Source organism: Hyperolius riggenbachi, chromosome 9, assembly GCF_040937935.1.
Source record: "Hyperolius riggenbachi isolate aHypRig1 chromosome 9, aHypRig1.pri, whole genome shotgun sequence".
Taxonomy (NCBI): domain Eukaryota; kingdom Metazoa; phylum Chordata; class Amphibia; order Anura; family Hyperoliidae; genus Hyperolius; species Hyperolius riggenbachi.
The window spans coordinates 208,687,675-208,831,853 of NC_090654.1; the positions used below are offsets into that span (position 1 = coordinate 208,687,675).

The window sequence follows — 144,179 nt, forward strand, 5'->3', positions numbered from 1 at the left end:
AGTGAAAAGCTGGTAATGATGTTTAAAAAGTGTTGTCCATTCATTTGAATTGACAGTGTTTCAGCAATGAATCCTGCAACTGCTGTGTTTAACACCTGTGTGAACCGGGCCCTAGGCCAGAAGTAGCTTTAAATCACAAGCTGCTTCTAAATTTATAGTGCTAGTATTTCAATAAAGCTAGTTTACATTTTCTAGAATTTCCTAATCCCAACTGAGCTACTGATATATTTGTCCTTAAGATGTAATAAACTGTAACGCCTAATACATTGCTGTTAGTATGGTAAGTAAATGATAAATCTAGAACTGTTAATTCTCAGTCTTACAAGATTGGCAGCTATGTGATGCTATGGCTGGCTGCTTTTAGTGATGGAATATTTTAACTGGTGGTGTGACATGTTGGTATGTTTTTGTCTAGACGTAATGGTAGTTTTATTTTATTTTTTTGTGATCTGGCACAATTTTTTTTCCCCTCAGGATGTTGGAAGCATAACTTTGGCAAAACTTGTTTGTAAATAGCTAAATGTTGGTGAAAGCTAGAAAGTGTCTTGCAAATAACATTCATTCTTAACATGTGTCTGTCGTGAGAGAAATCTGGAAGCTTCTGTTGTGGTTCTTTTAAAATGGCTTTGGTTGGCTCTCTGAACTTAATACTTTCTTTATTACTCATCTGGAAAAAGTATGTAGATTAGGAGTGTCAAAACATTGTGCAGAGAGGAATTGACATTGCATCCAGAAAGCTAACATTAGAGGTGAACCATGGCAACTTCCATATTTCTCTCATGACTGCTTTTACTTTGAGTAAACTGGTACTGTTTTTACGTCTCACTTTTCAGTTGTAACTTTTACTGAGGGTAAAATAAAAAAAAATACTGTGCTCGGGATTTCGATTACTGTACTTTTTAATTTGTTTTGAGCTTTTTTACTTTCTTTCTACAAATGTTTACATTTTTAATTTGTAAAGAACGATTAAGTGTTTGTTTTAAACAGAGTTGCTGTGGTCACTGTTTGGTCTATATATTCTTTGCCTTTTGTGAGGGCTATTCTGGGGTTGAGATGTTCCAAAAAGGAATGAAAATATTTGACAACCCCTACCAGGGTTGACTGTATGGAAAATGTAAAGATTACTTCCAAACATTATACAACAGGATTTTTACATAATAGGAAGCTGTGTTCTATATAAATTTGGCACTAGTCATGAACTGTTCTGTACATAAGAGGAAAATCATTAGCCTTCAGGCTAGTGACGCATATTTTACTGGGGAGGAGGGAGCAGAAGGCTAATGGGTAGAAAACAGAGTGGCTTTCCATGGCTAGGGTGTGTGGGAAGAACAGTATGCAGTGGCCACATCCAAATAACTTGATTGGTTAAGGGCCACCCCTTTTATGCAGCATGATCCACATTACCCAATATGGCACTATTGGTGTGGACTTTTAAGGTCGCACATACATCATTGTTAGGGAGCAAACGGGGAACAGAGGCGCCAGCAGGGTAAAAGTGGATAAAACCTTTAAAACTTGCTTGGGGGAAGCGGTGGACTTACCTCCATAAAGCACACGAAAGACTGTCTGTATAATAGTAATCACATTTATTATGGAGTACCCCAAAAGTGCTATAATGTGATTACTATTATACAGAGTCTTTTGTGTCTGCTTTATGGAGGTAAGTCCACCGCTTCCTCCAAGCAAATTTTAAAGGTTTTATCCTGCTGCCACCTCTGTTCCCAGTTTGCTGCACCGTTTCCACCCCTGGTGGAGGGGTGATCTACCTCCTTTTCTGATCTACAGAGAGCGACTTCTTAATCCTGAGTGAGGACAGTTCTAATCTCCTCACCTGCCTATACAGTGGTTGCCTTTGTGGTAACCCACGTTTGTGAGTATACTCTTCTCACTAATTATCTTTACTAATTTTATGGTGAACATGCTACACTATATTGGGCTCTCGGTTTCTCTAACCTTATTGTTAGGGAAGGAAGATTTATGGCTATAACCCTATATATGTGTAAGGTGGGCGTACTCATACTCCTCTGAGGAATGTAGCTGGAGAGCATACGAGATGAATCAGCGCCGGGAGACTTGGGCGCAGGATGCACCCGGTATATGGCTGATCCCGCTGCCGCACAAGTCCCGGCCGTGTTAATTACTATTCCCCCTTCAGGCCTCCATGGATGGTGGGGAATTGTGTAATTCGGCTTCCAGCTATTGCTGAAAGCTGAATTAGTGTTTTAAACTTCCGCTCCGTCTTCTGACAGTGCCGAAGTTACTCTGTGCGCTGCTATAGCCGTAATGCCTATTACGGCCTATGGTGGCACCGGCTGCGCCCAAATCTCCTGCGCTGGCTTCTTAGGGCTCTTTCACATCAGAGCTTGCGTTGGAGAACGCTCAAAGCATACGTTTTGTTGTATGCGTTTTAATGATTTTGATATGCGTTGCACTGCAGTGAGTGTGCGTTAATGCGTTTTTAATGCGTTATAGCACATAGAAAAACGCAGGTAATTTTCTTTTCTTTTAGTTTTCAACTTTCTACATTGTTCCTCTGTTGCATTCTGGGACTGATTGCCTGCGTTAACGGATTAAAAACGCGCATAGTGTGCGTTTTACATTGACTAACATTGTAACGCATAAAGCTAGCGTCGGCCGAAAAACTGCGCCTGGGGGCAGTGTAACGCAACGCACAAAAAGGCTGCGTTATATGTGAAAGCTAAAATGAGTCTATGGACTTTCATTTTACCTTGGGTAACGCAAACTTTACCCGTTGCGTTGAAACACAGAAAATCTGCCCTAATGTGAAAGAGCCCTTAGTGTTTGGCTGGAGAGGCCACACCCTTGTATTTTGGTAAAGACTTAAAAAATGGCTACTCTCATTTGAACTTCTTGCGTAAAAGAGCCTAATGGCCACACCAGTTCTGCCATATTGGGTAATATGGCATCATGGGGAAAACACACATAGCCATATTAGGAAAAGAAGTTTGATGGCAGTATATGTAGAATCTAACAGAATTTAGTAACTTAGACTTTATGGAAAGCAGCAGTTTTACTTCATTTGGGTTTTGTTTGTTTTAGTAGTGATATCACCTTTTTTTTATATCACTATAAAATGTACTTTAGCTGAATTAATCAAGAAGAAAAGTATCCATGTAAGCAAATCATAAAATTGATTCACGCTAATGAGTCGGGAAAATATTATGCTTGTTTGAGGGAACGTATCCTAAGGATAAGGGTGATTAAAATACAATATAATTAACGGGGGACATGATGGTTACAGAACACATCCACTGGCACTGTAACCATGTAAATAGAATATATAGAACGTCCTATGGGCGAGGTGACAACCCTTAGATGCTGTCACTGGAAAAAAGTCAAGTGCCAATCTAATCAACACCTCAAGTAATACTCCATATATGCTGGCAACCTGCTCAAATCATCTATTAAAAGAAATGAATTTTCTTACCCAATTGCAAATGTCCTGAATCTGCCACACTCCCACCTGCCTCACGTGTTCTGCTCCAGAGGTAGGTAAGAGAGCCAGTCCCGTCTTATACTGTCTGCCAGCCCACCGCCACTAACTACTTCCGCATAACCGTGGGTTTGTGCATAGCCACGCTGCCTGATTGACATCACTGCTTTTTATATGTTGAATATAATCTTTTCTTTTTACAAAGGCAGCATCACAGATCTATTAGTTATATAAGCCCTTTTCAAACACTAAATAGCTGAAACACATGCTGATGTGAAGAGGACAGGAGTGTAGGGTAGGCTTAGTGCAGGGATTAAAGTGAACCTCCGGACTAAAAATCTACTCAACAACACTGAAAAAGCTTGGTGTTTCTTTACCAGTTTCACAGCATAAGAACTTTGTTTTTCTTACCAAAGCATCAATTTTAGCTGCAGATTTACCTAGGCTCCACCCATCAAAGAGAAAAAGCCCGGGCTTATTTTCCCTGATGCTGTGAAGAGCATGATGGGATTTCCTGTTGTTCATGTTGCCTAGCAACTGGGAGAGGTGCTCAGGACAGTTGGAACTGTCTCATGCTCCCTGTCACCTCCTTTCAACCAAAAAGATGGCTGCCATCATGAAATCAAACATTTGCCTGTTCTTTTAAAACAGTGTGGATAAGAGATTATATTACCCATCTATTTTAATTAACCTAACTAATGTAACTTAATGACAGTATGTTTGTTTAGGCTGGAGTTCCTCTTTAACCTTTTACTGTGCAAGAAGGTTAGTAATTCTGTGGACATTGCCATTCCCCCGATTCACTACACCTGCTATACACACAGTGGAAATGTACACAACTGAGAAAGGCACACTGCATTTTGTGTATGTGTATATTCTCTATTCAGACAGTTTCATATACACACTACAGAGTAGAGAAAGTGTGTGTGCGTGCGTGCGTGCACAAGACTGTATAAAAGTACTACTCGCCAGTCCCTAACAGCTAGCTGCATGCAGGTTTCAACCACTCCTCTGTGGCTAGGTGCAGTTGTTTCTCTCTGCTGTTGTCAGCAGTCTGTGGAGAAAGTGGCAAGGCATGTCAATTGCAATCTGTCTGGCCATGCAAACTTTGTCAGTGGTATCTGCCTGTTAGCAATTGGTCTTTATCAACGGTCAATGTTGCTGTCGGTGTCTCTAATAGCTTGTCAAGCAATTTAGACTGCCATGAGTGCCTTTGGCAGCATGCTTAACCTGATGTATGTCAGAATTTGGCACATGGTGCTGCTACCTGGTAAGTGCATTGGAACTTATGGTAAATTCGCACCTTATGGCCTCCTGTGTAAAACAGGCCTCAGTATGCTCAGATTTAACTTTAGGACAGTTTCAAACTGCAAGTGATTTTCAGAGATTTTCTGATTTTCAAAAAGTGCTTAGACTATTTAATCCTGTGAGTTTTCACACTTTTACATCGTAAAAGTTCTGTATGTAGTATTTTTACAGTGATTGCAGTTAATAGAAGTATGACCATTGTAGTCTGAGACAAATTTTAGGGGATGTCAATTAATTTACAGGTGGGAGGAAACCCATGCAAACACTGGGAGAGTTTACAAACTCCATTCAGATGGTGCCCTGGCTTTGATTTGAAACAGGAACCTGGTGAGCGTGTGATCCACTACGCCAGGGTTGTTGAATTCCAGGGCTGAGGTCCTCATACATTTTTGGCACAGCTCAAATTAATTGATATACTGAATCAGGAAAGGTGTGGTTGATCTGTTCTAGTAGAGCAGATTACCTTGTCCCTTCTAAACACTGGCATGAATGGCCCTCCGGGGACTGGAGTTCAACACCTTTGCACTATGTCACTGTGCTGACCTTTATTGTGACATATGCTGGTACTGTACTAGGAAAGACTGAATAAAGATATTCATCCACTCTTTGGTTTGAGGAGTAGTGGGTAGTTCATTTAATAATGCATTAATGACCTATTTTCTTTAGAAGAATTAAGGGACCAGCTGTCTAATATTTCCAGCAAGTGCACTTTATGGGATAAAATGGGGGAAAGGATCATTTATGCATGCATTCCATGTGTTCTTAATGAAAAGCGGGCAATCTCATGCGGGTCTGCATGACAGGATCGTGCCACTTTGAAGGAGGCGTTTGTGGCAGCTTCCTTTTTTTTATCATTTGGTTTCCAATACTCTACATGCCAATCAAATACACCGTGCATCATTACAATGTGACCACAAGATGGCAGTTAATGCCAACTAAAAGAGCAGTTTAGGTGCATTACAAACTGCAAAAAAATGTCTTGCAGCTGAGGATGGGTGTTATTTTATGAAGTACAGTATGTTAGAACATAGTGTAACAATCCACAAAAGGCATAATATTACACCCCAGGCAATAGACTTATAACAAGCTGTATTGATTGCTTTTGGAAAACTGGGATTTGTGTACAAGCATTACCTGTGTTCTACACAGACAAGTAGCAATCGGCTGGGTCAGGTTTTGTGCTGGTTGATTGTAACACAATGGGATAAATCAGCACCACAGTCCAAGCACCAGCAATATGAGCTGCAGCCGAAAAACAGTGAAGTTCCAGTGCCTATATAAACGAATCGCTCTACTTAAATGGAACCTAAACTGAGAGGGATATGGATGTTTCCTTTTAAACAATACCAGTTGCCCAGCCTCCTGCTGATCTCTGGCTGCAGTAGTGGCTGAATCACACACCTGAAACAAGCATGCAGCTAATTCAGTCAGAGCACCTGATATGTATGCTTGTTGAGGGGCTATGGCTGAAAGTATTAGAGACACGGATCAGCAGGAGAGTCAGGCAACCGGTATTTTTTTTTTCAAAATGAAAAATCTACTGTATATGCTTCTCAGTTTAGGTTCCCTTTTAATCGCTGGCTAGAAATAGCCAGCTCTGAAACTGAGTGATATGTACTGGTTGAATGCCTTGTTCCTGACCAAAGTGTGCAGGCTCTTTGCTTCTGCCTCTTCTCCCGTCATAGGAAGTGTGGATGACTGTCACCAGGTGCAGGAAAAACAACCGGCTGAAATAATCATGGTTTTGGCTATGAGGGGCTTATCTCTGTTCATTACTTTATTACTATTTTTTTTGTGAACTGTGCTAAAAGGACCATATATATAAAGTGCCTGTAGTAAAAGATATGGATGCTGCCATTTTTCCTTTAAAACGGATGAAAGGCATGGTGATGTAGTTGCTAGCACTCTCGCAATGTAGCACTTGGTCCCTGGTTCAAATCTTGGCTATGAGAACCTCTGCATGGAGTTTGTGTTCTCCGTGTTTGCATGGGCTTCCTTCCATAGCCCCAAAACTTAGATAAATGTCTTCCCCCAGAATTGGCCTTAGACTGTGAGAGAGATGCAGGGCTGGATTTCTGGAAAGGCCTCAAAGGTCCAGGCCTTAGGTGACTGCAGCCCAATGGGGCTCCTGAACATGACAGAGAGGTTAATATATTAAAGAGGCTGAAAATGGGTAGCAACACATGAAAAGGGAGGCTAATGTCCAAAGGAGCTGCTCATGAAAGACGCTGCAGCACATGGATGTTGCACATGGAATCGGAGGGACACTGCTGCACAAGGAAGAACAGCCACAACACACTTGGCCTATGGGCAGAAAAATTATAAATCCGGCCTTGGAGAGAAATGTCTTTGGTAGAGACTGGATTGTGAACCCTCTGAGGGACAGTTGGTCACACGTTGGACTTTGTTCCTGGGGCTGCTGCCGCGTTCATGCCAATCGGCGTTACGTGGTTGACAAGGGGTTAATCAGCTGTGACCACGAGTGATTGGGGGGGGGGTTAATTTACCCACAAGTCCACAGGATCGTCTGCATTCTATTCCCTTCACACGCAGTGTTGGCTGCGTTCCACAACTCACTACCGCGCTTTCTACTTCCGGCTTGAAAGAGGAAGAGCTGTAGTGAGTTGTGGAATGCAGCCAACACTTCACGTGTGAAGGGAATGGAATGCAGAGGATCTCGTGGACTTATAGGTAAGTAAACCCCCTGTCATCCGTGGTCACAGCTGATTAATCTAATCAGCTCTTCATTAGTGTTGATCGAACACCAAAATGTTCGTGTTCGGCCGAACGTCGCCCCGATATTCGGCATGTTCGGGCCGAATTCCGAACCCAATGCAAGGCAATTGGTTTTTATCTATCAACGGTCAATGTTGCTGTCGGTGTCTCTAATAGCTTGTCAAGCAATTTAGACTGCCACGAGTGCCTTTAGCAGCATGCTTAAAGTGAACCTCCAGACTAAAAATCGATTCGGCAGCACTGAAAAGGCCTGGTGTTTCTTTAACAGTTTCACAGCATCAGAACTTTGTTTCTCTTATACAAGCCTCATTTTTAGCTGTACAGAAGAAAACTGCCTGGGCAGTTTTCCCCTTATGCTGTGCAAAGCATGATGGGATTTCTGATGTTGTTGTTCTCGTTCTGCTGTTTTGGTGCCATTTTTTTTTGTTACATTTTGAATTTGACATTTGAAGCCTAGCGCATGCAGCTGGGGGGGGGGGTGATCAGGACACAGGACAGTTGGAACTGTCTCTCATGCTCCCTGTCACCTCCTTTCAACCAAAAAGATGGCTGCCCCCATGACAAAGATGGCAGCCCCCATGAATCACAAACATTTGCCTGTTCTTTTAAAACAGGGTGGGTAAAAGATTATATTACCTATCTATTCTAATTAACATAACTAATGTAACTTAATAACAGTATGTTTGTTTAGGCTAAAGTTCCCCTTTAACCTGATGTATGTCAGAATTTGGCACATGGTGCTGCTACCTGGTAAGTGCATTGGAACTTATGGTAAATTCGCACCTTTCGGCCTCCTGTGTAAAACAGGCCTCAGGATGCTCAGATTTAACTTTAGGACTGTTTTAAACTGCAAGTGATTTTCAGAGATTTTCTGATTTTCAAAAAGTGCTTAGACTATTTAATCCTGTGAGTTTTCACACTTTTACATCGTAAAAGTTCTGTATGTAGTATTTTTACAGTGATTGCAGTTAATATAAGTATGACCATTGTAGTCTGAGACAAATTTTAGGGGACGTCAATTAACTTACAGGTGGGAGGAAACCCATGCAAACACTGGGAGAATTTACAAACTCCATTCAGATGGTGCCCTGGCTTTGATTTGAAACAGGAACCTGGTGAGAGTGTGATCCACTACGCCAGGGTTGTTGAACTCCAGGGCTGAGGTCCTCATACATTTTTGGCACAGCTCAAATTAATTGATGTACTGAATCAGGAAAGGTGTGGTTGATCTGTTCTAGTAGAACAGATTACCTTGTCCCTTCTAAACACTGGCATGAATGGCCCTCCGGCGACTGGAGTTCAACACCTTTGCACTATGTCAATGTGCTGACCTGTATTGTGACATATGCTGGTACTGTACTAGGAAAGACTATGAATAAAGATATTCATCCACTCTTTGGTTTGAGGAGTAGTGGGTAGAGTTGGGCCGAACCTCCGATTTTAGGTTCGCGAACCGGGTTCGCGAACTTTCGCGGAAGGTTCGGTTCGCGTTAAAGTTCGCGAACCGCAATAGACTTCAATGGGGATGCGAACTTTGAAAAAAAAAAAAAATTATGCTGGCCACAAAAGTGATGGAAAAGATGTTTCAAGGGGTCTAACACCTGGAGGGGGGCATGGCGGAGTGGGATACACGCCAAAAGTCACCGGGAAAAATCTGGATTTGACGCAAAGCAGCGTTTTAAGGGCAGAAATCACATTGAATGCTAAATGACAGGCCTAAAGTGCTTTAAAACATCTTGCATGTGTATACATCAATCAGGGAGTGTAATTAAGGTACTGCTTCACACTGACACACCAAACTCCACTGAACAGAACAGGTATGCAGTGGCGGGTTCACTGAACAGAACAGGTATGCAGTGGCGGGTCCACTGAACAGGTATACAGTGGCGGGTCCACTGAACAGAACAGGTATGCAGTGGCGGGTTCACTAAACAGGTATACAGTGGCGGGTCCACTGAACAGAACAGGTATGCAGTGGTGGGTTCACAGAACAGGTATGCAGTGGCAGGATCACTGAACAGGTATGCAGTGGCAGGATCACTGAACAGGTATGCAGTGGCAGGATCACTGAACAGGTATGCAGTGGCAGGATCAATGAACAGGTATGCAGTGGCAGGATCAATGAACAGGTATGCAGTGGCAGGATCAATGAACAGGTATGCAGTGGCAGGATCAATGAACAGGTATGCAGTGGCAGGATCAATGAACAGGTATGCAGCCAGGGACAAGCTAAGGCTAACTAATCTTTCCCTATGAGAGACTGCAGTAGCTCGCCCTACTCTAACTAATGCAGGCACACGAGTGGCCACGGCCGCCGCTGCCTGCCTATATAAGGGGGGGTGGGGCTCCAGGGGCTAGTGTAGCCTAATTGGCTACACTGGGCCTGCTGACTGTGATGTAGAGGGTCAAAGTTGACCCTCAGTGCATTATGGGGCGAACCGCAATGGGGCGAACTTTTCCGCAATAAAGTTCGCGTGCGGTACCCGCACGCGAACCACCTAGGTTCGCGCGAACCAGGTTCGCCGGCGAACCGTTCGGCCCAACTCTAGTAGTGGGTAGTTCATTTAATAATGCATTAATGACCTATTTTCTTTAGAAGAATTAAGGGACTAGTTGTCTAATATTTCCAGCAAGTGCACTTTATGGGATAAAATGGGGGAAAGGATAATTTATACATGCATTTCATGTGTTCTTAATGAAAAGCGGGCAATCTCATGCGGGTCTGCATGACAGGATCATGCCACTTGGAGGAGTTTGTGGCAGCTTCCTTTTTTTATTATCATTTGGTTTCCAATACTCTACATGCCACTCAACTGCAACGTGCATCATTGCAATGTGACTACAAGATGGCAGTTAATGCCAACTAAAAGAGCAGTTTAGGTGTATTACAAAACTGCAATAAAATGTCTTGCAGCTGAAGATGGGTATTATTTTATGAAGTATAGTATGTTAGAACATAGTGTAACAATCCACAAAAGGCATAATATTACACCCCAGGCATTAGACTTATAACAAGCTGTATTGATTGCTTTTGGAAAACTGGGATTTGTGTACAAGCATTACCTGTGTTCTACACAGACAACTAGTAATCGACTGGGTCTGGTTTTGTGCTGGTTGATTGTAACACAATGGGATAAATCAGCACCACAGTCCAAGCACCAGCAATATGAGCCGCCCGCAGCCGAAAAACAGTGAAGTCCCAATGCCCATATAAACGAATTGCTCTACTTAAACGGAACCTAAACTGAGAGGGGTATAGATGTTTCCTTTTAAACAATACCAGTTGCCCAGCCTCCTGCTGATCTCTGGCTGCAGTAGTGGCTGAATCACACACCTGAAACAAGCATGCAGCTGATTCAGTCAGACTTCAGTCAGAGCACCTGATATGTATGCTTGTTGAGGGGCTATGGCTGAAAGTATTAGAGACACGGATCAGCAGGAGAGTCAGGCAACCAGTATTTTTTTTCAAAAGGAAAAATCTACTGTATATGCTTCTCAGTTTAGGTTCCCTTTTAATCGCTGGCTAGAAATAGCCAGCGCTGAAACTGAGAGTGATATGTACTGGTTGAATGCCTTGTTCCTGACCAAAGTGTGCAGGCTCTTTGCTTCTGTCTCTTCTCCCGTCATAGGAAGTGTGGATGACTGTCACCAGGTGCAGGAAAAACAACCGGCTGAAATTATTATTATTTATTTATAAAGCGCCAACATATTCCGTATCGCTGTACAATGTAAGAAAACAAACATACATAATGATACAGACAATGATATACATCAAATATAAACACTGATACAAGATACAGCACTGCTGATTACAATTTGAATTAACATGATGACTAAAATGTATAAATGTCTAACAGTGTGCAAGCAATTAAATTAATAACAGTCCATGACACAAAAGGGTGAGAGCCCTGCCCTTGCGAGCTTACAATCTAAAGGAATGGGGTGGAAACAAGAGGTGGGGATGTATACAGTATATGTACAGGCAGTGCGTAAAAAGGGAGGCTAATGTCCAAGGGAGCTGTTCATGAAAGACGCTGCAGCACATGGATGTTGCACATGGAATCGGAGGGACACTGCTGCACAAGGAAGAACAGCCACAACACACTTGGCCTATGGGCAGAAAAATTATAAATCCGGCCTTGGAGAGAAATGTCTTTGGTAGAGACTGGATTGTGAACCCTCTGAGGGACAGTTGGTCACACGTTGGACTTTGTTCCTGGGGCTGCTGCCGCGGTCATGCCAATTAGCGTTACGTGGTTGACAAGGAGTTAATCAGCTGTGACCACGAGTGATTGGGGGTGGGGGGGGGGTAATTTACCCATAAGTCCACAGGATTGTCTGCATTCTATTCCCTTCACACGCAAAGTGTTGGCTGCGTTCCACAACTCACTACCGCGCTTTCTACTTCTGGCTTGAAAGAGGAAGAGCTGTAGTGAGTTGTGGAATGCAGCCAACACTTCACGTGTGAAGGGAATGGAATGCAGATGATCTCGTGGACTTATAGGTAAGTAAACCCCCTGTCATCCGTGGTCACAGCTGATTAATCTAATCAGCTCTTCATTAGTGTTGATCAAACACCAAAATGTTCGGGTTCGGCTGAACGTCGCCCCGATATTCGGCATGTTCGAACCCAATGCGAGGCAATGCGGACCCGAATATTTCTGCTTTGCAGGCCAGAAAAAAACATAAAAAATGAGGGAAACTTCTGCAAAATGGCTTGGAAATAGTGGGGGGAGGGGCTAATGAGATCCTGGAAAGCTGTCGTAGTACTACCAATGGGACCGGCAACTCTAACAGGATGGAAGAGGAGGTTTGTGACACAACCCAGGCCTAGCATGGCGACAAAATGCATGTGTAAAGCAAAGCATTATGTCGCCATGCAGTGATAAATATAATAGAATGAGATATTCCTTAAAAAGAGAACGGCAACGCTAACCCAGCACACAGGATGGAAGAGGAGGTACTACAGGAGAGCAAGGCCACGCTTTGTGACACAACCCAGGCCTGGCATGGTGACAAAATGCAGGCGTAACTGAAGCGCTGCTGCAACTTGGTGAGTGTGGCCGAAGCGGCACTGGACTTTCGGAAATGTTTGGCCACTAGCCGCACCTTCAGCAGAAGATCCGCCATGTTTGGGTATGTCCTCAGGAACCGCTGAACAACTAGGTTCAGAATGTGGGCCAGGCAAGAGATGTGTCTCAGCTTTGCCAACTGTAAGGCGCGAATGAGATTGCTCCCATTATCACACCCAACCATGCCTGGTTCCAGGTGCAGTGGTGCCAGCCACAACTGGGTCTGTTCCTTGATTGCCTTCCAAATTTCTGCACCTGTGTGATGCTTATCTCTAATGCAGATCACCTTCAGTAAGGCTTGAGGCTTGCTGACGCATGGCAACAGCTGTGCTGCACTGCTTCCACGCTCCTGTTGCTGGGTTAGCGATGCCGGATGAGGTAGAGCTTGGAGAGGCGGTGGAGGAGAAGGAGCCAGAGAGGTCGCTGTCGTCATTGACTCTCAGGGAAGCAGGTCCGTCAATTTGCGGCGTTGGCAACACCTGTGCCGTAGCGGGTGAGGAGTCGCTGCCAGGCTCCACAAGGTTCTCCCAGTGCGCCGTAAGGGAGATGTACCGACCCTGGCCAAATGCACTCGTCCAGGTGTCAGTGGTGAGGTGAACCTTGCAGGCAATGGCATTTTTCAGGCTTTGGGTGATTTTGCCGACCACGTGATCATGTAATGCTGGCACTGGACAAAGCGGACGGTCAGTGCGGCAGCACAGAAGGACCATGGCAACTCAATGATAGTACCACAGTTTGATAGTGCTGCCCAAAAATTATATGCATCCATGGACCCGGGCAGTGGGAACGCAGATTTTAGTACCTAAACACATGGTACAACATGTTGTTTTCCGGGGTCTGAGGCACATACAGATGGTCCCGATCATCATCATCATCATCATATAACTCTTCTCCTGACCCCCCCACCACCTCTGCCACCCCAACATTCCCAGACACAGACCCCTCATCGTCCTCAACATTAACTTGGGATGCTGGCCTGAGCCTAACCTCCTCCTCCACATCAGGCCCCATCATCTCAACGGCAGCCCTCAATAATCGCCCTGGCGCCGGACCGAGGCGCCGGACCGAGGGACACAACGCTCTCGTCCGTCCGAGGGCTGCTGCTGATCACTGGCTGCTGGAGTGGATGTTATAACTTGCGTAGGGCGTTGGCTGTTGCTGTTGTTGGGAGTGATGCTCACAGCGGAGGTCTATGAGGAACTCATGGTAGGCTGAGGGCTTATATGTGTGCGGTGGAGTACAGCTCATCAGAACAACCTCTGTGCATCTGGTGGTACGCAAGTGATCCCACTTGGCGGCACTGAAAGTGAGTGTTTTTTTAATAAACAATACTCAGCAAAAGTCACAGAATATATTTGTGGATTGGTGGTACGCAAGTGATCCCACTTGGCGGCACTGAAAGTGTTTTTTTAATAAACAATATGCAACAAAAGTCACTGAAAATGAAAATACGTGTGGATTTTTAACAGCCCTGTGGGTGCTGCAGCTGCTGTCAGCGGTGAGAATGGGGCCCTGTGGCTGGCCTGGCTGGCAGTGAGGCCCTGTGGGTGCTGCTGTCAGCGGTGAGGCTGGGGCCCTGTGGCTGGCTGGCAGTGAGGCCCTGTGGGTGCTGCTGTCAGCGGTGAGGCTGGGGCCCTGTGGCTGGCCTGGCTGGCAGTGAGGCCCTGTGGCTGCTACTGTCAGCGGTGAGGCTGGGGCCCTGTGGCTGGCCTGGCTAGCAGTGAGGCTCTGTGGGTGCTACGGTCAGCGTGAGGCTGGGGCACTGTGGCTGGCCTGGCTAGCAGTGAGGCTCTGTGGGTGCTGCTGTCAGCGGTGAAGCTGGAGGCTGGGGCCCTGTGGCTGGCACTGGCAAACAGTACGCTACGCTAAACTCCCTACCTACCCAAAGCTAAACCCCAAAGCAAATGGCGCTGATCACGCGCGTTCGGGTATTTATGCACCCGAACACGTGACCCGCTCAGCCAATCACAGCGCGAGACGGCCACTTTCGGCCGAAGGTTCGGCCAAGGACTAGTTCGAACCACGTGGCCGAGCATCCATCACGGACACTGAGGTGTTCGGATGGTGTTCGCCGCGAACTCGAACACCACAAAATTTGCCGAATCCCGAACAGTGGCGAACACTGTTCGATCAACACTACTCTTCATTAACATTTATATTCAGAGTAGCTATGGACTTATAGCTACTCGGAAGAGCATCACTGCACACCACATACCCGCAGCAGCCGGAAATCCCACGGCAAGCCGCCAAGGCATTTTGCATTGTGGAACACAAGAACAGGAAGTAAAGCAGGGCGGGAAGTGAAGCTATGATGTTGCTTCCTTTTCAATACTTAAAGAAACAAGGCCAGAGTATTCACTAGAAGGGTTGATACTATTAAAACTTTATTACTTTGGACACATAATGAAAAGACTAGATTCTACAGAAAAATCCTTGATGCTTGGAAAAATTGAGGGCAAAAGAAGAAGACGGTATAGCCTAAGATAGATAGAAAGAATATGTGAAACCATGAACTTGCCTATGCAACAGCTGAAAGAAGCTGTGATTGACAGACACATCTGGCATGCAGAAGTACATATGGTCCCAAAGCTTCGAAATAGACTAAACGAATGAGGAGGAGGATGCTTTATAGATTTATTTTTTGAGAATCATCATGCTTCCTATCAAATTGTTATTACTTCAGACAACAAATTCATATAGGCTATGATCTTCCTATTCACAAGATTGAGGGAAGCTAAAATAAAAAAATAATAATAATCCTTGCATGGGGTACTAATGATGCCAGGGGGTAGTGGAGCTGAGGTTACTAACAACTACTCTGGGAATCCGTTTGTACACGAGAATAAATTAATAGGCATTCCTCATATCACCTGTCTCATAAAAATAAAAAAAAAGACTGCACAATTGTCTTAATCATGTACAAACAAAGCAGGAATTATATTTTTGTTTGCTGACCAAGAATTCAGTGGACTGGAATCGCCCCATTGCGTGCGCATAAACCAGAGAGATGAACTGTGAAAAGGGCTGCTGCTTGTGTGACTGTGCAGCTTTCTCCCCATCCATCCTTTCCACCTGCCTCTGTAGTTCTCCGCCCACCTCTCTGCTCCATCTGCATCCATCCTCTCTCCCCCTCCCAGCTGTGTTCTGCTTTCCCTTCACATTCAGCATCTCCCAGCTGTCAGCCTCCATGTTTGTAAGTCTCTGCATTTTTACCTTCTGCATGTTGTTTGTTTTATCTCTGGTTTATTGCCTTTGTCATCTCCCTGGCCCCACCACTCTGTCTGCAATCTCTTAAACTATACGATCATGTTTATTTTAATCCTATCTTATGTCTAGATGGGGATATTGATATCTGATTACATATGTAGAAGCACATCACAGCATTTAACAATAGCACAGAAGCTAAAAGCTTTTTTTTTTACTAATTCAATGCAGTAAACTAGAAGACCTAATACTAACCGATAATATATTCATTGAATCTTAAGTATTTGCAAGAACATTACAGCAAATATCATTGCCCCAGTTCCTTTAACGGATGCTGCTATTGTAAGGAAATTAATCTTCCGGTTAATGGCTTAAGCAAATAAATCCTTCTGTCAGTGGCTATTGTGCATCAGACACATATTTAGAAGATACAAATACACACATGCAATATATATAAGTTAAGCCAAGGCCTCTATCAGTGGCGTAGCTAAGGAGCTGTGGGTCCCGATGCAAGTCTTACAATGGGGCCCCCCAAGCACTCTATACATATTAATTGATACAGCGCACCAAAACCTACCAATGGCAAATACAGTATCAGAGGTGCAAGAAGGGGATGGGGAACAGCTTGTTAATGATTACCTCCACTATGCAAAGTATCTATAGAAGTGAATATTATCAGCATAGGACCAATAGAGAGCTAATATTGTAGTTGAGGGAGGGCCATTCGGCCCTCTGGCCCCGATGCACAGGGCCGGTTTAAGCAACAATGGGGCCCCAGGGCAAAATAAATCTTGGGGGCCCCCCAACACATACCCTGGAACAAAAATCGGCATTAAGGGACCTTTTTTGCAGCTGGTATAGTCAGGGTGTGAAGCCCCAATCGGTCGGAGCTCCACATTCTGGCTATCCCAGCCTGCATGGGGGACAAGGGGTTAAAAAGTTTCAGGAGGGAGGACCCCACATAATTAACAAAAAAAAAATTCCCACACTCTAAACATTAAAAAAAATTGGGAAGATAGGAAAAAATCCCAGGGATCTTCATGCAGCCATATTGAGGCTGTATAGCGATCCCTGGCCAAAGCACTGTGGATGCATATGGACCCCATGGAAACCCCCGTCAGGAAATGTATTGCTCTTTCTTTTGATACATGTAAAATTACATTACCATTAGATTTGCTACTAAAAGTGACATTTAAAGCATTTAAGAGTATACTTTTTTCCTTTGAAACTTTAAAATCTATTTTCTCAAAAACTATAAGGTCTTTTTGAAAAATTGTTTTTTCCTCTTATTCCCAATGATCTCTGTAATACATCCTGCCAATTTAGGGTTTCTAGCATGTAAGGTGGATTTGCTATTAACAGTTAAAGTCGGTGGGTTTTTAAATGTGTATTTTCTTTCCTTTGAAACTTTTAAATCGATTTTCTCATAAACTATAAGGTCTTTTTGAAAACTTTTTTTTTCCTCTTGTAGCCACTGGGGGCCCCTACAGGCTCTGGGGCCCTGGGGCAATTGCCTCCTTTGCCTCTATGGTAGTGCCAGCCCTGCCGATGCAGTCGCCACCTCTGCACCCCCTATTGCTACGCCCCTGGCCTCTGTTGTCCTTATTTATGCTGCACTGGAAACATATCAACTCTGCTCTCCATTAGTGTGGAAATTGCTACAGCTGTGGACTATTTGCTGGGCAAACTACGGCATCCTTGCAATACTCAGGACGTTAGTGCTTTCAATCCGGCCCACCCATGAAGGGTCAGAGTCCTCTCCTCCCTCCCTCCTTGCAGAGTAGAGAGAAGTGGGTAATGACAGGTTTAACTCGCCCAATCGCAGCTTCCAGCATTTATCTCCGAGGCCACAGCGGCGTCATGTGACCCGCCGTCAGTAGGTGCCAGCGCGTCACATGATACCTCTGTGGCCATGGAGATCGGTGCTGGAAGCTGTGATACGGTGAGTAAACTATCACTACCTTCTGTTCTCAACTCTGGGGAAGGAGAGGAAGGCAGCACCTGCGGCCAACAAATGAAAAAGTTTGCCCACGCCTGATATAGGCCTCAATTCATTAAGCTTATCGCCTGTCTTTAATAACGTTTCTAGAATTATCACCATGGTGATAAGGCATGTAGTATTCAGGAAACATTTTATGTTGGGCAAACCTAAAGTTAACTCTTCTGTGTTTAAGTTAAGGTGAAATCTCTAAAGTTAACCTTTCAATCTTTAAAATAACTACCTCATTCTAAAGTTAAAGACAGGCTGTTAATTAACTTCATGTGAAAATAACTACAGAGGAAGTAACTTAAAGGGACTCCGAGCTCAAAAAAAAAAATGAAAATGGTACTCACCTTGGGCTTTCTGCAGCCCAGTGTAGGTCGGGAGGTCCCACGACGGCGTCCTGGCTCTTCTCCCAGGTCTTCTCCCAGAGATGGCTGCCCGGTGGCTTCCGGGCAGCTCCAGGCGACACTGGCCCCAGTGTCGGGCTCTCTCTCTCTCTCTTCCGCATACGTCACGTCTGACTTCATCACGGCGGCCGCCTCGCATCATCACGGCGGCCAGCGTGACAGTACGGCGCATGCGCGATTAAACCGCACATGCCCTGTACTGTCACGCCGGCCGCCGTGATGACGTATGCGGAAGAGAGAGCCCGACACTCGGGCCAGTGTCGCCTGGAGCCGCCCGGAAGCCGCCGGGGAGCCATCTCTGGGAGAAGACCTGGGAGAAGAGCCAGGACTCCATCGTGGGACCTCCCGACCTACACTGGGCTGCAGAAAGCCCAAGGTGAGTACCATTTTCATTTTTTTTTTTGGAGCTCGGAGTCCCTTTAAGGACTGAAGTGATAAGATAACTCTCTCGCTGTGAAAACTTATCTCTACACCTTAATAAGGCAAGATCGATGTGTGGTGGTAAGTTTTCTCTTGCCTTATTATCTCCAGCATGATCTTAGTGAATTCAGGCCAAATTGACTGGTATTGCTTTTACTGTTATGGTAATCGTTTATTATTTCATTTTGCCATATTTGGTGAGTTTGTTAATATGATGAGAAATAATATATCAATACATTTACCAGTTACTGAAGTAAAGTGCTAGGATGTGGGAAAGTGTGTCATCCAGAGCCGGGACAAGGTCCTCCAGCACCCAAGGCTGAGACACCAAAGTGCGCCCCTCCATCCCTCCCACCTCAGCTGTCACACACTGATTGCTATTAGACGAAGAGGGCCACAGGGCCCACAACCTCCCCAACACCTTAATATCTAGTTATCTGGCTTGCAGTCACTGCCATGTATCCCCTTTTATTATTTCTTTCTGCTTCAAACACAATTAGGAATGACAGCTGAATGAATTCTGCGCCCCCTCCTACACTGCGCCCTGAGGCTGGAGCCTCTACAGCCTATGCCTCGGCCCGGCCCTGGTGTCATCTATGAAAATGTATGTGATTTACACTACATGGGATGTTCAGTATAGGAGAACTATTTACCTTTTATTTATAAAGATCCACAGCACCAGAGGTAAACCTACAGGCAGAGTAATCCCTGCAATTTCTGTGGGGGCCCAACCGTTTACCCTCCCAGCAATATAGGAGTCCATCCCCCAGATCAGGCCTTGTTGTGGCTACACTTGGTATGGATGGGAGGGTAATCTAAAGCAGGTAAAAAGGCTGCTGCATAGAGCGCAATGTTATTCTCAGCTTTTGCTTCACCCGCAGTATACTAAGAGTTCACAATATTTTAAGGCAATAGAAAGTCTCAATACGAAAATCATAGGGAAATTCATATAACAGCAATAGGAAGTCTCAATATGGGGAGGGTTATGGGCTAGGCACCACCTGGGGGGGTTTAAGGGTTAAGCAGCGGTAGAGGGAGAATTAAGAGTTAGGCATCAGTAGAGGGAGGGTTAAGGGTTATGCACTACTGGGGAAGGAGTTCACGTCAAATCCAGCGCAGGAGATTTGGGCGTAGCCAGTGACACCATAGACCGTAATAGGAATTACGGCTGTAGTGGCGCACAGTGAGTAACTTCAGTTAGTAACTGGTAAATAATACACACACATCTTCACTCCTTCCTCCCGACACCCTCTCCCCATATAGAGTAGCACAGCGGAGCAGTGTAATGTTTACCTGCTTCAGCACTGCGCTGGATTTCTTCTTTTCTTCCTGGCAACCGCATGCTCTCTGTTTCCATACCTCCTCCCGATCATGTGACATACTTCAGTAACCTGTAGAGGTAGGTAGCACAGCTTGGCTGTCAGGAAGATCAGAGGAGACCCAAAAGCAGCACTGGAGCAGATAAATATTAAACTGCTCTACTGTGCTACTCTGCAAAAGGCAGAGAAGCAGTGTCCTCACAGTCCCTATAGTTACACCCCTTAGTTTGAGACTGTTCAATAAATGTTAAAGCTTAAAGGGAACCTTAACCAAAGAAAAAAAATAGATGAACTTACCTGGGGCTTCTATCAGCCCCCTGTAGCCAATGTGTGCCCGTGCCATCACTAATTGATCCTCCGGTCCCCCCCCAGTGCCCCTCTTCTGGCCGGGCGAGTCGATAGCCACTGGGCATGTGCAACTCTGGCTGTGCGCATTCTCAATCATGCTCTTGTCCTCGGGAGCGTTCTCCATATCGCGCAGTAAACATTTCCCTGTACTGGCCATGCGCAGAGCCATTAGGAGGTGCTCGGACCAGGGTCGCACATCCAGAAGAAATAAGGGTGCTGTGGGGGACCGAAGGGTCTCTCAGTGACAACGTGGGCACAGGACGGCTGCAGGGGGCTGGTAGAAGCCCCAGGTAAGTTAAACTCATTTTTCTAAGATTCAGCTTCATTTGACCTGCGACTTAGTGATTGCCGATAGTCCAACTGATTATTTTTTCATCGCAACAGATAAGGCTGCATTTAGAGGTTGGTATGGCAAGTATAATAATGCATGTGCTGCCATTAGAAGTACGGTACATTTTCAAAATGTTTTGGTTTTATGAAGTTTTTTTTTTCTGGCACTTTTGACAAATGCTTTTGTTTTAAAACCAAATATAGATTTATAACTGTTATGCTTTCAGGCGAAGATGAAAAACAATGCTGTCACCTTTTTGGTCTATCCATCGGTGGTGTTCATGGTGTGTGGGCTAAGCCCATCGTTTGGTCGCAGCCCGCGTAGCCCCGATCGTGTATCAGAAGCTGATATCCAACGTCTGCTTCATGGTGTGATGGAAGAACTGGGCATTGCCAGACCCAGAGTGGAGTATACTGCACACCAGGCCATGAACCTTGTTGGTCCCCAGAGCATTGAAGGTACGTTATAAAGTAAACCAAAGAGTAATAAAGAAAAAAATAGTCCAAAAATCATAGGGATCTACTACGTCTGGTTATTGCTGTAATAGAGACAAACGTTCAAAAGCATTATTCCATATGGACTGTCCAAGGGAAATGTGCGTAAAGATGATTGATAATGGTCCTTCACCAAACTGGTTACATTGTTAGAATTAATCTTGCCTCCGTTAATTAACCAATTTATTCATAAAAGTTGTCAAAGCTTTGTTACACACAGTTGCTGACCTGTAAATTGCCACAGTTAGATAATAGTTGTTCATAGTCTTGCCAGAAGGGTGTGGGGGGGGGGGGGGGGGTGTTGCCGAGTTTCTCTGCTGATATTGAATGAATGATTATAAAGGTACCAGAAAGTCAATAGTAATTCTGTTCATCTAAAAATATTTAAGAACATGACACTATGGCTAGTTCACTTTATTGCTGAATCATGTATTCCAATGAAGTTCAAAAGCTATGTGACATGATGGGATAAATATGGTTACATATAGTGCCGATCTTACTAGAACAGAGGTGACAAACTCAAATACAAAGTGGGCCGAAATTGTACACTGGGACCAAGTTGCGGGCCAACCTCAATGTCTACTGGCCACCATCCTCCATTATAAAGTTCCCAGGTGTCTAATGGCCCCCCACCCTCCAACCCCTATACAGTTCCCTGGTGTCTAGAGGCCCCCACCCTCCCCTATACAGTTCCTTACTGTTTAGTGCATTCCCACTACCTCCACCATATGGCTTCCCTGCTATTCTAGGGCTTCACCTCCAATATTGCTTCCCTGTTGGTGTAGAGTGAACCAAACATAATGCAAAGTGGGGAAACCACGTGAGGGACAAATTTTAATGGCTCCAAGGGCCAGATCTGTCCCGCAGGCCGGAGTTTGACATGTATGTACTAGTAGCTTTTCTGTTTCACTTTGTTTATTTATATTATGTCATTCATAATGATTTTTTACTTGAAACATATATATAATGGTCCCCTGACCCTTAGGTTGCATAAGAGGGAGCTCAGGGAACAGGGTCAAAGCAGAAAGTGAGACTTGTCAGCACTATGTAGCTGCTATCTGCAGCTGTGTCCATTATAGCTGCGCAGATATCACCAGCAATGTGTCCCCCCCCACATCAATATCCTTGTCCCGCCATTAGTAATATCCATGTCCCGCCCACATCAACAGCCATGTCCCATGTTTTGCAAACACATCCATACTTCTATAGATCAGTCCTGCACAAAAACACTTTTTGATCTTTGCAGAACCAATGGATATGTACTAACACCTCTGATCATATTGCAGAAGAATTATCTCCAAATCAGTGACTGAGCCAAACATTTTGGTTAGATACAGTGTGGTGCGAAAGTTTGGGCAACCTTGTTAATTGTCATGATTTTCCTGTATAAATCGTTGGTTGTTACAATAAAATATGTCCGTTAAATATATCATATAGGAGGCACACACAGCGATATTTGAGAAGTGAAATGAAGTTTATTGGATTTACAGAAAGTGTGCAAGAATTGTTTAAATAAAATTGGGCAGGTGCATACATTTGGACACTGTTATCATTTTATTCCAAAACCTTTAGAACTAATTATTGGAACTCAAATTGGCTTGATAAGCTCAGTGACCCCTGACCTACATACACAGGTGAATCAAATTATGAGAAAGAGTATACTTCTGCTTTACTCAAGCAGAAGTTTATTGAAAGGTTGATTTTCAGGAGAATATCCTTCTTCATTTGTCCTAAGTTAACAGATTCACCTTCCAAACTTTTACCTAATGTAATTTTGTTAGTCACTTAAAAAATCATAGTGCCTCTGGTTTGCCACAACTTATCTGGGTAATCTGTAAACCTCCTATTTATAAAGTCCTGCCCATAGAGCCATATTAATCCATAATCTATACATTGCACTGATGAAGACCAATATAGCTTGAAACAGCTGTCTGCAAGTTGGATTAGCATGAGCTTTAGTCACACTATACATCAGCTCAGGAATGTCTGCTTGGTTTTTCAAGAGTATAACTGATTGAAATACATATCCAGTCACTGAGCAAAAGTGATGTGTAAAAGGAGTTTCTTCATGTTCATGTAGTCTTGAATAATTGTAAAGGCCTTCTGTTTTAAGGAGGCAAATCTGTATTTTGGGGTGGTTTGGGGCAGTGGGGGTGGGGGATTGAGGAGTCCAGCATTGAGTGTTTGCATCCTGAAAGGAAAACAAAAGTTTGCTTTCTTAAAACAGAAAGTATTTGCGATAATTCAGGTTGGAGTGAACTCCGATAAGTCTTCCAGTGCATCACTGCTGAATATATGCAAATTAACCATTGTCCTTAGAAGCTAAATACGCCTGTAGATCCACTGGAATGCAATGATGTGTCAGCTTGTAATTAGTATAGAGCCATAATAATCCAACATGCATACCGATTGTTTCGCATTGGTTGATCCTCATCAGTGCATGGCATGGATTAATTTGGATTAATTGATTTTGGTAGGACTTGAGAAACCCAGAGGCTAACCAGCAAGCTCATGGCGAACCAGAACTCATAGGAGTGTGTAAGGGGCTACAATGGTCCAAAAAGCCCCCTTACTAAAATGCATAGAAAACAAAAGATTGAACTTGCTGCTTAGTCTATACCTCTGGGTTTTTTCAAGTCCTACTCCATAGAGCCAAATTAATCCATGCCATGCACTGATGAGGATCAACCAATCTGAAACAGTTGGATTATTATGTTGGATGATAATGGCTCTGTACTAATTACAAGCTGATACATCATTGCATTCCAGCGGATCTGGAGGTGTGTTCAACTTCTAAGGATGACAATGGTTAATTTGCATATATTCAGCAGTGATGCACTGAGAGACATCTCGGAGTTCACTCCAACCTGAATATCGCAAATACTTTCTGTTTTGTATTCCATGCATTTTAGTAAGGGGGCTTTTTGGACCATTGTAGCCCCTTACACACTCCAATCAGTTCTGGTTTTCCATGAACTTGCTGTTTAGTCTGTCCATCCTCAAAGGCAATCCTAAAATAAATAATAAAATAAAGTAAATAAAGAATAGTACAGTGGTAAACCTCCTTTTTTTTTTAGTTTCAAGTGCACTGACATAGCTACAATAATCAAATTATTATTATCGCAAATGTATTTAATGCTGACATCTTCCGCTGTGCTTTTTACATAGTGTACACATGTCACAAGCTGTCTCTCAGAGGAGCTCAGTATCTAATACCTACCATAGTAAGTCTCTCTTATATACGTATTGCAGTGTAAGGCCGCGTTCACAGTGGTACGGTGTAGTAGGCATTTTATGACATTGTGTGTTTGTTTCTCACTTTGTACAGCGCCATGGAATATTTTGGTGTTTTATAAAACAACAATAATAATAATAATAATAATGTAGTGTATGATTCACTGTATCCAATGCAACACAGTATAACTCGCAGTGCCACTTTCACTGGCAACGCAATTGCCAATGAGAACGTGGTCCAAGGCCAATTTGTGGGGGCAGAGGTGACAATTACCCTATCTGTATGTTTTTTATTTTGGGATGTGGGAGGAGTACCTGGAGGAAACGCGCAAACACGAGGTGAACATGCTAGCACTGCAAGGTGAGAGTGCAATCCACTATGCTACTGTGCTGCCCATGAAAGATAAATTACATGAATCTGTGCAGAAGCCAGTGCACTACTTTGGGCTTGTAATAGATATTCCATCTTTTTTAGCTTAGTTTAAGCTAATCTTCTGGCTGTTATTCTTGTAAAAACTTTAGAGACTGTTCACACAAAGAGCTTGATTCACTAAACAATGATAACGCATATCACGGCCACGCTAGTGTTTTCGCACGCAATTTCGCATTTTATGCGCATTTTCATGTTTTGGCGTGCAATCGTGAATTTTTGCTCGAAATCACGAATTTGCACCCAGAACTCTTCTGCTTGCTTGGTGCTGATGTGTTGCTGCTGCTGCCTCTGTCCATCTGTTTACAGTATCCAGTCGACCGGCCCTTTTATATACTATGTGGAACTTAGTGCTGGGAAAATGTATACGGGGAATATGTAGGCTTTAGTTACTGAGGTTGGAGAGTGTGTGGGTAGTGTGGTAGTGAGAGTGAGTTTACGCTGAGGAACAAGTGAAGGGTGGTGTGTGTGTGTGTCTGTGTGTCGTCTTAAATGTGTGTGTAGTTCCTTTTCTTTAGCCACCACCAGAGGATGGCCCCTTCTGGTTTCATATGCAGTTGCCAACCAGGAATATGGTCAATGAGGTGCAAATAACACAGATTTATTTTGTATGCAAATGTATGCAGCTCGGAAATAGAACAATCAAATTCTACCTAATTCGATTGATCCATGTTAAAACTGCAAACATTTGCATAAAACATTTCCACAGTTCTGCATAAGCTTGGAATTCTCTGCATCTGCTTGGTCATACCTACTCACTAAAGATGGTCAGTGAGATTCTAACAATTCTAGAGTGCATGCAAATTATTGGCAGCTTGGAATTGGGCCTATCAAATGCACTCCCTGCTCATTTTGATTTGTCCAATTCCAAGCTGCATAGTTTGCATCAGATTTGCATGCCAGGATGATTAGTAGTGTTGGTGTTTGAATTCTGGTTGTTCAAATTCAGAAACTCAAATTATGCCTATCAGCATGCTTCAGCACCCACACATGTGGGCAGGGTGGAGTTCGCTTATTAGCGCTTCACGTTGCAAGCATGCAGATCAGGTGCTCTGACTGAAGACTGGATTAGCTGCATCCTTGTTTCAGGTGTGTGATTTAGCCACTACTGCAACTTAAAAGATCAGCAGGACTACCAAGAAACTGGTACTGTTTAAAAGGAAACATCCATATCCCTCTCAGTTAAGGTGTTCGAATTCTGGTTGTTCAAATTCGGAAGCTCAAATTATGCCTATCAGCATGCTTCAGCACCCACACGTGGACAGGGTCAGGAGGAGTTCGCTTATTAGCGCTTCACGTTGTGTTTTATGCCAGTGATTAGTATCTGATTGACCATCTCTACTGCTGTCTTCTGCTTCTAGGCTCTTTTACATGAAAGGATGAAGGTGGTGAATTTACCACCTGTCAGCTGCTTCCTTTCACCGGCTGGGTGCTTGCTAGTGCTTGACACAGGCAGTAGAGAGGCAGCCCCCCCCAAGGAATTATATGTTAGCACAACCACAGCCATGCTCAGACAACAAACATTGCTTCTTTTTGCCACCAGGCACCGCCACAGTGTCAAACAATGAAAGTTGTGGGGTTACAAACGTTGCCATTCAACTGCATGAGATAACGGAGGGGACCTCTGGACAGTAGAGCATTGAGGAACTGTGGCAAGGGACCACACAGGCTTCTAGGGGCTAGAAGAAGCCCCCATTCACCATGTATATCCTTTAAACTTGCTTCAAAGGACACCTGAACTGAGAGGAATATGGAGACTGCTATATGTATTTCCTTTTAAACCATACCAGTCGCCCTGCTGGCCCCCTAAAACAAGCATGCAGCTTGCAACAGAAGTCCTACTAGAATATTAAGTTGGATTTCAATCAGAATCTGCATGCTTGTTCAGGTTACATGGTTAAAAGTTTTAGAAGCAGAGGATCAGCAGGACAGTCAGGCAGCCCAGAGCTGAGGGGCCAACTAAGATTTGCCTCCAAGGAGATTTATCCACCCCACTATCCCCTAACCTTTTGATCATTTAATATGACCTGTTAAAAAGTTACAAGCTTAAAGGGGACCTAAACTGAGAAGGATATGGATTTTTCCTTTTAAAATATTATCAGTTGCCTGACTCTCCTGCTGATCCTGTGTCTCTAGTACTTTTAGCCACAGCCCCTAACAAGCATGCAGATCAGGTGCTCTGACTGAAGACTGGATTAGCTGCATGCTTGTTTCAGATGTGTGATTTAGCCACTATTGCAACTTAAAACTCCAGCCTAAACAAACATACTGTCATTAAGTTACATTAGTTATGTTAATTAAAATAGATAGGTAATCTAATCTCTTACCCACACTGTTTTAAAAGAACAGTCAAATGTTTGATTTCATGATGGCAGCCATCTTTTTGGTTGAAAGGAGGTGACAGGGAGCATGAGACACAGTTCCAACTGTCCCGTGTCCTGAGCACCTCTCCCAGTTGCTAGGCAACGTGAATAACAACATAGGAAATCCCATCATGCACTGCACAGCATCAGGGAAAAAAAGCCGGGGCTTTTTTTCTTTGATGGGTGGAGCTTAGGTAAAAATGCAGCTAAAAATGATGCTTTGGTAAGAAGAACAAAGTTCTGATGCTGTGAAACTGTTAAAGAAACACCAAGCCTTTTCAGTTCTGCTGAGTAGATTTTTAGTCTGGAGGTTCACTTTAAGAGATCAGCAGGACTACCAAGCAACTGGTATTGTTTAAAAGGAAAGATCCATATCCCTCTCAGTTAAGGTTCCCTTTAGGGCAAACCTAAACTGAAAATTTAAAGTTACAATAAACATACACAAGTCACACTTACCTCCCTCAGAGTCTACTCATTAATCTATTTTTCCTTTTCCACATCCTGTTTGTCCACTGTGATCAATTAAATTCTCCATCCTCCATTTTAAAAATGTTTATTACCAGGTACGTCATGTGTTTATTTTAAATAATTTTACACAAAACATTTTCTAGTAGCAGACAGCTTTTATAAATCCATGCCAGGTCTGTAGGATTACTCATTCTCTCCAATGAGCCTCAGCTTGGGCTAGCCATAGTAATTTAGGCCTATAGTATCTGGCCCTGTGGTGGGTCCATATAACCTGATCTGTGGATGTACACGGCATACTCCATGTGACACTGGTCATGTTAGACATACCTCCCAGCTCATAAACTGCATCTCTGAGATATTTCTGCTGTCTGCACTTCATCCCTCCTGACTTCCCACTTCCAGAATGCAATGACCTCATGCACAGTAAATGGAAAACTCAGGCAGACAGTTTGCTATTATAATAGATTATAAATGATCTTTTATAATGTAAGGGTCATCCCTTCCTTCAAAAGGGTAATGCTATGAATAGCCATATGGGCATAGTAGAAAACAGTCATTTCCCCTCTTTATTCATGACTTAGTCATGATAAACCAACCATCAATTCCACTTATGGAACAGATCTGTAGCCCAGGGATGTTGATGTGAAAAGTCATTCACGCCATGTCTGATGTGAATACTCATCAGCTAGCCATCTAATTACTTGGGATAATCAGTCATTAGTATGTTCATTAAGCAGAAGACCTGAGGGTATCTGAATTCTATACCTCCCCATGTGCTTAGATTACAGAAAATGTGTTCAGCTCATGTATAATGGAAAAAACATACTTTAATGTTCAGGTCAAACTGATGATTGTTTGTTCTTCAAATGTCAATTGCAGCCTGGGAACATTTGGTGCATTATAAAGAGAATCGGGTTAATCGTTTTAACAGGAATCTCATTTTTTCCACACGTAATGAAGTAAATATATATTTGGGAACAATAGATGTTTCACAAACTGGACTCAAGTTTTTCAGTTGCAGCAAGCTGCCTTAGTGTAGACATAGGGGCGAGAAGATTCTGCACAAGTACAGTAAGTGGCGTACAGTATTTGCGAAAAAAAAAACAAGGGGACACCAAAAAACAAATATAGTGTAGAACATACAGTAAACTGCATGGAATGAGGCAAAAAATGTGGGAATCTACCTACTAACCCAGTGTAATAGGCATCCACTTTTCTAGCTCATGGGGATAACTAGCTTGCCAACTCCCCACTTAGGTATAGACCTGGATAAATGATGGCTTTTCTCCAGAAAAAGAAATGTGTGTGGTAAAACTACATAAAAAAAACAACCTCCCAACAGAAGTGGATACAAATATTGTGGAGTGGGGCCATCCAAAAAAACTAAAATGATTGGTGTAGCAACCCAGATGTCTGATTATGTGTGATCTGCAGAATCACCAATAATACAAGTATAACTGGTAAGCAACGAGGTATGTAGTGCTTGGTGCAACAGTAACAGAATAGTTTAGCTAAACCTCACCAGAGGAGCTGGTGGGTACTATTAGAACACAGTAACTGATAGTTTGGCTTAACCTCACCAGAGGAGCTGGTGGGTACTATCAGAACACAATAACTGATAGTTTGGCTTCACCTCACCAGAGGAGCTGGTGGGTACTATCAGTAGAGCGCCTCACCAGTGACAAGGGCTCACTGGTGAGTAGAGAGGTCAGACAGGCTATGATCAGTAACGAGCGAGCAGGCACAGTACAGAATCGACAGGCAAGAGAATAGTAAGATATCAGGCAGGGTTCAGTAACTGAGTCAGATGGGCAGATGTACAGGAACGATAAGCAAGAGCAGAGTCAGAGGGTAGCAAGAGTCATACACAGAATATCAATAACAGTAAACAATAATCCTAGTCTTGTGTGAAATCCCTGGTTTCCTCCCAGATCAAAGCACACCGGATACTATGTAAGGTCTGAGCGCTAGCACATAAGTAGTCGCAACAGCAGACAAGTTGCGAATGAACAGAGAAGGCTTATGAAGCAGAGGAGACCCCACCGCCACGCCCACAACAATCAACCAATCCGGAGCGCCGTGAGTCTCCTCTGACGTCAGCCGACGCGCCTCCTCCCGCATAAAGGTCCTGCGCCCGCGCGATACGGCAACTCTATGTGCAAACGACAGACCCGTCCTCGGCGTACTAGACGCCAGGGGCACAGGCGAGGTCCCTGAACATGAAGGCAAGGCGGCTGCGGAAACACCCCGAGCGTCCGCAGCCGCCATTACTGCGGTGTTACAGGGAGATATGTGTTGGCTCACCTCTCCACAACGCAGAGATATGTTTATTAGCACAATGTAAAAATACTTTTTAAATTGTCGGAATAAACCAATATCGCAACTTTGTGGCAGTGTCTTCCTGGAGAGGTAAGCCAACATCTACCTCCCCTTTTTTTAACCTGTTTTTTATTGTTTTTGTGAACATCCACCCCGCAGTGATACTGCACAAGGCTTTTCAGACTTAGAGTGTGGTAAAGAAAAGTGGTAACCTGTTTCTGTACCTGGTTAGTCATAAAATGTTATACAAGTATCTCAAGGGATTGAGTCCCGCTCCCTGCAAGATGACAGTCATTGTGTACAAGGCTTAAGAAACAGACTTGTTTCACAAATCTATGTTGACTTTATTATGCAAAGGTTCTCACACATGCTCTCAGTTGGCGTACTGATGTCATCAATATCATCAGAGCCTTGAGCAGTAGCCTCTGGGATGGTCAGCTTAGACATTTACCACATCTTTCCTTCACTCTGTTTTGGATAACTGTAGTTATTAAAAGTACAATGATCCATAAGCTTTCATGCTCTTCTCACGTGCTGTCTGAACACCAGGATCTATTAGTGATCTGGGGATTCTGATTGGTCATTTTGAGCATTTGCTCAGCTTTGGCAACAGGTTTACTCCAATTTTCCTTGCACTGATTTGGATAAATCCACCCTACAGTTGTGACTGTCTGTGTGGCTTATAAATAGCTATTGCAATTTTTCTGTATTTAGCCATAGAGATGGCCCGAACGGTTCGCCCGCGAACTTATTCCCGCGAACTTCGGTGGTTCGCGATCGAGGTGAAACACAAACTATATGCGAGTTCGATCCGCCCCCTATAAACTGGAGCGCGCTCAAGATGGCAGCCTCTCTTTTACCTGCTCCACACCTTGTCTCGGCTCTGGGAAGCATTAATCACATATATGCACAGAAGGAACAAAAATACTTAGAGATTCCGCACCATGAAATCTCTGGCTATAACTGGAACCTTCTGGGAAACGTGGAAGTTTATGGATGGCTAAGTTACAAGATGGATTGCACTCACTGGATTGTACTCATCATGAAAGTCATGTGTAGCTGACCTTGGTTTTGGAGTCCTGCATGGGAAGCTGAAAAGCCACACAAACAAACAAAAGCCTTCTCTACTCCTACACTCCTATACAAGGACACACAATGGAATAGGATTTCTTCACCAGGATACTCATGAGATTCACAGCTTCAAACAAACCAACACATCAAAAAGCATGTCCAGGCAACACAGCAAGCAGATCTCCTACCTTCCCAAGTCCTCTTCCCAAGGTAAGGGAATTCATCTTCCTTCCCAAACACCAGTAATATCTTTCAGCTGGCAATCCATTTTTGGCAGACTGTACAAATACTTTAAATGCATTCAGAGGCTGAAATTATATAGACTCCATTGCCTTTCTAAGTAAACCTTAGTAGGCCCCATGCTTCTGCATATCAATGAAATTTCCACACCTCTTCTAACAGATTTTCAAGGCCAGCATTTGCTTTTGTATACCCCTCACTGATAAACAACAACAATCAAAGGAAGAGCTTACTTAACCCATTCCTTCCCAAAGAGCAATGTTAATCTATACGGCCAGCTTCTTACTATCTCACTCTCAGGCCATCAAGAGCTGCATCTCACATTGGGAAAAAACAAGCTAATTTTCTGGAATCTCTAGGGATTTTAAATAAAACGCACAGAGGTTAAAAAAAAGGTGGCCAGGCCCATAAAAAGTGCCACACTCAGACTCGGTCCAACTTCAGGGACCCAGGCCCATTCAAGGAAAAAAACTTTCCAGCGATCTCCAGTGACGTTTACTGGAAATCAGAGGCTGAAAGTAGCAGAGGTTACCGTGTCCCTAGTCAGGGATGCAGTAACACCCCGGCAGTGAACCCAGTCGCCAATGCTAAGCCCCATGCAGTCACCGCATTGCTCTGTAATGCCCACTCTATAAACAATAAGACAGCCATTATTGCGGACCTTATTCAGACATGCGATTTTTCATGCATCACTGAAACCTGGATTGATGCCAATGCGGGCCCCACATTGGAAGCAACCATCCCAAACAATTACTCAGTCCTAAGTGAGGGAAGACGAGACCGCAGAGGAGGGGGTGTAGCAATTTGTGGCAAAACAACTCTGCAGCTCAGGGCCCTGAATGTTGGCTCAACAAAGTCCTTTGAATGTATAAGTGCCCAGATCTCAGCTGGTAAAGGCTTCAAAATTTTAGTGGTTTATCGTTCCCCCCCCCCCCCCCCCCCTCGTTCCTTGGTGACTTCAACGTCTGGGCTGATAACACTCAATTGCAAAATGAAAATTAACTAATAAATCTCATGGATGGACTAGGTTTCACACAAGTTGTAACATCTGCTACCCACAGAGGAGGGCATACGCTAGACTTACTGTTCCACCTTGGAATGGACATTAGTAACATAACAGTAACCCCAGTGGTGTGGTCAGACCATCACATAATACAGTTTACTATTGAACATCACCCTATCAAGCAGCTCCCTAAAGAAACAATCAAAATCCGTCCCCTGAATAAATTAACACCGGAGAGGATAACTGCCAACCTGGATTTTACAAATCTGCTCCACCGCCAAATGGACCCAAACACTCTAGTAACCCAGTACAACAACACGATATATGAAACACTTGACAGTATTGCCCCATGGCGCACCAAATCAGCAACCAAAATGCAGAAAGCTAATTGGTTTGACAAAACCATCATGGATCTAAAAAAGAAAGGGCGCACACTAGAAAGACAGTGGCGTAAATCAGGGTCTGAGGAGCACACATCTAGCCTAGTTTAACACCTCAGGCAATACCAACAAGCAATAACCAAGAAAAAATCAGACTTTATCTCGCACAAAATATCTACAGCCAACAACAGAGCTGGTCAACTCTTCCACACAGTGGAATCACTCTGCAACCCTTCCTGCCTAAAAGCCCCAACCACATTCTCTAGGGAAAGGTGTGAAGAATTCTCTGCCTTCTTCACAAACAAGGTGTCTACCATCCGTGCCAGCATTACACCAACAACAACAATTGACCACTAGACTTTGCATCTGCCTACTACCGTACCACCATGGCAAGTCTTTGACACTGAGTGAAGAAGATTTTGGAATTCTCATTCAAAGTCTCCGCCCCACTACCTGCGACCTGGATCCTGGCCCAACTGGATCCTTAACCACTTGCCGACCGCGCACTCATAACGCGCGTCGGCAAAGTGGCAGCTGCAGGACCAGCGACGCAGTTCTGCGTCGCCAGCTGCAGGCTGATTAATCAGGAAGCAGCCGCTCGCGCGAGCGGCTGCTTCCTGTCAATTCACGGCGGGGGGCTCCGTGAATAGCCTGCGGGCCGCCGATGGCGGCTCGCAGGCTAAATGTAAACACAAGCGGAAATAATCCGCTTTGTTTACATTGTACGGCGCTGCTGCGCAGCATCGCCGTAAGGCAGATCGGCGATCCCCGGCCAATCAGCGGCCGGGGATCGCCGCCATGTGACAGGGGACGTCCTGTCACTGGCTGCACAGGACGGATAGCGTCCTGTGCAGCCCGGAACACCAGGGGGCCAGGTAGGAGAGGGAGGGGGGGGATTTCGCCGCGGAGGGGGGCTTTGAGGTGGCCCCCCCCCCGCAACACCGGCAGGCAGGAGCGATCAGACCCCCCAGCACATCATCCCCATAGTGGGGGAAAATGGGGGGCGATCTGATCGCTCTGGATGCACCCTGATCTGTGCTGGGGGCTGTAGAGCCCACCCAGCACAGATCACAAATAACAGCGCTGGTCCTTAAGGGGGGGTAAAGGGTGGGTCCTCAAGTGGTTAATGCAGTGCCCAGAGCTGATCAGGCAAGCACTTCACAAAATCACTCAGTGCTCCTTGCAAAGTGGACTTTTCCCAGAACAACTAAAGAAAGCAATCATAAAACCCCTCTTGAAGAAACCATCACTAGATCCTGATTCTGTAACCAACTACAGACCTGTGGCGACCTTACCATTCCTATCAAAAGTTATCGAGAAAGCAGTCGCCAACCAGCTAGAAGCCAGGCTTACAGATAACAACATCTTTGATACTTTTCAGTCAGGATTCGGGAAAAGGCACAGCACTGAAATGGTATTAGTCCGAGTAATGAATGATCTACATACTGCAAGGGACAAGGGTGATTGCTCAATTCTGATTCTTCTTGACTTGTCTGCAGCATTTGATACTGTGGATCATGAAATACTAATCCAGCGACTAAAGAATTACTGTGGCCTAAGGGGTACTGTTCTTAGCTGGTTTCAGACCTTCCTATCTGGCAGGACACAGCAAGTATGTCTAGGCACACACTACTCTAATCCAGTGCCACTTCCCTATGGAGTTCCACAGGATTCTGTACTATCACCATTACTCTTTGCAGTCTACATGCTCCCACTGGGCAAAATAATCCAGAACTATGGCCTAGGATACCATTGTTATGCAGATGACACACAACTGTATCTGTCCTTCAAGCCTGGCACCCAAGACCCATCAGCATCCATAAATGTGTGTCTAGTGGATTTACAAAATTGGATGAACACCAGCTGGTTGAGGCTGAACTCTGACAAAACAGAGGTGTTGGTGGTAGGTGGTCCACACATGATGGATAAAGTTCAAAACGCTCACCACCTCAAACTAGCAATTGGGGGAGATACTGTACAGTATAAAGACTTTGTGCGAAACCTTGGGGTGATCCTGGATGGAAATCTAAAACTCAAACAGCAGATATCAGCTGTCGTCAAGTCTTCCTTCTTCCATCTAAGAAATATTTATTTTATTTATTGTATTTATAAAGCGCCAACATATTACGCAGCGCTGAACATTAATTTAGGTTACAGACAATATTTAGGGGTGACATACAGCAATATGACAATACAGGAATACAAGAAAACCAGATCACACAGTACAGTATGAGTACCAGGTAATGCTTAGTCAGTCACAGGATGGAGCATGGAAATTAGGCAAGTTAGGTTCACTCAGATGCATAGCATGGGTTGACAGTAATGGAGGTGCATGATCAGGTAGGACACAAAAGGAGGAGGACCCTGCCCAAAGGCTTACAATCTAGAGGGAGAGGTAAGGACACGAACGGTAGGGGACCAGAGTTCAGCTGTAGGTTTAGAGCACTTGTGAGGGGTAGTAGGCCAGAGTGAAAAGGTGAGTTTTGAGGGCTTTCTTGAAGATGTTGGAGGGGGCTACCCTAATGGGTGGAGGTAGGGAGTTCCATAGTGTTGGAGCAGCTCTTGAGAAGTCCTGGAGGCGTGCATGGGACTGGGTGATGCGGGGGGCATTTAGGCGAAGTTCATTGGAAGAGCAGAATGAGCGGCTAGGTGTGTACCTCTGAGTAAGATCGGAAATGTAGGTTGGACAGGTTTTGTGGACAGATTTGTAGGTCAGACACAGTATCTTGAATCTGATTCTGGACTGGATAGGGAGCCAGTGGAGGGATTCTAGGAGGGGATCTGCCGTGGTGGAGCGATGGGAGCAGTGGATAATTCTGGCTGCTGCATTCATGATGGACTACAGTGGGGCTGTTCGGGTCATAGGGAGACCAGACAGCAGGGCATTGCAGTAGTCAAGGCGGGAAATTATGAGGGCATGGATGAGGAGTTTGGTGGTGGCAGAGGTCAGAAAAGGGCGAATCTTACAGATGTTACGAAGGTGGAAGTTGCAGGACTTTGTGAGGTTTTGGATGTGGGAAGTGAAGGAGAGTGCGGAGTCCAGGGTGACACCCAGACAACGGGCTTGAGAGGTAGGGCGAATGGTAGTGTGGTTAACAGTGACATGCACATCTGGGAGGTTCGTGGATGGCTGGGGTGGGAAGATCATAAATTCCGTTTTGTCTAGATTTAGTTTCAGGAACCTAGCGGACATCCGGGAGGAGATGGCTGATAGGCAGGAGGGGACCTTGTCCATGGAGGTGGTGGATATGTCAGGGGTGTGGAGGTAGATCTGGGTGTCATCTGCATACAGATGATAGTTAAAACCCATGGAGGAGATAACCTTGCGAAAATCAAACACCTTATCCCAGCTGAAGACCTACCTGTCCTGGTTCATGCATTTGTATCCTCCCGCCTAGACTACTGCAACGTCCTGTTCATCAGATCTACAGATAAGGTTCTGCACCCCTTACAGCTAGTACAGAATGCTGCAGCCAGACTCCTAGCCAATGCCCCCCGCAGCTCACACATCACCCCAGTACTGCAAACTCTTCACTGGTTGCCAGTAAAATGGAGAATCAATTTTAAGATCTGCCTGCTGAAAAAAGGCTAAAAACTCACCTCTTATCCCTAGCCTTTGAGACTGCATAATGCAGGGTCACAGCGCTTTGAGTCCCCAGGGAGAAAAGCGCTATATACATATTATTGTTATTGTTATTGTTATACTACATCATTAGGGTCAACTTTGATCACAGTCAGCAGGCACGGGGTAGCCAATCATGCTACACTCCCTCCTGAAGCCCCCCCCCCCCCCTTATAAAACACTGGCAGCGTCAGCCATTTCACTTACTCGTGTGGCTGCAGTAATTAGAGAACGGAGAGAACCTGGCTCTTGTGTTAGGCTTGTTAGGTTGCTCTTTCTGGCTGATCTTATTGCTAAAAAGCACTCCTCATCCTCTACAGCTCTTTTGAGTGCGAATGTTGTTCTTGTGATCTATTTTTTGTATGTGTGTCCCACAGACACTTGTGTTGCATATACAGCCCTGTCAGTCAGTTGCAGCTGCTGGTGGGACCTTGGCCCCTTGGTAATTCTTACTGTTCCACTGCCAGGCCCAGCACATTCAGTGACTACTTGTGTGTGTGTGACAGCTTCACATTTGTAATACCAATCACTGCATACCCATTCAGTGCACCTACCTACCTATCTACCTACATGAGCGCATGCACCTGTTGACTGCATCTGTTAACGGTACCTGTGTATGTGACAGCTGCACGTTTGTAATACCAATCACTGCATACCCAACTGTTCAGTGCACCTACCTACCTACCTACCTACGTAAGCGCAAGCAGTGTTAAATACCAGTCACTGCACCTGTTCACGGGACCTGTGTGTGTGACAGCTGCACATTTGTAATACCAATCACTGCATACCCATTCAGTGCGCCTAACTACCTACCTACCCACCTACGTGAGCGCACGCAGTGTCACTGCACCTGTTGATGGTACCTATGTGTGTGACAACTGCACATTTGTAATACCAATCACTGCATACCCACCTGTTCAGTGCACCTACCTACCTACCTACCAACCTACCTACGTGAGAGCACACAGTGTCACTGCACCTGTTGACGGTACCTGTGTGTGTGACAGCTGCACATTTGTAATACCAATCACTGCATACCCACTTGTTCAGTGCACCTACCTACCTACCAACCTACCTACGTGAGAGCACACAGTGTCACCGCACCTGTTGACGGTACCTGTGTGTGACAGCTGCACATTTGTAATACCAATCACTGCATACCCACCTGTTCAGTGCACCTTCCTACCTACGTGATCGCAAGCAGTGTTATATACCAGTCACTGCACCTGTTCACGGGACCTGTGTGTGTGTGACAGCTGCACATTTGTAATACCAATCACTGCATACCCACCTGTTCAGTTCACCTACCTACCTACCTACCTACGTGACCGCAAGCAGTGTTATATACCAGTCACTGCACCTGTTCACAGTACCTGTGTGTCTGACAGCTGCAAATTTGTAATACTAGTCATCAGGGGCGTAACTAGGCCCCACCGGGCCCCCCTGCAGATTTTCTGAGCGGGCCCCCCCCCCCCCCCCGGGGCCCGCTCGCGGCCGTTTTGTGGGTGCTTAAGGGGTGGCAGCATGAGGGGAAAGCCTTGCCCACAGTCGGCGGGAAGAGGGGTAGTTCCCCCCTCTCCCTCACCTCGGGGCTCTCCCCTCTGCGCTCCCCTCCAGCTCGTAAGTCAGGGCCGGTTCTAGACAGGCACATATGAGGGGGCAGTCGGAAATATGAAGGGGGCATCATGTTCAAGCAAATTTTAGGTCAGTCACGCTAGTGCGGCGCGGCGAAAAATGGGTGTGGTCATGACATCGTGTGGGCGGGGCTAACTGTAATGTAACGCGCAACAGTGAGGCGGCAATGCAACAACCCGTTATCTCCGACACATAAAATGCAACAACCCGTTATCTCCGACACATAAAATGCAACAACCCGTTATCTCCGACACATAAAATGCAACAACCGTCATCTCCGACACGTGAAATGCAACAACCGTTCTCTCCGACACGTGTAATGCAACCACCGTTCTCTCCGACACGTGTAATGCAACAACTGTTATCTCCGACACGTGTAATGCAACAACCGTTATCTCAGACACGTGAAATGCAACAACCGTTATCTCCGACACATAAAATGTATCAACCGTTATCTCCGACACATAAAATGCAACAACCGTTATCTCCGACACATGAAATGCAAGAACTATTACTTCCGACACATGAATGCAAGAACCATTACCTCCGACACATAAAATGCAACAACCGTTATCTCCGACACATAAAATGCAACAACCGTTATCTCCGACACATGAAGTGCAAGAACAATTACCTCTGACACATGAAATGCAAGCAGTGGAGCAGTGTTTTACCATAAAATAATCATAATGTGGCCAGCGTTTCACCACAAAATAATCTTACTGCAGCAATGTTTCACTAGAAATTTTCACTAGACTAAATGAATCACAATATCTACATGAAATTTAATAGAAAAAAAAAAAGAAAAAAAGTGGGTTAGCAAAGTCTCCAGGCAAGAAAAAGTGTAGATGTGAGATGTGAGAACAGACCTGTCAGCTTCTGCTGGGAGATAGGAGAGTGTTTGCATGGAGGGGAGGGGGAAGGGTAACATCTGCAGATGGGCTGACAGAGAAAGAAGGGACAGAGCATTGAGGGAGGGAGACAGCACAGCAGAATACCCTCCTGGCAGCAGTGTAGAGATGAACCTGGAGGCTGGAGCTGAGAAACACGGCTGCAAAACTGATTCAAACCACCACGTGCTGGAGCAGCTCTCTCCCTGCTGTGCACATGGGATCCAAGTCCCATCATCTCTAGCTACAGGCAAACTTCAGTGGCGGCGCTACACTGGGGCTTACCCAGACAAGCTGTCAGCCCCTGCAAAAGCCCCCCCTCCGCAGGGTTGCCAAGCAGCAGGAGGGGTGGAAGTGGAGAGAACAGGAAGCCGTGTGGACAGCGGCGGAAAAGGGGGCCGTCCCCCCCTTCCCTCACCTTGGGGCTCCCACTCTCTGCCTCGCTCCCCCCTCAGATATCAGCGGCTGGCGTCAGAAGACTCACTCTCTTCCCAGCGTTGCTGATCTCTGCGCTGCTCTGGTCTAGTCTAGACCAGAGTAGCGGCGCACAGATCGATCTCTCTCTCCCGCGCTGGGAAGAGAGGAAGTCTTCTGACGCCAGCCGCTGATATCTGAGGGGGGAGCGAGGCAGAGAGTGGGAGCCCCAAGGTGAGGGAAGGGGGGAGATGGCCCCCTTCTCCCCCGCTGTCCACACAGCTTCCTCTTCTCTCCGCTTCCACCCCTCCTAGCCTGGGGACACCTATACACATGGTAAGTCCTACCTACCTATACTGGGAACAACTATGCCCCTGGCTACATATACTGGGCACATATACCCCTGGCTACATATACTGGGCACATATACCCCTGGCTACATATACTGGGCACATATACCCCTGGCTACATATACTGGGCACATATACCCCTGGCTACATATACTGGGCACATATACCCCTGGCTACATATACTGGGAACATATACCCCTGGCTACATATACTGGGCACATATACCCCTGGCTACATATACTGGGCACATATACCCCTGGCTACATATACTGGGCACATATACCCCTGGCTACATATACTGGGCAAATATACCCCTGGCTACATATACTGGGCACATATACCCCTGGCTACATATACTGGGCACATATACCCCTGGCTACATATACTGGGCACATATACCCCTGGCTACATACACTGGGCACATATACCCCTGGCTACATATACTGGGTACATATACCCCTGGCTACATGTACTGGGTACATATACCCCTGGCTACATATACTGGGCACATATACCCCTGGCTACATATACTGGGACATATACCCCTGGCTATATATACTGGGCACATATACCCCTGCCTACATATACTGGGACATATACCCCTGGCTACATATACTGGGCACATATACCCCTGGCTACATATACTGGACACACATACCCCTGGCTACATATACTGGGCACACATACCCCTGGCTACATATACTGGGCACACCTACCCCTGGCTACATATACTGGGCACACATACCCCTGGCTACATATACTGGGCACACATACCCCTGGCTACATATACTGGGCACATATACCCCTGGCTACATATACTGAGTACATATACTGGGCACACATACCCATGGCTACATATACTGGGGACATCTATATCATTACATGCATTTACTGGTGAAAGGCTGTCTGTCATTATGTGCATTAACTGGTGAAACACTGTCTCTCATTACATGCATTTTGTGGTGAAACGCTATCTCTCATTACGTGCATTTACTGGTGAAAGGCTGTCTCTTATGTGCATTTAGTGGTGAAAGGCTGTCTCTCATTACGTGCATTTACTGGTTAAAGGCTGTCTCTTATGTGCATTTAGTGGTGAAACGCTGTCTCTCATTACATGCATTTACTGGTGAAAGGCTGTCTCTCATTATATGCATTTACTGGTGAAAGGCTGTCTCTCATTACATGCTTTTACTAGGGAAACGCTGTCTGTCATTATGTGCATTTACTGGTTAAAGGCTGTCTCTTATGTGCATTTAGTGGTGAAACGCTGTCTCTCATTACGTGCATTTACTGGTGAAAAGCTGTCTCTTATGTGCATTTACTGGTGAAAGGCTGTCTCTCATTACATGCATTTACTGGTGAAAGGCTGTCTCTTATGTGCATTTAGTGGGGAAATGCTGTCTCTCATTATGTGCATTTACTGGTGAAAGGCTGTCTCTTATGTGCATTTAGTGGGGAAATGCTGTCTCTCATTATGTGCATTTACTGGTGAAAGGCTGTCTCTTATGTGCATTTAGTGGGGAAACGCTGTCTCTCATTATGTGCATTTACTGGTGAAACACTATCTCTCATTACATGCATTTTCTATTGGAAGGCTGTCTCTCATTACATGCATTTACTGGTGAAAGGCTGTCTGTCATTACGCGCATTTATTATTGAAAGGCTGTCTGTCATTACGTGCATTTACTTCATTTTTTTTAATGTAACTACATTAGCTGGTACAACTACATTACAGTTAGCCCCGCCCACATGATGGCAAGTCCCCCCCCCTTGAGCCCCGCCAGCCAGCCATTGTGCCCCTTTTGAGCCCCCCCAAAATTCTGAAGCTGGAGCCGCCGCTGGCAAACTTACTGTTTCTCTGGAGGCTCTCTCTGCATCAGAAGCAGCTCTGCCTCCTTCTTTCTCCAGCCTCATCATAACCAAGCTGTCCGTGTCCGGCTCCCGCTCTTTCTTTCAATCTGTGTCGGCACAGTAGAGCAGAATGGGGCAGAGCAGAACAGCCTCTCTGATCTGCATATTCAGAGGAGCAGTCATGTGACTGCTGTGCTGCCTGTCAGCTGACACCCAGGCTGACATCTCTCTCTCTCTGCGTGCCTGGGCTGCCGTTTTTGCGCAGCAAAAGAAAACTGGTGGCAGAGGGAGAGTGAGAGATCGGGTCTCATTGCGTGCGCCGGGCGCCCAGATATTTGAGGGGGCACAACATTTATTTAAGGGGGCTCAGCCCCCTCTCGCCCCTGCCTAGAGCCGGCCCTGTCGTAAGTGTCTGTGGGGCTGTGGTGGGCAGCGAGCGGCGGGCAGATACATACCTGCTTCCGTGCGTTCCATCGGAGACTTCTCCCTCTAGCGGCTGACGTCACTTCCGGAAGTGACGTCAGCCGCTAGAGGGAGAAGTCTCCGATGGAACGCACGGAAGCAGGTATGTATCTGCCCGCCGCTCGCTGCCCACCACAGCCCCACAGACACTTACGAGCTTGAGGGGAGCGCAGAGGGGAGAGCCCCGAGGTGAGGGAGAGGGGGGAACTACCCCTCTTCCCGCCGACTGTGGGCAAGGCTTTCCCCTCATGCTGCCACCCCTCCAGCACCCACAAAACGGCCCCGAGCGGGCCCCAGGGGGGGGGCCGGGCCCCCCCGCGGGCGCAGGGGCTGCAGGGCCTATTCCTACGCCCCTGCTAGTCATTGCATAATTGTTCACAGTACCTGTGTGACCGCACGCTGTATAATATACCAGTCCATGCATACCTGTTAACTGCACCTGTGTGACAGCTGCACATTGTATTGTAATACCAGTCACTTGATTCCTTTCACTGCACCTGTGTGACTGCACATTGTATTAGTCAAGTCAGTGCATACCTTTCACTCCCCCCCCTTCCCCCTTCGATATGGACAAAACAACAGGCAGAGGCAGAGCCGGAGGCAGACCCATAGGCAGGCGACACGGCAGGTCTGTTCGAGGTCGTGCTGACTTGATTTTGTGTGTCCCTGGCCCAAAGTATAGTGCTCAGAAGAAGGCACGTCCCATCAACTCCAAAGATTGTCAGGTTAACTATTTAACACAGAACACCTCAACTTTCGCAGCCACCAGCGCTACTACAAGCACCACATCTGCTGCATTTGACACTTTGCAGGAGTTATTTGGTGGGGAATTAACTGATTCACAGACATTATTGTTACAACAAGATGAAGACGCTAAGCAAGTTACACCACCTCATATGTCTGAGTTAGGTGACACTATGTGAGGAGGAAGATGATGAAGTACCTGCTGTTGGTGCAGTTTATGAGGTATCTGAGGCAAGCAAAGCTGGGGAGGATGATTATGATGATACGGATGCCACGTGGGATCCTAAGAGACAAGATGACCAAGGGGACAGTTCAGAGGGGGAGTCAGAGAGGAGTAGGAGGAGACAAGTTGCTGACAGAAGCAGGGGGAGCTCATCATCAGAAACAGCTGGTGGCAGTGTCCGGCACCATGTATCGCCACCTATGGACAGCCAGCCAACATGCCCTTCAACGTCAGCTGCTGAGGACACCATAGTGTCCACACCCCAGGGGGGCTCAGCGGTTTGGACATTTTTTTTGTGTGTCTGCCTTAGATTAGAGCAATGCCATCTGTTCACTCTGCCGCCAAAAATTGAGCCATGGAAAGGCCAACAGCCGTGTAGGGACAACTGCCTTACGAAGGTACATGGAGAAAAGGCACAAACTGCAATGGTAAGAGCACCTGAGCAAAAGCAGCACACAAAAGAAAAGCCACCCTCCCTCTCCTCTTCCTCCTTTAGGTGCATCATTTTCAGCCGCTTTCTCCATTGCACCTTCACAATCACAGCCACCCTCCTCCACTCCACCTCTCACCTTGAGTGGTTCCTGCTCCTCTGCACACAGAGCAGCCAGGTGTCCGTGAGGGAAATCTTTGAGCAGAAGAAGCCAATGTCTGCCAGTCACCCCCTTGCCCGGTGTCTGACAGCTGGCTTGGCGGAACTGTTAGCTCGGCAGCTGTTACCATACCAGCTGGTGGACTCTGAGGCCTTCCGAAAATTTGTGGCCATTGGGACACCGCAGTGGAAGATACCAGGCTGCAATTATTTCTCAAAAAAGGCGATACCCAAACTGTACCATGAAGTTGAAAGGCACGTGGTGTCATCTCTGGCACACAGCATTGGGTCAAGGGCTCATTTGACCACAGATGCCTGGTCTGCCAAGCATGGTCAGGGCAGGTACATTACTTACACAGCCTATTGTGTCAACCTGGTGACCGCTGGCAAGCAGGGAGTACGTGGTTGTGCAGCGGACCAAGTTGTGACACCTCCGCAGCTTGCAGGCAGGCCTGCTGCCACCTCTTCTCCTTCTCCTCCTACATACTCTTCGCTGTCATCCTCCTTGGCTGAGTGGCAGTGCTACTCTACTGGTGCTGCAATCTCCTCTCCAGCTACACAGCCCCAGCTCTCCAGGGCCTATGCTGCATACCAGGTACGACGGTGTCAAGCCATCTTAGCCATGTCTTGCGTCAAAGTGGAGAGTCAAACTGGAGCAGCTCTCCTGGCTGCTCTTAACAAACAGGTGGATCAGTGGCTGACCCTGCACCAACTGGAGATTCGCAACGTGGTGTGACAACGGCAGCAATCTCATTTCGGCTTTGAATTTGGGAAAGTTGACACATGTACCCTGCATGGCACATGTGCTGAATCTAATAATTCAGAGATTTGTGTCTAAGTACCCAGGCTTACAGGACGTCCTTAAGCAGTCCAGGAAAGTGTGTGGGCATTTCAGGCGGTCTTACACGGCCTTGGCAAGCTTTGCCGATATTCAGTTGAGAAACAAATTGCCGGTGAGATGCTTGATTTGCGATAGCCCGACTCGCTGGAATTCGACCCTCCTGATGTTCAACTGCCTGCTACAACAGGAGAAAGCCATCAAACAGTATCTCTACAACTACAGTCAAAGGACACACTCTGGGGAGATGGGGATGTTCTGGCCGAAGTACTGGACACTCATGCGAAATGCCTGCAGGCTCATGCGGCCGTTTGAGGGGGTGACAAACCGGGTGATTCGCAGTGAAGGTGCCATCAACGACTTGATCTCATATGCTTTCTTCCTGGAGCGTGCTGCGTGTAGAGTGGTGGATCAAGCTGTGGAGGAGCGTGAACAGGAACAGGAACAGGAGGAAGAGTTGTGGGATCAATTCTCAGCAGAAGCAGATGATTCCTCAACACCTGCGGCAGCACAGAGGGGGGAGGAGGAGGAGGAAGAGTCGTGTGGGGAAGAGGAGTCAGATGATGAGGAAGGTGTTTTTTTGGAGGAGGAGGCAGCGGAAAAACAATAACAGCAGGTGTCACAGGAGGCTTGTGCTGCTCAACTTTCCCGTGGTATTGTTCGTGGCTGGGGGAGGAGGAGAACTTAGCTGACATCACTGAGGAAGAGCAAGAGGAGATGGATAGTACGTCTGCATCCAACTTTGTGCAGATGGCGTTTTTCATGCTGTCCAGCCTGTTGAGGGACCAGAGGCGTAGCTAGGGTTTTCAGCGCCCAGGGACAAAGACTATTAATGCACCCCCAAGGTGAAGGTTGCGCACCACGCCAAAGAGGGACGTGACCACATAATAAATGTGGGCGTGGTTATGGGTGGAGCCAAATGTACATGGAGGTTAGCAGGCTCACGCTCACCCACCCTCCCTCCCTCAGTATGTACCTTCCAGCATGTTCCAAGACAAATTCAGCAGTCATGAGCCCCCCCCCCCTCCCGCCCATCAAGACAAATTCAGCAATCATGAGAAAACATGAGGCCCCCAACATGACCAACTCGGCAATCATGAGGCCCCCAACAAGACAAATTCAGCAATCATGAGGCCCCCAACAAGACAAATTCAGCAATCATGAGAAAACATGAGGCCCCCAACATGACCAACTCAGCAATCATGAGGCCCCCAACAAGATAAATTCAGCAATCATGAGGCCCCCAACAAGACAAATTCAGCAATCATGAGGCCCCCAACAAGACAAATTCAGTAACCATGAGGCCCCCAACAAGACAAATTCATCAGTCATGAGGCACATAAATAGACAGCATTTCACATAAATAGGCAGAATGCCCCCTTAATATGGTAGACACCTCTCACCTGGCAGCAGTTCCCCAAAATACACCTAATCTGACAGCAGTGGTTCCCCAAAAATAGGTAGCCCCAGGTCTATAGGTGTCCCCAGAATAGGTGGCTAGCAGTATAGATGTCCCCAGAATAGGTGGCCAGCGGTATAGATGTCCCCAGAACAGGTAGCCAGGGGAAGAGATGTCCACAGAACAGGTAGTGAGGGGTATATGTGCCCAGTATATGTAGGCAGGGGTATGTGTCCCCAGTATATGTAGCCAGAGGTATATGTGCCTAGTATATGTAGCCAGGGGTATATGTGCCCAGTGGCGTACCTAGGGCATTTGGCACCCGGTGCTGGGTATTAAAAGACACACACACCCTTGGGGGGAAAATGGGCGTGGCCACAACCTGTGGCGTGGTCATGACCAGATGAGGGCGGAGCTAACTGTAATTTAAAGTATTAGCTAGTATAGTTGCCCCAGTATAGCTAGTATAGTTGCCCCCAGTATAGCTAGTATAGTTGCCCCCAGTATAGCTAGTACAGTTGCCCCCAGTATAGCTAGTACAGTTGCCCCCAGTGAAACTAGTTGCCCCCAATGAAGTTAGTATAGTTGCCCCCAGTATAGATAGCTAGTTTAGTTGCCCCCAGTATAGCTAGTACAGTTGCCCCCAGTATAGTTGCCCCCAGTATAGCTAGTATAGTTGCCCCAGTAAAGCTAGTATAGTTGCCCCCAGCATAGCTAGTATAGTTGCCCCCACTCCCCAGTATAGTTGACCCAGTAGTATAGTTGCCCCCAGTATAGCTAGTATAGTTGCCCCCAGTATAGCTAGTATACTTGCCCCCAGTATAGCTAGTATACTTGCCCCCAGTATAGCTAGTATAGTTGCCCCCAGTATAGCTAGTATAGTTGCCCCCAGTATAGCTAGTATAGTTGCCCCCAGTATAGCTAGTATAGTTGCCCCCAGTATAGCTAGTATAGTTGCCCCCAGTATAGCTAGTATAGTTGCCCCCAGTATAGCTAGTATAGTTGCCCCCAGTATAGCTAGTATAGTTGCCCCCAGTATAGCTAGTTTAGTTGCCCCCAGTATAGCTAGTTTAGTTGCCCCAGTATAGCTAGTATAGTTGCCCCCAGTATAGCTAGAATAGTTGCCCCCAGTATAGCTAGTATAGTTGCCCCAGTAAAGCTAGTATAGTTGCCCCCAGTATAGCTAGTATAGTTGCCCCCAGAATAGCTAGTATAGTTGCCGCTAGTATCGTTGCCCCCAGTATAGCTAGTATAATTGCCCAAGTAAAGCTAGTATAATTGCCACAGTAAAGCTAGTATAGTTGCCCCCAGTATAGCTAGTATAGTTGCCCCCACTCCCCAGTATAGTTGCCCCCACTCCCCAGTATAGTTGCCCCAGTAGTATAGGTGCCCCCGGTATGGGGGAAGCTTGGAAGGAGAGGTGGCAGGGAGGGGGGCCAGACCCCCCACCTCCCTCACCTGGGTCCCCTCCTTCTGGCGCTTCCCCCCTCCAAATTAGCAGCAGCTTTAGATATGCGGGCGGAGAAGACTTACCTGCTTCCTGGCAATGGCGCACATGTCATCCTCACGTGATGCTGGTCTTCGACTTCTCTGTCACTCACTGCGCTTCCGCTAATCAGGAAGCACAGTGGGCGGTGGAGAAGGCGGAGAGCAGCGTCACGTGATGATGACGCTGTGCGCCATCGCCTGGAATGCAGGAAGCAGGTGAGCAAGTCATCTCAGCCCGCTCCTACCCGCATATCTAAAGCTTCTGCTAATTAGGAGGGGGGAAGCGCCAGAAGGAGGGGACCCAGGTGAGGGAGGTGGGGGTCCGTCCCCCCTCCCCGCCGCTTTCCCCACCACCCCTCCATTCTGTGTTGCTTCCCCCTCCTGTACAGGCCTCTGTGGGAGGCCTTGATGACACCCCCTGGGGCACCCCGACACCTGGAGCGGGGCGCCCCCTGCCACCCCATGGTAGGAACGCCACTGTACGTGCCCAGTATATGTAGTCAGGGGAAGGGGTATATGTGCCCAGTATCTGCAGCCAGGGGTATATGTGCCCATTATATGTAGCCAGGGGTATATGTGCCCAGTATATGTAGCCAGGGGTATAATATGTGCCCAGTATATATAGTCAGGGGTATATGTGCCCAGTATATGTAGCCAGGGGTATATATGCCCAGTATATGTAGCCAGGGGTATATATGCCCAGTATATGTAGGCAGGGGTATATGTGCCCAGTATATGTAGCCAGGGGTATATGTGCCCAGTATATGTAGCCAGGGGTATATGTGCCCAGTATATGTAGCCAGGGGTATATGTCCCCAGTATATGTAGCCAGGGGTATAATATGTGCCCAGTATATATAGTCAGGGGTATATGTGCCCAGTATATGTAGCCAGGGTTATATGTGCCCAGTATATGTAGTCAGGGTTATATGTGCCCAGTATATGTAGTCAGGGTTATATGTGCCCAGTATATGTAGTCAGGGGTATATGTGCCAAGTATATGTAGCCAGGGGTATATGTGCCCAGTATATGTAGTCAGGAGTATATGTGCCCAGTATATGTAGGCAGGGGTATATGTGCACAGTATATGTAGACAGGGTTATATGTGCCCAGTATATGTAGCCAGGGGTATATGTGCCCAGTATATGTAGCCAGGTGTCCTCCTCCACAGCAGGAGGGGAGCAGCGCATAGAAGAGAGAGAGCTGCTCTCCCTCCCTCACTGTCCCCTCCATTAATGTCCGGGTGTCTGGCGCAGCGGGCGGAACTTACCTCAGTCTCGTCACAGCACCGGTTGGATTTGCCGCTACTCTGGTCTGGTCCAGACCAGAGCAGCGGCTGCGGCACCCGAACTTCCGGCGCTGGAGCGAGACGTAGGTGAGTTCCGGCCGCTGCGCCAGACACCCGGACATTAATGGAGGGGACAGCGAGAGAGGGAGAGCACCCTAAGGTGAGGGAAGGAGGGGGGAGATGGCCCCCCTTACCTACCGCTGCTCCCAGCTCTCCCTCTTCTCTGCGCTGCTCCCCTCCCCAGGAAAAAAAAAAAAAGCAGCTCAGCTGGGCGCCCTTAGGGACCCGGCGCCCGGGGGCACTTAACCTACCCCGACCCCCCCAGCTACACGCCTGTGAGGGACCCCACATATTTAAAAACTCAAGGGGAATGAGCTGTACTGGGTGGCCATGCTAATTGACCCTCGGTATAGGCACAAAGTGGTGGAGATGTTTCCAAATCACCAGAAGGCAGAAAGGATCCAGCACTTTCACTCACAGTGCGTTTAAGGGTGATGTCACAACACAACGGAATAAAGGCGTCAATCCCCCTCCTCCCATGTCCACGCAGGCAAGGACAGGACGCTCTAGCTATGGTGATGTCGGACATAAGGACATTCTTTAGTCTCGCCTTAGCCCTTTCCGGATCCACCCTCCACCAACGCCTGGACCGGCAGGTAGCCGACTACCTGGCCTTAAGTGTGGATGTAGACATCGTGAGCAGCGATGAACCCTTGGACTACTGGGTGCGCAAGCTTGACCTGTGGCCAGAGCTGTCACAATTTGCCATCCAACTTCTGTCTTGCCCTGCCTCAAGCGTCCTGTCAGAAAGGACGTCACTTCCTGTAACGCCGCCCACTTACAATACAGTGGGCGGCGTAGCAGGAAGTGACGTCAGTGGAGCGCACACTGGAACGCGGAAAAGGTGAGTGATCCCTGCCCGTGCCTCTTACAAAAGCGGCAGCAACTTAACTCTTTAAAGCTGGAGGGGAGCGGAGAACGGGGGACCCAGGTGAGGGAGGGGGGTCCAACCCCCCTCCCCGCCGCTAGGCCCAATACCCCCTTCCTGCCCGCTATCCCCTCCAGCTCGGGCGGCCCCCCACACCCACGAACGGGCGGGTGCCGCCCCCCCCAGAAGTGCCGCCTGAGGCAAAAGTTTCACCCCGCCTCATGGGCGGGCCAGCCCTGCCTGCCCCATGCCTAAGTCGCTCCCCACACAGCATCTCTGCCTGCAGGCCCCTTGACTGCCTTCTCCGCCACCACCAACAGGGTCCAGGACTCCAGGCGGATTCCTGAATTTTTAAGGCCGCTGCTAGCAGCAGCCGCTATAATAATTTGTCTGGTGCGTGTACATGTCTGCCTAATTTTTCTGGCTGCACTGCAGCTGCAACAACAAAACAAAAGGCATGTACATGTGTCAATTCCCCTTTGTGATTGTTACCTTGCCGCGGTGAAGGGGCTTGCGTATCACAATGAAGCAATGACTGCCGGCTATATGAGTGTCTCGGTTCCGGGTAGGGGGGGGTGCACACCCAAGATAATAAGGTCATTGCTTCATTGTGGACAGACCAAATTCGATTAGCTGGACACTCAGTCACTGTCATTCAGCTACCTCAGCCCAGCGACCATATGGGCTTCAAAACCGCCATGGCCTGCACTCTCGCCATGGTGTGCACCAGTCCAGCACGGCCGTCACAACACAAACAGCTGTTTGCAGTGCGTAACACAGTGAGTTTGGTCTGTCAGTGTGAAGCAGTACACTAATTACACTACCTGATTGATGTATACACATGCAAGATGTTTTAAAGCACTTTAGGCCTCCAATTTAGCATGCAATGTGATTTCTGCCCTTAAAACGCTGCTGTGCATTAAATCCAGACTTTTGGCGTGTATCCCACTCCCCCATGCAAAAACTCAGATGTTAGACCCCTTGAAACATCTTTTCCATCACTTTTGTGGCCAGCATAAATGTTTCTAATTTTCAAAGTTCGCCTCCCCATTGAAGTCTATTGTGGTTCGCGGAAGTTCGTGCAAACCGAACTTTTTGCAGGGGTTCGCGTTCGAGGTTTGCAAACCGAGAATCGGAGGTTCGAGCCATCTCTATTTTGCCAGACTTAACCTATGTGGCATTAACCTATGACTAAAAAGTCCAATTCCTAGTGGAGTGCATTATCTTAATCCTCACCTTAATCCATAAAGTTTTTTTGCTTTTTTGCAGTAGTGCTCACAAGTCCATACACTCCTGAAAGTTTTCTCTATCAGATGACCTTCTTTGAGATGGACGTTGGACCAACACCTTTAAAATAAACAAATGCAAGACATAGTACAGCAGTGCGAACTATGCAAATTCACCCTTTGTGACAACCAGACACAAAATAATCAGCGATCAGTGAGAGGGTAGGAATGGGGATCCACCACTTGTGGGCCCAGGCTCCCCTCCCCCCTCCCCCCGCTCACCAAAAAGCTTCTTGCACTATTGCACTTCGCAGCCACTTGCTCCCGCGTATGAGAGAAATGGCATTAATTACTATTTCCCCTCTAGGTCCACGTGGATGGTGGGGAATGATGTAATTTGGCTTCCAGCTATTGCTGGAGGCTGATTTATAGTGATTTAAAAGTAACTTCAGCTCTGTCTGCTGACAGCGCCGAAGTTACTCACTGTGCGCCACTATAGCCGTAATTCCTATTACAGTCTATGGTGGCACCGGCTGCGCCCAAATCTCCTGAGCTGTAATTGACGTGCTCGCCTGCCCAAATCTCCCCCCCCCCCCACCACCACACCCACACCCCCCAACTCTTGTTCTGCCTAGGAATTTTTTCAAAAGATACTACTATATGTTAAATCCCTCATTTATATTAAAACAGCCCCTGATGAGTCCTTGGATGATGAAACCAGTAGGGCAGAGCCAGAGGTCACACACGCGCTGAGCACAAGGGAAAGCAACACCAGTTGCCCAACTGATCTACCAGGGAGATGGAGACATGCAATGCTGTTTATATGCTTTTTTAAGCCATTGCATTTAAAAGTTTTAAAATAAATTAACTATTTTACACATGGTAGTATCTTTTGGTGGATTCTCATTCCTACCTTCTCACGGAGGGATGATTGTTTTGTATGTGGTCAGGACAGGATTTGAGCCTTTGACCAGGGTTTGATTTCCAACTCAAGCCAGTAAGTAAAACTGTACAGAGTCTTTGGGCCAGGCTCCCTAATGATCCTGGTCGCCCGTGGTGTGCGCCCTAAGTGGCTGCAGCTCTGAAGCACTTTAAAGGCGGAAAGCATGATATGAATGTTCTGTGTCTTGTCACAGAGGGTGAATTTGCATAGTGTGCACTGAAGCACCATGTTGTGTATTTGTTTATTTTAAAGGTGTTGGTCCACCTCTTAGTATTTCTCCTCCAGAAGCGCTCCACCATAGACAACAATGCTGTCACCACCACCAGGAACACCCTAAAGGATCCTCACTCACCAAATAAGGTGGGCCAGCAATGACATTGGCCTTATCTCGCCTCTGGGGTATTTGATAGGCTCCCCACACCCTGTGGCAGTCAGATGCTATCCAGATATCACCTCTCCTTTCTTCCTGAATGTGACCTCAATGCAAACAAATGCTATCATTGCGCAGGCATCTTAGCTTAAAAGGGTATTTATTAAAAAAGGTTCCACTCACATGTTACAGGTAGTTGGTAAGCCTGTGGAGTGTTAGGAACGGGCTCCACCCCGTGCGGCCTCCCGGGCTGGCCGCCGTGTGCTGGTATCCCAGGGCTTGCTCGCTCCACCACGCCACCGCGTCCCACTACACTGTCCGTGTTACTTCCGCATGTGGCTCCTCCCTATCGATTTCGTCATGAAGATGACTCATTCAGGGGTTGGAGCCACCATGCGGAGATTGCTGTAATAAGGCGTCTTGCTACGCCCCTCTGTGACGTCGCACCCCCGCCTCCCAATAGGCTCCGTCCGCTTCCCGGCCAGTGCGCATGCCGTCATTACGCTACACGCCTCCCTCTACTTGAAACTTACTTCCTTGCGTGTCAGTGTGCGTTCCGGAGCCCGGGAGGCTTTTATACACATATAAAACTTTATTTAAAACTTTATTACAAATTCTATTCATATTAAAAAACCTTCTATAAGGATCAGTGTTGGATTCACTCCCCCTAACATATTTGCTAATTTTAAACATCATCTTACATCATATTATACCAACTAAACTACGTGACCCCATGTTACTTCTCTACAATTCACCATATTTTCATTCAAATTATTTGTGGAGCATCCTCCGCTCCACAAGCTTTTACATTAGAAGCAGCGTATTCAACATAACATCATATTTCATTTATATCACCAGACTCAATCCTCTACTTTATAAACACATTCTTTCTAATTTGTCTATCCCCACATTATTTCCATATAAATTATCTCCATGATCTCTATTTCCACATTCTTTCCATATACATATTTTACATCTTCATAAGGACGAGGTTATAATCAGTACATTCATTTACATATTCATATTCATATTGTCTCCCTCTAGTGGCCTAACCCCATACTGCCATAATATTATTTCATTTCACACATGCAAAATTCCTTCCCTCTCTTAGCTGTCATCAATAAAACAGTTGAGATCTATTTCCACATTAAATCCCTTTGGTTGCAGGGTTTCTATCAAGAAGATCCACTCAGTCTCCTTTCTTGAAATCAATGAGTCATCTTCATGACGAAATCGATAGGGAGGAGCCACATGCGGAAGTAACACGGACAGTGTAGTGGGACGCGGTGGCGTGGTGGAGCGAGCAAGCCCTGGGATACCAGCACACGGCGGCCAGCCCGGGAGGCCGCACGGGGTGGAGCCCGTTCCTAACACTCCACAGGCTTACCAACTACCTGTAACATGTGAGTGGAACCTTTTTTAATAAATACCCTTTTAAGCTAAGATGCCTGCGCAATGATAGCATTTGTTTGCATTGAGGTCACATTCAGGAAGAAAGGAGAGGTGATATCTGGATAGCATCTGACTGCCACAGGGTGTGGGGAGCCTATCAAATACCCCAGAGGCGAGATAAGGCCAATGTCATTGCTGGCCCACCTTATTTGGTGAGTGAGGATCCTTTAGGGTGTTCCTGGTGGTGGTGACAGCATTGTTGTCTATGGTGGAGCGCTTCTGGAGGAGAAATACTATTGATAAGAAAGGACTAACTCAAGCCTTGTTTCAGAAGCGTACCCGTAGGACTGTCTATAACATAGGAACCCTTTTAGTTATGTACTGTATATATAAATCATATTGATTATTTAAATACATCCTTGAACCATATTGGTAATTGCGGGTATATTCATCTGAGCGCTGTGTAACGCTGTGTTTGACAGGTCCACCTCTTAGTTTATCATATGATAGAGAAGGCGCTCCATAAGCTAACAGGTCCTATTGGCACTTTTATTCGGCCTGAGGTTGTGGGCAGGGTCCTACGAATTGTGTTGCCTGTGCTTTATAATAAATTCCCATTCATCTTTTATATATGAATTGGTCTTCATTGAGGTAAGCCACCTCCTATTTTTCAGTTTTATTTGTTTTTAACGTATTTTATTTCCACTGGGCGCCTCTTCCCCCTAGTATGTGCCAACCCCGCTTGGGAGGGGTACCACCCACATCTGACCTCATTCAGTGGTGCTACTACCTTATAGGTCAACAGAGTGTGTGTACTGTTTACAAGAGTGCAACCGTTTTCAGCTGACCTGGATACCCGAGTGTAGTTGGGGTTATACATCTCCACCTGCCTGCTGTGGTCGGTTACCCTTCTGCAACCCACCCTTGTGAGTATCATCCAACCACCACCCATTCCTTTCTAAACTCTTGTGACGTGCTGCAGCATTTGGGCTCCTGTTTTTTTCCTCCTAGGGTGCAGTCCTCTACACCCAACCACCACAATCTGATAGAGAAAACTTTCAGGAATGTATACACTTGTGAGAGCTACTTTAAAAAACAAATCATTACAAATAGCTAGTACTGTTTTTTTAATGAACTCTGAAACATTGATAATAATGTATTCTATGATGTAAATTATAAAACCAAGAGGACCTGATGAGTAGGATTCCTGGAAACCAGGTGACCTTGACTCCATACAGAAGAATCCTGTGCGTGAGGGACCCTCTGATCCCTCCTTATCTCTCCTAGGGTCTGCAAATCATTGCAGACATGGGAAGGAAGGTTTATATACACACTTCTCACATGACATAGTGTTCTGATGAAATGCGTAGGAATAGGAACCCGTCTGCTTTGTATTATTCACCATCACGCAGGAAAGACATTTGCATATGATCAGCATGGATATCTCATTAACTGTTATCATATGCACTGCAAAGGTCGCAGTGACTGGTGCTAGACACAAGGTGGCGATACAGCACATTGAGAATGGGCTCAGATAAATGGCGCACAAACTGACTATTTTTTTTTTTTTACTCAAAAATCTTTGAATCTTTACAGCCTTTTGCTTAAACAGCTAGTGTCAAGGAAAATGATGATATAATTAACAGCATGAAGTAAAAAAAAAAAAATTAGTACTGGATAGCTGCCTGTGGCTGCTTAGTCTGTGTAAATAGATTTGTGCTTTTAAAGGAAACCTGAAGCGAGAAGCATATGGAGGTTACCATATTTATTTCCCTTTAAACAATGTAGATTGCCTGGCTGCCCTGCTGATCCTCTGCCTCTAATACTTTTAGCCATAGCCCCTGAACAAGCATGCAGATCAGATGTCTCTGACTCACATCTGACTGGATGTTCCATATGCTTGTTTCAGATGTGTGATTCAGATACTACTGCTGCCAAAGAGAGCAGCAGGACTGCCAGGCAACCTCCATATGTCTCTCACCTGGAGTGCCTTTTATAAAATACCAGCGATCTGGCAATCTAGCTGACCTTTCAGTAGTTTCGGAATCACATGAAATGAGTGTGCAACTAATCTTGTCAGAAAGACCTGATCAAAGTATTAGCGGCAGAGGATCAGCAGGACTGAAGGACAATTAGGATTGTTTAAAATTAAATGTCAACCTCCATATGTCTCTCACCTCGCAAACATTTGAAAAAGGTACCTGTTTAAACAGGCGAAGGAATAGCGTTAGTACAATATCGGTAAATTTACCAATAATCTACTACTTCATTCATATATTAAAACTGTGATAACATTTACAGATATTTAACTATTACCTATCCACTTCCTACTGTCACATAGAACCTTTGACTTCAGGTTCCTTCTGCTCTAAAAGATACATAACAGCATAGTAACTTTTAAAGCAAAACATTTTTGTTACAGCTGATACAAATCCTGCAATAAATCTGCAGTGTGTCTACTTCTTGCTTTCATGGAAGCAGACATAGGGTTAACCTCTTGTGTTTACAAATTAGCTGCTCTGCTGTGGAGATTCCTGAGCTGACTCAGCTGAGTCACAGATGAGGGGGAATTAAACAGGATTAAACTCTGTAGATACATACAGGGTGCATTTCTCTATGCTTTCCTTCTGTCCAGTGCAAGAGTTCAGGTCCATTTTAAGGAAAACTCCATGGAGTGCCAATGGTATGAACAATATTAGTAATCTATCTATAACTAAACATTGTTTCGTCAGGAGGTAACTGCTGCAAAAGGTTTCTGCATCACTTGATATCCATCCATCCTTGCCACTGCACCCAAGGCTGGTGCCTGTCTTGCCTGTGCCTAGCCCTGGCAGAGACAGCTTCCCTGAAAATTATCTAGAGGCTATATTACTTCTGTGGGGCTGTGTAAACACTTATGAAGGCAGGATAGTGATGAAAATGTAACAGATCATAATGCCGCCATGTGTCATTATGTTAAATCTGGGTCCAATTTTAAACTTTGATTTTCAACTCTGATATAAAAATAAGAACATGGGAAATTTCTATATGATCTATTCTGCAGATACAGTTATTTATCTAATTAGTTTATTTTCACTTTAAAATAAACATTTTTTTAACCACTTGAGGACCACAGTCTTTTCGCCCTTTAAAGAGAATATGTATTGTTAAAATCGCACAAAAGTAAACATACCAGTGCGTTAGGGGACATCTCCTATTACCCTCTGACACAATTTCGCCGCTCCTCGCCGCATTAAATGTGGTTAAAAACAGTTTTAAAAAGTTTGTTTATAAACAAACAAAATGGCCACCAAAACAGGAAGTAGGTTGATGTACAGTATGTCCACACATAGAAAATACATCCATACACAAGCAGGCTGTATACACCCTTCCTTTTGAATCTCAAGAGATCATTTGTGTGTTTCTTTCCCCCTGTTCTCATGCACTGAAGTTTCAGGCTGCTTGTTTCTTCCTGCAAACAACTTTGCCCTTGTCTGTAAGTCTTCAGTATGTGAAAGCCCAGCCAGCTCAGAGGACGATTTATCCAGCTTGTAAAAGATAAGAGAGAAGAGAGAAGCTGCTCTAATCTAAATGACACACAGGCAGTGTGCATAGAGGGGCCTGGAGGGGCAAGTTCATAGCAGAACCACAACACTGAAGAACTTGGCAGCCTTCCAGACACAGGCTGACAAGTCTGACAGGGGAAAGATACATTGATTTATTACAGAGACAGTGATAGTATAAAGTGCTGCAGTAAGCCAGAACACATTAGAATAGCTTTTTGAACTTGTAGGATGATAAAAAACAGGATGCAATTTTTGTTACGGAGTCTCTTTAAGGACCAGAGCCTTTTTTTCCATTCAGACCACTGCAGCTTTCACGGTTTATTGCTCGGTCATACAACCTACCACCTTAATGAATTTTACCTCCTTTTCTTGTCACTAATACAGCTTTCTTTCGGTGCTATTTGATTGCTGCTGCGAGTTTTAGTTTTTATTATATTCATCAAAAAAGACATGAATTTTGTCAAAAAAATGACTTTTTTAACTTTCTGTGCTGACATTTTTCAAATAAAGTAAAATTTCCTATACATTTGAGCGCAAAAGTTATTCTGCTACATGTCTTTGATACAAAACAACCCATTCAGTGTATATTTATTGGATTGGGTAAAAGTTATAGCGTTTACAAACTATGGTGCCAAAAGTGAATTTTGCCATTTTGAAGCATCTCTGACTTTCTGACCACCTGTCATGTTTCATGAGGTGCTAAAATTCCAGGATAGTATAAATACCCCCCAAATTACCCCATTTTGGAAAGAAGACATCCCAAAGTATTCAGTGAGAGGCATGGTGAGTTCATAGAAGATTTTATTTTTTGTCACAAGTTAGCGGAAAATGACACTTTGTGACAAAAAAAAAAGTTTCCATTTCTTCTAACTTGCGACAAAAAAAATGAAATCTGCCACGGACTCACTATGCTCCCCTCTGAATACCTTGAAGTGTCTACTTTCCAAAATGGGGTCATTTGTGGGGTGTGTTCACTGTCCTGGCATTTTGGGTGGTGCCTAATTGTAAGCACCCCTGTAAAGCCTAAAGATGCTCATTGGACTTTGGGCCCCTTAGCGCAGTTAGGCTGCAAAAAAGTGCCACACATGTGGTATTGCCGTACTCAGGAGAAGTAGTATAATGGGTTTTGGGGTGTATTTTTACACATACCCGTGCTGGGTGGGAGAAATATCTCCGTAAATGACAATTTTTTATTTTTTTTTACACACAATTGTCTATTTACAGAGATATTTCTCCCACTCAGCATGGGTATGTGTAAAAATACACCCCAAAACACATATACTTCTCCTGAGTACGGCAATACCACATGTGTGACACTTTTTTGCACCCTAACTGCGCTAAGGGGCCCAAAGTCCAATGAGTACCTTTAGGATTTCACAGGTCATTTTGCGACATTTGGTTTCAAGACTACTCCTCACGGTTTAGGGCCCCTAAAATGCCAGGGCAGTATAGGAACCCCACAAATGACCCCATTTTAGAAAGAAGACACCCCAAGATATTCCGTTAGGAGTATGGTGAGTTCATAGAAGATTTTTTTTTGTCACAAGTTAGCGGAAATTGATTTTAATTGTGTTTTTTCACAAAGTGTCATATTCCGCTAACTTGTGACAAAAAATAAAATCTTCTATGAACTCACCATACTCCTAACGGAATACCTTTGGGTGTCTTCTTTCTAAAATGGGGTCATTTGTGGGGTTCCTATACTGCCCTGGCATTTTAGGGGCCCTAAACCGTGAGGAGTAGTCTTGAAACCAAATGGCGCAAAATGACCTGTGAAATCTTAAAGGTACTCATTGGACTTTGGGCCCCTTAGCGCACTTAGGGTGCAAAAAAATGCCACACATGTGGTACCGCCGTACTCAGGAGAAGTAGTATAATGTGTTTTGTGGTGTATTTTTACACATACCCATGCTGGGTGGGAGAAATATCTCTGTAAATAACAATTGTTTGATTTTTTTTACACACAATTGTCCTTTTTAGAGAGAGATTTCTCCCACCCAGCATGGGTATGTATAAAAATACACCCCAAAACACATTTTACTACTTCTTCTGAGTACGGCGATACCACATGTGTGACACTTTTTTGCAACCTAGGTGCGCTAAGGGGCCTAACGTCCTATTCACAGGTCATTTTGAGGCATTTGGATTCTAGACTACTCCTCACGGTTTAGGGCCCCTAAAATGCCAGGGCAGTATAGGAACACTACAAGTGACCCCATTTTAGAAAGAAGACACCCCAAGGTATTCTGTTAGGAGTATGGTGAGTTCATAGAAGATTTTTTTTTGTCACAAGTTAGTGGAAAATGACATTTTGTGAAAAACAAGACAATACAAATCAATTTCCGCTAACTTGTGACAAAAAATAAAATCTTCTATGAACTCATCATACACCTAACAGAATACCTTGGGGTGTCTTCTTTCTAAAATGGGGTCACTTGTGGGGTTCCTATACTGCCCTGGCACTTTAGGGGCCCTAAACCGTGAGGAGTAGTCTGGAAACCAAATGCCGCAAAATGACCCTTGAAATCCTAAAGGTACTCATTGGACTTTGGGCCCCTTAGCGCAGTTAAGGTGCAAAAAAGTGTCACATGTGGTATCGCCGTACTCAGGAGAAGTAGTATAATGTGTTTTGTGGTGTATTTTTACACATAACCATGCTGGGTGGGAGAAATATTTCTGTAAATGACAAATGTTTGATTTTTTTTTAAACACAATTGTCCATTTACAGAGAGATTTCTCCCACCCAGCATGGGTATGTGTAAAAATACACCACAAAACACATTATACTACTTCTCCTGAGTACGGCGATACGACATGTGTGACACTTTTTTGCAGCCTAGGTGCGCTAAGGGGCCCAACGTCCTATTCACAGATCATTTTGAGGCATTTGTTTTCTAGACTACTCCTCACGGTTTAGGGCCCCTAAAATGCCAGGGCAGTATAGGAACCCCACAAGTGACCCCATTTTAGAAAGAAGACACCCCAAGGTATTCCGTTAGGTGTATGGTGAGTTCATAGAAGATTTTATTTTTTTGTCACAAGTTAGTGAAAAATGACACTTTGTGAAAAAAACAATAAAAATCAATTTCCGCTAACTGTTGACAAGAGATAAAATCTTCTATGAACTCGTCATACACCTAACAGAATACCTTGGGGTGTCTTTTTTCTAAAATGGGGTCACTTGTGGGGTTCCTATACTGCCCTGGCATTTTACGGGCCCAAAACCGTGAGTAGTCGGGAAACCAAATTTCTCAAAATGACTGTTCAGGGGTATAAGCATCTGCAAATTTTGATGACAGGTGGTCTATGAGGGGGCAAATTTTGTGGAACCGGTCATAAGCAGGGTGGCCTCTTAGATGACAGGTTGTATTGGGCCTGATCTGATGGATAGGAGTGCTAGGGGGGTGACAGGAGGTGATTGATGGGAGTCTCAGAGGGTGGTTAGAGGGGAAAATAGATGCAATCAATGCACTGGGGAGGTGATCGGAAGGGGGTCTGAGCGTTTGGCCGAGTGATCAAGAGCCCACACGGGGCAAATTAGGGCCTGATCTGATGGGTAGGTGTGCTAGGGGGTGACAGGAGGTGATTGATGAGTGTGTCAAGGTGTGATTAGAGGGGGGAAATAGATAATAATAATAATAATAATAATTGCAGTATTTGTTTAGCGCCTTTCTCCTGTCGGACTTAAAGCGCTTGCGAGGCAGCCACTAGAGCGCACTCAGTAGGCAGTAGCAGTTTTAAGGAGACTTGCCCAAGAAACTCCTTACTGAAATAGGTACTGGCTTACTGAACAGGCAGAGCCGAGATTTGAACCCAGGTCTCCTGTGTCAGAGGCAGAGCCCTTAACCATTACACTATCCAGCCACTAGATGCAAGCAATGCACTGGCGAGGTGATCAGGGCTGGGGTCTGAGGGCGTTCTGAGGGTGTGGGCGGGTGATTGGGTGCCCTAGGGGCAGATAGGGGTCTAATCTGATGGGTATCAGTGACAGGGGCTGATTGATGGGTGATCAGTGTGTGATTAGATGGCAGAACAGATGTAAACAATGCACTTTGGAGGTGATCTGAGGGTAGGTCTGGGGCAATCTGATGGTGTGGGTAGGTGATCAGATTGCCCGCAAGGGGCAGGTTAGGGGCTGATTGATGGGTGGCAGTGACAGGGGGGTGATTGATGGTTGGCAGTGACAGGTGGTGATTGATGGGTGATTGATAGGTGATTGACAGGTGATCAGTGGGTTATTACAGGGAAGAACAGATGTAAATATTGCACTGGCGAATTGATAAGGGGGGGTCTGAGGACAATCTGAGCGTGTGGGGCAGGTGATTGGGTGCCCGCAAGGGGCAGATTAGGGTCTGATCTGATGGGTAACAGTGACAGGTGGTGATAGGGGGTCATTGATGGGTAATTAGAGGGGGTTTAGAGTAGAGAACAGATGTAAACACTGCACTTGGGAGGTGATCTGATGTCGGATCTGCGGGCGATCTATTGGTGTGGGTGGGTGATCAGATTGCCCGCAAGGGGCAGGTTAGGGGCTGATTGATGGGTGGCAGTGACAGGGGGTGATTGATGGGTGATTGACAGGTGATTGGCAGGTGATCAGGGGGGATAGATGCATACAGTACACAGGGGGGGGGGGGGTCTGGGGAGAATCTGAGGGGTGGGGGGGTGATCAGGAGGGAGCAGGGGGCAGTTTAGGGTTAAAAAAAATAGTGTTGACAGATAGTGACAGGGAGTGATTGATGGGTGATTAGGGGGGTGATTGGGTGCAAACAGGATTCTGGGGGGTGGGCAGGGGGGGGTCTGAGGGGTGCTATGGGCGATCAGAGGGAAGGGGGGGGCAGGATCAGTGTGCTTGGTGCAGACTAGGGTGGCTGCAGCCTGCCCTGGTGGTCCCTCAGACACTGGGACCACCAGGGCAGGAGGCAGCCAGTATAATAGGCTTTGTATACATTACAAAGCCTATTATACTAAGTACATGCGGCGATCCGGGTGCTAGTAACCCACCGGCGCTTCCGAACGGCCGGCGGGTTACAGCGCGAGGGGGGCGGAGGCAGTCGCCGGCGGCTGATCGCGTCACGAATGACGCGATCGCCGCATAACCACGCCTGCCTCCGCCGATGGGCGTATTGCGGTCGTTTAGGCCCAGTCTTTGCCGCCGCCCGTCGGCTGGGGGCGGTCGGCAAGTGGTTAAAGCATCTGGCTTCATGGAGATCTTAGGAAGAGAAACTATAAAGTAATGATAAACTCAAAAAGTATGTAAGGCTAGGTTTACAGTATGTAAGGCTAGGTTTGCATGATGCACAGCTTATAATGAGTGTGACCTGCAATGGAGACTGAACATAGACTTCAATACAAAGCCTGCATGCAGCGAGTTAGAATAACGTGATCAGTTACAACGCAGTACTGTGCACAGGCCCATAGACTTGTATGGGCAGTGAGCTGAGATGTAGAATGATCCTGCAACACAAGTGAGCACTGTGAACTACCCCTGAGACTCAAGCCACACCGGATCTGGATCACAAATGGCCAGCTGGAGGGGGCAGTGCAAGACATGTCTCTAAAATGTACAAAAAAGTGTGTGTGTGTGTGTGTGTGTGTGTGTGTGTGTGTGTGTGTGTGTGTAGGGGGCTCCAATTTGGAGAGAGTTTACAACTTTCTATACTATTTCAAACTAAAGCAAAATCCTGGCGTTGGACTAATATGTTTGTTCAGCAATGGATTGTGCATGGGTGATCCAACCACACATTGCCGTACATGGCTATTTTAACTGCATAGGGTCGGTCTTACCATACATAATTACAGACATCCAACTGCATTGCAGACAAAGCACATAATTGCATATCCTGTGTACTATTTCAAACCGTTATCTTTTTTGTATATGACAAGCCTCTCTTATCAGACAATCCCTGCTGTTAAAATAACAGTACTGTGGAGACTGTATAGTCATCCCTTTAATTACTGACATGTAAACTATACTCTGACTAATTAAAACCAGCCATCATAGGGGCTACACGCAATCAGTTACAGCCCTTGCATAATTTACATGTGTCAAAAGTTAGGATCATGATTTGGCAACTTGGTTACTGGATAAGCACAATTCAGAGATGGTGGACAAATTGTTTTCCTTGTCAACCTCATCAATTCTGGATCGTTGCTAAAACAGATGATGGTAGTGTGAAGTACGGTACACATATTAACTTTGACCATTGTCTGTGCTGTTTAGACTGGTTTCACACTTAAAGTGTGCATTGCAGTGCTATCCCCCGCCGCATTGCACCGCAACCCAAAAAAAAACACAAACACATGAACCTTCGTCAGAGTACTCCGATAGGGTCATATGCATAGCGCCACCCCTCGCCCATTGACGTACTTCCTGTTGGATAGACAGAAGGTCACTGGGATTCCTGGGTTTCCCCGTTGTATTCCGGTCATTCCACGCATGCGCACCGCAATGCCACCAACCTTTTTAAAAAGTATGCGTCGCCTACTAACATACATTACTTCTGTCGCCACGGAAGTCCAGTGGTAACGCGATGTTGTCCGAGTCGGCCAAGTGACAGATTGGCACTTCTGGGGTTATGTAAGGGGCCACAGTATGTGTGAAAGTCTCCATAGACTTTTATTGCTTTTGTGGCAAAATAGGTTAACTCAACACAGATTTAACCTGCTAGTTTAAAAGGGGCCTTAATGTATATGAACAGTTTTTGAAATGTTTTTCCATGTTTGCATACCTACCCTTTATATTATGTAAATGTATAGTTGCCAACTTAATAGAGTCCAAATTCATTAGGTTTTTTTTTCAATACAGTAGAATCTTTTTATAGTAAACTCTGATATAGTAAACCTCTGGATATAGTAAGCTCAGGCCTCTGGATATAGTAAACTCAGTCTTCAGGTCCCAGCAAATGCGTCATTGGCCTAGTTTTTAGGAAAAGTTATCTAAATTGTAGCAAGCCGATTATCCTTGTTGTAGCTCTAGAAAGTGCCCAGCCGTGGCATAGGAGCAGATAACGGGTGTATTTACCATCGTCAACCTCCCCTGCGGAAGAGGACTTAGGGCCAATTCTCACTAGGGAGATTAGCAAGTGATTCGTAGTGATTCCTGCTTACCGTTGAAGTGAAGCGCTAGCGCAATTATAACGACAGTATATGGCAGTGATCTCACTGCCGCGTTTCCTGCCGATTCTACATTCTGCGATTAACGGCAATCACGAAACGTGTTGCATGTAGCATTTTGCTGCTGATCTCAAGTGATTGCGGTACAGTGCTTAAACAAGCACTGATCACAATCATCGGGAATCGCAAGAGTGTCCAGAAATTTTACTGCGCTAATCGAGGTAAAATCACCTGCAGAAAACTATTTTGCTATTTTCTAGAATGAATGGGCCCTTACGGTACCAGCTAACGGTACAATATTTTCCTCACTGCAACCATTAACACATACATTATGCGGTACAGAAATGCATGCACTCAGTTTCCATCTCTAACAAGTTGATGAGAACATACCATTAAAACCGTAGCATAGCTAAGGAGCTATGGACTTCAGTGCAATTTTTACATTGACCCCCACCACCACCCCAACACCACCCCAACACCACAGAACAATCTATACATTAGTTGATACGGCGCACCAAAACCTGCCAAGGACAACCACGTTTGTCAGTGGTGGAAGAAGGGGATAGGAACAATATGTGAGGGCCCGTTCTCACTAGCGGTTCTGCAAAAACCGCTACACAATGTAGCGAGTGGCAGTGTTCTCACTGCCGCGGTTGCGGTTAGCAATAGCCGCAACCGCGCTGCATGCAGCGGTTTGCCGGCGACGAGCGTTCCGCGATTAGCGATCGTGATTAACGTGCAAAGCACGCTAATCGCAATCGTTCCAAAATAGCCGCAGTGTCCAGTGATTTTTCCGCACTAATCGCGGGAAAATCACTCCCGCAAAACGTTCTGCGATTACAAGTGTGAACGGGCCCTTAATGATTACTACTATTCAAAGCATCTATAGAAGTGATTATTACAAGCACAGGGCCAATAAATAGCTAATACTGCAATTGAGGCAGGACCCTGCGGGGCCCCTCTTGCCAAAGGGCCGAGGTGCGGTCGCAACCTTTGCAACCCCTATTGCTACGTCACTGCATTAATATTGTCTGATACAATACACCGCAACAACCCAAGTGAAAGTAGCCTAAAGAAAACAAACATGGGTGTCTGCATGTCATATATCATAGCTAGCTTGACAGTTGTGTACATTTACTGAGCATACCCCATAAGTTATTTGCACCTTCTTCTTGCATGGACAGACTGCAATTAACACTTAATAAATACAGGCTGAACAAACTCATCCTAGCCTCGCTGACTTGTATCCAAACGCTTCAGAGGCAGAGAGATGTGTTTTCTCAGTGGAAGGAATGCTGTCACTTGGTTAAACTTTAACTGGATATGTGTTAGCACCCTGGAGCCTGCTAAGTACCTCTGTTTTCTTTATGGGCAGCTCACGGTGCCACAGGGTCTGTGAATTGTGCATAGGGGGGGATCCATGTATCAGGAGTGACACATTGTAGAACAAACTGCTTACAAGTGGCGCGCTGCATATTGATCAGCAAGCATTGCTCATACAAGGAGGCCGTTGCTTTTCTATTTCTGGAAGCCTGACACTTCATCCCATGTACAGCCATAATGAGCCCGTCACACAGTCTCCCATTATCGCCAGGTGCTGCCTGCTTGTTTGTCTCCCTTTTGCCTTGATTACTTTATATAATACGGGGCTTTCACCTGTCATTGTCACCATAAATTAAACTCTGAAATATGTGCTGATGATGCCGAAGGACTAAACCCTTTTTTTAACTTGTGAGTTTGTGTAGAACCCTCAGTTTACTGATCTGTTGGGCTCATTTTGGAGTTCATGTTGTCCTAATCAGTATAACTAAATACATTCTATATCCTATAGATAGCAGCTGGGTGGAACATCTGGTCATTTTTTTCCAGCTACTATCTTTTCTCTGAAGCCATAATAACAAAAGTTTAGTAAATACCTTTAATGACATATTGTACAAGATTTCCTTGCAAGCTTTCAAAAGTTTAAAGTGTACCTGAGCCAAAGCACGGGTACAAAATTGTACACTTGCCTAAGAAGTGGGAAGCCTCTGGATCCTAATGAGGTTTCCCTTTGTGTCCTCCGGTCCCCCATCGCCAAGCATGGATTCTCTAAAGATTACCAACAAGGGATTGTGGGCAATCTGATCGGGGCCACGCTCCTACTTAAGCAAGCATCATTTGGCCATACTGCGTGAGAACTCCTACGCAGTAAGCCCGAGCCACTCGTGTATGAGCAGCTCTATGCTACTGCGCAGAAGCAGTCCTGTCAGCATGGGAGTCAGCAGGAGGGTCCTGGCGAGCGGTAGAGGACCAGAGAATGCCGTGGGAAGCCTCATTAGAGTCCAGAGGCTTTCCTCTCCTTAGGTAAGTATTTGTTTCTGTTCGGGTTCTCTTTAAGTTTCTTCTTCCGGCATGATATAGAACTGGATCAGAACTGTATACTGTAAATGTTTTTTATACAGTTCCGATCCAGTTCTGTATCATGCTTGAAAAAGAAACTTAAAGTTTTGAAAGTTTGCAAGGTAATCTTCTCTAACACTGGACAACATACAACTGGCATCCCTTCTATGTTACTGTAGTTGGAAAAGGATGGCACCCTATACTTCGCCCTCTACGAACATAAAACCCCCCACCAAACCACACCACTAGTGTGCTGGCTGGCCCAGCTGTCACTTCTCCCTTATTTCCCATTCCTGGTGTAAGTAGCCACAGGTGTCCCTTAATACTGACTGTACATCTGTCTACCTAATGCAAATTAGCTAGAGGTGCCCCCAAACTGAAGGGAGATCTCGTCAGTGGAATGCCGAGAGCATGGGCGTCCGCATAAAATTTTCCGGGGGGAGGAAAAAGTGGGGCGGGGGGGGCGGAAAATCTGGGGTGTGGTCATGAACCAGAATGTGGGTGTGGTCGTGGGTGGAGACAAGTTTACATGAACTAAGCAATGGTGGGACATTAGATTAGGACAGTGGTGGCGAACCTTTTGGAGGTCGAGTGTCCAAACTGCAAAGTCACTTTACTATCACAAAGTGCCAACAGCAATTTAAACTAAATACAAACGTTTTAACTCCTACATGCTCATACATGAACATTATGGAAAATCCAAGTTGAAAATAAACTGTGAAGATAAACAATTTTATTCATCCTACTCCTGAAAAGTGTATTCATTTTTTTAGAACCTCCCAGTTTCATTTTCTGTTTTAAAAAGCGGAAAAAGTAGGTTTAATGCTATTGTCTCATATGATGATGATTCAGCTTTTTACATAGTCTCGCAGCTAGCAATCATGTGACCACCAACAAGACAAATTCAGCAATCATGAGGCCCACCCATCAAGACAAATTCAGCAATCATGCGACCCCCAACATGACCAACTCAGCAATCATGAGGCCCCCAACAAGACAAATTCAGCAATCATGAGGCCCCCAACAAGACAAGTTCAGCAATCATGAGGCCCCCAACAAGACAAATTCAGCAATCTTGAGGCCCCCAGCAAATCATGAGGCCCCCAACAAGACAAAGTCAGTAACCATGAGGCCCCAACAAGACAAATTCAGCAGTTATGAGGCACATAAATACACAGCATTTCACATAAATAGGCAGAATGCCCCCTTAATATGTAGACACCACTCACCTGGCAGCAGTTCCCCAAAATACAGTAATTCTGACATCAGTGGTTCCCCAAAAATAGGTAGCCCCAGGTCTATAGGTGTCCCCAGAATAGGTGGCCAGCGGTATAGATGTCCTCAGAACGGGTAGCTAGGGGTATATGTGCCCAGTATATGTAGGCAGGGGTATATGTGCCCAGTATATGTAGCCAGAGGTATATGTGCCCAGTATATGTAGGCAGGGGTATATGTGCCCAGTATATGTAGTCAATGGTATATGTGCCCAGTATATGTAGTCAATGGTATATGTGCCCAGTATATGTAGTCAGGGGTATATGTGCCCAGTATATGTAGTCAGGGGTATATGTGCCCAGTATATGTAGTCAGGGGTATATGTGCCCAGTATATGTAGTCAGGGGTATATGTACCCAGTATATATAGCCAGGGGTATATCTGCCCAGTATATATAGCCAGGGGTATATGTGCCCAGTATATGTAGCCAGCGGTATATGTGCCCAGTATATGTAGCCAGGGGTATATGTGCCCAGTATATGTAGGCAGGGGTATATGTGCCCAGTATATGTAGGCAGGGGTATATGTGCCCAGTATATGTATGCAGGTGTATATGTAGCCAGGGGTATATGTGCCCAGTATATGTAGGCAGCGGTATATGTGCCCAGTATATGTAGGCAGCGGAATATTTGCCCAGTATATGTAGTCAGGGGTATATGTGCCCAGTATATGTAGGCAGCGGTATATGTGCCCAGTATATGTAGGCAGGGGTATATGTGCCCAGTATATGTAGGCAGGGGTATATGTCCCCAGAATAAGTAGCCAGGTGTGCCCCAGCAGGAGGGGAGCAGCACAGAGAAGAGAGAGAGCTATGGGCACAGTGGGGAAGGGCGGACGTCTCCCCCGCCCTTCCCTCACCTTAGGGGGCTCTCCCTCCCTCGCTCTCCCTTCCAGAACGAAGTGTGCAGCGGCTGGGCAGCGGGCGGAACTTACCTCGTCTCGTCGCACACGGCGGATGGATTAGCCGCTACTCTGGTCTGGTCCAGACCAGAGTGCAGCACCAGAACTTCCGGTGCAGGAGCGAGACGAGGTAAGTTCCGCCCACTGCCCAGCCGCTGCACACTTCGTTCCGGAGGGGACAGCGAGGGAGAGAGAGCCCCCTAAGGTGAGGGAAGGGCGGGGGAGACGTCCGCCCTTCCCCACTGTGCCCATAGCTCTCTCTCTCTTCTCTGCGCTGCTCCCCTCCTGCTGGCTGCATGGGAACGCGGCCAGGGGGGGGGGGGGCAGCTGGCGGCCAGGGTCAGGCAGATGCCCGGTTTTGCCATATGTGCAGCCGCCCATGGCCGAGAGCTGGGTAAGTAACCCCTCATTTATCTTCCATTTGAAACTCTTCATAGGGGAGGAGGAAGGCACTGGAGGAGGGGAGTGAGCTGCTTTTCCATTATCAGGTTCCTGTAGGCATGAGCAACAACAGGCCAACCCTCTGCACATAGTCCCATACACACTGCAGAGTAGTATTATTGCAGCTGCCAAATGTTGGGGCGGTGTGCCAGTGTGATGATTCATGGAGTCTTCTGTGGATGGTAACATTCAAATGATATTACCCCAGTACATCTCGGAACAGACTGAAATTTTTCATTTTGATTAAAAGGACTTACTACAGCAGATGGTCAGCTGATATTTTCTGTCTCAGCCGACCAAAGTATTATGGGTATTTTAAGTCCATAGGTACCTTTTAATATTTCATTGTTTGCATGGCAAACTCAGTTACTCTATTTAGACTGCTTGCAATTACAATGCTTAGTTTATTTGTGACGTGCAAACTGGCATAATAGTAGGCATTATTGAAGTGGCCTATTGCGGGAATAAAGCAGGTCCCAAACTTACTACATAGGTAAAGGTTCACAAGTGGTTCAAACGTTCACTCGCATTCATGCAGGTATCTCAGGTATACAGTATGTCAAAACCTTTGTATATGTACTGTATATGTCAAAGCCTAGGTGCCACCGTAGACCATAATGTAATTTGCCACTATAATGGTGCCAACTGAGTAATTTGAACAAGTAATATAGCCCAACTCTGGCTATCGCCAGGGGTAACTTAGGGTCACTTCAGATACTGGCAGAGGGGAGTTGAAACAGAGTTCATGTAGCTGAACTCTGAATATCTGAGAGATATCAGCAGTGCGGTAATCAGAACGCAGCGCCCAGGATATTGGTGAGGTGAGGTTAGTAAATAGCGCAAGGAGTCCAGATACTGTTGTAAGTAGTGGCGCGGGAGAGTAATTGGGCACATGGGGTTCAGCTATCATGTAGTTGAACCCCATATCTTCTGTGGAACATCACTCATTAATGGTTAGAGTTAGGCATAGGTGGGAGGTGTGTGTAGACGTAGGTAGGGAAGGGTTAGTGTGAGGTATAGGTTAGGGAAGATGATAGTAGAATATCAGTAACCTAACCGATATTCTAGTTATCGGCATGGCCCAACACCTCTTTTAAATGTATGCAGTGTGTGACTTATCAGGTTTCCCAATAATAGTGGCCACAGAGGCCTGCACAGGGCCTGGATAATTTAATTACACAGTGTAGAAAAGTATGGCAATAGCTGTGCCTGAAATGGGGGGGGGGGGGGGGTAGCAGTTTGTGCAGTGGCATGGTAAGCTGTTTCTTTGGCGTCACCTTGCGCCGAGATGGCATGTGCTGGGAATGAATAGACCCGGTTGTGCTATAACAAGTGTAATGTTGTTGGTTACAGAAGTAAAAGTCAGATTGCACTGGAGTCTAAACCAAACAATTGAGTATTGTTGATTATCAGAATCTGCTGCTTACATCATGGAACAATACAGTCATGTCTGTGTTTTCATTTCTGTAGCTGTAATTTTAGACTGCTTAACTTCACAAAACTGTAAATAAAATTAATAATTTTTTTTCTTTGTTCATTTTTCGTCATTTTGTTAGCCTTAGTTTTTAAACATTGTTTTTTTTCCTCTATCTTCAGGGGGTGCCCACGAGGGCTTACAACACTTGGGCCCCTATGGCAACATCCCAAATATTGTAGCTGAACTTACGGGAGACAATATTCCTAAAGACTTTCGGGAAGATAAAGGATATCCAAACCCCCCAAACCCTTGCCCTGTTGGAAAGACTGGTAAGTCACAGCTGACATTTTATGAACATTTTAAAATGGATTTAGTTTGCAAAGTTACCTATTAAGTTTCACATGATGAAAAATCGTGCTTCAAATGTGACATTGTTTGCGGCTTGAAGTAACAGGCATGCCTACCACAGCCTCTTTTCACTGTCATCTATTTACCTATTTATAACTACCCTATTATTTGCCATTGTGGGAACCACCATCTTGCTAGTTATGTCAGTACTGTGCCCTGAGTAGGAATATAAGGGAGGTTAAGGTTAGGTGTGGTCTTAAATTAGTTGCCCACCGGGGGGTGTTAAGGTTAGGCACCTACCCGGGGGGGGGGGGGGGGTGGGGGGGATTTAAGGTTAGGCACCTACCGGGATGGGGGCTTAAGGTTAGGCACCCACCAGCGGAGGGTTCTGTGGGAAAGTAGGGAGAGGTTAGGTCATTGTAAAATATCAGTAAATAGCTTTGTGCTGTGGTACACAATAGACTTTGTAGTAGAGACTTATTGTATCTAGACACTTATACCCTACCTGTTCTCCACCGGGCACCATTCACACAATAACTTCCCTTACCCCTTGAGCTCCACATCCAAACACTGATTAATGTGAAATGGGGGGGCCTAGGCAAAGTTTTAGCATAGTCGTGAGACTATGCTACAGGCAGGTTTGGTAAGGTGGGGGCTGTGGTTTAGAGGAACTGGCAGTTAGGCGTTGTACAACCAGCAGGTCCAAGGCACCTGCCTTGGATGCCTTTTGGGTAACCAAACCCTGTGTAGTTCCACGACTTAACCATCCACCCAGCGCACCTCACACTGTACATCTCCCACCAAGACCATATTAACAGTGTACAACATCATCATGGCATAACACACCAGGTTTAAGCAGTGGGAGCAACAAGGTTGTCCCTGGTTGTCACGTTTGGCTGAACCCTATACTGCACGGTGCTGCACAACCACATACTAGTTTCCAGAATAACAGAGTTGCCATTTTCTACAGAGCGTGTTCCAGAATGATTGGCAAGAATAAGCTGATATAACTTTAGTGCTCTCACCTTCTGGGCTGTTGTGTTATTATTGAGGAAGAAGAGGAATGGGAGTGTACATAGCACTCACTACAGGAAGGGGGTGGAGCAGATAGACCCAAACAAATTAAGGGAAGAAGGGTGGGAAAGGTCCCCCAGAAGCAATACATCCCATAGAAGTGGCCCTGACTGTCAGAGACTCATGGCCCTACAGCAGATGAACCCAAAGAAATTATGCGAGGAAGGGTGGTCAAGGGCCCCCAAAAGCTATACACCCCATAAAAGTGGCTGTGGGAGATCCCTGGCCCTATGGCAGCTTTTGGGGCTACCTTCCTAGTAGCTATGCCTTTGGCAGCAAACCATGAAGTTGATCTATTTTGCAAGAGCGCACATTGAAAGCCAGAATAGAAACTGAAATTGATCTGCGGATTATAGCAGCCATGACAGCAAAGTACGTACTAGTTCGTTGCCTGGTCAATTGGTGCAGGGTAAGACAAATTACAGATCACCTGGTTATATAGCTTTGGAACATTGTGCGGAACCCCACTTCTTTGATTTCTGCTGCTCTGAGACTGACTTACCAGGTTCTTGCACTGAACCTTGCAGAGGTTGAGTGGATTTCACATTAAAACTTGAGATAAACTATTACAGAACACAAGGATAGAGGCCTCCAATATTTAGACATGTCTTTAGTCAGTGTGGAGAAAATAATATTGACAATCAAAATAGGAGTGTAATGTTAGCCCCCTCAGGAACATTTTTTTTTACTATTGCTGGAATCCAATTAGGATAAAAGTATTTGATGAGATTAGTTTGGAATATACTGGTGTATGGTATACACTGAGAACATATTAACCTTTTCTTGGTCCACCTGTTCCACCTATTTTCTCTGGCTGATTGCCTCCTCCCAATCTCGTTAAGTGGCGTCCATCTGTCTGTGAGTAAATGAGAATGAGAGCTAGTCATTAGGGACCTGTGGCTTGCTGTTAACATCTTTTATGCCAAAGGCACAAACTGAGACCATTCCTGGTGAATAAGTTACCAGAACTATTTCTGTTAAAGAGCTACTGTATCAAGATAGATGGGTGTTCTACAGAAGGTCACGTTACACAAACTGTCTATCAAAAAGTCAATGACCTTAGCCTAAATATGTTGCAGTTAAAGCTCATACATTCACCTGCTTCTATAGTTTAACGTTTATACCTAGTCACAGAACTATTTTATTTGGTATTTATATAGTGCTGACATCTTCCACAGTGCTTTACAGGGTCCATATCCTTGTCACTAACTGTCCCTTAGAGGGGGCTCACAATCCCTACCATAGTCATCTTCAGGTAGCCATACATCTAGTGATTCTGATTCAATTGACAAAGCGATCGACTTTATTAAGGAATGGACTTCAGTATGGTTGATCCAAAGTCGATTAACTAGTAACCTACACATTACAAATGATATCCTATGCGATTCACCTGCACATTTGATCTGACCGATGTTATGTCTCCAAGCTCTGAATGCAAAAATCGATTCATAGTTGATCGAATGACACATTAACAGTAGCCGATTCCTGTGCAATCGACAGATATCTTACATCCTTCTCGATTGACTAAGCTGGTCGATTTGACGTGAAATCAGCCACTTTTCATCGATTGGGAGTTTTGGAACACACTTGATTCTCTCTCGATTCTATAAAATGATCTAATCGAATAATCGATTGTACAGCTAAATCACTAGATGCATGGCTACCTTTAGTCTAAGGTCAAATCTTGGGGGATGCCAATTACTTATCTGTATGTTTTTAGGTATATGGGAAGAAACTGTAGTGTGTATAGAAAACCCACAAAAACATGAAAGGAACATAAACTCCATATACCGGTAGTTAGTGCCTTGGTCCAGATTCAAACCAGGTATCCAGCACTGCAAAGCGAGAATGCTACCTACTACACCACCATACTGCTCACATAGGAAATAGGATAGTAATCCTAGGGGCATAATAACTATAAAAGAGCAGCCCCACTAAACCACAACATTTCCGAAACAGTGGTCCATCCACCAGATCAGATGTTTTTGTGGCTTTCTTGTTATGGGTTTGAAGATCATGATGGCCAAACTTGTTTTATGACCCTTGCAAGATGGGCCCCTTGACTGTGTGGGTTGCCAAAGGGAGCAAATGGAAGGGGTGTGAATGGGAGGGAGGTGGACGGGGGAAATCAACATTTTGCTTTGGGGCTCGGTGATTTATAGTTACATACCTGGTAATGTTTCTGTTATTTTTTTTAGAAGTTTGAATCTGCAAATTAGCATATGGTTGTGTTCCCTCCTCCTGCCTGATCCTGACTTTTGTTTCACAAGCCTCTTTTTGGAACAGAGTCACAGGAGTGCATATGTAAAATCCTATAGTACAAGATATAATCCTACAAATAGTTATCTTCTTTACTCTTTATCACCTGTTTATGAGAAATAATCAAATTGTCATTGTCAAAATCACTTCTCCAGGTCTGATACACAGAGTTCCTGGAGGTTACTGGCCTTTGGCACAGTTTTTCACTGGGGGGACCCCAACCTTTCTTCCTTTCAGATCCTTGGTTTTCCTTGTGAGTATTGGAAGCAAAGCTGTTTTCCACAGTGGCCACTTGCTGTGCAGCATTTTCCTCATGTTCATTTTAGCTAAGTTTTAGCTTATCATCATAATAACAGTGTTTTTGAGTGACAGAAATGGTTCCAGTAATTTTGAGTGACAGAAATGGTTCCACCTAACCACACCTCCAGTGGTTCTGGAGGTATGTTTGGCTTACAGGGACAACAAAGGATAATTTGCATAGTCATCAGTGATGCATTGTGCGAGCCATCATATGCTCACTCCAATCTGAATAATTGCAAATACCTTCTGTTTTAAGAAAGAAAACTTTTGCTTTGCGCTGCATGATCCCTGTGCAGACACACTGCTGTGTTCCCAAGTAGCATGTAGCGCTCTTTGGAGAGAAGTGTGAACAATACCTGGCTATGAAAAGTTAGTTCCCAAGGGAAAAAAAGTAGTCAAGTACGCTCTTTCCTGGTGGGTAACTCACTCTGAAAAGGAGGCCAGGAAAATCTAAAGTTACTATGTAGCTGTTTTGGTATCTTTTCATCCTTAAAGGTACTCAGTACTACATATTTTCCATGTGGATGCTCTCATACTGCTTTTGCCAATTGTATACTTTTTGTATAACAGGCGATGGTTGCTTGGAGAATACGCCAGACACAGCCCAGTTCAGCAAAGAGTACCAGCTTCACCAGAACCTGTATGATCCAGAACACAACTACCCAGGAGTAAACAAATGGGTAAGTGGATCTGGTCTTTTTAGTTGTACTCATTCCAGTAACTTCCTTTATTCACATTACCTTATATACTTGCGTATAAGCCTAATTGTTCAGCACGAAAAATGTGCTGAAAAGTTACCCCCTCGGTCTATATGTGAGTTAGTGGCTCAGAACGGATGGTGGAGCAGGTTTTGTTACTGGCAGAGGAGCATAAGTATCGTGCACTAGTGATCCTACTCTTGCCAGCCGGCTCCCAGCTGTGTCCGTGCCTCCATCCCCTGCAACATGGTGTACAGAGTGTGCTGCTCAAGACTACCTGTGTCTCCTGGCTTGTGGAGCAAAGCATGCAAGCAACGTATCAGCGGTGCAATGATAGGGGATTCTTCCTGTGTGGCAATCACTGTGTCTCATATCTATGACACCATCTAGTGGTGTCTTGAGATACAGCTGTATCATCCTTTATTCACATCAGGCTATAGGGAGGAAGGGTGACGTGTACTGGGGGCACTTCTGGCTACTGTGGAGGGGGCTTATATGTGAGTCAATCACTTTTTCCAGGTTTCTGAGGGAAAAGTGGGTACCTCAGCTTATACGTGCTTTGGCTTATATGTACTCACATATATACGGTAGTATGCCTGGCCAGGGGCATAACTACGAATCATGGGATCCCCAGCAAACCTTTTCTATTCATACACACACATTCCAGTCTCCACAGTAATGACTCTTGGGAATCCACAACAAGTGCAGCCTTCATACATTCCCTTTTCCTACCATTCTCCAATAACAGCTGCAGCCACCACTTGCCTACCTCCATGACAAGTGTGGCTAGGATGCCCCCCCCCCCCAATCATAACAGTGTACCCAGCATATCTTACCCAAAGACAAGTTTGGCCATATCCTCCCCCAATATGTGTGTGTACTGCACATGTGTGTCTGCCATAACACCTTTTCCTCATCCACTAAATAACAAATGTGCCCAGTAGCCACCCACATCAGTCACCGGATACCCCATATGCAGACCAGTGGAGGAAGCCCGAGACACTGTCCACCTTCTCCATTCCCAGGTCTATTCTCTCTCCACTTCTTTCTGCAGTTGCCTGCTGACACACGACTATGCATGCCATGTACCATATGAGTAGCTGTGTAGGGTTGTGTATCAATGAGCAGCTGTAGTTGGCAGCGTAGAGGAGAACAGACCCAATGCTAGAGTAGGTAGATATCCCATTTGCTCTGTTGGGATAAGCTACACAGAGGCGTATCTAGAGGGGTGCAGCCATGGCTCGTGCCATGGGCGCCACAGCACCATGGGCGCCATGACAGCCCCCATGCCTCCCCATCACTCAGGCCTGAGATCATATTATTTTATCCAGGGAACATGGCAACTTAATGTGTGTAGGGTGCACTTAGCTTAGTGTTAGAAAAGAGGACAGAGATAATAAGTGGTATTTCCAAAAAAAAGTAACTTCAGCAATATTCAGAGCCAAAAAACCGAGGCAACCATAACACATGTATGCTAGAAAGGATGCTGTTATTAGAGGGGAAGGGGGCTCTAATTGGGAGTGTGTGGGTGGGGGGTGGGGTGCAGTTTCAGTGTTTGCCATAGGCTCTATATCACCCAGATAGGCCCCTGAAGCTACATTTGAGGGTGAATGTTGGAGAACTGTAAAGAAGAGCCCATGTAATGGGTAGAGAAAACTGGACTCCAGTCATCCCAGCAGCTACAGGAGCTGCTACCATGGTGGCTGTGCCACTGTGCCTACCTATGACAAACAGTTCACCAGACACTAAGCAAAGGGATGGAAGGTGTCACTTAACAAGAAGGTTAAACAAAATGGGATTATTTAGCTGAAAAAAAATAAAAAGGGATAAAAAGCTATTTATCCCTAGGTCTGTACAGAGGGCAATGACCTAATGCAAGGAAGAAAGATTTTACCAAGTGTGTAGGAAATGGTTCTTTACAGTAAGACTGGCATATCTTACCACATAAAGTAGCTATGGCAAATTCTATACTAGCATTTAAAAAGGGGTTGGATGCTTTATTAAGGGAAACCACAGCTATGACTGCAAGATACAGGAAGAACTAATTCCAGAGATAATAATAATAATAATAATTCCTTTTTTTGTATCGCGCTTTTCTCCTGTCGGACTTAAAGCGCTTATGAGGCAGCCACTAGAGCGCACTCAGTAGGCAGTAGCAGTGTTAGGGAGTCTTGCCCAAAGAACTCCTTACTGAATAGGTGCTGGCTTACTGAACAGGCAGAGCCAAGATTCAAACCCAGGTCTCCTGTGTCAGAGGCAAAGCCTTTAACCAGTACACTATCCAGCCACGTGCAGAGATGATTTGTGAAGGAGGACTTCATAGACACTTTTTGTTTTTTCCAACATAGATAACCATGCTCACAATACATTTCTCCTGACATCTATGCATACCCTTTTCCAGAGTCAGCTAACCTCTGACCTGCACATGCCCAACAGACGTTGCCTTGCTGGTATCCATAAACTCAGCCTCAGTCCCCCTTGTGGAAAATGGACAACAAATTAGTTCAAAGAAAACATTCCAGGCTAATATTTTCATTCATCATAACCTTAGGATATGTGCACTCTAACCTTTTTATTTTCCTTGCCCCTTTCTGCAGTGTGACTAAAGCTGCAGCTAATCCTGTATCGTGATTTATCAGTTGTCCCTGTACTGTATACCAGATATGTCTATGCACACATTCACTGCTTTCTTGTAAAATTACATTTTAGCTGTATTGCCAAGGGCCCCTAGAACCTATACATGCCCCTAGGTCTCCCCTATTTTAGAGGTGTCACTATGGGGGGCGTGATAGAGGGTGTGAGATGCACACTGGTAGACTCCATCAGAAGTGTGACACCCAGATGTTACACTCCACTGTCTGGCCAGCATGCTCCTCCTCCTTCCTTCCTCAGTGTGTCTTCTGGTCTCCATGGAACCCTGTGGCAGCGGCGTCTCTGCCCTATGATGTGCCAGCTTGTTATCTTAGTACATATATGCCTTCAAGTGAACAGAAAATGGAAAGCTAAAAAGCTAACCTTGACCACCTCCCCCCCCTCTCCCGGCTAAACCCTAAAAACACCCCAGGTACACACCTAACCTTAAAAATCCCCCCTTTTCTTACCCCAAAAAAAGCAAAAATGATACTCATCAAACCCACAAAAAAAGGTGATCATCAACACCCACATAAATTGTCGTTTATATTGGAAAATTTGGTTGCTGAAGGTGTAAAAAGGCGTAAAAACTGGAGACGGGGCCGCCCACTATGAAATCTGTGGCTACAAATAGCGACGGCCCTGTGCCCATTATTGGGCCCCAAATTTACACTATAAACGATAATTTATATGGGTGCCCAAATTCTTGCTTCCATATTTTCCCAAATAGGTCACCCATATCAGTTGTCCAGTTTCTACCCTCACAGATAAGTATAGCCATGCCACCCTCACTATCAGGGCCCTGTTGGGTTTGTGAGTGTTACAGGCATGGCATGTTCTATCTTACCTTACCCACATAGCTGCACATTTATGCTAGCGTTCATCTTTAACATCTGGCTGCCCCATTGAAGGACAACTATTGCAAAGCGTCACTCTTGCTGTTTTATGATTAAAATGAAAGCCTATGGATTTCTATAAAAATACTCACTTGGATCTATTTTCAGAACATTCTCATAAACCTCATTTTTATTATTGGAGATGATAGCAAACATTTCATTACCATCTCAGCTGAAAGGGATATGTGTAACAAACCTGAAATGCAAAAATAACACATGCATTCCTGCTTTGTAATAAATGTCCAAAACTGCTTTAATGTAGTGTTTCCCCTGCTATGCAGATAGAGACGTCTTATATGAGGCTCAGTGGTAAAATAGCTAGCACTGTTGTCTTGTAGTGCTGGAGTCCCTACCTCAAGCCCTGGTCAGAACACTGTCTGCATACTTCAGGCCCCCACATGCTTGCATGGGTTTCCTGTAAGAGCTCGATTCCACCTAGGTGATTGATTCTGCCTGACTTCACGCACACGACTACGGGTCTGGTATCTCAGCCTACTGAAATCAATAGGCTGCTTCTAAATACTTCTGCATGAAAACAAAAATTTGGACAAGGCATCCGAATGACCGAATCCCTATAGCCATGCATAGTGCAGCTACAGAGATTTAGAGGAGTAATTGCGTTGCGCATGTGCCGGTGTCCATCTCGGGGAGGGACGCTTGGCTCTAGGGGAAACCAAGACTTAAAGTTTAGAATTCCTCCCACCACATCTCAACACCATACTGATAGGTAAATAGGAAACCTGTCATCAGAGGAATATGGAGGGCTGACATATTTATTTAATTTTAAACAGTGTAGATTGTCTGGCAATCCTGTAGGATCCTCTGCCTCTAATGCTTTTAACCATAGACCCTGAACAAACATGCAGATCAGAGGTAGCTGACAAGATTTTCTGTATACTTGTTTCAGGTGTGTGATCCAAACACTACTGATGCCACAATGATCAACAGGACTTCCAGGCAACTGTTATTTTGTATAAGGAAATAAATATGGCAGCCTCCATGTAACTTTCACTTCAGGTTCCCTTTAACTTGGCCAGGGTTATTACATTATCTTGTAAACCCGGCAGACAGTGATTTTTTTTTTTTGCCTAGGCAGAAAAACATTTGTATACATTATGATACAAAAGCAATCTATACACACAAAATAAGTGTGAAGTCATACCTTAACACGATATATCCAAAGAAGATGAGACAGGTTCAATTGGACATTTTTACTTGTTAAGTGGCTATGCTGATAAGTGTACATTAACCAGATAACACATAAAATATGTAACTTTTTTTTTTAAATAGATGTCTGCATATGCTGCATATATAAGAATTCTTCACAACTAGTCCTGTTATATACTGTAAATATAGTATAGAGAGAATGTACTCCGATTCTGTGCCGTGTTCTCTGTTTAGACATGATGGGAAGAATTGAGAAGACCCAAGGAGAGAAAACCTCAAAATCGTTACAGGGAAAATTGTTTGATCCTCTTCTAATGATTCTAAATTATTGAAAGTATCCCCAGATTTCAGACAAGATGCAGATCAGACAGAAGAAAAATGATGACATCCACATGACTGTCTCCAGATCAGTCAGTCCTCCCGTCTATAATGAGAATAAATACCATCATCAAAACACTCCAATATCTGACAACCATTTATTTGGTTAAATGCTGCTATTCATATAGTCTGCATATTGTTTTTTTTTTTTTTATCAACAAAGATATTTATTGAGCGTGTGAATACAATGTAGAAACAGATTTCCCAATGTACAATGAGCATAAGAGAAAAAAAAAGGATCAAAAAGAAAATATGCATAAATGTATAAAAAGGTCACATAATAATGTGAATATTGCACTCCCAAGGTGCACCAACACAATATTATTATTATTTAGTTTTTATATAGAGCCAACGCCGTCCGCAGCGCTGTACAGTGTACTGTCTTGTCACTAACTGTCCCTTAGAGGGGCTCACAATCTAATCCTTACTATAGTCTTATGTCTATGTATGTATCGTGTAGTGAATATATCGTAGTCTAGGGCCAATTTGGGGGAAGCCAATTAACTTTTCTGTATGTTTTTGGGATGTGGGAGTAATACCGGAGTGCCCGGAGGAAACCCACACAGACACGGGGAGAACATAAAAACTCCTTGCAGATGTTGACCTAGCTGGAATTCGAACCGGGGACAGAGTGCTAACCACTACGCTACCGTGCTGCCCAGTAAACCTTGTTTCTATTGATCTTTAAAAATTATATTCATATTTAAATGAGCATTTTAATCCTAGATCAACAAATACTTGTGCATCTCAACAAGACACATTTACCTATCATACAGTGGCTAGACTTGTAGGACTGGAGAAATGATTGTACCACCGTCTACACATGTGTACTTTATTTTACATTGCCATGCATGATGCAGCACCCTGCTGGGGTGGAGTGAAGAGCGGTCCAAACCTTCTAGAAACGACTTTAGACAAGACAAGACAAATAACATTTATATCACGCTTTTCTCCTGGCGGACTCAAAGCGCCAGAGCTGCAGCCACTAGGACGCGCTCTATAGGCAGTAGCAGTGTTAGGGAGACTTGCCTAAGGTCTCCTACTGAATAGGTGCTGGCTTACTGAACAGGCAGAGCCGAGATTCGAACCCTGGTCTTCTGTGTCAGAGGCAGAGCCCTTAACCATTACACCATCCAGACTTTACTTCTTGCAAATAATTTAAACCTCCTAGCAAACCAGTAAAATATGCCCGAGTTGCAACAACACACTGCTTTTCTGCAGATACACTAAAGTAACCATAAAATGTGTACTTCTAGTGTCTCACATTATCAGCGTGCAGCACCTATAACCGTGCACTGACTTAAAGAGTACTCAAGGTGTAATTTTCACAGTTAATGGGACACAAAGGCATATACCCATTATAATCGCCTACCTCTGTGCCCCCAAATCCCCCCTCCCCTGGTGGCTTCAGTACCCCGTGAGAAGCAGCTCGTCGGAATTCAACGACATAGAGGGACGTCCTTTACAAGAATGGCGCTCCTGTAACATGCCCATTCCAGCCCAACTTGCTCCCGAGGCTGAACTCATCTCAGCTCAGAAGCAGGGTTGTAACTACAAATCATGGGGGCCCCCCAACAAAACTTTGATTGGGCCCCCCATGTTCACACCCTTTGCTCTGCCTACCCCTAGTGACCCTCTCAGCCCGGGGGCCCATATTGCAGGTGTCATAAGACAAGTGTGCATCATAATCATCACACCCATTACAAGTGTAGCCACAAAAACACCTGTTCTGAAGGATTCATCTCTTTATCGAAAGGAGTGAAGTAGTAGTTGGGGGCCCATTACAGCTCTGGTCCCCTCTCCAGTTACAGGGACTGCTCCCCTCTAGTTACACCCCTGCTCAGAAGCAGTGAGAGAGCTGACACACACTGACACTCACGTTTCAACGGAGCTGAAAAAGTGCATCAGAGGACCAAATGAGCATGCCCAGAGCTCAGGTCCTCTTGTAACTCATGGACAGGCCGTGACCCGGAAGCCCTTCCAGGGTCATGGCCATTTTGGCTGGTTTAAGAGGCACTGGGACCTCCTACACTCCTCACCCCACAGCAAAGTCAGCTCCCAGAGCACCTGAGCCAGCTGCCGCCCCACCCAGGTGGTCTCTCCTGACCGGTCCCCGGGCCCCCTGCATGATTTCTAGCTTCACCTGTCCAGGCATGCTGCCCAGTCCATGCTCCCTGTCTTTATCTCTGCTGCTTGCCTATTCTAATCTCCATGACCCAGCACATGTTATGAGCAAATAGTATGCACCGGGTCAGAGGCAGTCAGTGGGAATGAAGACGAAGCATGGGTGCAGCAGTGCGCTGGGACAGGTGATTTACAATGAAGCCACAAGCGGTGCAAGGGCCCCTGGGAGCAGTCATGGGAGACCACCTGGGGGTCCGGCAGTGCAGGAGGGGGGTGTTTCTGGGGCAGTTTCTCCCTTTGCCTAAATGCTCTGGTCTTGTGTGATTAATCAAACAAACAAACAAACACAGAACATTTTCTCCTGACGGACTCAAAGCGCCAGAGCTGCAGCCACTAGGACACGCTCTATAGGCAGTAGCAGTCTTAGGGAGACCTGCCTAAGGTCACCTACTGAATAGGTACCGGCTTACTGAACAGGCAGAGCCAAGATTCAAACCCTGGTCTCCTGTGTCAGAGGCAGAGCCCTTAACCATTACACCATCCAGCCACACTGGATAACAGTGCTATACAATTTGGGCTCCCTTTGTCTCTGTTTGTTTTTTTAAGGTGATCTACATCTCTCAATTAGTACTTCAGTAACACAATCACACTAACAATTAAGCATGGTGTGTGTTTGCCAACAGCAACTGGACACACCAGTATGGGCTGTCAATGAGAACAGGGCCGGAGCTACCATAGGAAAAAAATAGGCAATTGCCCCAGGGACCCAGAGCCTGTAGGGGCCCCCAAGGTGTCCCTCCCCATCTTAACTGTTGCTCCCCAGGGACTCTGCAGAGTCTGTTAAGTTGGGAGGTGATTGGGGGAGGGTCAGCAGCCAGCTCAGGGGCCCAGGAGGGAAATTTAGCTGCGACAAAGGGCCTCTAATGACGCTTTTTGGTCGGGGAGTGTCTGTTGGGGGGCCCCCAGGCTAATTTTGCCCTAGGGCCCAATTGTTACTTGAACCGGCCCTGAATGAGAAGGCCTATGTCATTGCGATTCCTAAATAGCATGTGCTCTGAAAAAGTGCAGCGGAAACTGAATCTAGCGAATTTCATTACCATGATTGCAGTTCTGATATATTGTGTTAGTTACTTTATTAAGAGCAGCAATACTTCTTCCTGTCAGAATTTGTCAGCTGTTCCTGGAAGCTGCTGTCCAGCACGTAATTGCTTGACAGTAAGCTAGACATTTGTAAATCTTTTAAGGCTACACACAGACATATAGCCTATGATTCAGTGCTTCCTTCACATTTAATGACTTTAATAACTTCCTAGACTCATGAAGTGCTGCCTACATTAGTGTAGCCTCATAGGGTCACTATTAGTTACATAATATCTACTGACCATATTTGTTACACCGACATAGTCTGAAATCCAGAGAACCATTCTCCTACTTCCACTGCCTTCAAAACCTTTCACAACCTAATGTTGCTGCTCTAGCTATACCTGGCACAGACATTGCTCTTTTTTGCCCAGTCTGATCATGTAGGTTGGTTCAGATGACACTGTATCTGTAAATAATTGCATTTTTTTTGCAGTGCTGATCAAGCTTGGCTTAAAAGTAACAGACCAATATGGAATATGGATCATGCTCCTTTCTCTTGTCTCTCACTTAAAGGACCTCTGTCGCCAAAATCGTAAAATGTAAAATATATGTAAACTTATACAATTAATCTTAAGAATATAGCTCTAACTTAATTGTGCCGAGACAATTTTAATATTTTTTCTTCCTGTACCATGAAAACCCATATTACAAGCAGAAGGTTGATTAAAGGACCACTGTCGCAAAAAAATACAAATTTATGTAAACATAAGATGTATGTTTCTTCCATAGTAAAATGAGCCATAAATTACTTTTCTCCTATGTTGCTGTCCCTTACAGTAGGTAGTAGAAATCTGACAGAACCCACAGGTTTTGGACTAGCCCATCTCCTCATGGGGGATTTACAGGGATTTCTTTATTTTCAAAATGCACTTAGTGAATGGCAGTTGCTCCATCCAACTGCCAAAAAAGTGTAAAATGAGCAGGGAGGCTGGTCAGCATCTTTGTATAAACCCTTTTCCGGGGGTCTCTTTATAAAGAATAAAGGCCACACTGAGAATCCCTTAAGGAGAGATGGACTAGCCCAAAACCTGTTGGTAATGTCAGATTTTTACTACTTACTGTAAATGACAGCAACATATGAGAAAAGTCATTTATGGCTCATTTTGCTTAGGAAGATACATACTTCTTATTTGTATGTGTCTTAAATGTTAAGATTTTCTTGACAGTTCCTCTTTAAGTATATAGATACTTGGCTGAGTCCATTGTGCAAGACGGCACAGGAATAGCTGGGAACAGTGAGCGATAAGAGCTGAATTCTACTTTGCATGGCCAGCTTATCATCTAATGCCTATGGCCAGAGAAAGATCATTCACTAGGCAAACATAGGCAGTTGCCTAGGGCCTTGGGAGAGTCTAGGGGCCTGGTGGATGCTAGCCCCCACCAAATCTTACTAAAAAGCCAGGTAATCATCAGCGGCGGGCAAATACTGCTATCTTGCCTAGGGCCCAATATCATCTTAATCCTTTTCTGCCTATGGCCAATGCAGAGTGGAAATCAGGGTAATCAGAGGAAACCCACACACATACTGTATGGGGGAACATCAAGCACCATGCAGTCACTGATTAGTAAAGGAGTCCTAACAATATTACCGTAGTTACAATGCTTTGGTAAAGAAAACCTTAAGGCTTAATTCACATTGCACTAAAAACATTCTGTTTAGAGAACAAAACAACAGATCTGTTCAGTCCATTCTGGCAAACGGGACACAAGTATGGGTTGGGGAGTCTGCAGCAATTCTGCATCGAATGGATCTATCAGAAACAATGTGGTTTTAGCCTTAGGCTGCATTTCCACTTGTGCGGTGCGAATCGCCGCGGTAAAAATTCGATGCGAATTTTCATGCGAATTCGCATGGATGACGATGTATGCGAATTTAACCATGGTGTGCTTTTCCATTGTTTCTATGCAAATTCGCATGCGAATTCGCATGGAAATTCGCATACCCAAACCTCGGTATAATAGCGGTAGGCGGTATGTGAATTCTGATGGCTCTGCCATGCGAATTTTTTCTGCACAGAAAAACGCAAAGGAATCCTGACAAGTGGAAACAGTCCCATTCACTTGTATTGCTATGCGAATTTGCATGCAAATTCGCGATAGTGGAAATGAGCCCTTAAACTGAAAAGGAGTTTTTACTCAATCAGTTTTTGATCTGTGCATTGTGAAAGGAGCCTGAGGCCTCTAGGTATTTAAAGTAAACCTGAGGGGAAAAAAGGCTATAAATATATATACTTAATTAGATGACATGGTTTTATATTCAATGTATTGAAAATCTTCCTAGCGCTGCTTCCAGACTGCCCTCCCAAGTGTATGTTCCCCCCACCCTTCGCCTAGTACTGTGGAGTGTTGTATGCTCACCTGTCACGCGACCCCAATGCCTCGCCTCCTTCTGTGCCTGGAGTCTTTTTGAATTGCCACAAGCACCTGTACCATGTGACGCAGCCGCATGTAGTGACATCAGTACACCTAGCTTTTTTATTTTCATTGACCAAAAGGTTTTATTTAAAAGGATAACAAAGAACAGTACACAGATATGGTATATACCCAATATAAACTCTCAGAATAAAGACAAGTTACTTATGCAAGTTTATAAGGATCCAAACAGGAGTAAATATACAATATAACATACTGTATACAATAAGTTATAACATATTGAATGTTGGAAGGAGAACTGCACCTAAGCGGGAGAGAAAATGTGTGTCAAAGGAGCTATGAGAAATCAATCAGCATTTCAAATGAGAGTGATAGAAGAAACATAATACCAAATATCATGAGAAAGTTATCCGCTATTAACATTATGAACCCAGACTTTATTACATCCCGGTGTGGATAAATGAGCTTTTTAAAGGGAAGCAAGTGTTTGACCTAGTTGTACCCGTTTATTCATAGATTGTTCCATTATCGGTAATGCTAAATGTTCCACAAGCAGGGAGTACAAACACCTGGCTTTTTTGGTTAGACTTGGTGGGCGCTGGCATCCACCAGGCCTTTAGACTCTCTCCAGGACCTAGGCAGCTGCCTAGGATTGCTTTGTGGATGATCCAGCTCTGCTTGCGACTGATTTCAGCCACATATCGATGCCAAAAATTGAGTAATCTTTGTGCATTTGTTGAAATAGTGTGGTTGTGTGTTACAGCATACAATTTGATTTTACTTCTAAGTACCTGAGAAAAAAAAATCCTAAAGCTGTAAATATCCTTCAGCATGCACTATTATGCTTCCTACATTCTTATTTATTGAGAACAGAGAAATCCCAGTCCCAGCACCATATTTTCTCAGTCTGAATATGCAAGAGGCGAACTCATGAATTTCTAATGCAATCAGATTCTGGCCACACAGATGGCAGACACAATGCTATCACTTTGGCCCGCTGTGCCCCAGGATAATGCAAACGTTTTACTGAATTTTCTTTTTTTGGATTATTTTGCTTCCAATTATTTGTGCTCAGTGTATATTATTCTTAGTACTGTCAGCGATAACTCAATATGTTTCTTTACTCATCTACAGAATAAGAAGCTGCTGTACGAGAAGATTAAAGGAACATCCCAGAGAAAGAAGAGGGTAATTCTGTTTACACTACTCACTTCAAGTGGGCATAACGTAGATCCATGTTGGTTTATGTATGCATTCATGTATGTATGTTTTTCTAAGTAATGCAACACATTTCAACAACTAATCTCTTCCAAACACATACAGTAGCTACTACATGTTCACCAAGATGATGGCTCAAGGATTAACAGCTTTAGTTAACAGTCCACAAATGCTTGCAATGATTCTGTGCACTTATGCCTATTGTTGTATGGGTTATCTGAGCTACTAGTGGGGCCTTAAAGAGAACCCGAGGCGGGGTTCTTACATCGCAATCTTTATACAGAGGCTGGGTCTGCCTATAGAGCCCAGCCTCTGTTGCCCAGCCCCCTGCGCGCTGTCAGACCCCATAAAACACAGCCACGCTATGCGGCTGTGTTTACCTCACGGATGTCAGTCTTGGCTGCTCCCCCGCCTCCTGAATCGCTCCGGTCCCCGCCCGCGTCCCTTCCCTCCAATCAGCGGGGAGGGAAGGGACGTGGGCGGGGACCGGAGCAATTCAGGAGGCGGGAGAGCGGAGACTGGCATTAGTGAGATAAACACAGCCGGCTGTGACACGCTGCGTGTCGCCAGCGCGTCTGTGTTTTATGGGGTCTGACAGCGCGCAGGGGGGGCTTTGGGGGAGACTAACTAGCAACAGAGGCTGGGATCTATAGACAGACCCAGCCTCTGTATAAGGATTGCGATGTAAGAACCCCGCCTCGGGTTCTAAGGACCGCCTTACGCCCATAGGCGGCGGGTTTAAGTGGTTATTACATGGAAACCATGTCAGTTCACGGAGACTGTCTCCGTGAACAGTGTGCGAGCCGCCGATCGCGGCTCGCACGCCTAATGTAAACACGCGGGGAAGAAATCCCCACTGTTTACATCATACGGCGCTGCTGCGCAGCAGCGCCGTAAGGCAGATCGGCGATCCCCGGCCTCTGATTGGCCGGGGATCGCCGTCATTTGATAGGCTGAAGCCTATCCTTCAATGCGCAGGAGGTAAGGGGAAGGAGGGAGCGCAGAAAACGCTGCGGAGGGGTGCTTTGAAGAGCCCCCCCCGCTCGGCCACACGGAGCGGCGGCGATCAGACCCCCCCCAGCAGGTCATCCCCCTAGTGGGGAAAAAAGGGGGGAAGTCTGATCGCCCTGCCTTGCTCACGATCTGCGCTGCGGGCTGGAGAGCCCACGCAGCGCAGATCTCAAAGAACAGCCCTGGTCCTTAAGTGGTTTGTTATTGTTACATGAGGAGTCAGGACTGAGGTGTTCAATCATGGCTTGCAGAGTTTTTATGGAATGCTGATTTTGTCACAAACCCCAGTCTAGTATTGGTTAGTCCCATAATGCACAGGGGCCATACACTAGTCGATGGCCACCAGATCGATCATCTGATCAGAGAGGGATCTATTAACTGCCCACACACTGCACACTGCACACAGATTTCCAAAGAATTTCAGCATGAATGCTATTGGAAATGTACCTAGCACCTGTTTGCTGGGCCCCACCATCCGGGCCCAGAGTGAGTGTAGAAGCAACTCACCTATCCAACACACATCTCTCTCTACATTGCCGGGGGCACTGTACCCTATGACCCCATCTGCACAAAGCGTCAGTTTGAGACTTAGTACAGGCACTCCTGGCAATGGATAGAAGACACGAGAGAAGGCGTGCGGGGGATAGGTGAGCTGCTTCCTCACTCACCATGGACCCGGTGGAGACACATTACAAGGCAGGGGGAAACAGTCAGGGTCTGTTGATTGTTGGAATGTCAAAGGCCATCTCTGCCACGCTCCTAACCAAGCCCCTTTGAATAAGATCTTTCCAGCAGGCCAGATTGATCATTTTGATCAATTTTGCCGTAAATCAATCGAAATGATCAATCGGTCAGCAATGTTGCAGCATCAATCATCTCTGCCAGATTCAGTCATTATGATCGAATCAGCCAGATAACGATGCCACAAATACAGTAATGTATGGACACCTTAAAGAACACTATTTTGCACAAGCCCTATAAAAAAACAAAACAAAACTAAAAAAAAATTTAATTAGGAGGGATCCAAGCACTACTGGTAAAATACACTTACAACTTCCTGAAATAGAAAATGCTTTAATAAAAATTTGTTGTGTGGCAAATCTAAGTGGGTCACATCTGGATATACCTTAGGAATGGATAACCTAATTCTCCTTATCTAAATGTACGCCTCAATAATTCTGCCCTAAAGGTTAACCAGTATTCACGTAGATACCTCTTAGGTTTTTTCCAGTCTTCTTGGTCTAGGGAAGGGGATACCATCTTTTTACTTTTTAAAGCAATTTTAAACTGCTAGAATAGCCTGTGTTTGTAATTGCCGAGATATATCTGAGATATGCTTAGCAGATGGACTTTTTGTTAATTAAGTCTAGCAGTGTAAAATCTGCTATAACACAAAAGAAACAGGGAACTTGAGACTAAAGGCATGATAGAGCTGTAGGAATCTGAAAATACCCATGTTAGTGAGAGAAAACTTTGACCTTAATGAGTCAAATGAGGTCAGTTTACCAATGAAAATAATATACTGTATACAAATGGTGTAACCAAGGCCGGATTTGTATTCTTTACCGCCCAAGCCAACTGTCACCAGCCGCCCCCCTTCAGTATAGCTAGCCAGATAACCCCTCCCCCTTTCCCTCTAGTGTAGGTAGCCTTATGACCCCCCCCCCACCCCTCCCCCAGGTATAGGTAGCTAGATGACTTCCTTAATCCCTTCCTTTCCCATTCCCACCTTTCAGTATAGGTAGCCAGCTCCCCTCCACACTGCAGTAGCCATCAGTGTCACCTCTCCGCTCGTCTCCATTGCAGAAGCTTCCTCTTCCCCTCCATCTCCAACTCCATCAGCCGCTGCTGTACATCTGTCCCTCCAATCAGCATCTTTCACTTGTGACTTGCCGGCATGTTACCAGCGAGTCAGACGGGAAGAGGAAGCTTCTACGTTGGAGATGAGTGGAGATGTGAGCGACTGGCGGCTGCTATTTCACATTTTCCGCTTGTTACTCTGCAATGCTGCCCAAGTCTATAGCCGCCGGCCACAACGCCAAAGTGCAGAGAGAGTAGGGCAGTCCCTGTACAGGCGGCTGGCAGCAAAGTACCTCGGTCAGGCGCTCGCCTGATCTCCCTTCACTGCAGCATTTGCAAGCTTGCAAATGCTGCACCAGTTTAGCCTGCTGCTTTGGTGCCCTTGCTCCTGTGGCGCCCTAGGCCATGGCCTAGGTGGCCTTGGCCTAAATCTGGCCCTGGGTGTAACAGAGGCGCCAACCAGTATATGAAGTATATATATAAAAGAAAAAGGAAGTAGTCAAGTTCAAATAATACTTTTTATTCATTACATTTTTACAAAAACTCCAAGATGCAACGCATTTTTCGAGACGCAGCTAGCTTCATCAGGCAAAAAGGGAATATCTTTGTGGGGAATCCAGTGTGCTGGGCGCCTCTTCCTGGAAACAATTGGAAACAATATGGTGTAGAAATCACATGTCCCTCACCCGCCAGAAGTAAACAATGAGTAGTTTCCTAATCATCAAGTTTTGAAGCATTTTTTTGTGAAAGGGATATGGAAGCTGCTGTATTCATTTATTTTTAATACCAGTTGCCTGGCTATCCTGCTGATATTCTGCTTCAAATACTTTTAGCCATAGCCCCTGAACAAGTATATGCAGATCAGAAGAAACCCCTCCCAGAGCAAGGCGGAGCTGGGCGACAAAGGGGGCATGACCTGGCTGGGGGCTGGTGACCTCACTGCTGGACAAGATAGGGCAGTGGAGGTCAAGGTGCCAAATAAGGGAGGGCAAGGGACCTGGAGGGAACAACAAAAAGGAAAAGAGAGGAAGCTGGACTTCCTTTAGAGATCCAGCAGGAAAGGAACAACCCTCCCACCCGCCCCTGAAGTGGACATCACCAGCAGGAATCACGTCATAGGTTATTTGTCACAGCAAGAATGGTGGCGGGCCCCTGACAAGGCCCATGTGGATGTTTAAGTTGAGCCGGCAGTGGTGTGTACCCATCGAGCTGTTATAACTGTGGCTGGTGGCTGGTAAGGGTTGCGCTGCGGCTCATTTTATTGGGCGGCCTGTGTCAGGGGACTCCGATGTTTTTCTTTATTAATGTGTGTGAAAAATTATGGAAAAGAAATTGAATGTGATTTATATTTCAAATAAAAATTGTTGCCTCAGGGAATATTGAAGTTATGGTAATAAAAGCTGTGGCCAATTTTAAAAATCCAAATGGTTGTCGCAGTCTTTTATTTACCAAGTCAAAGGGAGGTCACTGTTTGCCCCCCTATCCAGGTCATGTTTCTGACATTATTGTCAGATCTGAAAAGATTAGCTGCATGCTTGTTTCTGGTGTTATTTAGACATTTTTGCCTACAAATAGAACAGCGGGGCTGCCAGGCAACTGGTATTGTTTAAAATAAATAAATATGGCAGCCTACATATACTTCTCACTTCAGTTGTCTTTAAAATAAGCCAGGTCACAATAATGAACTACCGTAGGCGGCACCAAGACATATAAAATAGTCACAAATCATTAAAAAGGAGAAGAGGTGATGACTTGCTAATTCCAACAAAAATGCTACTAAGTGGGCAAAGTTCACTTTCATTAAAGACACAAGACAACGCATTTTGAGGTATCACCTGCTTTTTCAGGTCAAATCAGTGTCAAAAAGTGAAAGTCTCTAGAATGCGAGATCTCACAAAACGCATTGTCCTGTGTCTTTAATAACAGTGAACTTTTCCCAATTACTGGTTTTACAGCGTTAGTACCTGTAAAATTGATGTGCGCTGCCTCTGCATAGTAATCTTACCGGAGTCTGGTGCATTGGGGCCAATGTGGCAAACAGATCAATCCCTTTCTGATCTAAATCTGATCAGTGAGGGACCAAATGTCTGAAGTAAACGTTAGAGGCTAAGTGCAGTAACACTTCATTACAAAATGGCTTCTATAGCACTGTCAATTGATATATCAAGTTATGCTTGAAATCAGCAGATGTGATCTCAAGTATATCCTGAGGTATGCACCCAATCAGATAAATACACAATAGGGAAATTTTAAAAGGAACCTGAAGAGAGAAGTACCAGTATATGGAGGCTGCTATATTATTATTATTTTTTTTAAACAATACCAGTTGCCTGGCAGCCCTGCTGGTCTATTTGGCTGCAGTAGTGTCTGAATCACACCAGAAAAAGCATGCAGCGAATCTTGTGAAAAATTTCAGAAACACCCAATCTGCTGCATGCTTGTTCAGAGTCTATGGCTAGAAGTATTCGAGGCAGATGATCAGTAGGATAGCCAGGCAGCTGGTATTGCTTAGAAGGAAATAAATATTGTAGCCTTCATATACCTCTCTTCAGTTGTCCTTTAACTATTTATGTTGAGCTTTAGCTACCATGCTGGATAGTGTACAGGGCCTCTGACACACAAGACCAGAGTTTGAATCACGGCTCTTCTTGTTCAGTAAGCCAGCACCTATTCAGTAAGGAGACCTTGGGCAAGACTGGATAACACTACTACTGCCTACTGAGTGCACCCCAGTGGCTTCAGCTCTGGCGTGAAATGTTCTGTGTCTTATCTGACCATGCACAACAATACACGTAACTGTATTACACACTGAACAGTGTCTCCTTGTCGCCACCCACCTTTTCTGCTTCCAGATGGTGAATCCATACCTGCAGGGGCAGAGACTGGACAATGTTGTAGCCAAGAAGTCTGTTCCGCATTTCTCTGGTGAAGAAGAAGAATAAGCAGAACCAAATGAGTAAGCCGCCTCTGCTGTGATCCAGCGCGGCGTCCCATCTACTGCTCCAGAGCCCCACTGACTGGCAGCATGTTTATTATTTATAGACCTGTGAATGGGAAACAGCTGGATTTATAACATTATGTTGTCATAGATAATAAAAAATATAGACTTCTGCTTTCTGTTAAATTAGGAGAACGGTATCTTTTTCTTGTGCTCTTTTCCTGTGCGTCTTCAAGAGGAAGTTTAACCAATTGGTTACTGCCAAACGCTGTCAGTGTTACGATGTAGTGAAAATCAGATCTCCTCTCCCCAAGTGAACCTGTGTCTGCCTGCAGACATGGCTGCCTGCTGTATAAAATCAGCACTGTACATAAGAAATCACTGCAATAAAGTCTTCACTCTTCAGCATAGTGCTTGTAGTGTTTGCTACAATAGTCATGTATGAATGTGGGTGGGTAAAGTTCAGGACTAGTACCTGCTCAATGCACATGAGAGGTCTGTGGCTGTCATACTGTCAATGAAATGTCAGTTTTTCTCAGGTGATGCAAATTTGGTTGCAGTTTGTATGCAGACTGACAATGAACCAGTCAAAATGGGCTGCAACTGCATTTGATTGGTCGAGGTTCAATTTACATGCAAACTGCAAATATCCATTAAGTTGACAATCATAGAATTCATAAATAATCTCCAGCCAGCACAAACAGCAATGCCTGGTACACGCAATGCAATTTCCTGTCAGATCGACAGATCGAATCAATAACTTCCAGCATGTCCAAGAATGGGATCGATTTTTTTAGACCAGTACTGCACAAAGTTGATTCCATTTTTGATTGGGAGCAAATCAGACATACCAGAAATCATAGATTAGACCCATCGATCTGACGGAAAATTGTGTTGTGTGTACCAGGCTTAAAGAGAAACCGTGACCAAGGATTGAACTTCATCCCAATCAGTAGCTGATACCCCCTTTCCCATGAGAAGTCTTTTCCTTTTCACAAAGGGATCATCAGGGGGCTCTGTATGGCTAATATTGTGTTGAAACCCCTCCCACAGTGTGATGCCAGGACCATGGTGCTGATATCACACTGTGGGAGCCTTGTTGCATTGTGGGAAATAACAGCTGTTTCCAACTGCCAAAAAAAAGCAAGCAGCAGCTACTTCCACTGACATCACCTGCCAGCAGTAAAAATGTCACCATATGATAAATGTCAAAATGTAAATCAGGGAAAGGAAAGATTTTACAATGGGCACACACTGACTAAATAATGTATACATAATTATTGTAAAATTTAAGCAGTTTTGTTCATTACGTTATGTTCACTGGAGTTCCTCTTTAAGTTAGAGGTCAGTCTTATTTAAAAAAAAGAAAAAACAAAACAACGGTTTTCTGAAACCACAATCACCAAACTTCTAGCATATTTCAATGGCAATGCAATTTTTATGCATTTGTGTGCAATTTAAGATCTTTTGGTGTTTTACATTCTGGTCTGCATTTTTCCCTATGCAATGTGTGATACAATTAAAGTGAATAGCAATACCATTTTTTTTTTTTTACACAAAATCGCGTGTGATTTTGAAGTTAACGAAATACATTTTTATGTTAATTAATTTAATAAGGGTGCACATAAAATCATATACTAAAATATTGCATACAAACACATATACGACTCACAAAAACATGCCCCAAAAGTTTGTTAAAATAAATACCCAAAAATCACAAACACAGATTTGTGCATGCATGAAATTGCATGCAGAATTCGCAATTGCATGTGTGAATAGCCCATTATTCAAACTTCATTCAAACTTTACATGCTTACTTTAGATAATTAAAACACTTCAAAGTTACCATGATCAGAATGGTTTTAACATTTGACTAAATAAAAATGAAAAAAAAAAAATAATAATATATATTTATTTTTTTTTGAAAGAAAACTTAATAGCACTTAAAGGAATACTATCAATGCCCAAGTGTTCTAAAAGGACAACGTACAAATAATGTCTAAGTAGCTGTGTTAACATTTTTCTACTATTCATGTTAAATGTCAGATGCAAAAGCTTTAATTCATTGTGTCTAGATTTTAGCTACGTTTGGAATGATTAATTTGCAGAGGTATGAATCTCTGCAGTGTGACATGCTAAGAACAGTGTAATATTAAAGCAGATTATTTGAAAACCGGTATCAGGTTTCACACACTACAGTATTACAAATGTTTATGTTGCACATAAGATACATTTCCTCTGCTCTCTGTGAGAGAAAGCTCTGCCTGTCTCTGACTGAGCTCTCTGTACACATAGGCCCAGTGCACACCGAGCGGTTTTTGGTGCTATCCGCCGGCCACATCCGCCTGTCAAACCGCTCGGTTAATGTATCGCAATGAGATGGTGCACACCTGCGGTTTGAGGATTGTAGCAAACCGCAAACCTGCCTCCTGCTGCACTTTTGCGGTTTGCAGAAGCGTTTCTGCCTCAATGTAAAGGATAGGAAAAACGCAAACCGCTCTGAAAAACTCTACTTCAGAGCGGTTTGCTTTTGTTACAGAAGCTGTTCAGTACAGCTTTTACTGTAACAATTTGTGTAATCTGCTACATCTGCCAAAACCGCTAGGCATGTTTAGAAATCCGCTCTAAACATGCCTAGAATCGCTCTGAAATCTGCTCCCAAAACCGCTCGCGTTTTGCAGATCTGCTAGCGGTTTTGGTGTGCACTGGGCCATAGAGTTAGGCCTGGTTCACATTAGCGTTCCCTGTCCGGATCCGCCTAATCGGATCCGGACCGTATACTGTAGAAACGGAACGTACGTTCCGCATAGCAATGCAAAGTCTATGCGGACGTTCACACGCGTACGTTCCGTACAGAACGGAGCCGGATCGAATCCGGACTCCGGAGGCTTTTCCAACATGTGCTATGGCCCCGTTCACACTTGCGTTTTGGCATGCAAGCGGAGGACCTGATTCTACAGGTGCACCAGGTGCACCTTCTGCAGACCCCAACAAATTTTAAGGTATTTTGTTATTTTTGTTTGTTTGTTTTTCCCCACGGATCCGGATGGCAGCCTGAAGCAGTCCTGATGCAAACGTACCGGATCCGGATCGGAACCGTACGGTTCCAATCCGATTCAGGTCCTGATACGATCCGGATCCGGTCCGTTTGCATGCCAAAACGCAAGTGTGAACTTAATAGTGCACTGTGAAGGGAATCCCCCCTCCCCTCATGGCTGAGTCTGCCGTCAGAATTTCAGCAGACTGCCGTCAGAAAAATGTGAAAGGAATGATATAGTAATCAAATAGATAAGCAGTGAAATGTATACACCAGTACGTAGCAGCACTTCCCAAACATTTCCTATCTCAACTGAAAAAAAAAAATGTTAGTCGAGTACCTTTAAGACTTTTCAAAATCTTTCTTTTTACTAATCAAAGTAATATTGGAAATATCCCAATTATTATTATTATTGATTTACAAAGTGCCGACGTATTCCGTGGCACTGTACAATGTAACAAACATGGAGTACAAACCAATGAAAATATATTTTTCAACAGTCATACTTGCTGGTTTGGTGAACAAGCTATGCAATGGCAAGAAAGGTCTAATTTTGCTGCAGACAGTGCAGTAAAAATAAAATGGCTCTTAAGGCTAGGTCCACACTAGACACAGTTGCAGGACGGACCCTGCAGTCCGGATCAGGGGAAGTACCCACCGTACTGCAAACTGATGAAAGTGCATCAGTTTTGCATCAGTTTCTGTTCAGGTTTTTCCCTGACAGAAAACGTCTCTATCATTAGGAAGGAGTGGGAGGATTTTTTTGGGCCAATCATAAAGCTCAGGCTATCCGTTTTAACATCCGTTTTTTGCCAGTGGAGCTGGAGATGCGTTTTCTCATTGCTTTCACTACCCCCTGCGTGTATCCGTGGTCCTGATCCGTTGCGTGAAAATGCAGCAGATCCGGACCTTCCGTTCAGGTTTTGAAAACGGATCCCCGCAAACGCAGACGGATCCGTTTTTTACTTGGGTGAGGCTGGCTGCTATTTTCAACATTAGTATCCGGGACTCCGTTTTTCATCAGGTTTAAAAAACGCAGCCACGGATACGTTTCCGGACCTAGTGTGGACCAGCTCTTAGAGAACCGCAGGGTAACAATGCCGGGTCATTAGTCACTATGAAAGATATTTGCTTACTTCAACAGAAAGTAAATCCCTCTTCTCAAAATCCCTGTTCTGTACACAAAACAAAACCAGTAGATATATGGTTAGTACACCCAAAAACGTGAAATGATTGTTATTTAAAGGACCACTATTATGAAAAAAAATAAAAATTAAAAAAAGAAATAAAAATAAAATGCATAGATATAGGATAAACATTTGTCCCTTACTCAGGTACATTGTAAATAACTTTTTTCCTATGTTGCTGCTACTTAAGGAACTTAAGGTAAGTAGTAAATGTCTGAGCAGATTCTGGACTAGCCCATCTCCTCTTGGGGGATTCTCAGGGTTTCCTTTTACTTTCAAAAGCACTGAACGAGAGTTGCACAGTCCAACTGCCAGATTAGCATGATGTAGGGAGGTCAATCAACATCCTTGTATATAGATATTCTAGGAAGTGCTTTTGTAAATGATAAAGGACATACTACTTTATTGTTATTGTTAAAAATAAATAAAATAAATGAAGGACATGCTGAGAATTCCCCATGAGGAGACGGACTAGATCAAATCAAAACCTGTCAGATCTGTCAGATTTTTACTAAGTCTAAGAGACAGTGACATAGTGCAAAAAAGCCATTTTTAGTGAATTTTACTTTGGGAGAAAGGTACCGTACATCTTATACGTGTCTGTATACATGTATTTTCAATTAATTTTTGCAATAGTGGTCATACAATATGTTTCTGTTAATACAAACAAACAAATGTCACAAATATGTGTCACAAAAATCTCTATACATCCCTTTTAAAGAGTACCTAAAGTGCCATGCAGCGTGATGATAGATGTATGTACGGTCCCAAAACTAATTACAACTAGGTTGTGTTTCTTTATTTTGCCACTGTAAAGGTGACCACACCATACAATGAAAACATCCAATTTTTCACCAATTCGATAATTACGATCGGTTGTCCCGAAAAATTGAGAGCTTTTCTTTGTTTTCTTTCGATAAATCCGAATCGGATTTGCCGTTTCTTTTTTGGAGAATGGACATGTTGGAAATTTCAGACCAACTTTGTCAAGATACAATTCTTGACAATTCTTGTGATGGATTGTCAATTACTTGATGTACAGTTCCAATAATTTTTTTCTGAGCTTTCAATTATTTTATTTATGATTGGGGAAACATTGAACATAGGTGTGTGGTACATTGGTCAGATTTTTGAATTGATACAATCAGTCAGAAGAATTGATTGCTATTCTTGAATTGAACAGATATTTAAAAAATTTTATGGTGTGTGGCGACCTGCTATGCTTCCACTTGAGTGCCATGTCCGTTATCAAAATGGATGCGGTACCCATGCTTATGGGAAGTCATTTCTGAATCCAATAGTCGTGCTAATGTGCAGTTATATGTGATATCTGAAAAAAAAAAAACGCTGCAGGCACTATATTTTTTCCGCCCTGCACGCAAATTGGAAGCAAATTGATTTTAATAGGCTGCAATTCCACTTCTGAATTTGGGTGTGGGTAAATGTTGTGAATCAGCTTCAGTGGAATAAAGCCTAAGGGTTAAGAGTTCAGGGCCCTTATTCAATCAGATTTGTTCCTAAATTTTCTTCCAAGACATATTTTTACTCCCTATCAATCAAATACTTTAAAAAAAAAAACCTGCAAACAAGAATATATTTTAAAATAAGGTTGATTTTTTTTTTAACCAACTTTTTAGTACTTTTCCAATTGTTAAGTACTGAAAAGCTATCTTTCAGAGAATATGGAAAATTATCTACTGGGAAAAAGCTTGGGAGAAAAGTTAACTGAACAAAGACCCAAGGCTCTACAGTACATGTAATTGTTTCTGCGGTCAGACTGTGGCATAACTCTCACTGATAATCAATCTGAAGCTGTAAAACTCGTGGCTGAGAAAAACACGTTTGAGTGTAAGGAATCGATAACGAGTTCAAGCTAAAAAAATATTAAAGTTTTGACTGTGGCCCAGTGCACACCAAAAACCTCTAGCAGATCTGCTAACCCCAGAGGTTTTTGAAGCAGATTTTCAGAGCGATTCCTAGGCATGTTTTTAGACGTTTCTAAACATGCGTAGCGTTTTTGGAGCGTTTTTGTGTAGCAGATTTCAAATATTATTACAGTAAAGCTGTTACTGAACAGCTTCTGTAACAAAAATGCCTGGAAAACCGCTCTGATCTACCGTTTTTCAGAGCAGTTTTCCACTTTCCTATACTTTAACATTGAGGCAGAAACGCCTCAGAAATCTAAAAAATGCCGCAGCCCCCGAGTTTGCGTTTGTGGAAAAAACGAACCTCTCTGGTGTGCACTATGCCACTCACTTTCATTTGCCAAGTGGTTTTCCCCCTGCAAGCTTTTTAAAAAACGCTTCAGAACCGCTCTGGTGTGCACCAGCCCTGTCTCAGGTAAATGAGTGTAGTTTTTTTTAAAACCTAGATTTTATTTTTAACATACAAAACAAGACTATGGGATCCCAGGAAACCCTATTTATAATTAGGACTACAAATACAATACTTTATCTCCCAAGTTCTTTTCCCCCTCAAAGAATGAAGTGTGTACGCATCTTATAACTAGCCCCTGCTGGTTCCTGCAGCAATTTGCTCTCTCTCTCTCTCTCTCTCTCTCTCTCTCACTACTGATGGCTCTTGTATCTTTATGTACCGAGTCCCAGCTTGACCACATCATCAAGACGGGATCCGTACATGTAGATGCCAGAGCCCAGCATCAGTAGTAAGAGCAAGCTGCATACACACTTCATATTTAGCGGGAGGTGGGGTAATTAACCAACAAGGTCTCTAAGGACAGTTGGGAAAGGGAAGGGGATACCACTAGGCGTACGTTAAAAAAGGGCGCCGGGAAAAAAGGGTGCACGGTTTTAAACGATAAGCATGAATAACGTTTAAAAAAAGAATTGTGCTATATTTCGTTTAAAAATAATGTTTTATAAAGTTATACTGTAAATCATTAAATAATGTGTATGAAATCGGCAATTGTAAAAACGTTAATCTTCCCTGTTTAAAAAGTGACATTTATAATTACGTTTTATAAAACATTAATAAGAATGTTACTAAAGCTATACCTAACCCTACTCTCACACAGAACCCTCCCTGTACCTATCCCTAACCCCTAGACCCCCCTGGTGGTGCCTAAACCTAAGACCCCCCCTGGTGGTGCCTAAACCTAAGACCCCCCTGGTGGTGCCTAAACCTAAGACCCCCCTGTTGGTGCCTAACCCTAAGACCCCCTGTTGGTGCCTAACCCTAAGACCCCCCCTGGTGGTGCCTAAACCTAAGACCCCCCCTGGTGGTGCCTAAACCTAAGACCCCCCTGGTGGTGCCTAAACCTAAGACCCTCCTGGTGGTGCCTAAACCTAAGACCCCCCTGGTGGTGCCTAAACCTAAGACCCTCCTGGTGGTGCCTAAACCTAAGACCCCCTGTGATAAGCATTATTAACGTTTTAAAAAATATTGTGCGGTTTTTCGTTTAAAAATAATGTTTTAAAATTATTTTTTTTTTACAATTTTTCGTTTAAAAATAATGTTTTAAAAAATATTGAACTGTTTTTCGTTTAAAAATGTGTAAAAAATTATAAATCATTAAATAATGTGTAATCATGAGAAGCAGTTATAAAACATTAACAGTCTCCGGGCGCCATTTTTAAAACGTTATTTTTCTCCGGCGACCTTTTTTCCTGTTGGGCGCCCATTAAACGATATTTATTATGGGAGTGAATGGCGGCGCCCTTTTTGTCCACCTGCCACATGCGCCCAAATTTCCTGCTTCCTACCAGTAGACTTCCAGGGAATTTTTAAATGGGGATGGTAGGTTCCACTAAGCCACCAGGGAAAGTGGGGGGGTCCCACCAGGTAGTATTTAAAAGGGAAGAGGCAAGGATCACAAAACTACCATGGAACACCTTAAAGGGGTAGGGAGGAGGACTACTACACTGCCAGGGAAAGCTACTGGGGGTGTAGAGGGGCCACTAGACTTGCAGGGAAAACTGTGGGAAAGAGGGGGCAACTAGATTATCAGGGAATGCTTTAAAGGGGAAGGGGAATTCCTTGAATTGAAAGGGGATCCACTAGGTTACTACCCAAAACAAAATAGGGGGAGGGGCCACTAATCCCCAGGAAAAGCTCTACTACATACCACGGAAAGATATAAATAAGATGGCTGACCCCTAGATCACCAGGGCAAGCTTTCACAAAAAGAGGGGCTATTACAATACAAATACTGTTTTCCACCTCATATAACCCTGTCCATTTTTTAATCTACACCCTACATCTAATCTGAAATTTCTCCACCATACATTGAACCAGAAGTGTGTTTTTTTTTTTTTTTTTTAAACACATTTTATTGAGTTTTTTTTTATATTAAAACATACAATGAACCAATATGCTCCCTCAGGTGATTTAGAGAATCAAAGATCAAACTTGATAAGCTTATCGATATAAGCAACAGGGAGTGCATCATGTTATAAAAACATAACAAAGATACACTTTACCCCCTCCTTGAACCCCCATCCTTCGGCTCTCACCCCTTATTTCACTCATTAGTCAAAAGAAAGCTCTGATGTGAGACTCTAGACTTGTTCGATGTCCAACCAGCCTAAGAAACTTTGGCTGTGGTTTTACAACCCTCCTTCCCCCAACCACCACCTCTACAACCAATGCTTGCCTTAGCCAAAAAGCTTGCCAGACCATTTATCGGGTCTATGTGTTCTGTAATCCAGCCATTTTATCCAGTTCAGGTGACAAGCTTATATCTTTTGGTTATTTGGCAGACACTGCTGGCAGAATGATGTTGCAGGGAAAGTAATAAAGAAAGCTATAAAAACGATGCCAAAAGTCCTATTGTTTTTCCTGGTATCATCAATATATGCCTTCTGCATCCTTTGCTTTTTGAAGGGCATTTAGTAACTGCTCCTCTAACCCATACTCTCCTGATTGTGGAGCAGTCTCTATGCAACATAGCCCAAGTGTACTTTGAACATAAAACAACATCCATCTGCCTTTACTTGTCTAAGGCCAGGTTAGGATGAACTGTAACTCAACCCAGGGCTTCCATCAGGATATGTGTTGTAGTGGCACTGCTTGAGTTGGGCACTGGGTTGTGCCGCTAGTAGTAAAATATTGTTAATTTATTTTACTGATATTTTACTATTCACTACCTGGCACCTATTCTCACTTGAATTCTTCCTTCTAAGTGCCTAAACGGAATCCCCCAACCTAATGCCTAAACCTCCGTAAATGCCTAAACCGAACCCTCCCACCTAATGCCTAAACCCATCTCTAAGTGCCAAAACCAAACCGCGTAACCCAGGCACCCAAATGACCATTAGTTGTAGCCAATCATCTACAACCATTAATTCCTATGTAGCAGCCGATCGGCTACTACCTGCATTGGGTGGCCAACTCCCCGCTTAGGCACCCGATAATTAATACAGGCATCTATTAGAGATCTACCCATTAGAGATCTACCCATCTGCGCCATCAGGACACCAGATATCTGCTCATCAGAGTGTCATTAGCCAGCACAGGTTTCCATGTCCATATGTTCCAAATAGCGCTGGCACTGAAAAAGGGTGCTGTGGTTATTTGAGCACTGGGTAAATTACTGATATTCTACTATTGGGCTCTAGATAATTCTCATAGTAGACTATCAATTTTACCACTGTTGTGGCCAAATTACCTGCTTCACCAAATAGCAGTCTCCTATGGGACACACACGCACGCACGCACGCACGCACGCACGCACACACACACACACACACACCTTTCAGCTGCTCCAGTGCACTGGCCTGGAATTTGCTAGTGCCCAACACATGCATCGGAGTCACACGCTGGTGTGCTCAGAGATGACATGTTGCATTTTTTATTTTTTTGCAGCCGGGTAGTACTACCACATGTCATACAATGATACCTATCTAGGTAGGTATTTTATTTGTTGCAGGTTTCCTTCAGGTACACTTTAATGAACTAATCTTTTCCATGTCTGGCAATGGGTTTAAACACTGAATTCTGCTAACGGTTTGTATCTGTTTCCGTTGCCTGAAGCCCATTCTTCCTGCAGTTGTAGCCACTGCCTGGCAACCATTCCCCCGGCAGTTGTAGCCGCTGCTTGGCAACTATTCTTCTGGCAGTTGTAGCCTCTGCCTGGCAACTATTCTTCCGGCAGTGGTAGCCGCTGCCTGGCAACCATTCTTCTGGCAGTTTTAGCTGTTGCTCGGAGCCTATTCTCTAGGCAATTGTAGATGCTGCAATACTATAGCCAAACTCTGGCACCAAATAACCTTGTTGGCATCACCATAGCCACTATTTACATTGCGGCCTATGGCGGCACCCAAACTGCCAGGCCCACATTGCGCCCATTTTAACTGATTTGTTGTAAGTATGTACTGTATGTGTATGGGGTAAGCCAGATATCCTTAGATGTTTAATGTTACTGCTATGTTTCTTCCTGTCACACTGTCTCCCTTTTTTATCTCTGTACCTAGATCTATGACTCTCCTCTCAGTCTGTCTGTCTAACTAAAAATACTCAACTGTTTACAATATCACATATCTATGACAGAAGAGTCTACATAACACATGTAAATGAAAGTCAGTCAAAGTAAAGACCTCAGAGAAATATTAAAATATGTTCTCAAATACTGTATGTATATATATATATATATATATATATATATATATATATATATATATATATATATATACAGGGTGGGCCATTTACAGTGGGTTGCAAAAGTATTTGGCCCCCTTGAAGTTTTCCACATTTTGTCACATTACTGCCACAAACATGCATCAATTTTATTGGAATTCCACGTGAAAGACCAATACAAAGTGGTGTACATGTGAGAAGTGGATTGAGAATCTTACATCATTCCAAACATTTTTTACAAATAAATAACTGCAAAGTGGGGTGTGCATAATTATTTGGCCCCCTGAGTCAATACTTTGTAGAACCACCTTTTGCTGCAATTACAGCTGCCAGTCTTTTAGGGTATGTCTCTACCAGCTTTGCACATCTAGAGACTGAAATCCTTGCCCATTCTTCTTTGCAAAACAGCTCCAGCTCAGTCATATTAGATGGACAGCGTTTGTGAACAGCAGTTTTCAAATCTTGCCACAGATTCTCGATTGGATTTAGATCTTTACTTTGACTGGGCCATTCTAACACATAGATATGTTTTGTTTTAAACCATTCTATTGTTGCTCGGGCTTTATGTTTAGGGTCATTGTCCTGCTGGAAGGTGAACCTCCGCCCCAGTCTCAAGTCTTTTGCAGTCTCCAAGAGGTTTTCTTCCAAGTTTTCCCTGTATTTGGCTCCATCCATCTTCCCATCAATTCTGACCAGCTTCCCTGTCCCTGCTGAAGAGATGCACCCCCCGAGCATGATGCTGCCACCACCATATTTGACAGTGGGGATGGTGTGTTCAGAGTGATGTGCAGTGTTAGTTTTCTGCCACACATAGCGTTTTGCATTTTGGCCAAAAAGTTCCATTTTGGTCTCATCTGACCAGAGCACCTTCTTCCACGTGGTTGCTGTGTCCCCCACATGGCTTGTGGCAAACTGCAAACGGGACTTCTTATGCTTTCGGCTAACAATGCCTTTCTTCTTGCCACTCTTTCATAAAGGCCAACTTTGTACAGTGCATGACTAATAGTTGTCCTATGGACAGAGTCTCCCACCTGAGCTGTAGATCTCTGCAGCTCGTCCAGAGTCACCATGGGCCTCTTGACTGCATTTCTGATCAGCGCTCTCTTTGTTCGGCCTGTGAGTTTAGGTGGATGGCCTTGTCTTGGTAGGTTTACAGTTGTGCCATACTCCTTCCGGTTCTGAATGATCGCTTGAACATTGCTCTGTGGGATGTTCAAGGCTTTGGAAATCTTTTTGTAGCCTAAGCCAGCTTTACATTTCTCAATAACTTGATCCCTGACCTGTCTTGTGTGTTCTTTGGACTTCACGGTGTTGTTGCTCGTAATATTCTCTTAGACAACCTATGAGGCCGTCACAGAGCAGCTGTATTTGTACTGACATTAGATTACACACAGGTGCACTCTATTTAGTCATTAGCACTCATCAGGCAATGTCTATAGGCAACTGACTGCACTCAGATCAAAGGGGGCCGAATAATTATGCACACACCACTTTGCAGTTATTTATTTGTAAAAAAAATGTTTGGAATCCTGTATGATCTTTGTTCCACTTCTCACGTGTGCACCACTTTGTGTTGGTCTTTCATGTGGAATTCCAATAAAATTGATTCATGTTTGTGGCAGTAATATGACAAAATGTGGAAAACTTCAAGGGGGCGGAATACTTTTGCAAGCCACTGTATATGGATACACCTTAATAAAATGAGAATGGTTGGTGATTTTAACTTCCTGTTTGTGGCACATTAGTATATGTGAGGGGGGAAACTTTTCAAGATGGGCGGTGACCATGGTGGCCATTTTGAATCCAACTTTTGTTTTTTCAATAGGAAGAAGGTCATGTGACACATCAAGCTTATTGGGAATTTCACAAAAAAAACAATGGTGTGCTTGGTTTTAACCTAACTTTATTCTTTCATGAGTTAATTACAAGTTTCTGACCACTTATAAAATATGTTCAATGTGCTGCCCATTGTGTTGGATTTTCAATGTGTAATGATCTGCTCAGCTGCCTGTGCAGGCAGGCAGTTTTTTGACCATTGTTTAGGTTTGCATGCTGCAGGACTCTGGAAAGGAGACCTTATGTCAGTTTTGCAGCTTGTGCTTGCTGAGGAATTTGCATACGTTGTCATGCAAATTGCCTGGCCTATGTGTTTCCCACAATGCTTGGCTGGTCATAAGGATTCCTTCCTGTGAAACACTCCTGGAGGAGTGTCAGCTTTACTCTTTGTTTGAAGATCAGCTTAGAGTAATTCCTGAAACTGCGCTAGGCAGGTTTCTCTAGTGCAGTTAGGATTGCTTATCTGTTTTGTTTGTTCTGTTGCGATTGTCCTGTCCCAGCGGTGGTCGTCAGGAAATCGTTCTGATCTCTGTTCTTGGAGTATAGCTGGTGCAGCGGTTGCTACCAGCTATCTCTTCTGATCTGTCTCACTTGGATCGCACTAGCATCTTGCGCTAGCGCTGTGGATCCTTCTGTTCTGTCTCCTTGGATCGCGCTAGCCCCTTTTCGCTAGTGCTGTGGATCCTTCTGTTCTGCCTTCCTGGATCGCACTCGCCTTGCGCTAGTGCTGTGGATCCTTCTGGTCTGCTACTCTGTTCTGTCTGCCTGGATCGCACTCGCTTCGCGCTAGTGCTGTGGATCCTTCTGTTCTGTCTACCTGGATCGCACTGGCATCCTGCGCTAGTGCTGTGGATCCTTCTGTTCTGTCTTCCTGGATCGCGCTAGCCACTTTCGCTAGTGCTGTGGATCCTATCTCTCGCTTGTCCCTGTTTTCGTGTGTCTGTCTTGTCTGCTACGAACGCTTGCTGGAGGCTCGGTGAGGTAACCGTTAAGCAAGCGTTCGCGTCCTCTGTTTCATGTTTGTCTGTCAATGGTTAGTTAGGCGTGCTTATCACGTGGAGACCGCCATAAACGCGTGCACTGTTGCGAATGAGTGCGGTGTTCGCGTTTAGCTAGCGTTTGTTGTTTTCCGTATCTCCTCATTGTATGATTTGCTGTGCCTTTGCTACTCTCGTGCTCTGCCTTGCTATAACCTTGTGTCACGTCTGGCGATCGCACCTCTCGCGATCGCGTTCCTACTTCTTATCTGCTGTGGTGTGTGCACCGTCGCGGGTTGATGACTAGTTTGGTGCACACACATACAACCTGTCCCTTTGCTCGTTCTCATTTGCAATCGCTTCTTTTGCGATTGCGTTCTGCGCTTCGTACAATTCCTGTCTGGCATTTGTGGAGGTACAGAGGATTGGTTCCTCTGCACTCCACAACGCCATCTGCCGACAAGAATTTCCTTTTGCTGGGTTCCTGCAATCATACGCTTGTGGAGGATTTCCGCCATATCAGCGCACGCGTTGTGCGCTGATCACGGAGGAAGTTCCACAATCATTACACAATGCAAACCTCTTCTCCCACTCTTCACACACCGATAGCAACACCGCAGCAGAAATGCTAGCACAGGCTTCCAGTATCCATAGTTTCAGGTGCTGCACATCTCGTATCTTCACAGCATAGACAATTGCCTTCAGATGACCCCAAAGATAAAAGTCTAAGGGGGTCAGATCGGGAGACCTTGGGGGCCATTCAACAGGCCCACAATGACCAATCCACTTTCCAGGAAACTGTTCATCTAGGAATGCTCGGACCTGACACCCATATTATGGTGGTGCACCATATTATGGGTGTCAGATACAAGCATTCCTAGATCTCAATGTATTATTGGACCATTAGATCCAATGCAACTCTATGGGCCATCGATCTGCTGCCAGCAGCAGATCGACCTAGATCTTCCATCCTGTCAGATAGATCAAATCCATCGAAATCGATAGAGATCGGCTACAAATCGATTGATTGATTTGAAAGAATCGATTTCTGATCGGTCGATCGATTCTATTGTGAAATAGACCAGTGTATGGACCCCTTTAACTACTGTTCCTGGTGGCAGTGGACTTTCTTGTATTCCGATTGCTAGCAAATTTTAAATAATTAATCAAAGTTGATTAAATCATTGTGTATCTTTGGAGGGATGGAGATTTCTTTGTTTGTAGAGGTTAGTACTAAATATTACACTAAACACCAAATATAGTAGTATTTGTTGGTACTATCACAGATACCTAAGTGTTTGGGTAACCCCTGGCCTGTTTGCTGGTTGTGGCAGAGCCTTCTTTTGCCATTCTTCCAGGAGGATACCAAGAGTTATTTATCCACAACACAAAGGTCTGACGCCAGTGTCAGAGTAGCATCCACATAATTAACCATGTCCTGCACTCTACACTTAGCTATTCCCTGGGTTCCCGTACTAGCTGAAGAGGAATTCCTCTATGCTTCCCTCTAATTCAGCATGAACAGAGGGGATGTAGTGCCTGGTCATGTTTAGTTTATTTATGATGTTAACTGCTCTTCTGTGACCCAGGGATGGTTGAGGAGGAGATGATGTCCATGTGCTGAGCACATGTTGTGTCCCGGAACCTGCAGTGGAGATGCAGAGAGTATGGATGGTATGGCTCTCCCAGGGGGAGTTAATATGCGGTGAATGTTTCAGCAGGGATTGGTTAATGGAAACTTTAGTATTACTCACAGTTCTATTTTTCTATATAGAATTTTACATTGAGAGAATGAGTTATCCCTAGACCCCCTGATGGTTCATAATGAGACATGCAAGCAGCATCTAATGTATGCTCTGTGTCTTTATAGGGACAAGAGTGATTTATATTCTTCTGGAAAATAGTCACATCGGAATTTAAGCTGAACTAATATTTCATTTATATATCTGTTTCATGGTAATATATATATATATATATATATATATATATATATATATATATATATATATATATATATATATATATATGGTATTTAAAAAAAAATCTGTGATTTAAGGCAAAGAATTTTATTAATGCAAGTCATCTTATCAATTACAGACCAATTCCAGGGAATTAGCATTTAGCCTTGTATAGAACAGTGCAGGAAGGGTTCACAACATGTCAGATTTTTTACTGCTGTCTGTGTCCCCTCTCGAGATATCTCCTTCACTTCCTACTTTGGGACCTACATAGCTTTGGCATCAACCCTAGTGGTCCAGATGACAGGAAATGAGGGAGAGCAACAGACACCTGATGGTTCTAACTTCTCCCAACTCTTTAAAGGACAACTGAAGCAAGTGGGATATGGAGGCTGCCACATTTATTTCCTTCTACGCAATACTAGTTCCTGGGCAGTCCTGCTGATCCTCTGCCTCTAATACTTTTAGCCATAGCCCCTGAACAAGCATGCAGAAGATCAGGTGTTTCTGACATTATTGTCAGATCTGACAAGATTAGCTGAATGCTTGCTTCTGGTGTGATTCAGACACTACTGCAGCTAAATAGATCCACAGGGCTGCCAGGCAACTAGTATTGTTTAACAGGAAATAAATATGGCAGCCTCCATTTTCTTCTCACATCAGTTGTCCTTTAAAAAAAGAAAATAGTTCATGATAAGGACACAGCAAACATACCCAAAAGATATTCCGATCCGTTACTATGACACACCAGGTTATGATGGTAAAGCGCTTAATTTGGGCACTGGCATCCAGCTATAACACAAGTACTGAAGTTAATGGAGTATCTGTTAGGGTGTACAGGTTAGGCATGAACTTGGAAGGGTTAGATTGGGTAGTAGGATAGGAGGAGATTAGTTACATTTATTGGGGCTAGAAGGTTAGAGTCAAAACTGGTACACACATCCAATTTTGATTTGCCAATGATTGTCCAATTTTACTACTTTTAATGTAGTATGAGAGCTTACCTACACAATCTATTCATAGTATTAAATATCTATTCACCTTCATACTACATGCAGTTAGTAAAATTGGTTAGTGATTGGCAAAACTTAATTGAAAGTGTGTACCAGGCATTAGGCCCACTTGCAGCGTTTAAGACAGTGTTTTGTATTATGAAACATGCTCTCTCATTCACTTAAATGAGAATTTCCACAATTAATTTTAATAAATTGTGGCAGTTTTGCTGTTCTCATTCAAGTGGATGAGAGCATTTTTCAAAACACAAACGCTGGCCGAAACGCTGCAAGTGGGTCCCAGGCCTTAGGATGGTGTTCGGCTTCTGGAAGTGGTTAACTTTTGGAAGTGGTTAGAGTTGAGTGTCAGGAAAGGGTTAACATTGGAGGGATAATAGGGTCAGGCATCAGAAAAAGGTTACTGTTGGAAGGGGGTTATGGATAGGCATCAGGAAGGAAATAACAGGAGATGGATGAGGGAGGAGAGCTAAAAACATAAATGAAAATAGTGTTGCAAAGCTGTTGTAGCAGTAGACTGTTGTACCGTTTTAGCCATCAGTAAAAGCAAAAAGTTTAGAATCAGGATGATACCATTTATTGGCTAACTTAGAGATACATAAAAAGTAATAATAAGCCTTCTTATGACTTGGTTCCTGCAGGAACCAAGTCTGATGAATGCTTATTATTAGCCGAAAGCTTACTTTTCATTTATCTCTCAGGCTACTTTCACATCAGGACGTTGCGTTTGATGCGACGTTAAGGTCACACAACGTGCCCCTAACGCAACGCATTGTGCACTATGAGTTGGACGTTAGTGCATTCTTTAGCCCTGCATTTGGTGCGCTGTTTTCGCCGCACAGTGATGGAACGAAAACGACGTATGCGTTACATAAAAAAAAAACATTACTGAGCATGTGCAACACAACTAACGCAGCAGATTCATTGCTAAACGCACAGCATGCAGCACTTTCTAATAACGCCTCACGTTACACACAAATGCAACGTGTGCACTGTGAATGTCGCACAGACTTTAGTATTGCTGTGCGTTAGTCTGCGTTATAAAATTTTGTAACGTGCGACTTTAACGGCCCACTGTGAAAGAGCCCTAAGTTAGCCAATAAATGGTATCATCCTGATTCTAAACTTCTTGCTAGCGCTGTTGTAGAAGAGTATTGGTACTACTGTACATCTAATGTATCGGAAATACACCCATTCTGACAACTTTTCACACCCACTCTCCACACTAAAATACTTATACTGCAGTAGTTTGACTTTCATGTTTTGGGAATTGAGTTTTGATACAAAAAAGTATGCTTTGAAAAATAACGTGCACATTGTAACATGCATTTAAAGGGAATCTAAACTGAGGATATGGATGTTTCCTTTTAAAATAATACCAGTTGCCTGACTCTCCTGCTGATCCTGTGTCTCTAATACTTTTAGCTACAGCCCCTCAACAAGCATGCAGATCAGATGCTCTGACTGAAATCAGACTGGATTAGCTGTATACTTGTTTCAGGTGTGTGATTCAGCCACTGCTGCAGCCAAATAGATCAGCAGGGCTGTCAGGCAACTGGTATTGTGTAAAAGGATACATTCATATCCCTCTTAGTTAAGGTTCCCTTTAAGCAACGGACATAATGTTAACTTAGCCTTATTTTTAGTTTCACTATACTGACATCCTTGTTTCATTAGACAGGATCTATCTGCTTGAAAACGATTCTCTTTGTTGTGACAGCAGTCACTAATAATGGGAAGATTTCCAATTGTTACTGGCCCTCCCAAGCTTTGTCATGTGACGTTCTCCTAAATTAGACCTGGCAGCTGCCCTGCGAGGAAGATAAATGTGTTCCTAGGATGCAGGCACCATGGGGTGCAATAACACTTTTCTGGTGGTCTGGGATTTCCTTATCCCAGGCACGTGCCTCTCACTATGTGACCACCCTTTCTGCTCTATCTCTATATGAGGGCTTGCCACACCAATTCCTATGCAATTGAATGTGCCTGCTGTAGTTGTGCCTTATCAGTTGCATATAATGGAATGCTATGGAACTAAAGAAAAAAAATATAGGAGGCAAGAAAACATGTACATAAAGTTAAAAAGAGATAAAGTGTAAGGCTAGGTTCCCACTGGGGCATTGTGTGCCTGAAAAAACAGGATCGCGATGCACAGGAGGGGAACAGTCGCATTGTGAGTTGCACATACGATGCAATGCATTAAGTGAAGCATACAGTTAAAGGATACCCGAGGTGAAATAAACTAATGAAATAAACAATTTTATCTATCCTCTTAGGGCTCGTTTCCACTATTGCGAATCCGCATGCGTCCAACGCATGCGGATTCGCACATGGTATGCAAGTGGATGGGCCTGTTTCCACTGTTGCGTTGGTGATGTGCGTTTTTTTCAGCGGTGAAAAAACGCACAAAAGAGCCAACGATTTCGCCTGAGAGTGGAATGCATGCGAATCGCATGCAATGTATTTAATAGGGAAATCGCATGCGTTTTCCCCATGCGTTTTTTGCCGCGAAGTCGCATGCGAATTCGCATAGGTACCGATGTAAATTCACACAGGCAGTGACATGGTTAAAATCGCATATACCCTCATCTATGCGCATTCGCATGCGAATTCACGGCAAAAAACGCATGGTGAATCGCATCTGCATGCGATTTCATGAGTGGTGGAATCCAGGCGATTCCGCACCGCAACAGTGGAAACGAGCCCTTATGCTCAACTTCTTGAAGTATGCCAGAGCTAAAATCTATGAACTATTGACCCTTTTTATCTCTTTCCTGCTCTCAGACAGAAGCCATTTTCTGCTAGGAAAGTGTTTTATAGTTGTAATTTCTTATCAGTTAGGGTCACAATGTAGTCTGACCCAGTCCTGAAAAAAAGGAAAACAGCATAGTTATGTGTGTGCTAAGGACTGTACATACACGTCTATCTCAACATGTCACGTCACCTCGGGTATCCATTAGTTAAAAGCATGCTTCACTGATACTGTACATGCACACATTGGTACTACACAGCATGTCTCGTGTTATTCCAAAGGATCAGTTGCACCACACTGTTAATGCCCCAAAATGAACGTACCATTACAATATAATAATGATAATTCCATTGGCATTTATCTGCAATTAGGTGATCAAAGTTTTCCACCCTCTCCTGGGTCACACCAGAACTTAGTGGGGGCGTCTGAAAGGTTAGGAAATTAGCATCTAAGCTATAGCAGTCACATTTGCTCACCCACATTTGCTCAGATTTTTTAAACGTCACAACCATTTATTTAACCTTTCTGCATCCTCTATGATCCAATGTGATCCATGTGACACTTTCACCATCTAATAAGTTGTTTTTGTTTTGTTTTTAGGTTTTTAATTTAGGCTACATTCATATGGCAGTGCATCAGACAATATAATTGTATTGCTAATATAATTATATTGTAATGCTATGTCCACATTGATGCTTTAGCAGTGCTATGCAATGGAATGCAAGGCATGCTGTGCATATTAACAGATAATGTGAAGCATACTTTGCATGTACTGTATGCTTTACTTTAAGTGTTTCACTGCATGAATTCACCGCCTGTCAGCTGCAAATTCACTGCCTGTCAACTCAACTGCAAAGTCAGCTGCTCCTCTCCACCGGCCGGCTGCTTATTTGTGCTCGGCATGGGCAGTGGACAGTTGCCTCCCCCTTCCCCCATAAAGGTGCATCTGACCACGGTTTTGCCGCATGGTAACGACACTGTGTGTCAGCACTCGACACACGACGTGGTGTTACAACCGCTGCATTCTATTTGCCCCTGAATGGAAGTCGTGGGCAGCAGACAAACAAACAGGCAGGGGTACATCCCCTCGTTGCATTCAGATGTGCTAAAATCGCTGCAGTGAAGTAGAGGGGGTTGGTGTGCGACATGGCCGCTCTCCTTGCTAGGCAATGCTGCGGTCTGCAGGAACCCAGTGCCGCTGCAGAACCCGGCTTCCTGTGGTTGCCTAGCAACAGCACAGACAACAGCTAGCCTCTACCTGTAATCTCTTTGATGACAGCACCAGGTGCCAGCTTATGATGACACACAGGGAGGCATTGAGTTCAACGGGAACTCCGGTTTAAGGACCTCTGTCGCAAAAATATTAAAATGTAAAATATATGTAAACATATACAATTAAGAAGTGTGTTTCTTCCAGAGTAAAATAAGCCATAAATTACTTTTCTCCTATGTTGCTGTCACTTACAGTAGGTAGTAGAAATCTGACAGAACCCACAGGTTTTGGACTAGCCCATCTCCTCATGGGGGGTTCACAGGGATTTCTTTATTTTCAAAATGCACTAAGGCCTGGTGCACACCAAAAACCGCTAGCAGATCCGCAAAATGCTAGCAGATTTTGAAACGCTTTTTCTTATTTTTCTGTAGCGCTTCACCTAGCATTTTGCGGTTTTGGGAAGCGTTTTTGGTGTAGTAGATTTCATATATTGTTTACAGTAAAGCTGTTAATGAACAGCTTCTGTAACAAAAACGCCTGCAAAACCGCTCTGAACTGCCGTTTTTCAGAGCGGTTTGCATTTTTCCTATACTTTACATGGGAGGCAGAAACGCCTCCGCAATACAAAAAATGCCTCATCCCGGGAGTATGCGTTTCAGCAAAACGCCTCCCGCTCTGGTGTGAACCACCCCATTGAAATACATTAACCAAGCGTATCCGCAGCCGCAAGCCTCAGATCTGATCTGAGCTGACAGGAGGACTCAAGCTGCTGATCCTGAAGGAATCTGGATTAAATTTTACTACTTGTGATCTAAGTCGGTGGAGCCTGATCATTGAGTGCCATTTATATGCTAAGACCCACCTGGATATCTGGTGAGCGGCTACTATTGAGGGAGAGCTGGCTGCTGTGCTGACACCGTTTGAATCACGTGTGCATCACCTTTTCACTGGGAGAGATATTTATATCACAGTAATACACTATGTGTAGTGTGTTTACATTTGCAGATTATCAAGAAATACACAAGAGGAGCGCTGTCATTCATCAGTATATGTGATTTCTATTGAACTATTGGTAGCGAACACTCTTATTGTTGAAAACTGAATAGTGTTATCCAGAGGGTTGGGGCAGGCGCAGTTTGTTTAATGACATTATAAAGAGGGTGACAATACACAGCCTTGTGGAGCCCCTGTGTTGGTGGTTCTGACGCTGGAGTAGCAGTTGCCGAGTTTCACCTGTTGCGTTCTGTTTGTCAGGAAGTCCTTGATCCATGCTCGAACATAGGAAAGAAGTAATTTATGGCTCAGGAAGAAACATACTTCTTATTTGTATGTGTTTTAAATTTTAAGATTTTTGCAGTTCCCCTTTAACACACTTCTGCCAGGTGGGCATGCGAGGAGAGAAGAAATGCAGGTAGACAGCCGGGCATGTAGAGTGCAGGAGAGGAATGCGCCCTTACGGCACTGTCCCCAGAGGCTGGTGCCTCTCCAGCCTCTGCTTCAGCCCAGCCCTCATTATATGTTATGATAGTGGACTCGGTGCCCCTCAAATTTTGCATAACCTACATCAACTCCATTTCTACTAATTTTTACAAACACATTTCAATTTATTTGTGGAATTATTATGGATCTATTTGCATCTCATCGGCTATCCATATACACTGCACACAACTGTATCAGTTTATCTCTATTGATGATTGATGAAATGCAAATTTTTCTGAGTTCATACATGATTATGCAAATGTATGCAGCTTGAAAACTGACCAATCACCTTGCCAGGATTTAATTGGTTCGTTTTCAAGCTGCTTAAATTTGCATACAATCTCAATGACCATCCTTTTTTATCTCTACAGTGGTTGGTTCACATGCAACACATGGAGGCAGCCAAGTAGTAGATGCCATTCACTGCTGCATTATGCTAGCCTCACTCGCCTAACCTGCCAAATCCTTGCTGCATGTTTCAGCTGACTTGCCATAACAGCACCAGGTTCTATCACTTAATTTCTTGATAAATTTCCTCCCCCCATTTTAAATCCTAAAATTAGGGTCCAGTTCATCTGTAACCAATTAGATTTAATGACCGTGTTAAACCTCTCTAAAGACCAGACCATTTTTCACTGCAGCTTTAAGGCCTCACTGCAGGGCCATCCAACTCAGCACACAGTGATTAATCCCATCCTCCCCCCCCCCCCCCCCCCCCCAACAGAGCTTTCTGGTGGTGCGGTCTGATCGCTCCCAGGTTGTTGTTGTTTTTTTTTAATATCTATCTATTTATTTTTTTAATAAAATTTTACATTTTTTATTTATTTATTTTTTACCAGGTCCCTTCCTCCCTCCCTCCCTCTCTCCCAGCGGCAGCCTATGACAGCGATCAGCTGTCTGTCTCCCCCAGGGGGACAGCCATGTCACACGGCTGTCCCCAGTACAGCGCTGCCTTAAATTTCAGCGCTGTACAGGTATATTAGACGGCGGTTTTGCCTGGGAGACTGAAGGCGGAGCTCCACCTTCCAAGCGGAGATGCACACGCATTGGCGCGCAATCTCCTGCTAGCCTCATTGAAGGCCGTTCACACCAATCTGTGTGGAGCGGTCCTGGGGCTGCCGCCGTGTTCACACCAATTGGTGTGGAGCGGTCGGCAAGAGGTTAAACTCCTATTCTCAGATACCACTAAAGGTGGCCATACACTGGTCGATTTGCCATCAGATCGACCAACAGATAGATCCCTCTCTGATCGAATCTGATCAGAGAGGGATCGTATGGCTGCCTTTACTGCAAATAGTTCATGCTGAAATCGATTCACAATCTGTGGAGCTGCCGCCGCCGCCCGCATACATTATCTGATCCGGCCGGCGCAAGTCCCCCGGTCTCCGCTGTCTTCTTCTTTGCGCTCGGCTCCAGGGCTCCAGCTTCACTTCCTGTCCGGGGAAGTTTAAACAGTAGAGTGCGCTCTACTGTTTAAACTTCCTGCCGGGACAGGAAGAAATGAAGCCTGCCGGACTCGGAGCCCAGCGGAGAAGGCGTATCGGTGACAGCGGGGACACGCGCCGGCCGCATCAGTTAAAGTATTGCCGCTGTATTGCGTCGGTCGTTGGACATTCAAACGCCGCTATCGACGCACTCCCAACCTGCCGGCGATCAAGCGAAATCTTCTGCACGGACAGGAACGACGGGAATAATCGATTTTGGTCGGAAATCGATCATACGGCCAATGTTTGCGCAACGATTTCACAGCAGATTCGATCACAGTGATCGAATCTGCTGTATATCGGCGGGAAAATCGTTAGGTGTATGGGCCCCTTAACAGATCATGTATTGTTGTACAGATCTAATCACTCTCTCCCCTGACTAGAAATGACCACAGCTGTTCCCAATGTAAATCTTCCTACAACATGGCTTGCTGCTACAGTCTGAGGAGTGGAGGTAAGAAACAGTGCAGTCATTCCCAGGCTTGGCAGTATTCACACTTGAAGGAAAAATATAACTTGACCACATTATAAATAGCATTCATACACACATCCAATTTTGAATGGCCAAACTTACCACTCCCATGTAGTATGAGGGCCAACAGATTTTGAATACTATTAACAGATTGTGCAGGTAAGCTCCCATACTACAAGGAAGTGCTAAAACTGGCCAATCAAAATGGGATGTGCCTATGCAGTCATAATGCCTGTACATATGCCAGATGAAACTCGGCTGATGTGGCCAATAACGACTGCTTCTGCCAAGAATTTATCGTGTGTAGAGGAGCCCCCATTGCCCCCTGACCAGAAATCCATCCTAGCAGATCACTTTGGCAGAATAATGGCAGATAGCATTGTTCTCCTCCAATCTCGCAACATCATCCCTGTGCTGCTCTACCCCCCATCCCGGCCTCACCCTCTCTCTCCCCAGCCCTCCTGTATATACTTGCAAGCGAGTGATATGTCTCCACAGCCTTGGCCTTGGATTGTCACCATAGAGTTCGAGTCCTGATCTCCATCAGGCAACATTGATTGAGCGTGTGTACAGGCCTTTACATGTGAAAGCCCATCCTAATCAATGGGCTCATTCAGATATAAATGATGTTCCTGCACCATTTTCCCTTGACATTCATTGCCTATTGGCACCTGTGATCTTGGAATAACTGCAAGTGATTAGATCTTGCTAATTTTTCCAGCTTGTCTCACTGTTCTGTGGGTGCGTTCACACTATGTTTTGCTGCATTGCTGTATGTGCATTAAATGGTCCATACTATTGTATGGGCAAGTTCACACCTCCGCATTGTGAGGCTTCTTTTCCACGGGCAACTGAACTGCTCGTTTGTTGAGCAGTTTAGCCACCTGGATGCAGACCGCAATTACATGCAGCCAAAATCGCAGTGGTCGGTAACACCACGCATGTCACATTTGACAAAACAGAAGCCTAACTGACCATATTATCCTAATGCACTTTCTAGTGGGTTTCTGGATAGCATTCAATAATAAGCATGTCACTATTCCATTTTTTCATGCTATAAAAATACCATGCGTATGCCAAGTGGAGTGCAGTTAGCCATAGATGGGTAAGAAATGACCTCACCCAGTGAGTTATCGCTCACTTACATATAAGAGATTGATTAGGTTGTATTGACCATTATACCATCTTTCCCCAGTAGTGATGTCTAGGAGAACCCATGGAGAAGCATGTGTTCAGTTTGGTCAGGTGATAGATATAAGTCTCTGATTTGCTAGTCATAATCATGTGCTAAAGCAAGATGTGATCACAGCAAAAAAGCTTTGCAAATTTATCAGCTGATCAAAAAAATCACATGGTTCTCCATGAGTCTCCTATACGTGGCCATCACTATTCCCCAGTGGATTTTGATCAGATCTTTGTAGAAGTCTGTTCAAGAATCAAGCTAACCACTGTCGCCTCTATGACAACATGATGTGGATAGAGGTCCTCCGCTCACTTTCCTTGCCTTCTGGAGGAAAGTACGCCAGAACGCCTGATCACCCTTTCAATCGATAATCTGCTGGCAATTAATTTTAAATCTATTGATCAGAAATCAACAGATCACTGGCAGATGCAGTCGAAGGGAATTTTGTTACAAGCTTTTATATACAAGTATTAGGCTAGGCTACTGAGCGTGATCTAATTGCCCACACCCCTCTCCTTAGCTCCCCACACTCTGTGAATTCTATTAGAGAAAATAGCTTCACACAGGTAAGTGGATTTCATCATCATCATCATCACAAGAAAAAATGATAAGGGGTTGAAAATGTAAATGCTACCTAAATTGAACCTGAAGTGGGGTAAAATAATAAGGAGAGCAACCAAATCTGTTTGGACACCCCTAATGGAGTTGGGCTAATTTTCTCCACCTACTTCAAATGGTTGGTTGCCCCCTTGCAATCTACCTTTGTGAGTAGCCCTTTTATTTATAACTAGCTGATGACCCGCTGTTGCCCGGGTATGGATTTTGTCATTGTTGGCTCCACCTACTTTTTCTAACCTTGACACACAGTCACTCAATGTCCAAGTTTTTCAGTTTTGGGGTCCGTGGTATCAATAGTTTGTCTTTTACCATTTAAATGATACAAAAATGATTGATTTTTTGTGGCTCCGCCCCTTTTCTGAATTTGTCCCCCCCAGTCACCCAATGACCAACTGTACCAGGTTTGGGGCCTCTCCCATTAACAGTGCAAGAATTGTAGCAATTTAAATATTACCTTTAAAAATCAATAGGTGAATTTTGATTGGCTTTTGTAGGCTCCACCCACTTTTCTGAACATTAATCCCAGTCACTAACTGTGCAACGTTTGAGAACCCTGCCATTAACAGTGTAAGAATGGCTGCAGTTTACATTTTCCCAGTGAAATTTGTTTTTGGCTCCAACCATTTTTGTAACCTTGACACACAGTCAGGTAATGACCAAGTGTGTGAGCTTTCAGGTTCCTGGCATCAAAATGTGTGAAAGAAAGCAGTTTATCCAGCAAATAATTCTAAGTGGCTGTTTGTGGCTACAACCCTCTTAGTGAATTTTAACCCCGGTCAACCAATGACTAACTGTACCAAGTTTGAGGCTTCTGCCATTAACAGTGTAAGAATGGCAGCAGTTTAAATATACCAATTGAAAGTCAATAGGTTAATTTTGATTGGCTGTTGAAGGCTCCACCCACTTTGCTGAATATTAATCCTAGTCATACAGTGACTAAGTGTGCCAAGTTTGAAAACCCTGCCATTAGCAGTGTAAGATTGGCTGCAGCTTACATTTTCCTATTAAAAATTAATTGCTAAAATTTGATCGGCTGTTTTATAGTCCGCCCACTTTCCCCAACATTTTTCACCTCAGTCACTAGACTCACCAAGGGTTCTACTTTATTACTGTGAGAATGGCAGCCTTTTACATTTTTTTCCATTGACATGAATGGGCGAAATCTGATCGGCTGTTTATGGGTCCGCCCAGGTTTTCAAGGGGGAATGTGAAACCTCCAGAAGTTCATCATCCCACGTAGTAAGGAATCTGTTTACCAAGTTTCATTGAAATCAGTCAGTCAAGGCATTTTCAAGTGATGGTGGCACATACTGTACATACACACAAACATCCGGTTTTGTGTATATACATGTATGTATGTATGTATGTATGTATGTATGTATGTATGTATATATATATATATATATATATATATATATATATACATATATATATATATATATATATATATATATACAGTGGTGTGAAAAACTATTTGCCCCCTTCCTGATTTCTTATTCATTTGCATGCTTGTAACACTTAAATGTTTCTGCTCATCAAAAACCGTTAACTATTAGTCAAAGATAACATAATTGAACACAAAATGCAGTTTTAAATGATGGTTTTTATTATTTAGTGAGAAAAAAACCTCAAAACCTACATGGCCCTGTGTGAAAAAGAAATTGCCCCCTGAACCTAATAACTGGTTGGGCCACCCTTAGCAGCAATAACTGCAATCAAGCGTTTGCGATAACTTGCAACGAGTCTTTTACAGCGCTCTGGAGGAATTTTGGCTCACTCATCTTTGCAGAATTGTTGTAATTCAGCTTTATTTGAGGGTTTTCTAGCATGAACCGCCTTTTTAAGGTCATGCCACAATATCTCAATAGGATTCAGGTCAGGACTTTGACAAGGTCACTCCAAAGTCTTCATGTTGTTTTTCTTCAGCCATTCAGAGGTGGATTTGCTGGTGTGTTTTGGGTCATTGTCCTGCTGCAGCTCCCAAGATCGCTTCAGCTTGAGTTGACGAACAGATGGCCGGACATTCTCCTTCAGGATTTTTTGGTAGACAGTAGAATTCATGGTTCCATCTATCACAGCAACCCTTCCAGGTCCTGAAGCAGCAAAACAACCCCAGACCATCACACTACCACCACCATATTTTACTGTTGGTATGATGTTCTTTTGCTGAAATGCTGTGTTACTTCTACGCCAGATGTAACGGGACACGCACCTTCCAAAAAGTTCAACTTTTGTCTCGTCGGTCCACAAGGTATTTTCCCAAAAGTCTTGGCAATCATTGAGATTTGTTTTAGCAAAATTGAGACGAGCCTTAATGTTCTTTTTGCTTAAAAGTGGTTTGCGCCTTGGATATCTGCCATGCAGGCCGTTTTTGCCCAGTCTCTTTCTTATGGTGGAGTCATGAACACTGACCTTAATTGAGGCAAGTGAGGCCTGCAGTTCATTAGATGTTGTCCTGGGGTCTTTTGTGGCCTCTCGGATGAGTTTTCTCTGCGCTCTTGGGGTAATTTTGGTCTGCCGGCAACTCCTGGGAAGGTTCATCACTGTTCCATGTTTTTGCCATTTGTGGATAATGGCTCTCACTGTGGTTCGCTGGAGTCCCAAAGCTTTAGAAAAGCTTTTATAACCTTTACCAGACTGATAGATCTCAATTACAGTACTTTTGTTCTCATTTGTTGCTGAATTTCTTTGGATCTTGGCATGATGTCTAGCTTTTGAGGTGCTTTTGGTCTACTTCTCTGTGTCAGATAGCTCCTATTTAAGTGATTTCTTGATTGAAACAGGTGTGGCAGTAATCAGGCCTGGGGGTGACTACAGAAATTGAACTCAGGTGTGATAAACCACAGTTAAGTTATTTTTTTAACAAGGGGGCAATCACTTTTTCACACAGGGCCATGTAGATTTGGAGGGTTTTTTTCTCACTAAATAATAAAAACCATCATTTAAAACTGCATTTTGTGTTCAATTATGTTATCTTTGACTAATAGTTAACAGTTTTTGATGAGCAGAAACATTTAAGTGTGACAAGCATGTGCAAAAGAATAAGAAATCAGGATGGGGGCAAATAGTTTTTCACACCACTGTATATATGCAGTATATATATATATATATATATATATATATATATATATATACAGTATATATATATATACAGTATATCTATGCAGTATATATATATTTCTTCCCTAGAACAACTAACATATTACACTATTTGGGTTCCCATTTTTGTTTCCTGTGACTTTTTCCCTATAAGATTGCCGAAGATCCAGGCGTCAGAGGAGGACGGCAAGGGACCGATTAGCCTGAAGGGTGCTGGAGGAAGCCCCAGGTATGTACAATTATGAAAAAAAGGTATGCAAAAACAGTGATCTTGCCGCCAGGGGTGTAACTAGAAATTGCTGGGCCCCCCTGCGAAACTTTGGATGGGGTATAGGTGCCTTAGTATACATAGCCAGGTATAGGTGCCCCCAGTATAGCCAGGTATAGGTGCTGCCAGTATAGCCAGGCATGGGTGCCCCCAGTATAGCCAGGCATAGGTGCCCCCAGTATAGCCAGGCATAGGTGCCCATAGTATAGCCACGCATGGGTGCCCACAGTATAGCCAGGTATAGGTGCCCATAGTATAGCCAGGCATGGGTGCCCACAGTATAGCCAGGTATATCGGCAACCAGTTAGGTGCCTCAGGCTCAGGGGCGCAGTGCATGAGTGGGAGAGCAATGGCCACACAGAGCAGTGAGGAGGGGGGTCACTCCCTCCCCTCACCTCAGACTCCCCCTTCAGCGCTCCCCCATTCTGCATTGACGGCAGTAGCAAGAGGGCAGGGAACAGTGGTCACGGACATACCTCTTCCGCGTTCCAGGCAACGGAGGTCCAGTCTTCACTATAAGACAGCCTCACGCTACTTCCTGATAAAAAGGAAATAGTGTGAGACGCTTACAGAGAAGAACCTCCGTTGCATGGAACTCAGAAGTATGTCCGCATTCCATGTTCCCTGCCCCCTTGCTGCTGCTGTCAATACTGAAGGGGAAAGCGCTGAAGGGGGAGCCCGAGATGAGGGAGAGAAAAGTGAGCCCCCCCCCCCCCCCCGCTGTGTGTGGCCATTGCCCCTCCCTCATGTGCTGCGCCTCCTCCTGCCCCCAAAAACTGCCCTGGCCATGGCTGCATCCCTTGCAGACTGTTACGCCCCTGCTTGCTGCTGTGGTTTCCAGTTGGTACGCTAACAGTCTAATAACCAACAGGAAACCAAAGAGAAAGTTTCAACTAATTTGCTGGGGATTGCTCTACAATTGCAATACTGCTATATAAGGAACCCTGGCAAATATACCTATTTTCATTAATAAAAAAAATATATGATTTAGCCCCCTTCCTAGACCTCTTTAACTCTTTGTCACCCATGTAGGCTGGCATAGCCAGAATTCTGAGTCTGGCCATGTGGGGCTCTGCGCCCTGAGCTATACCAGCCCATATAGTTTATGATATGGTGCCTCTGGACAAGAGGGGTGGTAAGGTCTTCCCTGGACAAGGGGCTTATCCTCACCTCCGATGCCCATGATGTGGGTGATTATAGAATGTATGGGAGCTTAGCTATTAACCACCACAGTCATTGGCTGGCATTGACTTCACTTCAATACAATTTTGGCAAACTGGAGATCCAGGATGGTAAGTAAATGATGAGGGTGACGGGGTGGGGGGAGGAAACCCAGGCCAGCAACCAGCACTGTTTTGGTACAGTTTGGAGGGTAAGGTATATTTTAAAGAGGAACTGTAACAACATACAGCAGGATGAAGTAAATTATTCAGAATACTCACTTTTACATTGAATATCCTGGTTTCAGGTTAGTCCTAGGCTGTTTATCATGCGTCATTCTCCTCCCAGAGCATTCTGGGAGACCAGTTATGTTTTCCTACTGGCTTCGGAATGCACAGTAACCGATCATTCTGCAGAGATCAACTGCCACTGCTAAAGATGTTACAGCCTGTGATAAATTTCAGAAAGTAAGTCAAGGAGAAGAAAGATTTCACAATGGGCAAACACTCAAAATAATTTATATATGAATATAGTAAAAAATAAATAAGCAATTTTATTCTTTAATGGACCTCTTTCACAAAAATCTTAACATTTTAAATAAATGTAAACATATACAAATAAGAAGTATGTTTCTTCCAGAGTAAAATGAGCCATAAATTACTTTTCTCCTATGTTGCTGTCACTTATAGTGAGTAGTAGAAATCTGACATTACCAACAGATTTTGGACTAGTGCATCTTCTTATGGGGGTTCTCAGGGTTTTCTTTATTTTTAAAAGCACTTAGTGAATGGCAGTTGCTCCGTCCAAATGCCAAAAAAGTGTGCAGCGAGCAGGGAGGCTGGCCAGCATCTCTGTATAAATCTTTTTCAGGGAATGTCTTTAGAAAGAATAAAGGCCATGCTGAGCATCCCCTATGGAGAGATAGATCTGTTGGTAATGTCACATTTGTAATACTTACTGTAAGTGACAGCAACATAGGAGAAAAGTAATTTATGGCTCATTTTACTCTAGAAGAAAATAACTGCGGCATTTCCTCTTTAAAGAGACTCTGTAACATCAAAAACATCCCCTGGGGGGTACTCACCTCGGGTGGGGGAAGCCTCCGGATCCTAATGAGGCTTCCCACGCCGTCCTCTGTCCCACGGGGGTCTCGCTGCAGCCCTCCGAACTGCCGGCGACAGACCCGACTGTAAATTTAATATTTACCTTTGCTGGCTCCAGCGGGGGCGCTGTGGCTGCTTTCGGCTCCGAAGTAGACGGAAATACTCGATCTCAGTCGGGTCCGCTCTACTGCGCAGGCGCCGGAAACTTGCGCCTGCGCAGTAGAGCAGACCCGACGGCGATCGGGTATTTCCGCCTACTTCGGAGCCGACAGCCGTCAGAGCGCCTGCGCAGGAGCCGGGAAGGTAAATATTGACGTCATCTTGCACGGAGGGCTGCAGCGAGACCCCTGAGGGATGGAGGACGGCGTGGGAAGCCTCATTAGGATCCGGAGTCTTCCCCCACCCGAGGTGAGTAGCCTCCAGGGGACGTTTTGACGTTACAGATCCTCTTTAAGCTTACTTTGGTTAAAATAAAATGGTGCTAGGCAGTAAATCTGGCTCAGTTATAAATCTAATGGCACATGCTTAGCTTTAGTCAACTAAAAACAATCGTTCAGCGGATCTGAAGTAACCTTAAAAAAGAAATACCTTGGGCTTCTGCCAGCCCCCTGCAACCGACCTGTGCCCATGCAGTTCCTGAACCAATCCTCCGTTCCCTTGCCGCGGCTTATTTTTCTTTCACGCAGTGCTCCCACTGCGTGAAGAAAAATGAGCCTGCGCAGTGCGCTCCTAGCGACGGGACACAGTGCACTCCAAATTTGTGACGTGAAAGTGAGCCGTGGCGTGGGAATGGAGGATCGTATGGTAACTTCGCAGGCACAGGTCGGCTGCAGGGGGCTGGCAGAAGCCCCAGGTAAGTAAAACTCTTATTTTTTTAGGTTACATCAGTTCCCCTTTAAGTACAGATTTTACACTTCTGTCCTCCAAATTATCATTCATGATCATTTTGGGTGACAGCTTAGGACAGGGAGTCAATAGCAAACCATCCAGGGGCCTAAGCCAACCTGCATGCAGACACATTTAGTCACTGTAACCACAAATACGTTTCTATTGTTCAGGTGACAGACCTCCTGACCAGCTTAATCATTCTGATGATTCCAGCCTGCACAGGGAGGCCTGGGGGTTATATTTGTTAAATAATCTCTTATTATGTGGGCAGCATGATGGAGGTTAGCACTCTCGCCAGGGCCGGATTTACGATAAGGCACTGTAGGCAGGTGCCTACAGGCACCTGATGATGGAAAGGTGGCTCACTCCTCTCCCGAGTGCCTCCCTCCTTCCTTATGAAGAGTCCTGATGAGCATGTAAATAAGAGATTACTCACCCAGTTCTCCTCATTCCACTGACCAGATTTCCCTTCATTCAGGGGCACTTCTAGCTACATAATACTGAGGTTCCTCTAGGCTAGCTACCTAATACTTTGGGGCGCCTCTAAATACTTAATACTGAGGGTACCTCTGGCTACCTAATACTAAGGGGCACCTGTAACTACCTATGATGGGCAAGGGAATAAAGGAGAAGTGACACACTTGTGGTGCAGTTCGGCGGGGTTTGTAGGTTCACGGAGAGCGAAGTCTAAGGTGCCAGGACATTTGTACCTATAGGCTCCTGTGAGGCAGGGCTGTGTCTCCGGTTGGAATCCTAGTTGGGGCACTATCTGCATGGAGTTTGTATGGTCTCCCCGTGTCTGTGTGGGTTTCCTCCGGGCACTCCAGTTTCCTCCCACATCCCAAAAACATACAGATAAGTTAATTGGCCTCCCTCTAAATTGGCCCTAGACTACAATACATATACTACACGATACATACACAGACATATGACTATGGTATGGATTAGATTGTGAGCTCCTCTGAGGGACAGTTAGTGACAAGACAATATACTCTGTACAGCGCTGTGGAAGATGTCGTCGATATATAAATACTAAATAATAATAATAAAATAATAATAATAACATGTAGTGAAAAGGTTTAAGGTAGACATACAGGGCCATATGCAATTCCCTTTTTCACATGAGTTTTCTCCTAGGAGATAATTTTTCATCTTCAATTTACATTAACTTTCCAGCACTTTTCAACTTAAAAAGTACCAAAAAGTAGGTGAGAAAGTACTATTAAAAGTATTTTGAGTATTTTCTTGCTTGCTGGTGGCTTAAAAGAAATTTTATTGGCAAGTTTAAATTATCACCTAGGAGAAAACTCAGGTGAAAAAGTGAATTGCATATGGGCCACATTATTACATTGTTTTTACCTGAATGGACATTTGATTTCACAGAAGAGCAGAACCAAATTCAAATGTATGGTCCTCTTGATTTGATTTTTTTTTTTTAAATACTGATTTAAAGTCTAATATGGAGCACAGAGAGAAGTGTGGAGGTGAATGGCGGCAATTGCTGACTGCTAAATGTTGTACTGTGCCTGGTACAAACCAATTGTGGATTCTGAAAATTGATATTGAGCAGTGTATGGCAGTAATCCAGGATGATGACTAACATTGGTAAAATACAGATACAGGGGCGTAGCAATAGGGGTTGCAGAGGTTGCGACCGCATCGGGGCCCTTGGGCCAGAGGGGCCCACCCTCAACTACAGTATTAGCTCTCTATTGGTCCTGTGCTCATAATAATCACTTCTATAGATACTTTGAATAGTGGTAATCATTAACAAACTGCTCCCCATCCCCTTCTTGCTCCTTTGACACTGTCGTTGCCATTGGCAGGTTTTGTATCCATTATGTATAGAGTGCTTGGGGGGCACCATTGTAAAACTTGCATCAGGGCCCACAGCTCCTTAGCTACGCCACTGTACAGATACCTGACTGAGCATACATCTTACAGCATATGGAGTTTTTAATTCTGTTATGTACTGAGAGTAGCAGCCTGAGTAGCAGCCTACAGTGCTAAGAATGATGAGAGCTCTACAGTGAAACCTCTCACAGAAGAGGCCCAGGAAGTGTTAAAAGGGGCGGATAACACATCAGACAAGCTGAGTGCCGTGCTGTCCATCGGCCAATGATGTGGGAGGTTTGGAGAGCGAATCTCAGCTGGCAGACATTTAAATGAGAGACAGCCCGGCGCTGCTGCAATTTGTAGCCTGGATCTGAAGGATTCTCTGCATCCTCCGCATGGACAGCTCATATAGGACATTACTCCTGTGAGGCAGGAACAGCCAGGCACTTCACACAGGTAACTAACCACAGACTCATGTCACTGCATCTCTCTCTGTACATCTGCACAGCACATCCCTGACCGGCTGCTGCCTGATCTCTGTCACCTCTAGCTGTTATCTGGGTGGCACAGCTATCAGCTACCCCTGGCAGCCAGGAGTTTACAATGACTGCTACAGGGGTTCAACTTTGCAAGAAGATCCCTATTTTGTACCTGATGTTATATTCCAAGCTTTCCCACCCATTCTTATATTTGGGTGTTGGTAGGTTCATATTTTAAAAGCAGCATATAATGAAAATACTAGTTTATAATGTTACTAATGGGATTGTAGTGTGGTGTGTGTGGTTAGTGTGGTGTGTGTGTTTTGTCAGATTATTTCACAGCCAAGAGGTAGAACGGTGGAATCCACTACAATAGTGCTAGGAATTCTGTGTGGCAACTGATAACGCGTGCATTTACAGTGTAGGATACTTTTTATATACTGTATGCTTCACTGTATGTGCTGCAATGCATGTGATTCACTGTATGTGCTGCAATGCATGTGATTCACTGTATGTGCTGCAATGCATATGAGTCACTGTATGTGCTGCAATGCATGTGATTCACTGTATGTGCTGCAATGCATATGAGTCACTGTATGTGCTGCAATGCATATGAGTCACTGTATGTGCTGCAATGCATGCATTTTTGACATCTTGGACAACATCTCAGACACTGACTATAAATTCAAACATTTTGCTACCTTAAAGTAGCCATGGACAGGGTCAGATATTGTCTGGATGATTCAATCACTTTGAATTTGCTTGTAATTATTTGATCCCAGGAAGATCGATAAACCTTTAGTCAATATCAGACAGTTTAATAATGAAAAGCGTAATCAGGATCTGTGGTAAATTTAAATCAAGTAGGCTGAGGCAGTATTAGCTTTGTACTGCATTGAGTGGCATCACACTATCGGGGACAACTGTACAGTCACATCTAATCAGCTTTATCCTTAAATCTGAGGACGATGGAATGGATCAGTTTTGTACATCGATCACTACTACCTAATCGATTTTCGATTGGGGAGTCCTTGTTCATGTGTTGGGCATGTATGTGTAGCATTAAGGGACCCATACACTCAGCCGATTTTTGGCCGATCAATCGATCAAAATCGATCGAATGATCGATTGCAAATTTGCGGCCGATTTCGATCGATTTTTAATTGATCTGGCAGGCTGGAAAATCTAGGCCGATCTGTTAGGATTGCTTATCATTTTGCATTGGCCCTAATGGAAATCTGATGGCAAAAAAATGGCATCAGATCGATTTTCAACAGATTTAAAACTGAAATCTATTGGAAATCTGTTCCTAGTAAAAAAAATTCCTAAACACATCAGATAAATCAGAAATCTGATCTGATGATCTATCTGCTGCTAATTTAACGAGTGTATGGCCACCTTTAGACTGTAAGCTCTTTGTGTCAAGGCAGTACTCACCTCTTGTGTCTTACTCCTTCACAAAATAATTTATAAGAAGATGATCATGATTGATTATAAATAATGATTTTCATGTCTTGTAGTTTTAGGAGTTTTGAATTCATTCCATTGGTTCATGTGTTTAAATTTCTTGGAATTGAATTAAATAACTAGGAAATGTAAAGAATAATATTTTATATTACTATAATCAATAATAATATTTATATAGATGGGTATCTATAAAGGAAAATTATTTATTTCCTTATTGAAATCTAATTTAACAGTCTTGTTAAATGTTTTAATGAAATCAAAAATATCATATTTAAAATGATATTACCTGTTTGATCATCTGCGGATGTTGCCATACAATGCATATGGTGGTTTGTTAGCATTGCATTCTTTTTTTTTAAGTGCACGGAGGTGTATATGGTATTCCTTTCCTGTACGTGCTGCCAATTTGGGAGGCAATTGAGTAAATCATGTCGATCACTGTTTGGTTTACATGCACTGTTTGGTTTAGTTTAGCTATGCTTTTGTATTTATTTATTTTTTTGTGTGTGTGATTTTGGCAGAATTCTAAATATTCTATCAATCTTTGGATTTTTTTTATAGACTGCTCTTTAGTCCAAACATCAGATCGCATGTGATTTGCCCACTCTTCGCCGATCACAAGAGCTCCATAATTATCGCTGTGACCACAGTGCCTCTTTACCACTGATACAACCCAAGCGCAAACTTAGCTAATGGAGAAAAACGAATAGCACTGACCTGTAGTAACACCTTGCTTTATTGCCACAGAGGTGAAATCAACACAAATCCATCCATTAGACATATTAAGGTGTTCGGGAGCTGTTTGATGTTTTTCACTCGCCCACTCCCCCACCTGGGCTCCCCGATTTCTGTCTAATGGATGGACTTGGGATGTGGGTTTACCCCTTTTTATTATTATTATTTAGTAATTATTTAACTTTTCCTCAGAGGGGCTCACACAATCTAAACCCTACCGTAGTCATATATTTATGCATGTATCATTTAGTGTATGTATTGTAGTCTAGGGCCAATTGAGGGGGGAGCCAATTAACCTATCTGTGTGTTTTTGGGATGTGGCAATAAAGCACAGAGGTAAAATCCACACAAGTCTGTCTGCTTGCAATGCTTGTGAGAAGCATGTCCTACCTGGACCCTTTCAGCAATATTCAAACCACTCTATCTTCCTGCCTGATCGTTTTGTTTCTCCTAGTACATCTTTGAGTGTCACTGGGTGTCTGCCATCTGCATCTTGCATAGAACGCAAACTTGGGGCTTACTGTATTTTTCCTATGCTTAGGTTAAAGTCAAAGGATATCACAAGAAAATTGCAAACACGATGCTGCACTATGTTCTTGTTGTTTTCTTGTGATTTCCACTTGTATTTTTTTTTTTTCTTATGGACCTAATGGAATAGTTTTGCACAAAACAAACAATTGTATGAAAGTCGCACTAAAACGCATAGTAAACCCCTCAATGTTGATTATAAATTTTCCACCGGAGATTGCAGATTTCTGTAGAAAGCTTGAGATTTTTACTTTACGTTACAATTTATCCCACAGATATTGACCTAATTTACTAATTGTACTACTTTACTTGTTCTCTGGTTGAACTCGATGGACGTATGTCTTTTTTCAACCCAAATAACTATGTAACTAAAAGAATCTTCCGAAATCTCCAGGCATCTCCAGTGTGGATTTAATTTATGATCCAGCAACCCTGGAGTGGATTTGTTTTTTATAGTCTGGAATTGGTGATAAAGGATTACTTTGAAACCCACTGGAGATTGTGAAACCCTGTGTTATCTACACAATTTTCTGATTATGTTGTTATAGTTTGTTTTATAGTAACATTTAAATTGAGAGAAAGTTGTATTTCTCTCCGGGTCATTTTGAAACAAGGTGGCCATACACCTATAGATTGCCACCTATTGTGGCAAACACATCAATCCCTCTTTGATCTGAATCTGATCAGATAGGGATCGCATCCCCTATACACTGCACACATATTTTCAGTGGACTTCATCATGACATCTACTGAAAATCTGTTGAACTGCAGCATTGTACTGTTAGATACAGTTATTATTATTATTATTTAGTATTTATATAGCGCCGACATATTACGCAGCGCTGTACAGTGTATATATATATCTTGTCACTAACTGTCCCTCAAAGGAGCTCACAATCTAATCCCTACCATTGCCATATGTCTATATTATGTAGTGTAAGTACTGTAGTCTAGGGCCAATTTTTTTTTTTAGGGGGAGACAATTAATGTATCTGTATGTTTTTGGAATGTGGGAGGAAACCAGAGTGCCCGGAGGAAACCCACGCAGACACGGAGAGAACATACAAACTCTTTGCAGATAGTGTCCTGGCTGAGATTCGAACCAGGGACCCAGCGCTTCAAGGCAAGAGAGCTAACCACTACGCCAACGTGCTGCCCAGTTAATCTATACACCACTTCCCTGCCACGTCTGACAAAAATTTGCCTCTTAGCGCTACACATTCCTTGCAGACTTAATCAATGATCAAATCTGCTGGGAAAAATCAATGCACATATTGCCTGCTTAAGACTTGCAGCCTTATGCAAAAGCAGAGAAAGCAAAAAACTCATTTGTCTTTGACTTATTAAAAAAGGGGAAAAAAAGGTTCACCATTTAAGTACCACCAATCGCACAACTACTAAGACACCAATGGCCTGATCCAATTCACTTTTTCTCCAAAGCCTTCTCCTAGTAGATTATTTTTTCATCTTCTGTTTTAAAATACCTTTTCAGCATTCTGCAATTAAAAAAAATACCAAAAGGTAGGTGACAAAGTACTGTCATAACTATACTTAGTATTTTCTTGCTTGCTGGTGGTTTAAAAGGCATTTTATTTATAATGTAAAAATATACAGCAATCTAGGAGAAAACTTAGGAGAAAAAGCAAATTGGATTGGACCCAAAGTTTTTAACATCACTATGAGCTTATATCACCCAGGTGGAGGTGACAAATCCTAACCATAGTAGATACATCTCAAGTAATACAGTCCACGTTTGCTAGACGTTTAGCGTCCCTACTGGAAACCTGCGAAGATGTCTTAGTAAATCATATTATCTACAGGAGTTTTTTCTATGTGTAGTTTTTCGGGGTTGTCACTGGGAGTCCATTTTCCCTATTAGCGAAAAACAAACCAATGTTCACCAAAACCTGTGTGTGTTTGTGAGAGGAGATTAGATTGTGAGCTCTCCAGTGGCAGGGTGTTATGTAAATGGTCCACATTTCCTGTAGAGCAGTGATTCTCTTGAGTTATATTGGTATGTACGCCTTCATATACACTGGTCACACGATTACGGACACCATGCTGTAGTCTGATTTAAGTTAACTGAAAACGTATTCGCTTTCATCTATATTAATTTATTAACTTAAAAAACTGAAATATGTCCTATAATGCCCAACAGCCTGCTGAACTCTCCTGAAGTACCCTGGGGTACCCTTACCATGTGGTAGTGAACAGAGGAGAAATCGCACACCTCTCGTGGGGTTCAAGCCCAGTAGCAAAGTCCAGAACAATCCAAAGGGTCCGCACACTCCGATATAACCAATTTCTGTTTATTCCATAATCATGGCCCTAATCTATTCCATAGCCAATGATTCGTTTCTGGGCCCCGTTACAACACAGAAAGGTGACCATTGTGTGTTGTACCTTGACAATGGGGGGCTTTTGAATACAATAAATAATAAATGAATAAAGAAATTAATAATTGCAAAACTGTGACTTTTTTCACAAGGATTCTTGTGTTTTGGGCAGAAATGGATTAAAATCAAATGGTGCCCTAGGCAAGATACTATTTTTTTCCCCACCGCTGATGATCACCAGGCGTTCTTTAGCAAGATTTGGTGAGGGCTAGCTAGCATCCTCTATGCCCCAAAACTCAATCCAGGCCCTAGGAAACTGCCTAGGTTTGTCTTGTGAATGATCCAGCTTTGGCTCAGGGTTCCCTGCTGGGATTGGGACAACCACTTGCCTCATGTCCATGACATAATTTTAATGCCTTTTTACATTAAATTTTTACCGTTTAGATTCAGTGATAGCGCGTGAAAACGCACGTGGCTCTCAGCTAACTGAGGTTGGCTCCCGTCACCCTCTTAGAGGTTTGCAGGCAGCCTTCAAATACCTTTTACTGTTTGAAATCTTGTTCCATTAAACACTTCTTATAATCAAGACGTTAAACATGCTTTCTCTACATTAGTCATGTAGTTAAATATAGTTTATATAGTGTAACTGTAGTATTTACTTTTATAATTAGTACAGTTTCCGATGCTACTTAGCCTGTACTGGAGACAGTTACTTACATGTGGAAAAGTCTGAAGCCTCTGATTTATAGGATTTTTAGGCGTTGTATGTGTGCAAAGTAAATACATGTGAGTTATGAGAAACATTCTAACATAATACTGCAAAATAGCATTCATTCATTTAAATATAGGAATGCTCATTCAGATTACGCGGAAATAACAATTCCACATTTCCAATCAGAAATTGGATTTCTGCGGAAATACTGCATTACTGCAAGTCAGAAATTTTAGCCCAATCACAGAACCTGGAAACATTGGACCCAGAGCTGAGATACAAAATTGCGCCCTCCCCCCCCCCCCCCCCGCATTCCCCATCCCATCCCTCCCACCCCAGTCGTCACGCACTGGTTGCTATTAGACTATAAGAGGCGCCCCAGAGACCTCAACCCCCTCCCCCCCCCCCCCCCCCCCCACACACACACACCTTAATCTCTAGTTATCTGGCTTGCAGTCACTGCTTTGTATCCCCTTTTCTTATTTCTCTTTGCTTCAAATGCTATAGGGAAATGATAGCTGAGTGAGTTGCGCACCCCCTCCTGGAAGACCTACACTGCGCCCTGAGGCTGGAGTCTCTCTCGCTTCTGCCTCGGCCTGGCCTTGATTGGACCAATCCAGGCCCAGAATTTACATCACAGAAGCCTATAGGCACAGATGTCCTGACACCCATGAAACTAAAAACCCTGTAGAACCACACCACAAGAGTGCTGGCTGGCCCACCGTTTACTGCTCCATTACTCCCCTTGACCGTCATAGGTAGCTACAGGTGTCCCCTAGCATTAGGTAGTCAGAGGTACCCTCAGTATTAAGTAGCTAGTGGTATCACCGACTGAAGATAGAGCTTGTCAGAAATATGTTGAGAGGTGGGTAACCTCTCATTTACACTCTGCTCGGGGTTCTGCCTATTTAAGGAGGGAGGGAGGCACTAGGGGAGGAGAGTGAGGTGCCTCTCCATCATCAGGCCCCTGTAGACACATGCCTATAGTGCCTCATGGTAAACCTGGCCCTGGACCAATTAGAGGATGCAGAGTCAACTCAGAAGTATTTGGCAAAGAATGCAAAAAAACTACCAAAAAAGACTACTCGGAAATCTTAATAGGAAATCTCCAGAATCGGTAATTAGCATTGGCGGAATTCTGAATTTCCGTAGAATTAGACATTCCCATTTCTGACCATCCATTTTCTTCTGTATAAAAAGGAGCTTTGCTTATCTACTTCTGTAATAAAAAAAACAGGGATTCAGTTTGATGGAATTGGCCGGCTTAGTAAGTGCTCACTTTTTTTAGATGGACTGGAGGCGCATCAGGGTAGGTATGTCCATTATATAGCTGCATTGGCGTAGCTATGGAACTCTGGGCCCCAGTGCGAGGTTTACATGTAGTTAGGTATCCCAGCCAACACAAGAGTGGCAGCGCGTTAGCACAAGCGCCGCACTTAAAGAGAACCTGAGGCAGTTCCATGGGGGGCAAATGGTACACAGAGGCATGTTCTCTGACTCATGACATGCCTCTGTGTCCCCACACCACCTCTCTCTGGCCCCCTTCCCCCAACGCGGTATGGCCACTCGAGTTTAGCGACAATTATCGTCGCTATCTCGGAGGTAAACATAGGGGAGAGGAATTCCCTGTTTAACCACTTAAAGCAGTAGGATCAGCCATACTATGCCAGGGAAAAAAACACACATATATATATATATATATATATATATATATATATATATATATATATATATATATATAGATAAATACTTGATCTACTTACATAACACATGTATTGTACTGTCCACGTTTTGATTTCAGTGAATGTTATATAGTAAATTACGAGAATTCTGTTCCTGGTGGGGGCCATGTCTTTTGCCCACAGTTAAGGCTAACTCGTGATGTCATTTCTGCCCTTTACTTTTTTTCTTGTCCCCTCCAATCACTGAGTCGCTTCAGCCTTGCTTGTAAACACAAGTGAGTAGGGGATTAGGTTTCAGATAAGAAGCTGGCAGGGAAATAAAGGGAAGAGGAGGAATAGATAAAAAGAACCCCCAGCATGCAATTCTTTGGCACGACTACTAAAGGGCCAGTGTTCATGAAGTATGTGATAACTCCAAATCATAACAGCAGAAAAAGTTTTGAAAGTTTTGAATGCAGGCTTAGCATCTTTATCACTTAATACACTCAGACCAGTTGCTGTTGAAATTTGATTTTTATGGTGACGATACCGCTTTAAGGACCACAGGCTTACACCCCCCCCCCCCAGTGACCAGGCGATTTATTTTTTTTACAATTCAGTGCTCTGCAGCTTTAATGGTGTGCTGCAGAGATACAACTTAGCACGCAAACGAATCCCTGCCCCCTCCTTTTCTTGCCACCAACAGAGCTTTCTGTTGGTGGCATCGGATTGCTGCTGCGACAGGTTTTTTTTTTTAATTTTTTTATTAATTTGTGTATTTTTTTTTTAATAAAATGGCTAATTTTCTGTTTATTTATCCCTCCGCCGCTAACCAATCACAGTGAAGCGCTCTCATAGGCATCAGCCTATGAGAGCCGATTGCTCTCTGAGCCTCTCCAGGGGACAGCCGAGTGTCACGGCTGTCCCCAGTACAGCGCTGCAGTTGATCGCAGCACTGTACAATGTAAATAGATGGCGGTTTCGCCGTCTAACACTGTCCGCTGGAAGACTTATGACGAAGCTGAGCTCCATCACTCAAGCGGGGATGCGCACGAGATCCCCTGCAAAACCCCACCCCAGGACTTGACGACTTTCGGCGTTAGGTAGTCCTGGGGCTACCACCTTCCTGATACCTATCGGCGTTAGGCAGTCGGGAAGGGGGTAAAACGCCTGCCGGGGGCATTCCTGCAGGGTTTTCAGAGCTGCCATAGAGCAAGCTCTCTCTCCCTGGCCACACCCCCTGCCGCTCCCCGCCTCACTGCACGCTGTGAATGAGAGACACTCATTCCAGCGTCGTGACCCGGAGGGCATGAAAGTGAAGGTGGGATAGTGTGGCCCACAGGAGCGTCAGTTTTTGCTGCTACCTGATCCGCTCAGCCTCCACCCTGGATCAGGTGGCCTACGCTGTTTTATTTTATGAGCCCACCTCGGGCTCTCTAACGCACAGTGCTTTGGGTAATGGAAGTCTATGGGCGACGCATATAGTGCAAGTGATGGAGAGTGGCACGCATGCGTGGATCTTTGGGAATCCTAGTGGTGTACTTCCTGCCCAGCAGGGAGTACGTCACTGATCGAGGGGTGGTGCTATGCAGATGACCCTATGGGCGCACTCTGCCACAGGGTCATATGAGTGAGGTTTGTGGCAGTGCGATGTGGCTGGAGTATCGCAACGCACAAAACAAGTGTAAAACCTGCCTCACAGAAAGCTGTAGTGTCAGAGTTGTGAGCAGAGGAGGGAGACAGTTTGTTAATGATTATCACTATTCAAAGCAAATATTGAGGTGATCATTACCTGCATAACCCTAATGAAATGCGAATACAGTAATTGAAGGAGAACCCTAGTGGGTTCCTCTGGTCCAGGGGCCCGATACATATACAACCTCTGCATCCTCCTAGTGCTATGCCACTGTATAGCTGTGCTTATTTATTCATCCAAGTGGGATGTTTGCTGCAATAACCCCACAGTTTGTATAAAGGATTTTGTTGTACCCACATTTGTTTATCACCATAGCTACAACAAAATTAAAGCTTTTAAAGTGCAACTTCAAATTATTCAGGTTGACAAATTTGTGGACTGTGGTCCTGTCGCTTGGGTGATTGCATAATTGCTGAATGGTTTTGCAATCGCATTGAAAGCTAAAGAGTGGCTTTCTTCTGCTGTGCTGCTATGTGAAATGTCCCCTACAGCTCACTATCTAGCAACAAAACTGTCCATAGGTTTCAGAGAGAGCAGTAGCACATGCAGCATGTCCTTACTATCACCACAGCACTTTATTCCTACAGGGCCCAAGAGGAAGCAGAGAGCTATCAGTAGTACCTTTAAGCACTAGTAAACTCAGAGGAGATGCTCCAGGACCAGTCAGCTAAAGCATTGTACCCACCTCTCGATTCTTCCAAAAACCAGCGATTGTTTGAGAGATGAGCGGTCGTTTATGCAATCGCGTGACATGGGTACAGGAGCACGATCATGCGAATGCCGCTATGCCGCTATAACAACCATTCAGGTTGGATCAGATCTTTAACCACTTCACCACTGAGGGGTTTTACCCCCTGACCACCAGAGCAATTTTTACCTTTCAGCGCTCCTTCCATTCATTCGTCTATAACTTTATTATTACTTATCCCAATGAAATGAACTATATCTTGTTTTTTTCGCCACCAATTAGGCTTTCTTTAGGTGGGACATTATGCCAAGAATTATTTTATTCTAAATGTGTTTTAATGGGGAAATAGGAAAAAATGTGTGAAACAATTATTATTTTTCAGTTTTCGGCCATTATAGTTTTTAAATAAAGCATGCTACTGTAATTAAAACCCATGAAATGTATTAACACATTTGTCCCGGTTATAAAACCATTTAAATTATGTCCCTATCACAATGTTTGGCAACAATATTTTATTTGGAAATAAAGGTGCATTTTTTTCAGTTTTGCATCCATCCCTAATTACAAGCCCGCAGTTTATTAAGTAACAGTGTTATACCCTCTTGACATAAATATTAAAAAAGTTCAGTCCCTAAGGTAACTATTTATGTTTTTTTTTTCATTGTTTTCTTTTTTTTAATTACAAAAAAAAATAAAAATTGGGGAGTGTGGGAGGTAATGAGTTAATTTATTGTGTAAATGTAATGTTTGTATATGTAAAATGCTTTTAGGGTGTAGTTTACTATTTGGCCACAAGATGGCCACAGAGTGTTTGTTTACATGCGACCTGTAAGCGTCCGGAAGGACGCTTACAGGAAGCAGTAGGAGGCTGGGAGACTCACAATGATCTCGCTGTTTCTGAAAGAAGCAGCAGATCATTGCGGGGGCTAGATCAACGAACGGGAATGGATTTTCCCGTTCATTGATCTCCGGGCGAGCGGGCGGCGGCGTGCACGAGCGGCGGGTGCGCGCGCATGAGCGGCGGGAGCGCGGACAGCGGCGGTAGCGCGGAAGGTATGGATTTCTCCGTCCCTGGTTTTTTAGGGGGGAAAAAAGGGACGGAGAAATTCGTACCGCCGGGGGTAAAGTGGTTAAGATGCTCGATGACTCCCGTGGAAAGTACTGCGATCGTTTGAAGTCTCATCATGCCCTTTGTGTAACATCGCGCCAATGGCCTCTGTCAGGTGGGTCACAAGCGCATCTGGGATACTATCGGCAATCCCCAACCTATCACGAGTCTACTGCCCGCTTGTTCTGCAAAGTCTTCTTAGAGTATTCACCTCAATATATAAACACACTACCCTCTATAGCACAAAAGCATTTGAATGTTTATTAAATAGATAAAATTGCGCACTTACATGCTCCCACATAGTCATCTGGCATAGAGTTTTTCTGGGCTCTTTTCCATGCGGTGGCCACCTGGCTGGACTTTGCGGTAAAACCACCGTCTCGCATCCCCCAGTCACCTCGGTGTCATACCACTCCATGCTGGATCACTTCCTCATCTGTAGCCCTGCCCAAGAGGGGCACAAGAGGCACTTGTGACCCATCCTACAGAGGATCATTGGGAAAGGGTGAGTGCCCTGTCTTGAGGGTGTGGTGGAGGCTCTTATCACTATTGAACCTTATCCTATCATGGTCATCTACTTGGAAGCCTGAAAGCTAAACAAGGACTGTATATGTGAATGCTGGTCACGAGCCTGTGGTTCTGTTCACTTACTGTATATGCATTGACTGAATTAGAGGGGCATTTTGCTGTAAAATATGCTTTGAAATAAATGTCAGCCTCCATATCCCTCTAAGTTCAAGTGTGCTTTAAGTAAAAGTTAAAGTATTAAGATTAAGGGGACTTAGGAATGGGTAATGTTAGACAGTTGAGGTTAAGCAATCAACAGGAAAAGATTCCGAAAACATAGACGAAAATCACATCACAAAATCACATCTAGCAGAATATTGGTAATTTAATTTTGTCAGTACTATTTCTCACACGTACCTAAACACAAAAGCTTGGACAGCTCATGCATTACTATTCATATGAATGTAAAAGAATGAGCACCACTGAAATGGTCACAGTGTTGAAGTGTTTTTGTAAAGACTTCAACCGCTGTAATATCTGTATCTCTGTGTGTGTGTGTGTCCCTGTGTGGAACAATTTTGCTGCACCGAGGCAGAATAAGGTCTCAGAATGTTGTAGTAGCTATTGAAGCAGGAATTGAGGATTGGAGCAATGATCGCAATCCAAATGCACCGCAATGCAATCACAATTTTTCTATTTTATACCATGTGCGTTTTGACACATTTGCGTGTGATTTATTTATTTTCTTTTACACTGTATGATTGCATTTACTACTTTTTTTTTTCTCCAACGCCCCATTAGCATAAAATAAATATAACAGGGAAATTGTATGAAAACCACTAAGCATCACGTTTGGTATGTTGTTCTTTTAGTGTTTTTGTTTTTTCCTGTGCCTCCACTGACTTTTACCAGACCTCACAACACACCACTGTAAACGGGGCCTTAAAGTGCATCCGAGATAAACTTTTACTTATTGCATAACTGTGTTCCTTTCATATAGTTTATAGGGTATTCCTCAAGCCAAATACTTGTTTTGTTTTGTTTTAATACTCTAATTCTCTATAAACTAAACAAGCCTTGCCCACAGCTTCTCCAAAGTGCCTTGGCATTTTCAGCCTTAGTAGCAAGGGCTTATGGGAGCTCAGTCTGAGCAGGAGAAGGAAGAGGTTACTAGCTATTGATTTCAGAGGCGGAAGGAGGAGAAGAGAAGGGGGATTGAATTTACACACAGGCATAATCATAAACTTTTTAAGCTGTTCGCAGCTAGATATTCTGTGTAAACAATCTAAACTTTAGATAAGATATATAGACAACTGGTTATAGTTAGTTTTTCATCTCGGATCCGCTTTAAGCTGAAGTTTTGGTTTGAGTTCTGACTCTGCTTTCCAATTATCACAATCAACTCGTCTGAAGGCAGCATTATGGTTGGGGCAGGGGTTAGAAGGCTTGTTACCAAACCTAGTACCTTCCAACCATTTCTAAGCCAAAGCAAGATAGCAGCACAATTCTCAATTACAAACCTTTTTTTTTGTTTGTTTTTGTTTAAACTTTCTTTTTATTTGGGTTTTTCATTTTTGTCAAAATACTTCTATGAATGCATACGGAAAACAGAATACAAAAACAGGTTATAAACGATAACAGTAACTGTAGTATATAGAACTACACACAATTCATAACATGCATGTAATACAGTTCAATACGCAGGAAAATTGCCACTAGAACGCCCGCAAAAGACCGTGGGGCGAACTTGATTAAAAGGCCCCTAAAGTGTATGGAGCGATGTCCAGACCGACCATGGGTCCCAGATTAAATAAAACCTTGGACTAGATTCCCTTAGGAATGCCGTGATTTTTTCTAAAAGGTAGATGGAGTGAATTTTACAGATTAACTCTCGCTTGGTGGGAAGTTTCAGCTATCAAATTTTTTTTTGCATTGCAAAATTGACCCACCTGCTTCTTTTGATGCTAACTTAGAGAGGGGGATGATTTATGATAAAGATCTGTCCAATGGTCAGGCAGGACTGTCACTTCCAACATTTCTGAGGCCAATGCAAAACAAACTAACCAAAACCTATAAGTAGCGGACAATACCACCAGCAATGCGTCTGATCCCTGGGGGACTGATATCCCCTGAGACATTTATCCGTAAGGAGCAAGCCCCATTTAAAGAGAATCTGTACTCTAAAATTCTTACAACAAAAAGCATACCATTCTATTCATTATGTTCTCCTGGGCCCCTCTGTGCTGTTTCTGCCACTCTCTGCTGCAATCCTGGGTTTTAATTGCCAGTTTTAGGCAGTGTTTTACAAACAAACTAACCAGCTTGTGATAGGCTCACATAAGCAGAGTGTGTGAGTCATACAGAGCCTGCAGGGGGCCTGGAGAGGGTGTGTATAGCTTCTCTCCAATCACAAGCAGCCCTGCACATTCCAGTCTGAGTGCCTCAGCCCGACAGAGCAGACAGAGGAGAGAAGATTAGATCATATAGCAGAGATAACACAGCCATTGTACAATTAGGAAAGGCTGCAGTTAGACAGAGCACATTAGAACAGGCATAGGAATTTATAGGATAGAAGAAATAAGGATGAAAATTTTGTTACAGAGTCTCTTTAACTAACTGTTGAGGCGTGCGAAACCAGCCATACCCATTCATATTTTTGTAGTCATACAGATCAGACATTTTTAAACTGTGCAACATTGTGACTAAATTCATCCTGTTGCAACCATCTTAAAGTAAACTAGAGACGTGGCTAGCTACAGATTTGATACTTACCCGGCTTCCTCCCGCTCCATAAAAACATCGGAGTCCCTCGCCATCCTCCCACGGTCTGCTGTTCAGCCGTAATCAGCCCCGGTAACTTGCTCAGTCGGGTCCAGTCCGGGTCTTCAGTGCGGACCTTCCAGACTGACTCGACTGAGCAAGTTACCTGGGCTGATCACGGCTGAATGGCAGACGGCGAGGGACTCAGACACGGAAGATGGCGAGGGACTCAGACATGTGCATGGGGAGGGGGAAAGCCCCGGGTAAGTATCAAATCTGTAGCTAGCGACGTCTGTGGTACACTTTAAGGTCCGCTTGATTTTAGGAGACACCCTTTTGGGTTGATCTGGACTGTTGGAAATACCTACAATATTTGTTTATTTAAATCTAAGAGGGGGTAAATGTGAGATGAAACCTGCTAATGTTGAGCGGGGTGTCCTCGCACGGAGCCTAATCAATACATTTACATTATTTTTTTATTATTATTATTTATAGATTTATTTGAAAGCATTATGATCTGTGGAGATGTAAAGTTTAGGACTTTTACTTTGTTAAAGACCACCTCCAGCCAAAAAAATCGTAAGACAGGTATAACAGAGGTGCCAAACAAGAGTAAGACTATTAAAATCCATTTAAAAAAGGGGGAAGTTGGTGGACTCACCTCCCTCTGGTAGAAAAAAACAGACAAAGAAACGTTACTAAAATAGCAGTAACAGTTTATTAGGAAGCTCCAAGTATGCAATGCGTTTCATGGGTCACTATCCCGCTTCATCAGGCAATAGGTTTGGAGAACACAGTGCTGGGTCTATAGAGTGGCCAAGCGCCTCTCACACAGAGGCGCTTGGCCACTCTATAGACCCAGCACTGTGTTCTCCAAACCTATTGCCTGATGAAGTTTGATTCAGACAGTACTAATGCCAGAGAGATCAACAGCACTGCCAGGCAACTGGTGTTGTTTAAAAGGAAATAAATATGGCAGCCACCAAATGCTTCTTATTTCAGGTGAACTTTAAATATTTTTACAACTAGATTTTATCATGGACTCACACTGTTCATGGGCCCTAGTCCTCATCCTGTGAACTTCCCTCATCTTCATTATGATTCTCAAACCCTCCTCTTCCCTACTTCTCATTATTCTGGTCCTCCATGCTGTAGATACCCCCTACACAATTCTCCTTCTCGTCCGCTCTTCCAGTTTCAGTCTGTTCTTGGATGTTGAATGGTCCATGCAAGTTGACCCCTCTGTTAAAAAAAACTCTCTTGTATTTCCCATGTTAACACATCTCAGATACAGCTACTAAATAGCATAGATCTCACTATTTAACTATAGATCTCGCTGTGTAAATTCCTGGAACTGTGCAGTTCTGTTCCTGGCTTGAGTCTGATCTGCAAACTGTCTATTTGTAGAGGTGGAGATGTGGATCCGCTTTACCTTTATAAAGGGGCACATGTGGAACTATATGTGGAGGCCAACCATAGCACGGCAGCTTAAGAACCTCTTTAGGTGAGATGTTTGGATGGACTTTAGTGCCCAACATACTGCCTATGTGAGAGTTTTCTCTTAATTCCTGTCACTGAGCTCTCCATTCAGCTTTGTAGATTTAAGAAAACTAGTGGTCCTGAAGACAGAGCTGAAGTAACAACAGGGAAAAAATATTAGTTGGAAACTCTCTTACTCCCACTACAAACAATGTTTATTTATTGTTGTCTCTGCCTTTTTGTAGAGATTTCCCTACTTCGGGCCTAGACAGGTAATACAGAAAGGGACAAAGAGCAACAATAAAAATCCAGAACTATTATTTTTTCTTTTCTGGAATTGAGGTTTAGGCTACCTACAGACTTGTTGGACATGATCCAACTATTATTTTCAATTTACCCAGTGAATGAAGCACATGTGTATGCATTACAGTCATAATGATGTATGGATATATAAGGTAAAAGGAATCCAGAAAAAATATTTTCTTTAATGCATCAAGTCTTCAATACATACAACATTTTACAAGTGGTTTACAGTTTATGATTACTATATTCTCAAGCTGATCCATGTTTATATACAGGGACATTGCTAGGATGGGGATGGACATGGCGTGCTGAAAAATGGGCATGGCCGTGCTGAAAATGGACATGGCCATGCACCAGAATATGAGTGTGGTCATGGGTGGAGCCAGATTTACATGAACATAGCAGTGGTCTAAGTAGGTCTGCCCAGCAAAATGTTGGATGAAGCACCCTCTCCACTAATACAACCCCCTCATTTGCAGCATATCATATAAATAGGCAGTGTACCCTAATTCCTTAGCTCAAATGTGACATATGCCTCCAGTTTTAGTCTCTTTAAAACAATCAGGCTGTATTTACATGTCCTGTCAATCAATGGCAGGCGCGCGCGAGTCTTAAATATCGGTAATTGGTGAACGGGAACATGTGTTCCCTGAGCAAATAAAAGTACTTTGGAATGAATGAGTGTGACTCCAATAAGGAGCCATATTCATTCATAAAACTGAAAGTAAAAGTATTTTTGTAAAAAAGTAATCTGACCCTCCTGGTAACCAGGATAGTGTATAGCGCAATCTTGTGGCCAAAAAGTTAAATTAAAATAAAATACATTTAAAAATACATTTACAATAGGTATTAACCCCTTGTAAACACCGCATTCCCTGTAGTACCAAAATAAAACACT

At 44.3% G+C, this 144,179-nt stretch overlaps 2 protein-coding genes across 2 annotated transcripts in view; both read left to right on the forward strand.

The window, feature by feature from the left end:
- Positions 1–15,691: 15,691 nt before the first annotated feature.
- SCG5 (secretogranin V) lies at positions 15,692–93,072 on the forward strand. The gene is made up of 6 exons (XM_068253925.1): positions 15,692–15,763; positions 20,810–21,041; positions 70,489–70,638; positions 74,861–74,970; positions 86,835–86,888; positions 92,582–93,072. Exons 1-6 carry the CDS (start codon positions 15,758–15,760, stop codon positions 92,669–92,671), a joined length of 642 nt encoding a protein of 213 aa, XP_068110026.1. The 5' UTR covers positions 15,692–15,757; the 3' UTR covers positions 92,672–93,072.
- A 34,054-nt stretch (positions 93,073–127,126) lies between these two features.
- GREM1 (gremlin 1, DAN family BMP antagonist) overlaps positions 127,127–144,179 on the forward strand; it is a 62,833-nt gene continuing 45,780 nt past the window's right edge. The window contains exon 1 of the mRNA XM_068251824.1: positions 127,127–127,278. The gene's annotated coding sequence lies outside the window, so the exon portion shown is untranslated. The remainder of the gene's footprint in view (positions 127,279–144,179) is intronic.

Bases quoted from the DNA above. Each gene is read 5' to 3' on its own strand.
- SCG5 (XM_068253925.1), top strand. The intron at 21,042-70,488 runs GTACGTTATAAA...CTCTATCTTCAG, and splicing joins TGGTCCCCAGAGCATTGAAG to GGGGTGCCCACGAGGGCTTA. The intron at 74,971-86,834 runs GTAAGTGGATCT...ACTCATCTACAG, and splicing joins ACCCAGGAGTAAACAAATGG to AATAAGAAGCTGCTGTACGA.